Source organism: Amblyomma americanum, chromosome 7 (genome assembly GCF_052857255.1).
Source record: "Amblyomma americanum isolate KBUSLIRL-KWMA chromosome 7, ASM5285725v1, whole genome shotgun sequence".
NCBI lineage: Eukaryota > Metazoa > Arthropoda > Arachnida > Ixodida > Ixodidae > Amblyomma > Amblyomma americanum.
In genome coordinates this window covers 75,781,795-75,925,973 of record NC_135503.1, presented here as the reverse complement: position 1 = coordinate 75,925,973, position 144,179 = coordinate 75,781,795, and the positions used below count along the sequence as shown (strand labels likewise).

Below are 144,179 nucleotides of genomic sequence, written 5' to 3'. Positions count from 1 at the left end.
AACAAGTGTTGGCATTAATTTCCCAGCAAAAGTCACAGTCATTGCTAATTTTTTATGCTGAATTCATAACCATATATGAAATGGAACAATGAAGGTCAACCTATACATAACTCACCATACAATCGACTGCATTTTCTGAGCTCCAAACATCAAGAGCATCAATCAGATCCACCTCATAGAATCCACACCTAAGGTTTACCTCATGGCTATTCCCAAACAATTCTGACAAGAAACCAATTAAACGCACTAAAATGGCACTTTTTCCAACTCATGCAGAATATGATGCCACCTGAACCTGTAAGTACAAAGCTTTTGCTTTTGTTCCGATCCTGTGCATTCCACTTATCATTGTATACCCCTCACAAGGTCATTTAACTGTTGTATATTGTTATTTTTCTTATTGTTTTCCTTTATCTAATTATTCTTTCTCTATTTCCGGGAGAGCCCCAATGGTGAGACTAAAATGAAATCGACTTCATACTGTGTGCTCACCCTGGCATTCTGCAGGATGTGCAGGTAATTGGAAAGGTCTGGTGTGGTGACCACAGAATGGTAAGGTCTTGAATTAGCCTAGATTTGAAGAAGGAATGGAAGAAACTAGTGAAGCAGAAGCCCATTAACGAGTTGGTAGTAAGAGGGGAAGTAGAGGAATTCAGGATTTCCCTGCAGAACAGGTATTCGGCTTTAACTGAGGAATACGATCTTACTGTTCAAACAATGAATGATAATCTTTCTGCTATCATTACAGAGTGCACCGTAAAAGTAGGTGATAGGATGGTTCGACAGGATACCGGCAAGCTATCTCAGGAGACGAAAGATCTGATTAAGAAGCGCCAAAACATGACGGCATCTAAACCTGCCAACAGAATAGAACTGGCAGGGCTATAGAGGTTAATAAATAAGCGCAAGGGGGTAGCCGACATAGGGAAGTTTAATATGGAGAGAATCGAGCATGCTCTAAAGAATGCAGGTAGCCTACAATCTGCAAGAGAAAACTAGGTATAGGTAAAAACCAGATTTATGCATTAAGAGACAAGGAAGGCATGTCATTAGCAATATGGATAAGATGGTTAAAGTAGCCAAAGAGTTCTACACAAATCTATACAGCAGCCAATATAATCGCAACGTTACTGAGAGAGACATTAACGAACAGAAATGCGTCATCCCGTCAGTAACGAAAGAGGAAGTAAAGAAAGCATTAGGAGAAATGCAAAGGAAAGAAGAAGCTGGTGAGGATCAGGTAACAATAGATCTGTTGAAGGACAGAGAGGAGATTGTGCTGGAAAAACTAGCCACCCCGTACACACAATGCTTTATGACCTCGGCCGTACCAGAAGCTCGGAAGAACGCTAACATAATCTTAATTCATAAGAATGGAGACGCCAAGGACTTGAACAATTACAGAATGATCACCTTACTGTCTGTTACCTACAAGATATTTACTAAGGTAAACGCTAATAGAATCAGGGCAACCTTAGACTTCAATAAACCAAATGATCAGGCAGGCTTCCGTAAAGGATATTCCACAACAGATGATATTCATACTACCAATCAGATGGTAGAGAAATGCGCAAAATAAAGCCAATCCCTACATATAGCATTTATTGATTACGAGAAAACATTTGACTCAGTGGAAACCTCGGCAGTCATACACGAATTGCAGAATCAGGGTGCAGAATAGCCTTATGTGAAAATACTGGAAGATGTCTATAGCAACCGCACAGCTGCCACAGTTCTCCATAAAGTCAGCGATTGATTTCAAATAAGGAAGAGCATCAAGCAGGGAGACACGATCTCGCCATTGCTATTCACCGCCTGTTTACAGGAGGTATTTTGAGGCATGAATTGTGAACAGTTGGGGATAAGAGTTTAAGGAGAATACTTAAATAATCTGCGATTCGCTGATGACATTGCCTTGCTGAGTCACTCACGAGATGAATTGCAAAGCATGATCGATGCGTTAGACAGGCAGAGCAGAACAGTGGGTCTAAAAATTAACATGCAGAAAACCAAAGTAATGTTCAACAGCCTCGCAAGGAAACAGCAATTCACATTTGGTAGCGAGGTGTTGGAAGTGGTAAGGTAATACGTCTGCTTAGGGCAGGTAGTGACCACTGATCCGGATCATGAAAGGGAAATAGCTGGAAGAATAAGAATGAGGTGGAGCACATTGGACAGGTTCTATCAGATCATGAATGGCAGTTCACCAATATCCCTCTAGAAAAAAGTATGCAACAACTGTATTTTACCAGTACTTACTTATGGGGTAGAAACTTGGAGGCTAATGAAAAGGGTTCAGCTCAAGTTAAGGACAACACATCAAGCTATAAAAAGAAAACTTATCAGAGTAACGTTAAGAGACCAGGAGTGGCAGAATGGGTGAGAGAACAAACTCGGGTTAATGACATCCTAGTCGAAATCAAGAGGAAGAAATGGGCTTGGGGAGGGCATGTAATGTGAAGGCAAGAGAACCACTTGTCCTTAAAGGGACTATGCAATAAATTAATTGAGATTACGTAAAGCAGAGGAGAGATAGGCATTCGATCACTCGTCACCCCAGTGCAAGAATTTTTAAGCTAGCATCAATAACAACGAAGATATAGACGATTAAAAATTACGCTCCTCCTCTCCCCCCTGAACTCGTACACGCGGGGCACCAGACAAAAATAAAGAAAATAGCTCTGGGACTGGGCCCCACACATGAATACGTCATCCGCTGACGTTCCCTTTGCAACTTCCGGTTGTCGCTCCTAGCACCCCAGCAGCAGCGTCGGCGGTGTGATTGCGGCGCGCGTCGGGTTTCTTTGCTTGCCGTCTGTTGTAGTTAGCAGTAATGGACCCGAAACTCAAGGCGCGACTGCTCACTCTTACAGCCGCGATGGGCATCGAGCCCTATGTGTTCATGCCGTACCGGCTGCGTTCCATCCAGGCAGCTCGCTCACGCATGTCTCTAGGAATAACATGCCTGAGTTCAACACTTCGCCACTCACTGGGTTTGCAGCCGACGACACGGCAAGGCGTATTCATCTCGGGCGGACGAAAAAGACACTGCGAGTGGCTCCAGAACTCCTGACAGAAGGAGGCAACAGAGGAAAATTGAAACCATATGCGCGAAGGCAATGCCCTGGCTTGCGCTTGTCCGAGAGGGTCGCACGGCGGCACGAGCAGACGATGTTCACGGCTACCGGAAGTGTGCCCGTGACGTCGTGGCTGCCGTGGCTCCAGCGAATGACAGCGTGTGGTGGCCTGCTGACGTCATGGGTATAGCGACGTCTATTATCACAATTTTAGTTTCAAAATCGGTCACTACGAGCACACCAATCGGTCCGCAAGTTTTAAAAAACACGGTTTTTAAAATTCATAATAAATTTCCGGCTCAGTTCCGAAGACTCATACTTGGTGTGAATGCTCATTAGCATCATTTCTAAGCATTGAAATCATTTACAAGCGACTTTTAATTCATTGCATAGTCCCTTTAAGGGTAACGGAGTGCATTCCAAGAGAAGGCAAGCGTAGCAGGGGGTGGCAGTAAGTCAGGTGGGCGGATGAGATTAAGGAGTTCGCGGGCATACTGTGGGCACAGCTGGCAAAGGACTGGGTTAATTGGAGAGACATAGGAGAGGCCTTTGCCCTGCAGAGGGCGTAGTCAGGCTGATGATGATGATGCTGTCACAAAAATCTTGATTTTACTTCCCCCTTTTGTAATGCCTTTGGGTCTTTAAGGGAAAAATAAATGAAATGAAATGAAATGAAAAGCTTGCATAAGTACTGGCTTCCCGAGGACTGCACTTTTTCCACTCACGAGGTCCACTCACATTAGTCCGCATTTAAACATAATTTTGCTGTTCCATATACATGCCAGTCCAGAGGCTGGTCACTACATAACTGAGGAGGAATTTTCTTATTGCGTTAGCAATAAAAGCCCACTGTGGCAAATCTTGACCGCTGTTTGAAGCCTCGGGTCAGAGCAACACCCTAGTCGATAGGGTGTCGGTCAGAGTTGAATGTAAATGGTGGCCTACAGTACTCATTTGCTCTTTGGAGCGGTCGGACTTGTACTGAATACTCTCCTCCCATCTCCGAAGCAGCTGCACTTGTGTGTCCTGAATGATGCCAGAGTAAATCAGCAAACCAAAACTTGTTAGGAGTAATGATTTCAGTCCATCTACACAAATTACTAGTTGCACGGGGGGAGGGGGGTGTCACTAATGCTAACACATACTCCCTGCAGGAATCTCATTGATCGCCCGTTAATTTCTTTTCTGTGTGAAAATGGGCGAGTAGGAGACGGAGAGGAGGGGGGTGCATTGATAAAGAGCAAATTAATTTTCGCGTTTTGCACGAATTGCATAAAGCTTGGGGAAAAACTGGCCCTGCGAATACCGTAGTTTGGGCAAAATGTTGACTGATAACTACGCAAAAAAAAAAAGGGCTTCTTATGCATTTTCCGAGTGAGATTTTGTGTTGATCATGATGCATTTCTAAAAAAAGGGTGTGTTTAGGTCCTGTCTAAAAGGGGTCTGACAATCTTAGCACAAATTGCAATTACTTCTAAATATGTCCCCCCCCCCCCCCCCCTCCTTTTTCAGAAATGGTATTCTTTAGTGACTTTTCTTGTTTACTGATTACTTCCTAGTCCCCAAGGTCAATGCAACAAAAGCGGGGCATGGTTGGCTGTGTTTTTGCATTTGCCTCTAGGGAAGACAAGAGCGCTGGTGGCAGAGCCACTCCTTCTTCGTGAAATTTAGTGTGCCCGAAATATTCCTAGATTTCGGCTGTAGCTGAATTTGCGTAATCTTGAGCCAACGAAAAATAAGTCATTTACAATACTGGAAATTGGCTCGTACACTGCTATACGCAGTAGTTGCTGGACACCTACATTAGACTTTTGAACTCATAACCAGGGGATAGCGTTTGATTGAGTGATAACTAGTCATTCCAAATCATGTAAAACGATAAAATGCACAGAAACAGTTCAGCAACTAAACATGGTTGGAACTTGGCCACTGCTACCTGCACCTGACAAGCCACTAGTCAGCTATCAAAACAAAAGCCTGCATCACACCTCCTCTCGTGACATTCTTTTGTTACTAGGCACTTCTATAAAAGAAATAGCACTAGACTACTCAGCTTTGTAAAGTATGCAATCGCATCGCCTCCTATAAGCATCAAAATTTGCTCCTATGAACACCATAGCTGTGTGTTACGCCACAGCATGCCAATTTAAAGGCTGCATCAACAAAAACATTTCCACATACTCATTTTTTGTGACTGCACTACCATATGTGTGCATCAGCACACATGTGGTAGTGCATGAATGATGCTGAGAGCTCATGCACCACGATGTGTATGTTTGATGTGAGTTTCACTTCTAAACCTAGTTTCGACTGTATTAAGAAATGCTAGTAATAATTGTGGATGGGATACCTGCCCTGCCCCTGGTCCCTCATCCTGTTGTTAAAACAAAATAATACACAGTTGCTCCTAGCACCTTGTAAAGGCAGAGCTCTGCAGTCATAGTGTTTCCAAAACTTTGCCACCAAATCTGGCCAGCTTCTAGAAGCTGGCACATATACTCAAGACTAAGGAGCTATAATGTCAAACAGTGAGGGTTCCGGACAACTTTTGAGGAGTTTAAGTCGGCTCACTTAACTGTCCAGATGTGATGCAATGACTTTAGAGCTCAGGTTCTGGCTTACCAGCATGCCATCTTCCAAAATATTGGATCATTACAAAGTTTCAGCAAAGCACATGACTGAAGATCTCTGCTGGAAATGAACAAATGCGCAGAAGGTGCGAGTCCATCTGTTCCTTTCTGCCTCAGCAGCTGATCTCCAGCCATCTAAGAAAGTCAGCAGATTAAAAGCGGGCACTCAAAAGACAAGGACCGTGACAACAGTAGGTGGCTCGAATAATGCAACCATTCCATTCTCATCTTTTTTTTTACTACATTTTGGATCTCTACTGTGCCAGTCGCATGAGTGTTGCTGCTGTCACCATGATTAAAACAGTAAAATGGAATGACAGTCAACCATAGAGAACCATAGGCCTGTTCTCAAAAACACAAACTACCATCAAGTAAGCCAAATGCTGTGTAAACAGAAAGCATCAACATACAGCCTTTGTCAAAAGTAGAACATCCGAGCAGTTTAGTGGTGCTCTTGCAGCATCTGTAAAAGTCCCAGGTTTTGGTGCAAGAGTGCCTTGCACCTTGAAACCTTCCAAGAGATTTGGAATCCTCGCAATGGATAACAAGACGCGCAGCATAACCCAGAAGGAAGCCTCTTGGGCTTCAAACTTCTGACAAAATCAATGCGTTACCTTTCAAAACAACTGTGCGCCAACAGCATGCTACCAAGCGTCTTTTACAACCACACATTGTTTATTACATCCAACACACTCTCAAAACTCTAGCCACCTGTGGCCCTAAGCAGACGCACAAGGCGGTAACGTATTGTGGGCTGTTGCTACACAGTCCTGGCTCTGCCTCGGACTCTGCACTGCGCTTCCAACAGCACCTGTACTCCTCGTTATTTCACCAGTACGACGACCACTGGCATTCGAAGCAAGGCACATGAAACTCATAAAATTATAACAAGATGCCTCTAACCTTACTTGTTTACCAGGCATTTGAACGGTCAGAAAATGTCATAAAAATGTAACCACCTACCGGCAGCTTTCCTAACGACTAATACTGCAGAATTCAAAAGCTGCTTTATTTTGCTTCAGATTAGTGGATTCTAATTTTTTTGTGCACATTTCAGTTATATTACATTAGTTCTAAGTGCCTTAAACTTGTGATGCTCCCTTGTATATTTGCGACTGTTACCCTACAATATTTCCTCCGTACTGCATAGTTTTTCTTGTATTATTGTGTAGTCTGTGCCTTCTTCTCACTGTAATCCTGCACTACACAAACTGGCTTCAAACCAATGTTCATTTTGATAAAAAACCGCTGTTTTGTATACCTTACTTAGCAAAATTTAGTGGAATCCCATGCATGAACAAACAAAATAATTTTGATTGCCATTTTACTTTCTAACCTTTATGTAGACAGTTTTCACCCGGCACACCAATCTTGAAGATTTGGCTTCATCTTGGATGAGCTGTCTCTTGTCTCCATTTCTCAGCCACTCACGGCATGAAATAAGGCTGGCTAAAAGTTCCAGTCGCCAGTGACTGGCACAGCTCATCCTTAGGAGGAGGGCACAAAACGTGCCACAGGTTTGTAATGGTTTAAAAAGGAGCTACAATATGCAAGTCTTTAATACCCAGGGTAATACGTTAGCCAGTAAACAAGCCATAGCTGAGCTGCTGATTTTAGCCAACAAAGCAATGCAGACACCATCAGGCTTCAGCTGCCATCAGGGAATCAGCTTTGAGTGAAACGGAACTTTCAATGCACTCAATGCACACAACAACCACTGGTATGCCCCAGCTGTGCAGCAAGTTCCTTTTCTGCCCTCCTCTGAGAGCAGAAACAAAAAGGAAATTTAGGGATAGCACAAACATCAAACAGAGGCTATTTATTCTGACCATTTATCATTACCTGTGTCATTTGTTTGGAAATTTCAATTCCCCCCAACCAAAAAAAGGACCCCGCCATTTGCAGGTTATATACACCAATCCTCTGCATCCAAATCAGATGAAAGCTGATGGGTTGTTGGCTGCTGCAGCTAAGTGCCACACACTATCCAATATATGCCTCTTGTTGGAGGCGGAAAGAGCATGTGACGACCTGACTCGTCTCATACAGCCTTACTTCTTCTTCAAAAAAGAACTGCTTGAAATGAATGCTTCGAAATTAGCTTCGAACTTGGCTGCCTACATTTCATGACCAATATCCGTGATGCGAAAGCTGTTGGCACATGCACTGACTACAACTCCTCAGCACAAGGCAGAAAAGAAATGTAGAAAAAAAAATAACGAATGTAACAAGAAAGAAAGACGAAGAAACAAAAACATTCCACAGCTTCTGCAAGTAGTGACCTATATATCTGAGGCCACAGTCCGAAATAATTTACTTCGTTTACACTTTTCATACCTTCACATGCATGCTGACATTATCATGTTTCTGCTGCTGTGCTTTGTCAAACACAGCATGCTGGAATAAGCACACAGCCTAGAAATTGGCTTCAGGAGGGTCTTTCTGCACATCCACCTGAAACAATTATGATTTGCGGAAGGGTGGCCTTCCAACTGTAGCAAAAGAAATTTCTAACAGGCTGTTCTGTTGCCTCCTCCTTCAGCACATTCAATAATGCGAAAAAAAAGAAAAAGCAATTATTGCATTCCTTCACGCCAGACCTTCACCTAGCCAAGGAGGCATGCCACAGCGAAGGGCTTTTAAGTTAATTTCAACCAACTGAGGGCTTTACCGTGCAACAAATTCCCATTATATGAGTGTTTTTGTACTTGATTTCTACTGGCCGCAGCCACCGTATCAGGAATCTGAACCTGCGCAATTGTACTCAGCGATACAATGCATTCTACCGCAGCCACTGGAGCTGCTGTGAGGACCTGAACAACTCCTATCCTGTCAGGTCGACACAAGCAGAAAGCCTGCCTGCTACAAATTTGTTTCGCAGCATCCATTTCTCTTGCTTCATCCTGCCAACGACAGCAGACTTAATGTGACACTACCAAAAACTATCCTTCCAGAATATGGCCTCAGGTTAGCATAACTGTGTTCTCTCAAGGGAACAGACCCACTAGCTCTGGTTATATATTTATCAAACTAAATAAGCACGGACAGCTTGCTTTGCAACTTTTTTGGAACAGTGATTCAGACTCATAGTCGCCTTCATATCTAGACACACACCCTTAGTAATCATAAGTAACCGCAAGTTAATTCTTAGTACAAAGGAGCAAAAAGGAGAAAAATTAGCTAAACGCAACAAGGGCATTTGAACTGCCACCTGCTGCGTCCAAAACACTGTGCTGCACCACTCGTGCACAGGACCACTTGTACGGTGTAAATATCTGTTTGTTGTGAGATGCGTTCTTTCTACTGCTCAGTCACAGTGCTTAGCCAGAAGTTGTGGTGCTGTGCCTGTGAGAAAATGAAATCACATGCCTCAAGTTGGCATCTGTGCACGCACACACAGCACTTGCACAGTGGTAGTGACATATGGCAGTACAAACCGAGAGAAAACAAATTTGCCACCGAGTGATGGTTGCCAGTGATCAGAAGCAGCGTGGCTCAGTCGAGCTATGGGTCTCGCCGATGCTGCAGCTGCTTCCTGTGCCTGCTGCTGCACAGACGGTGCTGCTGCAGCCGCCGCCGAGGGAGGTCGTTTGCCATTGGCTGCCTGGCGCCCGAGCAGTGCGTGCTTGCGCTCACGGCTCTGCACCTGGTAGAAGACGACGAGGCGGCATCCCAGCATGAGGCTGAACACGATGGAGGGGGCCATACGCTCAAACTTGTCTCGCAGGGCAGCATGCGTGTACACAGCACCAGCACCAGCACCAGGAGCATCACGTTGGCCAGCTGCTTGATCCGGCCTGCACATGAACCATACAGTTTGTGAAGAGGGTAGGTGGGTGCTGCATAGTATCGAACACAGAAACTGCAAAGGCAATGGACAGGACCAAGGGTTCTCAGCCTTACGAGCTCTGGGGAACCGCAGTAGCCTAAAGGTGGGTCCAGATGAACAGACTGGATGGTGGATGGTTTGGGTGGACCACGTACTATGCAATGCAAACATCACTCCTCAAAGTGACCAGGCCTGGGCGTCCAGAGCCCCCTTGAAAACTTCGGTTCCATTTCAGGTGTGCTTGTCTGAGGCGGACAAGGCACGGTTTAGGCCCAATTACTAATCCGTCTGTTAACATAGGCTCGCTTATCTGGCTAGCTATCCGGAACAAAGCTGCCTTTGCTCTACATGCGATTTTCATTTCGGTGCACTATTAGTCTACTATGAAAACTGCTCGGTGCCTGTGGCAGCATTATGTGTTTTATTTTTTTTTCTGCGTGTTCATGTGTATATGTGTTTCAAGTTTTCTTCACTGTTTGGGTCGTGCGTGTGTGTGCATGTACGACTGCTAAGTTTGTACCAACAATCAGGCACGGATGGCTGCAGCAGTCTACTCATCTGAAACCACCTTAATGCATGCAAAAAAAAAACCATGCAGATCACATGCGCCCCCCCAGCAAATGCCCAAATTTAGTTAATATATGAGCGATTATAGATTATTACATGGACAACTACCTGGTGTTTGTGGATGGCCCATGCTTCACAGGCAAAGTTGTGAATATTTTAAAGGTCTTCCGAGAATTTGGGCATGGTCTCATGTTCACATTCGAATTACCAGCCTTAGATAAATTACAGTGTCTAGATGTGCTGCTGTCTTTCACCAGAGGCATGTTTGTTGGCACTATCATCTGCAATCAGTCAAACCCTTACTACATAGCGCCTCAGGCCACTCGAAAGTTGTAAAAAATGGCATTGTACTCTCATGCGTACGTTCAGTCCTGGTAAAGTCCTGCATGCATGGCATGACTAAAAGCTTTCATGAACAGGTAAACAGAATAAAGACATCAGGCTATTTGGACAGCGCAACCAGTTTTGCATGTGAAAAACATATCCGCGTGGTAAAAGATATTGCACCAAAGAAGGCAATGGACGACAAGGTAAAGAGAAAAAGGTGGTGATACCATACAAGCATCAACTTTTACACAATCTTAGCAATGTGGCCAGGCACTATGGTGTACAGGTAATCTTTCTGGCTCCAAAACAAGCTCAAGAAAGTGTGCAGCCTAGTCACCAGAATAATAGAGAACCTAGGAGGACAAAATAAAAATAAGAAAAGGTGTAAGGCATGCCATAATTCGGGGTTCATCCCTTGCAAAACGGGTGTGCTTTATCAGCTGCCTGTTTCCTGTGACAAGACCTATACATAGGCAAGGCACGTACGCTGTGTGGATGTGTGGCTAAAAGATGAAAAATCGCTCCCAGGGTCGAAGTCATCACATTTGGTTGACCATTGTCATGGATGTAATGATTGTAAGCTGGATTGTATGCCGGAATGTAAGCCAGAGTGTAAGAAAAATGTAATCCCCTTTATGTGCAAGCTGAAATTTTATCAGTTCATAAAGAACGATTTCAGTGGGAAATCACGGAGACTTTTTATAATTCAAGACAGGAAAATACATGCATAAGCGCTCCGTCAATTTCTTTACCAGCAAAAGAACTGGCATACGCCCCCAAAAGTGGCGTGTCATTGAGTTTGCTCATTACAGTAAGCAGCAGCTTCGCAGAAACGGCGTGGTTGTCAGCTATGTCGACGTGCTCCTTTCACAGAAGCAAGATTTTGTACCACCGATCTATTTTCCGAAAGTTTCTTTTGAAGTCTGTCAAAACTGGACCGAGATCAAACTGCTGCATGTCTTCGCCCCTGACGCCAATGCTTTCAAGCTTCCAGGAGCAAGTCAAAGCCTTTGAAATTTGTTGCGGCTCGACCGAAACTTTTTGAACAACCAAATTGGCACAGCGAACCACTGTCGCTTGTAAAGGCAATGAGCCTTGAACAGTCCATCCTAACCTCTTTGTTTCGATGGCTTTTTAGTCAATTCAAAATGTCGAAATAAAAGTCTGCGTCAACTAGGATCGATACTTGGCCATCATCACTATATTGGCTGGATAGCACTTGGGTGTAAGCCCGTCTTAGTCATTTCTTGAATGACAAAGTTATCTGGTATGGGGAGACGCTCGGCGCATATAGTACTCGCTTCTGAGGTCTCAATGTGCAAGGGCCGTGGAGCCCACATATCTTTCTGAGCATCTTCTTTCCTTGTTGACCCCGAAAAACACTGGCTGTCACTGATTCCTTTCCTATAAATTCGGATCCTAGTTTCTGCGAAACATCAGCTGTAATGAAGCTGCATTTGCTTCCACCATAGAAGAGGATCCGATAGTGACCAAATGCTGTGGTCCCTGTTATTTTGGCTGTCAAGGCCTGCAAGGGCACAACTGATACAGTTTGCTTTGAGATGAGGGTGACAGATGCAGACGTGACCTTACTGCTGTCACTGTTGGCGGTGTCAGACCTGCACATAGACGTCACATGCCTCCTTGAATGCTTTTTGCATCTGATGCGACCTCTGCAATCCTTTGCCACATGTCCACGCTTTAGGCAACGAAAACAGCAGTCCGTCTAGTGAGAAGCTCCTTCTTGTGGGATAAGCTTATTCTTTGAGAGTCACAATCTTCTGCGTAGTGTCTGTCCAACTTATGAAATAAGCACTGCTTTTGGTGCTCTGAAGCGTGGCTGTGATCGAAGGGCTATGCTGATACGGAGGCCTTCGGATGTCTGATGCCCTGACGATGTCCAGCGGCCATCCTGGTTGTGGGTTTGCCACCACGGTCTCTTTGAACAGTACTTGTTGGTCAAAGAACTCCAAAGCTTCTGACACTCCTGTTCCGAATGTGTCGAATGGTCGATACATTTACCTTATTCCAGTGAATCAGCGCGGTCAAAGCTATGCAGTCTCGATGATATGCGACTCTCGTGATATCGGAGGACCAGATCCGTCGAAACAGTTCTCAGCGAGATCTCACGCAGCATGGAACATTATGTGCCTAAGCTCATGCCGAGGGCTTTTATGTTTCTTATGTGTACCTGGACCTCATCATAGAGGTGCTGCAGTTGTCGAATGACAAAAGACGAGGATACCAATTTCAGATCCAGTAGGCTATTAAGATGGTCCTGTATGATGAGCTGTTGATCACCGATGGTGTCCTTATAGCAAGCTTCAATGGGCTGCAGACCTGAAATGGCCGATGCCGCTTCTCCAGTCACAAGGCCGGTCAGGTAATTGAACTTATCAAGCAGCACTGAGCACATTGGTCTCATGGATGGCTGATTTGAACTGCACCCAGAAGCACTGCCAAGACTTACGGTTCCCGTCAAACTTCATGAAGTCTAGCTACGGCCGCCTACACTTACTGTAAGGCGTGGTGCAGTCGCTAGTATACTAAGGCACTGGGGTAGCCGGTCAGGCTGCAACTTGAACACAGCATCGCTGTCATTCTAACCACCTTGTCATTAAGTGCCCCCCCCTCTTCCGTCTCACGTTTGACCAGGTCATCTGGCGCCTCGTCGATGGTCATTTCGTTGAGCTTCTGAACCTGACGGTATAATGCTTCAAGCCTTTCAAGTAGAACGTTGACCTCCGAAGCAGGAAGATCTGGTGCCCATCGTAGCGCTGCTTATGCTTCGTCCAAGATGGCATTAAGCTGTGAGCAGAGACCCTGATGTCTTCGAAGGAGTCTGTCGATTCTGTCCGCTGAAGCAGGGAGCCTCTACACATAAGTTGCAAGAGCCCCGAATCTTCAGAAAACGGGAGCAGCTTGTTTGCATCACCTAGGTTGACCTTGTTCAGGTCTTTTCCGGGTTTCGGCACCATATAGTGAACCTATGGGTCCCCCTGCCTTCGTAGACCGTTTACAGCACGCGGCTCTTCTGCTTGAGACCAGATGGCGCCATAGGCGTGCTAGGAACACGGCGCCATTACGGGCCTTGTAAGTCGCCAGCGTGTACGCCTCGACGCAGCAGTGGAAATATTGCGGGTGGTGCCAAATGTGTCTTTCTATGAATATGTGGAAAGGCAGAGGAAATACGTGCTGTGCTGTGGATTGCAAGAATTGCAACGGAGAGTTAAAAGGTGTGGAATGAGATCGTTTGCGATCATCACGGAACCGAAGTGTACAAGGACATACTGCCTCTGTCGCGCCCGTTCGGCATGCACTCTTCCGAATGGGCGAACGCAACAAACACGTTTGCCAGCGCTACATAGCCAATATAAGAAGAAAGGTTTGGATCTAGGAAAATCTGCGAGGGCAAGTGCCTAACGAAGTCGCATGAACAAGCTGTTCCACCACCGAAACCGTCACTTGAGCTTTTCAGATGCTGTGCAGTTGTTCCCGCGTGTGCAGCGAGACCCCATTGTTTGTAAGTTAAGGTGTGCGGTCTTTAGTAAGAGGAGCGCCACAGGGCGAATTAGGAACAGCAAAGACAGATGACTTACGCTCCTACATACCACTACTGCAGATTATGGAGTGCACAGGTGTGCGAGCGGACAACAGTTACCGCCAGTCCGTGTATTACATGACGTCGATCGTGCTACTGTTGAATTTCGCTTCAAGTAGAGCGGATTTAGTGGACCATATTCGGAATAAAGCATTTACGTTACGGCTGGTGTGCTTTGTGGTTCTCACTTGCGTACCACAATTTTATATGTGAGGCTGACATAATTGTGAACTTCGTGTAGTATTAATGCATTTCCATGCGCACATTCTAACAATAATATCGCGGAATCCTTCGAAACAATTGCACGCCAGCTTCTGTGCTTAACAGTAGAAAATATTCTAGGTTTCCTAAGCACCGCTAACAGGTTGTAAACAAATGCGTACGATGTGCATGTGAGCGTTTTAGAGCGGTGTCTGCATGCATGTACATAACACGACAACGATCTGCGAGCATTAAACCTTGCCGTTGTAAATAAATAAAAACATTCAGCAAAGATTTCAGCTGAGCAAAGACGAGCATTCAGGCGATCCATCCCTTGGCTCGAAGAAGGAGAGCTGAGCGGCTCTTCGCGACATGAAGCCCGATCATGTTTTCACACCTCAAGGGATCAAATTAGGGCTCTCACACGTCATTCGAAGCTTTGACCAAACCATAGTGTCGTCTGCCCACTCATTTACAACCGTATGAGCCGAAACACTGCCTGTCAGAACTGAACCATCAGGCGCAGCAGCCATTGCGAAGAGGCGCGCGCCGAGTAGTCAGGAAGCGTGTAATGGCGGTGTGATCACGTGATCAAAGATGGTAGCCTTCACGATACAGCACTGTAAAAGCCTGTATACAGAAGTTGGAGATCGGAGACGAGCATCAGGGCGATAGATTCCTTTAACGAGACCTTGAGCGACCGACTGCGAGCGAACAGCAGCTCGTGAATGAGACGCAACGATGATGGTGTCTTCTTCTTTATCTGTCGATGAAGTTCTAACAGTCCATCTTTAAACTATAGTTTAAACTGGGATAGTTAGTACTTCTAGTTAATCCAAACCAGTGAAAGAATTTCAGCTACCTGAATCCCGATGCTGCATTTCAAAACTGGTCCACTCAGGCAGTGTTTTCTATTACATCAAGCTTGCATCTCCAGTCAATCAGTCAATGTAGCTTCTAACCACCACCACATTAAAGGAGGATTAAAACAGCTAAAAAGACACACCACGAAGTACTGGGTAATCAGAGAACAGTAGCATTCAAAATCAAGCACTGAGAAATGCACTCAGAAGATGGGGAGAAGTACTCCCTGCTGTCTTAAATGGTCAGTGAGTTTAAATTCAAGTAGATCTATATCAATTAATTATTGATTTCTAGTCAAAAAGAGTCTACTCTGACTCAAATTAGAGCTTTCGTAAGCTAGAAAAGAAAAAATATTACAGGATGGCAACGAGTGTGCAATGCAAATGTTTGAGCATTAGCTGTGGTGTGCAACAGCAAGGAAATTTTTGCAGATGTTTTGTTGTTTTTTTTCACACAAAGTCAGACAGCCAGAGGTGAATCCAAACTTGCCCAGGACTGCACTGATACTCTGAAGTGAACTTTTTTCAAAAGATCGCTCACAGCAGTGACAGTTAGAGACGCATGTACCCGATCTTGTCTGGCAGTTTCGAACCAACGGCTTCCCCCCACCAAGGTGGACACCCATGCTATTAGGCCACCTTCCACCCTGCTGTCCTCTCTCCATATCCCTCTTCTCCCCTAAATGTCCCCTAAATGTGGAGCAGGGGATTTCACTCTTTCCACTTGCCAACTGAGGCAGGTGGTGCTGTGGTCGCTTATGACAGCATGAAACTGAGGAACAAGCTAATTAAGACCTAATGCTCTAAAGATGAAATACCATGAAATCAATGGTACTGGTAAATTTACAAGCAAAATACGATGATATCAATGCTTTTTTTTTCAATATAGATCTTTGAGGCTAGATGCCATTGCAATGCAATTGTTATCAACAATCACGGAGTCCGTAACAGCCTCGATGTCATCAACGTGACAAGTTGTAACTCAGTGGTGGTATGAAGTATTACAACTCTCAAATCTAAATTTCTCAGAAATAAATACATCGTCGACTGCTGCCGACAAAAGGTCAACAGAGCCACAAAAGCCCAGCAATCAAATTTTCCAACAGAAAAAAAAAGTATCCCTCAGCATACCTTTAAAAGGTGCAAAGCAGTGTGAAAACTACATATTTCTTTTGGCCAGAAATTTGAGAATTTGCAAAGGAATGTCAGAAGATAAGTATGTGATTCAGAAACAATGCAACATACCAGGAGGACAAAGGAAAAACACAAAAAAGGCTTTTTGCAAAATTAAAATCTTTCAGCACGACCAAAAAAATGTAGGTGGAGTCAGCCATTAAGAGAGAGATTAATGCTTATGGCATTGTGCAGCTGAGAAAGGTAACCAGTGAGGTATACCAGCCTAGGTACCACTTCAACTAACCTTCAAAGCTTCGGCACTCTGAGTTCAATCACGTTCTATGTGGCACTAGCAGTATTACAGGGCATACTGCTTCCACTGCTATGAACAAGAGTGGCGCAAGCGAACACTCTCACGGCAAAGTCACATGCAAAATAAATACACCTGAAAGTAGACAACTGAACAGCCACCACGATAGCTTAGTTGGTAGAGCACTGGACGCAAAATTCGGAGGTCATCAGTTTGGATCCCACCAGCGGCATATGGTTGTTTTGTAGCCATAGCTACATTACGGTAGCATTTCGAGCCTTCAGTGTGGCGGCACCGTTGCCCCGTGGCTGTGCTGCCACCCTGTGGCTGCGCCACTATGCTGTCAGGTGGTTGTTCACGTCATGCAGAGCAGCTGGCAACGGTGCGGCGCCATGACTGATCACGTGGTTCGTCACCTGGCTGGTCACGTGACCAACCACGTGGTGCAGAGCAACTGCTGCTGCCGACGGCACGGCGCACCAGCAAAACCGAGCCGCCATAGCTGTGCGCACGCGCCGTGTCAAGTGGGACGAAGATGAAGAAGGAACGCCCAGCGAAAAGGAGCAGCGAAGACTGCCTTTGCAATTCAACTGAGCAAGTTCCATTCGGCCAGCTGTAGCTATCGCATCACTCCAGGTTTAACCAGAGCTAAACCGCCGCCAATTTTTTTATTCTGCTTTCTAGTCAGTTATGTTTCAGCCATAAAGTAATTGCACCATTAATTTCCCACTAATAAATGCCACAAGTTTAAAAAAAGAACATAGAAACATTCCCCTATGCTTTCCTCGCTTTTGGTAACTTTTGACTTGCTTCATATCCATGGATTGAGGGCTGTTAAAGAAACACTGGTGTAAGACTGGCCTTCGGTTTGGAATCTTCAGAGGCTGGCACTTAACGGAGAAGACGACGAGAAGCGCCGAACGCTCCGAAGCTCGAACGCCGAACGCTCGATCCTTCGTGCGTGCTCTGGACAGAACGCTGCTTCTTGTCTGTACCTGGACTGACCGCTGGTTGTTTGTGATGCAGTGCTTTGTAAGACGTTCCTTATTACAAGTGGTGGAGGTGCCAACGATCCCCTCGCCCTGGAGCTTCACACCCCCGCATTGCCTAGCGCCTCTGCAATGCCTGAGACCGTCACCCAAACCGCTTCACCGCTTCCGTCGGCTGTCTTCTGTTCCGGCGCCGCGCTACAGCGTGACCCAGCCATCTTCAGCGGCACAGATGACACGGATGTGGAGAATTGGTTAGCCTCCTATGAACGCTTAAGTGCATACAATAAATGGGACGATAGCGTCAAGCTCACAAACATTATCTTTTATTTGAGCAATGTAGCCATTCTCTGGTTTCGAAACCACAAGGCTGACATCACAAGCTGGGCAGCTCTCAAAACCAGTGTTACAGAAGTATTTGGCCGTCCCGCAGTGTGTAAGCTTCGCGCCGAGCAACGCTTGCGAAGTCAGGCCCAGCAAACCGGTGAAAACTTCACCAGTTATATAGAAGATGTCATCGACCTCTGCAAGCGTGTCAACCCTTCTATGAGCGAGGCCGACAAAATCAGACATATTATGAAAGGCATTGAGTATGATGCCTTCCAGATGCTCGTTGCCAAGGATCCCCAGACTGTCTCCGATATCATAAGCTACTGCCAAAGCTTTGATGAGCTGCGCAAACAGCGCCTTTCCACCTGACGTGCAGGCTTTCAGGAGGCCACACTTTTCAGCTTGGCTCTCCCAGGGGACGGTGCTCTGGACCAACAGTCGCTCCCCCAGCGCATCCAGCAGTTTGTACGTGAGGAAGTCGCACGCCAGCTATCTTTGTCTACCTGCCCGCCTACGCCTGCGCCATCCCTCACTCCCAACCTACAGCGTGTTATCGAGGAGCAAGTCGCTGAAGTCTTGCCACCTCCTCCTCAGCCACCCCTGATCGCGGCTCCTCTGACGTGCGTCGATGCCGTGGTGCGGTCGCGGCCCTCACCTGCTGCCCCTGTCTACAGGCCACCTACCCGGCAGTTAGAACCCCAGCGACCTGCAACCCACCTTACCATCCGGTTGCCTGCCCCCAATCACAGCCGCAGCCGCCCAACCCCTGGTGCACACAAGACAACCGCCCTATTTGCTATGCCTGTGGCGTCGCTGGCCACGTGGCTCGTTTGTGTCGCAGTCGTGACCACGGTCCCTAAGATTATAAGCGCGAGCCGATGTACGACCTTCCGCCGTCGTCCTCGCCTGCATCACACGAGCCACCTCCGGATTCTTCTTCTCCCAGTTACCATCCCCACTCCCACTGCCCGCCGTCGCCTTTACCATCCGCTACAGCCCACGACATTACATCCTTCATTCTCCACCCCATCATTCTTCGCCATGGTGCGCCCAAAGACCTGTTCAATGATAGAGGTCTGGCCTTCCTCTCTGAAGTTGCAGAAGCTCTCCTTCAGGAATGCAACGTCATTCACCGCACCAGCTCCGTCTATCATACCCAGACAAATGGCATGGTTGAGCATTTTAACCGCACCCTCGGCAACATGCTGGCCATGTATGTTGCTTCCGACCATTGTAACTGAGACCGTGTTCTCCCTTTTGTCACATACGCTTATAACTCCGCTCCTCAAGCCACCACCGGATTCTCTCCGTACTTTCTCCTGTAGGGCCGTGAGCCTTCTTGCACAATTGACACCATCCTACCCTACCGCCCTGATGCTTCCGAATTTACAACTCTTTCTCAAGCCGCAACTTATGCCGAAGAATGCCGACAGCTTGCTCAGTCCTTCACGTCTCACGCCCAGCAGCAGCAGAAAAGCACCCGTTATCTCCCTGCACTTCCTCCCGCTTACCTTCCTGGCTCTTTGGTCTGGCTCTGGGTACCCTCCTCAGGTCCCGGCCTTTCCTCCAAACTTGTTAGCAAGTACCAGGGACCCAACCGTATTCTTCAGCAGACATCCCCCGTCAATTACCTCATCGAACCCCTTACGTCATCCCCTTACCATCGTCGCCGAGGCCGCGCCATTTTCCATATGACCCGCCTCAAACCATACTACGACCCCGCCGTCGTCACATCGCCCTAGGCCGCCAGGATGGCGCCCTTTCGCCCGGGGAGAATTGTAAGACTGGCCTTTGGCTTTGGAATCTTCAGAGGCTGGCGCTTACCGAACACTCCGAACCTCGAGCGCCAAACGCTCGGTCCCTCATGCGTGCTCTGGACTGAACGTTGCCTCTTGCCTGTACCTGGACTGACAGCTGGTTGTTCGTCGCAGTGCTTTGTAAGACGTTTCTTATTACACTGGGGATAAATTGAAGTTGGCTTAAATCGATAAACTGCGGCATTCTAACGACAAAGAGACCACTCTCATAGAAAACCACACTTTTAAAAGCTAGAAAAGATCCAAAAACACGGATGTTGCCGTCACACAGCAATTTTGTAAGTAAACTGCGTACATCAACAATGAACTTTGGCTGTAGATCTCAGAGGCCATGGTAGACTCTCATGCACTTCAACACGATGGCAACCAGTCCTCCTCAGTGTAGGTGTCACGAGGTTAAAAGGAGAGGCAGGAAAATTTTCAAGTTGAATTTTCTTAGCCATGATGTGTCTTTTTTTTCCCAAAAAACATTAACCAACAACACTAGAGAATGCAGGATTTGGCATTAAAGCTGAAAGCAATTAAAGTTGAACTATAAAGGAGAAACTGACTTGGGCAGATTTTGTTATGCGTAGAACACACATTCGGTATTTCATTAGAGAGACAGACTAGCTACCAAGGTAAGGAAAACTCAGTCAAAGGTGGCAAACTGGGAGAATGAGGTTGAGAAATTTGAAGCGATAGAGCAGCCATGACTGGCACAAGGCTTGGATTAGTGTCAATCTCAAAGAGAAGCCTTTGGCCTGCAATAAAATGAACTCGGTTGACAGTGATATAATCAGCTAAGGCTGAGGGTCACAACGCAAGTCAGTGAGAAGTGCTGTGGAAGAATCGTGTGACGGTGCAAGCGACACCACCACCTACATACTGGGCCGTGGCAATTGGGGCACTATTATGAGTGGTGATGAATTAAAAAGCTGCGACAATGTGACAGACTGTACTGATGTCACATATCTGCCTTTGCCTTATTAAGAATCATATTGATCCAAATGAACTCTGCACAATGTTACTTTTCTTGTGTACAGTAACACATAGTGCTATCACACTTTTTAAGTCTAGATTTTTAAACAAATACACACATAACATTCAACCTGCCAAAAGCATATGTTGAATATGGCTAGATAACATTTACTTTATATGGCCTTGTCATTCAGTTGTTAAAAAGTAGAAGCTTCACTGAGGACTGATGGGATCATGAACCACAGAAATGTTTTCATCTACCTCAAGGTGACTGCAGACTCGTATTTGAGAACCAAGGGCCTTGGCCATAGGATCAACCTATCCATTACATATGAAGACAGCCACATGCCCGAAAGACACCACAGCAGCTCTCGAGAAAGTCGGGAAATAATCTTTTTTCGAAAACACTGTCATGTAAATGCTGATAATTTTGTTCATCCTTCAAATATAGTATTGGGAGCATTCATACACAAGCAACACTGTCTTGTGGTTTTCTCTGACTTTGGCAAAGCCCATCACGTTAGTTGGCCCATACTGATATGTTAAAATTCAGCTTCTTCCATTGTGTTACTGAATGACTGAAACCCCCTGTCCATCCAACTGTGCTTGCTACAATAACAGCTATTCTTGAATGCAGTTGCAAGTCTACAATTTTGTACCATTTCACATCCTCAATCCTGCAACAACTCTTGTGGGGCTGTAGTACATGTACGTCCCTTCATTTCCAGGTTTTATATTCTTCAGAAGTCAAGGTAGGAAAACTGGGCATTATTCTCTTGTTCAAAAATATGGTAAAAATTAGGTTTTTCTTTAAACTCTTCTATAATCTGGGTTTTTTCATGTTATTTTTGCAATTCACCGCATTATTCACGAGCACTCCTTTATTGCAGGCCACACAACTGTTCCATTTCACAAAACAGTCAGGCTTCAGCGAGAGCATTTTTACGACCCTACGCGCTGCTTTCTTGTCTTTCACTGGGAACTGTCTTTCGCTTGCTTGACCGCCTATATTTGTTGCCTTTGTGAGCTCATTCCAGACATCCGGGTCCTCTGCCTACATCGTAATGGCGAAATCATTTTTTAGCTTCACTGTCACCAACTGTCACAAGCAAAACACCATTACAGGAGCACAAGAAAGCGACAGATAGCATTAGGTGCAGTAATGCCAACCGGCCATCTATTGCCTAGGTTTTATCAGGTACTTCTCACCAGATATTTATCGACCTTATTTGGAAGTGAAGGTATGCCTTACCCACAGGTGATCAAAGGGGAACAATTAGAGCAACAAGGGTTACACGATTAACAATAACAGTGCATGCCTCTCTGAAATGGATTTGTGACTGCTGCTAGTTTCTTCACGGTAGTTCAGCGATTTTCAGAAGCAAACTGTCTTTCAAAAAGCCAGTTTTGGGCACAGATTGGATTTAAGACGACTTTTCTAAAACTCTCTCAGGGTGTAGAAGTCTAAAAGAATCAGGCTGTGCCTGAAAATGAGGGGGATTAGGTGTATGTAACCAATCATCATTCACAATACAGCATTCATTTCTAAGCAGACACGAAGTTGTTTTGTCATTTTGTTCTTTTATCACCTTACTTATAATAGTAGGTGCTGAGCTACTACAACTGCTTTTTGGCTACAGTTAGTACACTGACTGTACCTCAGTTTAATTGAATACAACCATGGGTTAATGCAAAATCCCAGCTTGCTTTCTTTATGACGTAAATGAAAGTCTCAGATTGTTTTTATGTATCTGAAACTTTGTTTGCGTACTACGGTTCTGTTCATAATGAACTACGGTTTGCACATACTCTTTCTGTACTATCTGAAGTGATTTTCCTTCGCATTATTGTTTGTGTGCTTGCTGCTTCCGACCTTCTGCACCTACATCATTTCTCGACCAAAAATTTAGTTTCATCTGCTTGCTTATTTTTATATGTCTGTAACACCAGCTTTCAATTCCAATAAAGCCTCAGTTAATTTTTGTCATTCACATGACTGTATCATGTTATCAAGTCTAGTCTTGACTCCATCTTTTCACCGTTTTCTCCATCTGGTGCCAACACCTTGATCCAGCTGCACACTTGCTCATGCTTGATAGGCACTATGAGTAACTAGTACGTGTTTCAAATGATGCTTTGTTTCTCACCTGATGTCAACATGCCGTACCTTGTTTTTCTACTGGCACCCATATTCAAGTAGTGCCAAAAGTCACATTTTTTTTCTCACATTTATTTAAGCTTCTTCAGTTCTGCATTTTTCTAGTTACGCCAACATGGTAACATGTCTGCAGATTTTTCTCAACCTTCAAGTCCCCAGCTGGCTTATTTTCATAAAAAACATTGTTTTATGTAAAAAAACTTATTTTTTACATTGTTTTTGGAAGCAATTCATAAAATGGCATTGTCAGTAAAAGTGTGCAAGCATCACAACATTAGGCACCGAATGTTCCATTGTTATTTGATATGACCCTATCGTTGTTTGATTCAGTTAGGTAGCAGGGTTACCCAATACGTACTCGATTCGGTTTAGACCACTTTTCATTAGCTCCACTCTGTCACACGCAGCAGCGCCGTACGCACCTGGTACCAGGACCAAGATGGTGCCACACACCACCTCAGACCAGCCAATGAAGAGCCGGTAGAACTTGGGGTTCATCTTGAAGTTGAGTAGCTTGCTGAGAGGAAACACCTTGGAGTACTGCACAAAGTTGCGTCTCTGGAAGAAGTCCACGAAGAAAAGTGACAGTTTGTATGCCAAGAAAAATTTTGCGCCATCAAAGGCATGCATACAGAAGCAACAAATCTTAATATACTTCGATTATTGCTAATTTTTCCCCTTTCAAAACAAATTAGTTGTGGCTAATCATGAAGTACAAAGTAGGAGTAGGTTTCCCGAAGAACACAAGTCACATTTTTTATGAAGTTTTTTTCGGTAAGCAATTTAAATTTCCGTAGCTGAAAGCTAGGTGCTCTGACGCAACATTGCACATTTAGCAGCATGTATCCGAAGATGGCGGCACACAGACTGTCAAATGCATGCCTGAAAAAAAGAACAACCTCTCTGCCTGCCTTGTCTCTCGCTCTCCAAACTACAGTGCACTAAATTTTGTTCACTGTGAAATGATAGTTATGAAGGTTCCAGAGAACCCAAAGGTTATAAGTGCACAGCAACATCAGTCACAGGTCAGTCAAAGTCATGCTATGAAGGCAGTGACCGTGATATGGCTATTTGCATAATCACCTCTTCTCACCGCAGCTCACTGTGACAGTCTTATCTCACTGGGACAATACATAAGTAAAAAAAAAAAACGGTTTTTGTTTGTCAATTTACTTTTTAGCATCACACTGCTGTTGGTTGCACAAGGCTTGAATATATGAAAGACTACCAAACTCCAAAGTAAAATAAACCTCATATATTAACTAATTGGTGTTAATGATTACACACTGTGACCAAGAACTGCTTGCTGCTTACAGATTATTTCAGTCACAAAAAAGCAAATGATAATCTTGCAGTTTCCGCTCCTTTTTAAGGTGTGGGCTACAGTGTCATGTAGTTGATTGGTAAACACTGTCAAATACAGAAGGGGCAAAATTAAAAGCCACAAAGAATGCAGAAAAGAAAAACTGGCACAATGTCCTAGTTGCACAACAGCTTTCACGGCTTAGGCACAGCAATGCAGTAAACACTAGCAGCAATTGCTGACTACATGGCCATTCTGATTATGACAAGAGCATATATAGCTTGTGTCACATTACATACACTACTGTTCGCCTCAATGACCGTTGGCATAAATTTTGTGGCATGTGACATGATAAAAAGCAAACATAAGAAAGACGACTACTTTGGTATGACCTAAAAAACAAACAAAAGAGGGAAGGAGAGGAGCAATTTCTGCACATGACAATGTATAATAACATACCTATAATATTTGAATACATATATACTTGCCAGATTGTGATATTACACTAAATTTTGCACGTATGCACAAAGCAAAGTACATACCTAGCTAATGCCTCCAGATCGCAGTTAAAAAGCCGTCAAATTTAATTCCATTCTTTGAAAAGTTACAATTCGTAAAGCAATATACCTCTGTATTTTCTTCTTTTTCTGTTTTTTTTTAACGAAATGCAACAGGATGCATTACTTCGTAGCTTTCTCGCCTCAACAGCACAGAGCACTCTGTATTACGGCCAGTATCAAAAATAAAAGTACAGCTTCAGCTGGATCGCCAAAGAGAAACGGCAGATAGCTGGACATGCTCCAAGAATCACCTCTCGCGCTTTCCACGACGCCGCAAGTTAATGCATGTGCAAAACATTCCATCCATAGATCTATCCTACAGTGATGCAGCGCACACTCATGTTCAGCCGCACTTGCAGCGTGGCATCGCGCGGGTTTTTGCGCTGAAAATAGAAGTAAAAGGTACCAACCACAGTAGTCCGCTTTGCGGAAGCCTCATGCACTCTCGGCCGCTCGGCCGCTCAACGCGCGCGCGCGCAACCGCACACTTTTGCTAGAGCTGCAACGATGTGGCCACGTTCTTTAAGCGATAAGAAATAAATCGCGCTCAGAGAAAATGCCGAAACATGCCGATCAGGCTTCCGCAAAGCGGCCGCACCGATACACGAATGGAGGATTCGTCACGTACGATCTCCCGGTGCATCTCCCGGTTGATATTCGGTGTGACTTTCATCGAGCCCACGAAAATGAAGAAAAGTCCCAGGAATACTGAGAGAGTGGTCAGCACGATGGACCTCATGATGAAGTCGCTTTTTCACGGGCAAATAACTGCTGCTTTACCCTGCGACTACCGCTTCCCCGCACACATTAGATGCTACGAAGAGAACTGTAGAACACCTTAGTATTGGTGCCGGCCGCACACTGGAGGTCAAAGTCATAAAAGATTCCGCACGTACAAAAGTAGCGCTGTAGTCGATAACGTAGCACTATTTAAACTTTTCGCTAAATTTGTCTTTCAAATAATTTCTTCTAACATATAATAATATTTACTTGGTTTTATGTATGACGTAAATTATGTTTAAGACTTGGAACACGTTTATGTACCAGTAGGTTCACGTAGAAACGAAACCGAAAATAGGGTATCATGTTTCGCATCAATTCCGCTGTAGGACGCGGCGTGTACGTACCGCCATTAGCGGGAAATTCAAAAAGCGGAGCAAGGGCATGGCGATTAATTTTGTTTTCGTTTCATTTGATCTACATTACACTAGCATTTCGAGCCTTCAGCGTGGCGCGCCGACACCCTGCGGCTGCGCTGATCACGTGGTTCGTCACGTGGTCGGTCACGAGACCAAGTTCCACTCCGCCAGCTGTAGCTAGCGCGTCCCTCCAGGTTTACCCTATAGTTAACTAGAATAATATATTCTAGTTCACTATAGTTTACCCAGAGCTATATCACCGCCAATTTTCTTCTTTGGTCACACGTTCCTATATTGTTTTTGCTGTCTTTTCTTTCTAACGTTTCAAGCGTTACAAATAAACGTGGGATAATCTTACCCTAACCTTAATTGAACAGTTAAACCAGAAATTCATCAACTTTTTCTAAAATAGTACAGAAACTTTGCAAGAGCATGCAGGCCCACCAGTTGTGAAGGCACTGAACTAAACAGTTTACGTGGACCAACAACGAAGGCGACACTTGAGTTCGACAATACTACACCACAACCAATACGTGCAGCTCACTCACCTCTGAACGATACCATGGAGACAAGCTTGTAGAACCATTGTTGAAGAGTGCCCCGTGATTAATAGTGGTGAATGGGTAATAAGGAACGTTTTCTTACAAAATAATGGTGCTGGGCAAGCGATCTAAGGCGGGTGTAGCGAAGTACTTTGAATAACATCTCTACTGTCAGAACAGCGGGAAAAAATTTGCGAGACACTGCTTGAAATATATTTCCAATGTTTTATGGTTATGATTCAAACGATATAATAAGTAATAATCTAGAATACAATATTAGAACAAAGTTTAGTTTTAACGTTAATCGAGTATATACCAGGTGCCCCGGCTAAATGTAACCAGGCATTCAAACGTGTCCCAGCCCCAGTGAAACCAATGGGAATTGTTCAGAGTGGCGTGGCCTAGTCTGCAGCATTTTTCTTTCTTCAATGTTAATTAATTAGCTTATACTAATTAGCCAACTCTTTAATGATTGACTTGAGGAATAAAGTGTCAATAGAAATGTTGTAGATCGTCTCGAAAGACCGCTAGCAGCGCTGTTTTCAGGAAGGTAGGATTTGCGCAGCTTTATTTATTGGCCTTAAAAGAAAGCTGTCAAGTCACCAGCTGCTGGTTCACATCTCTCCCCCATGTGCACTCAAAGGCTCATCGGGGAGAGCAAATAAAAAAAACGAATTTTGTTCTCGAAGACGTGTCTTGGGACGTTGAAGAAGCGGCGTTGTCAGGTGTAATTTTTTTTTAATGTGCGAGTTATGATTTATGGCCTATAAAGAAAACTGCTTTACGTAAACGGTGCCTTGGTGCAAACGTTTCAGACTGCTGTTTTTCAAAGTGATCTACAACTGTTGATTGGAACTTTATTCCTCAAGTCAATAATTAATAAGTTAGCTAATTATATTAACTGAATAATTAACCTTGAATAACTAAAATATATTACAGACTAGGTCACGTGACTATAAACAACTCTCAGTTGGTTCCAGGCGGCTAGGACACTACGTATTTTAAAAAGCTTGGTTACATTTTAGCTGTGATATATATATATATATATATATATATATATATATATATATATATATATATATATATATATATATATATATATATATATATATATATATATATATATATATATATATATAACGGTACTTTTTAATGGCCGTCTCCGTTTCACCATGGAGCAAGGGCTGTTTCACAAGAGCTTATTTGATTAAGACAGCCGCCACGGTGGCTGAGGGGTTATAGCGCTCGGCTGCTAGCTGGCCCGAAAGACGCGGGTTCGATCCCAGCCTTGGCGGTCGAATTTCAATGGAGGCGAAATTGTAGAGGCCCTTGTACTGTATACGATGTCAGTACACGTTAAAGAACCTCAGGTGGCCGAAATTTGCGGAGCCCTTCACTACCGCGTCCCTCATAGCCTGAGTCGCTTCGGGATGATAAACCGCCATAAATCATAAACCTTATTTGATTAAGGTAATTTATTTTAGAGTTTTAGAAGAATTCCAGAAACCAACCCAAACCAGGCCATTAACTCAGTAAATAAGGTAACCTGCCAGATTAGCATAGAAGCAGTGAAAGGTACAAAATGAAGAGAAGTAACGGCTGGTCTCATCAGTGGGGATAATGACGATTGTTTCGCGACCGATTAAATCAGTGATGCAAAAGAAAACCCAGCGTGGATAGTGCATGCTACTAATAAATATACTGCTGGGGCTTCAGAAATCATTCACTCGTATGCAAACCCATATACAGAGTGTTCGAAGAAATGACTTAAAATTAAAGTGACTTCGCCTCTCTCTCTCACGGTTGCCCTGCGCATGTGCGCCTTTCCTCCGCTGCCGTCTTCTTGGTTCTGTGGGTTAAAAATAAACAAATCGCCACTTGTACTGCGCCCCGCCGCGGTGGCTCAGTGGTTAGGGCGCTCGACTACTGATCCGGAGTTCCCGGGTTCGAACCCGACCGCGGCGGCTGCGTTTTTATGGAGGAAAAACGCTAAGGCGCCCGTGTGCTGTGCGATGTCAGTGCACGTTAAAGATCCCCAGGTGGTCGAAATTATTCCGGAGCCCTCCACTACGGGACCTCATTCTTCCTTTCTTCTTTCACTCCCTCCTTTATCCCTTCCCTTACGGCGCGGTTCAAGTGTCCAACGATATATGAGATAGACACTGCGCATTTCCTTTCCCCAAAAAACCAATTATTATTATTATTATTGTACTGCGCACGCGCAGCTCATGCTGGAGGCAGGCGCAATCGGTCGGTGCAATCACACACCTGCCACTTCGCAGGCGCACTTGGCGCCTCATAGAGTCTTACCGCGCCTATCTACACGTGTCAAGGCATGTTTTAAACTGGTTTTAACTATATTAACCAATTTACGGTGGTTGCGACGGTTGTTGCGGCGCGCGTCTCTTCTTTTTAATCTCTCCTCTCATAACTCTCATAACTCTCACAACTCTCCTCTGTCTACACGCTTCAGTGATTGTTGCGCAGCTCAACCCAGTGGACGGACCCGTGCAATTTCATTTTCATTCTTCCTTCGATCGCAACAACAATGGAACAGCCCGCGAGAGTCGCGAAATGGGGCCAGGGAAAGCAATAGTGACCCCCCCCCCCCCCCTTCGCGCGTGTTGACGAGTGAAGAGCACCCCGCACTTCACCAGCAGTGTCGACGATGCGGATCTGAAATACTTGGAAGCGATGGCTTCTTTGGTTCTTTCCTATAGTACGGCATTTCTACGGTATGTTGGGGGCACCGATTAGGGATTTGTGTGTGTGTGTGTGTGTGTGTGTGTGTGTGTGTGTGTGTGTGTGTGTGTGTGTGTGTGTGTGTGTGTGTGTGTGTGTGTGTGTGTGTGTGTGTGTGTGTGTGTGTGTGTGTGTGTGTGTGTGTGTGTGTGTGTGTGTGTGTGTGTGTGTGTGTGTGTGTGTGTGTGTGTGTGTGTGTGTGTGTGTGTGTGTGTGTGTGTGTGTGTGTGTGTGTGTGTGTGTGTGTGTGTGTGTGTGTGTGTGTGTGTGTGTGTGTGTGTGTGTGTGTGTGTGTGTGTGTGTGTGTGTGTGTGTTGCCAGAAAGCAGGAGGTCGCTTTGAATAGCGGCAAGACGAAGTGAATTCGTACTAGAGCTATAATTTATTTCGATTATTACCGTTATTTTTGTTCTTGCCGCTTGCGACCCGACTGAAAGGCCAAAAACTACCGCCCCTGACCGTTATGCGATGCGAGCTTCACCGGTTCCTGCGTGCGAGGGTTGCCTCCACGCAGGGCTTCTGCGTATCGCGGCGAAGCACCTCACGGAAGCCGGGCACTCACCTGGATATGGCTTCGTGAACCCCGTGGCATGTCTCAAAGGACTGCGGCTAGACCCGAAGGCCGCAGTGCTCGCGTCATGCTGCTTCTGCTTTATTGTTGTTGATGCTGATGCAGCTCTTTTGGTTACAGTCAGGGCCCTCTGTGTTTGGGTTTTATGCTTCTATAAATTCGAAAGAAAGGAAGGGGCGGGGGGATTCTAATTTGCTTCTGTTATTTTAGTTGCAAATTGTGCAGAAATTGGGTTTTTATAACAAGGGTTCACCGTTCAGGTTGTCTGTGTTACTTTTGCACCGAGGAAAATTGTAGGCATGGTTTGTGTGGTTTAATATAAAAGGAAATTTTCTGTCCTCTGGAGTTCTGTCACATACACTGACAGCACTGAGCACACTGGTATATCTGCACTTCGCGTCAATCGAAATGCAGCTGTCGCGGCCGGGACTCTACCCTGACCTTGGGCCTAGCAGCCGAAAGCCATAGCCACTGAACCATAGCGCCGAGTTGGAGCATAAATTATTGGAATTGCACGAACACTTGTGCTATAAATGCTTCATTTCATCAGCGAAGTCCTCTTCAGGTCCTACGTTTCCCTGCCCATACGTTTCTTATATTTTTTTTCTGTATTTTGCTCTTGTTGTTGAAGGCCGCGCCGATCCTCGGGTGTGAATGCCTGTCAGTCACTGTTGCGTTTCTTGAGGGCGTCGTGCCTGCTTGAGAAGCTACGCCATGCGTAAATCCTTACTTCCTTACTTGACAGCCTTCATTTGTGATCAAGCCCTCTCTCTCTTCTTCTTCCCCTTTATATCCCCTCTTCTCTTTCCCCAGATCAGGCTAGCTAACCGGCACCTTGTTCTCCAGGCTAACCTCCTCGCCCTTGCTTCTTCTCTCTCTCTCTCTTCTGATTTAATTACTACCAGCGTTTGTGGCATACAGCGTTTCCTTCCGGATTTCGCTCTTTCCAGCTCTGTATTCATGCAGATTCTTTTGTTCCCTTTTTGTCTCCGATTAGAAGTCTCGGTTTTGCGAGCTTTCTTCGGTTTCCGCGCTTGTGTGTGTGTCTCTTGCACTGTCCTGTTTTTCGCGCATTCTTTACGATGAAAGTAACGAATCAACTAGCCCGCCAGAAAACACTTCTTTTTGATGCTCATAACTTCATTTTCTCTGTTGTTGCCTGCGTAGCCTATCGTACGCTTTCTAATCGCTTTCCTCTCTCGCGTGTCCTCATGGTGTCCTCATGTTTACTGCAAAAGTACCCGAAGACTTTGCTTGCCCAGCGCCCACCTCTTTGCATCCATTTTTCTTAGTCTGTCCTGAAACTATATTCTGCTCTGTTTTTCGCGTGCTTTTTTATTCCACCGCCACTGAATGGCTTTGGCTGACGACCAGTGCGGAAGCGGTCATCGCTGATACCCCAAGAAGCTTCTTGTATTAAAGAAGCTTTACAACCAGTAAGATTTAATAAGATGGGAAGGTGTTGAGCAACAGAAGAGTGCGTTATGAAAGAAACGCTGTGCGGTTGCTCCTTCTCGAAATTAAATTCATTTCGAACCGATGAACATTATTTTGTTTTTAGGCATAATTGAAAGCTCATGAGTCGATTTACCAGCGTTACTCTGCAGCGCTAGACATCTTTCACGTGTCCAGTTTGACACTGGTCCACAGGTTTTGATGCTAGTCTACCGTACTATGGCCGGATACAACTCGAGAACGAAGCGGCAGATGCCTCTCAAAGGGTGCTCTCCAGCCAATGTCATCGACCAATTTTCATGACTCCGCTGTTAATCCGATTAAGCCATGATTACTTAACTTCCATCTGCCACCCCTTGTGATTTCACTCAATCAGGTCAAAGGGATCAGTCAAGGGGTAGAATCGGTCCACGCCATTGGCTGGAGGTGCTCCTTTGAGGGACATTTACCAGTTCGTCTCATACCCAGCAATTCCGGACAAAAGCGTTTTTTGGGCGCGAGACCGTTTATGAACGCAATTTTTTCATATAATGTAAGGTCTCACTCCAACAATCAATATATCTGCAGATCACACGACGGCACTCTTGAATTTTTTTTCTATTCACGTTTTTGCTGTCCTCAAAAGCGTTCTCCATTGGTTTTCTATGCGAGTCTTAACTGTTCGATGCGATCGATGGAAACGCTCTAAAAGAAAGATTTTGCTATATATTAGAATAATGGACCGTTACCTTCCATATTTCCATAAGTGTCATACAATTTTTCAGTTTTCAAAACTGTTGCCCGAGAAAGCAGGACTTATTTAATGTTAGAAAATTTGGCGAAAAGAGAATTTTTCGGAACTTGGAAAAATTTTTTAGAACCATCATCATGCCACTTTTTTCTGAATTGGCGGAGTTTTTAAGCTGCACCGGCTGGGAAAAAAAGGCTTGAAATAGGGACTTTTTCGATTACGACATGGAACATCACTGCTGAGAAATAGAGTGGAACCCGACAAAAACAGGGATAAAGGGGATATGGTTGCATATATGTTCATGAAATATGCGGCTCAATGTACAACGTTTACCTTCATCCCTGTGAGCTTTGCTCATTTTGCAAAGGCAGGCACAGGAGAAGCTGAATGCTCAAAGTTGCAAATGTCTGGACAAATTGCAAGTGGCTGTTAGATGTCGCTCTGTGACTCTCAGATAGTGCTGAGCATCTCATTTAACCCTCTGATAAAAATTCATCCAGATGAGAGCCTTGACTGTGGTTCCTTGAGCGCATTGTATCCCTGCATCAAGCGCTAAGTATTGCGACGCCGCTAGTGGGAAAGGCCCGCAAGTTTTCCGCATTGGTAAACCACCAGTAACAGTGGATGTGATTCCGATCAGTAAGCCGCCTTCTCTGGAGACCCTTAGACGTCCAGAAGAAAGAAAGCTTTATTTATGTAACGTGCGCTTTCAGCTTCGCAAGTGATCTCTTCAGCATGACGAAAATAAACATGTGCACATACCTCTTGTCAGAGTTAACAATCATTGAATAAGAGAACGCATGTCGAGCTTGGGGAGATTAAAGCTGGCACAGTCGCCTTTTAATAACTCCTATATCATTATAGTTTGCAAATTAAACCTCCCATGTGTTGGAACCACTCTTTTGTATGGTACTGAACCACTGCAAAACTTGGATTTGCCAAACATGACGCCTGTGAACCTCTTGTCCTGTACATATGTACACACAAAATCCGCTTACACCGTCTTTCAACTTCAATCTCTACCCCTCCCCACTCCCCCACTCCAGGTTGGTTCTATTTCAGTGCACGAAACCGTTGGACACATGGTACTGCTGCGCGTCCACAATAACACTGGTGTATCCTGGCGCCTGTCTGTTTGCAGCAGCAGTGAACGGCGTATTGGAAGGCGTGGGTGCCTCGTGCCTGTAGGCCATGTGCGTCACCGGCCCACGCTCGCACGACGGCAGCAAAAACCGAGCGGCGCTGTCGTACTCTCCGGTCACTAGTCTTTGACCGTACAGCGCAAAGACGTCCACGGGAGGTTCAAGGGCGTCGTACGCATCGACGGAGTTCTTGAGTAGACCACCTGGCGACGACGAAGAACCTTCCAGGACTGGGCTATGGTAGCTGGTCGTAGGTTGAAGAGCAACTCCGCTTGGATGACCGGCGTCCTCCAGAGGGAGCGTGGTGGGAGTGGGCGTCGCAGATTCAGACTTGGTGTGTGCGGGAGCGGGAGAGCCGTCGAATGCACTCCTACTCGAACAGGGTGACCTCCTCGTAGGAGGCTGCGCCGCTTGGGAAGGAGCTTGATGCATCGTCTGGATACCCTCGAGGTCCGACTCGGAAAGTGTTGAGTCCGAGTGCGCGCTGTATGGTCTGTGCTGGAAGAGCGAAGAGTTCCCGGGGCTGGCAACCAGCTCGTGAGCTGAACCACTGCTGCGGGAACAGGATGACGTAGACATGGCCGCATCCTTGACCGAGTAAAGGTCGGCGCACTGGAGTAGGGAAGCGGACCGCGTCGACCCGTTCGCGCCGTCGTCGGCCGCTTCTGCGCCCAGGGCGCTGCACTCTCCGTAGCCCGGAAAGTTTTCCAACTCTGTCCTAGTGAGGTAGCGCTCTTCGGGCATGGCGCCGTAGTTGGAAGTCGTCGGAGCTGCTCTTGGCTGCTGGGTGCAACAGCTGCCGGAGTCGGCTTGAGGCAAACCGTAGGGACCGCCCCACCGATCTTCGCCGAAAGGAAGCACGTAAGCGGACAGGAACTCGCCGCCGTACGGTGCGGCTGCCGTCTGCTCGTAACAGGACTGACCGGCAGGGTCACCGCCACCGCCGTTGGAGCAGGCCTCGGATGTGCTCGCACTGCAGTAGTATGGAGACCGCCGGCACTTCCCTTTGGAGGACTTGACCTTGCCTGTAGCGGGTTTGGTGTTCGAGGTCGGTGCCGAGGTAGGGACGACGTCAGTGTTGGCGTAGCTGGTGCAAGGCGATGTTTTCGTTCTGGTCTGATGTACTTGCAGCTGGATATCTTGGGCCTGAGGCTCACTGCGCGAAAAAAATAAAAATCTTAGTCGCTTGGCCAGATATGTACAACGACGGAGCATCTATTACATGGATCATGGAGAAAGGTATCTGGAAACTACAATAGCTCATTAACTGACGTCGTGAATGTAGGAAATTTTCCGCTATACTCCACTGCTGAAGGCACTTCTTACCGTAACGGACACAAGAGGCGTGGAAATGGCCATACAACTCAGAGAGGCTAGGTATCCGGCAGTGCCTTTGAACGGAAGGCAGGAGGCCACTGTCTCTGTCGACTCGAAAGACCGGTGCCACTCAGATTCTTTGACTTTAATACGCGTCCAAAAAGTATCAAAACGATCTGAAACCAGCTGATTTTCAGTCATAATTGCGTACCACTAGTACTTCGTCCTTTCGGCATTTCTCGTTGTAGACGATTCCTGCCAAAGTCAGTTATTCTTCATCTTTGTTTTGGCAGTGGCGGGCCACAGCCATTGATTGAAAATACTTTCTTTCAAGGACTTTTATGCGGAACGGCATGATATACTGCACGCGATTCGCTCTTTTACCGAATATGACAGATGGTGTGGACAAAAATAGAAACGTGCCCTGAATATACACTCATGATGCGAACACGCACGAAAGAATTTAAGAACGCTGTAAGGAAAACATACTCTTGCTCAAACGTGCAACGCGCAACCTGCCTGATCACGTAGTTGACGCTGACGATACAGTGCGGCCTCGAGGACCGGCTGTTGTGTACAATGGTGGCGTAGCTTTGCATCCAAACCCAGCCGCCTTCCTTGGAGAGAAACCGGTAGTACTTGGTGGTCACCTGGCCCTTGAGCAGCACTGCGCGATTTAGATGCTTGCTTACGACGGCTTCTTAATCAGAGATGAACCCACAAGCCACAAGAGAGTCCATACACTCACAAACAAACAAACAAACAAACAAACAAACAGAGAAGAAAAGCATAGGAAGCTCAGAACATACTTGATATCTGCCTATCCTTATTGTCAGGAAATGGCTTTTTCAAGTTCCCCGGTTTTACATGAATGAAATTATTATTCCCTTAATTGCATTACCTCAATATTTCTAGCATTTTGTTTAAACTAGGGCAAAAGTAATTCAGTAAAATATTAAGGCTCTGTGTAGACAGCGGTAAAAAAAGAATTATGCTCAATAAAGGAAAGCTTGAGAGGTTTTACAGGATTCGAATGTATGAAGCTTGTGTATAGGTAAAGCGTGTCAAATTTTATTGCGCTGCCATTAAAATGATGGCGTAATTAAAGCGGTGACGATGTTCAGGCTTTTCCCAAAACGCCCGAGAAGTGCGGAGAAGCTCAGTGATGCACGTCACCTGGTGAGACTGCAGATTTCCACTGCCTTCGCCCACATCCAGTCGCGCGTCGTCAGATGCCGCCAAACAATGCCCCACGGGCTTTGAATTCCGTGCCATTGGTTTTCTTGCTTCGAGCAAGGGTCTCTACATTGTAAATGCACCGCCACCGTAGGGGTGTGCGCTGCGGAGAAGCCTGAACACCGTCGCAGGTTCATTTGGCGATTTCTAGAACAAAACAGTTTCGCAGTTCCACTGAGTCGATTCCTTTAAGCTCGCCGAATCCGAAATCCTTCAGCTGCCCTGTATTTACCTATACAGGAGTAGGCTTCTTCACGCCGTTCACTATGCCAATTTACTGAGTGAATTATTCACCGAGCGGCAACCATAAATTCGAATTCTTTGCAACAGTGATCGTGCTTACGGCAAGCTATAAGCCCTCCTACTAACCTGTATTTTCTTCTCAGTTTACTCCATATTCGACACACCGATGCTCGAGCTTGGCCACTGAGCAGCCGATTCAAGTGTAATGAGGGAAACATTGCGTCTGCATTCTTCTGGGAAATTTGTGGCGCTGTTAAGAATCCAGATCTTTTTTTTTTTTTTCAGTCACAATGCTAGCCCTAATGAACGTTTCTCGCGCCGCATGAAGAAGCGCACAGAGTTGGCGAAACAGAGTAAAAGGCGCATGTGAAGGGAATTTAACTCAGCAAGTGGTCTGTGCCAAGGCATGTAATGCGCCGGAAAAGATCGACCCGTGGCGTCTGGTAATGCCAAAGCGTGTACCCGGGGAAGGAAGGGAACAATGTAGGGTAATGAGCACGTGGAAATTTGTTGGCATAGGGGGGCCTTGACGGGCCCAAGATAATGACATTCTGAGATATGATTATGATTCGAGTTTAAATGCACAAGGGCAGCTGCTTGACGAAACAGCGTCATGACTAACAGCTTTGGTCGGCACAGGGAGAGTTGATTCACATATGTTCCCATGTAATTCATCAGGGGAAAGCTTGCGCCCTTGGAAAAACCGGTGAGTACTGGGAGGCAATACGGATCGAGCTCCAACCACGCACTCAAATCACACACTAGGCCACTGCATGCTGTCCTTCCGAGATAACGGGAGGAGGTATTTGAACCTGCGTGCAGTGAGATCTGGTGGGTGTGGTGGTGCAACAACAATTATGGCTATCAAATGCTTTGTTCCCTGCGGTACTATTGCAAGCACAATGTGCGCTACTTTTCCAGGCATTGGTTTACAACAAAGAGGGCAGAGTAAACGACAGTGAAAACGCGTGCTTTGTGAAGAAAAGCGCCGAGCTCACGCACGCGACAGCGTAAATACACGATATATAACTCTTTTCAACATGGAGGTCAGATCGCTTCGCTGAGGTTCCCCTAGACAACATACCGGGCGTTTCAGGGAAGACTGAAAAGTTTTCAAAAATAGGCTTTCGTGGATAAAATTATGGATTTTGCGGCACAATATTACCAGTGTTGGCGGACACCAGAATACAGGTGAACCCTTTGGGGAGTAAGCTGGTTAAGTAATTTTTAATAATTAACTTTTAAACTATTGCAGTTAGGCGCCTAGTTGCAAAGATTTGTAGCTGATCGTTAGTAATAGCCATATCAGATTTCAAAATCATGGAAACGCGATCATCCTCGGCGCTGTGGCTCAATAAAATTTGGCTACATCGTGTAAAAATATATGCGCTTTTGAAAAGCATGCAGGCAAAGCAATCTTTCCAGTGCATGTATCTAGAAAAAAAAAGCCAAGTTTTTTCGAGCCACAGCGCCAAGTGTAATTGTGTTTTCGAAGTTATAAAAAACTTATATAGCTATTACTAACGACTGGCTACAAATCTCTAATTGCAACTAGGCGCTCTACTCTACTAGCTAAAAAGTTAGTTTTTTAAAAATAGTTCACCAACTTGCTACTTAAGACTATTCACCGGTTTTCCGGTGCCCGCCAGCACTGGCAATAGTATGTCGCAAAAGCCACATTTTTGCCCCAAAAAGCCTATCTTTGTAGAATTTCGAGTCTTTCCAGAAACACCTGGTATGTGATCGCATCTTTGTATCCTTTTACATTAGAAATGACTTCGGCAGGACTTTGGAAATCAGCTGAGAAAATGAGCGGAGCGCCATGCTTATACAATCCGTGAGTTGCTGAGTAAACGGAAGGTGCTCACGTGTGTGGTGGGAGTAGCGCATGTGCAAGCAGTCGTAGCCATGAATGTAGTGGTACAGCGTCTTCTCAATCAGGTCCTGAGGTTCGTAGCCGGTCAGTGGCGCAACCCTGCGATACGCGTGGATACAGCGATTGATTGAAATCATCGACGCGTGAGTATATCTCACTCATTACCAGGAAATCAGCGCGTAAGCATGCCGGGAATTCGAACAAATACAGTCACACTTGACCGTCGCTATAGCGTAGCCAGACCTCTGACGAAACATTTCGCGGTCATAGTTCGGGTTATTAATTACAAGAAACTAGAATTACATACCGAATTAAATGCCAAATTCGGGCTCGATTGAAGGGGGTGGGCAAATTTGGAATTTTGCCCCCAGAATGCGAGCTTTATTTCATTGATGTAGTGTTTTCTGCAATGTTTTTTGCATTTATGTGGTCGAGAATCGCAGTTTTTTTTCTTTCGGACAGGAGCAGTGCGGATAAGAATACCGCTGAGTCTTAGTTTGAGTTCGTATGTCAACGCAGGTACGAATCTACTTTGCTAATCATCTTCGGGTGGAAGTACCACGAAGTGCTTTGACACATTGTGATAAGGGCGCAAGATTTGGCGGCCAAGGTAAAGTCATCAAGATTTGAGTTAAGGTTCTAGATTCGAAATGAACAACACACAATATCAAAGGAAAGGTTTGTTGCAGTGCGCAGTTAACGCCATTGGTGGGGAACGTAATGCAACTTTTTCCTGAAAAACGGTGCACTTCTTAAGCCTTGTACTGTGGTGAATCATACAGACCTTCTTTTCACCAAACCAGCTTTTTATAATTGCTGATCACTGGCCGCGTACTTTTGTGAGGAGGAAAAGTGATACTACTTGTGTACCAGTTCTTTTCCGTACCGTAACCGGAAATTCCCTCAGTTTAAATCGAAAATCTCTATTTCAAGCATTTTACCCATGAAAGCTTGAAAGCTCCACCAATTTGAAAAAAGAAAAAGAGCTTCAGCTCTCAAAATCCTGCTTTCGGAGGCAATTCTGCTTACGGAGGCAAAACGCTAAGGCGCCCGTGTGCTGTGCGATGCCAGTGCACGTTAAAGATCCCCAAGTGGTCGAAATTACTCCAGAGGCCTCCATTACGGCACCTCTTTCTTCCTTTCTTCTTTCACTCCCTTCTTTATCCTTTCCCTTAGGAAGCGGTTCACGTGTACACCGATATATGAGACTGATACTGCGACATTTCCTTTCCCCCCAAAACCAATTATTATTATTATTATTATTATTATTATTATTATTATTATTATTATTATTATTATTATTATTATTATTATTAATTCCCTGAAAAGGTGAAAATTTCCTGAGTGGAACATGACTGCTGTGTATGTGGAATTTAATAGAAAATAATAGAAAATTACCTCAGTGCCACTATTTCTTTAGAGCTGTGACGAAAGCTCTCGCGTCGATGAAGCGCTAATTCGGTCTCGCGTTTTTGCGGCCGAACTGGGCAATGGCCTACCATAAGTCACGAAACAGCGCTGCAGTGTCGTATGCCTGAGTACCGTCGTATCCCTCTGTCTTGTGTCGGCATTGAACTTCTGGCTGAGCGAATACATCGGCGCAATATCCCGCAGAAGTTGAGAAACAGATGCGCTCCACCGCTTTTCCACATACGCCGTCGGAACAGACGAAAGGTGTGACGCACCTGGCATCGAGGAAGATGAGCTTGAGGTCGAGCGAGGCGCGGAACATGAACATGTTGGAGTACATCTTGATCTCGGTGATGGCCGACGGGGGCAGCGAGTGTCCGACGGCCACCAGGCCCAGGTTCTGGTAGCAGCCGTCGTAGGGCGCCGCGTCCATGGAGTAGTGGCGCACCTTGACGTAGCCGCTGCAGTGGATCACCTTGTAGCCGCCCGCCGTGAGGCCCGCGTTGCGCTTGGCCAGCACACACTTCATGCGCACGAAGAAGGAACGGTCCACCTCCAGCTCTGCACGTGAGAGGCAGTGGCGCGTATGAGACACGTGCATATATGGCACCGGTGCGATACAGCGGCGGCCTTGTCTATGGTAACGCACCCTGGGCACTGTGCGGGTGGGGCAGGGCGCTCTGCAGGGTGAGAACGGCCGTCATCTCGTCGTGGTCGGCCGGGTGGATGTACTCGTAGATGCTGTTGCCCGTCAGCTCCACCTGCGCCAGGGTTGACGTGGGTTGACATGTGCACGCGCTGTAGGCGCAAAAAATACCACAGTGCGAACTTGGTCTAATGCTGAGCTTCACTCGTAAGTAGCGAACGACTCATAAACAAAACAATAAAGCCTCGGCTTAGGTAAGACGAAGAGATCGTCATTGTGTTCGACGTGTCTCACCTTACGCATGATTTGTGCTTTGTTTTTGTTTTTCCGTGGCATTCTGAAATGCGGAGTGAGGAAATAATTTTTTTACAACATTCTGCTTGGTGGCTTTATGACTTTACCCACGAAGGGATGGCGCGAATTAGCGAATGGAAAAAAATAGGGTCCTTGCAGTATTATGTAACCTCTATGCAAATGACACTTATATGTAGTGGATAGAAATCATCGCAGCAAAATTAGCCGTGCAGTAGTTTGCATGAGACAGAAGGGTGTCCCGAACGATATAAGCCTCTGGGTGCGCAAAGCAGCTGACAGAACACACTGCCTCGTAGACTCACTAAACGTATGGCACGATGCATCCTCTCTTTGCTGCTTTTTGTGCACGCTTGTGCGTATTTTCTGGCTGGCTTGACTTAGCACGAGGAGAGAAGGACCTCTGCCGCGGAACCCTACCGCAGTAGTACCAAGGGCTTCCGCCGCTGGAGAAAAGAAAGCTCGCCCCTTTACTTTGTTTTAAACGCGTTAGCATTAGAACGCCCATCATCGCAAAAAGCGTCCGAAGTTGGCGCTGGCCTGTGAAGCCTGGATTGGCAGGAAGCAAAGTGGATAGGAGGAAATTCAGGTTAGAGGGGAGAGGGCGGTAGGCTACAGGTGGCGAGAGGGACACCCCGCCGTCGCCAATCAGAGTCGAGGAGTGGGGAGAGTGGAGCGGGAATACGGCTTGTCACACGGTGATCAGTGGTCTGGGTCACGCCACCCCTCGCAAGGCCTGAAGCCGTCAGCGGTAACGGCCGCTCCGTCTGGGAGTGCACTAATGCTAACGCATACTTTGCCGCATAAATGGCATTGATCGTCTGCGAATTTTACGTCATGTCAACGTCGCGCCTGAAAGAGAGGGAACTTTCAGCGATGTACTGAAATTGTGCTGAACACGAGCTCAGCTTTATCGTTAAGGCGTCGATCCGCTGGCAAGTCAATGCGTGCTCACCTGCGACAGTCCCAGGTGCACGGAAGCCGTCTCGGAGATGTACATGATCTTGCCGTCGGGCGCCACCACGAAGATGAAGCCATCCAGCGTCTGCTGGGGACAATATACGCACACGGCCGTCAGCTCATGGTCTCAGGCAGACGCTATGCATGTATGTACCCTTACATTATTTTGTTCTCTTTTAGACGGTCAAGAGGACTTCGCCTCCCTGCAAACCTAGATGCACTATATATATGCTGTTTGTATTTTTAAGGATTACGCAATCAGTAAATTTCACCATTGACAAGGCGGTCATAATAATAACAATAATAATAATAATTGGCTTTTGGGCAAATGAAATGGAGCAGTATCTGTCTCATATATCGTTGGGCACCTGAACCGCGCCGTAAGGGAAGGGCGGTAAAGGCGGTTAAGGCGAGGTTTTTAGAACGTGGTCTGAGTAGTTGTGCTTAACCGGTCTCGGGAAATTTTTAAATGTTCTTCACTAGGAGGAATTTGCTGCAGAGGAGACCAATATGGGTCACAGCAGGTCGCATGCGGAGAGCTGTGTGTGGGTTCTGGGGGTTTGCCAACGCTGTTGTTTCATTGCCTTACAGTGCTAGGGAACATATGTGATTGGCCTTGGGATTTCGTTACATAGTATGAACGAAGGTCTCAAACAGAGCACTTCTGGTGGTTTTAAAAGCACTTGTATAGCCTTTATTTTTTTGTGTGTCTTTTTGAACAACACTTGGCTTATTTTTCTCCGGCTCGATATTGAAAAATGCTGTCTTACTGCTAAGTTAACAAAGCCGAGAGAAATACAGCATGGTTGACAGAACGGCAATACATATTGTGCCTATTAAATTTTAGGAGGCCTGAATGATTTCCTTTTAGGACTAACGTCTGCACCACACAATTCGATAACAAGTTGGCGCTGAAGGCGGGGCAGACCTGAAGCAGATGAGATCCGAGCTCCTTGATGGCGCCTTCCCGACTCGAGGTGACCGGAGGACACGAACCCCAGCTGTCGCCCAGACCTGCGTGCGATGCACATTGAATTCTTGCGTCAGCTTTGCGGGCGCCTGTAAATGAAATTCGCACGCTTTTGACGGCGCCGCTGATATGCAGCCATTGGGACTGCGTTTGTGTCGAAGAGAGAGCCTAATAATAAAAATAAGCTCCGTATTTTCGTGTTTGCCTCGTCGAGGTGAGTACGGACTGTATCCGGAAGGTTTGACCGTATCGTCGACTCCGAACAAATTGAATTAAATGAAGTTTATTTTAAATATTTCAACCACTTATGGTGCCCTGCAGGGTGAGCAGCTTTGAACATAGCTTGACGAGACCAACGAGCCATTTTGGTCGCGGCAACAGCCCAGAAAAGCAGATGCAAGATACACATATTTGCGAAAATACTGTCAAAAGGTGTTCAATATGCGGAACAAGCCTAGGCGCTCCGCATGACAGAGAGGATTACTACAATGGCAGAGAGGATGGAGAGAAAGCACTGTGTTGGTAGCCGAGGAGGGGACGGACATATTCCACTAGGGCCAGTTGATCGTTAACTAGTCCGAATTCAACCAGGCGCTCCATGATGCAGGTGGTGGGTAGGGGAAGAGGGGGGGGGGGGGAAGCTACATGGCTACATGCCATGGAGTACTTTCACGCCATGTACACGCCGTGCTTACGTGCCATGGCGGAAATGTGTATTTGCAATAAACAAGTTTTGCGCGAAATTCAAGGCAGTTAAAGCAGGCTGGGGTAGTTGGAGAGGCTAGAGGTTGGGCCATGGGGTGGGGTTTAAGATGAATAGTTGCATTTTGTAGACCATGTCGAGTGATGGTGTTCGTAACGCAGGGACGAGGGAAGGAGTGCTTACCCCCTCTCCCTTCGGAGTGCCTCTCTGACGTTGTCTTAGCAGGTTCTATGACGGAGTAAGAGCGCGCACTCCCGCAATAAAGTTCATCGGTTATGCTCAGCATGAATTGATTTCAACTTGCTCTTTTATCGCATCTTCTAGTGCAAATTGCTCTCCTCACATTGCAGCCGTTGAGCGCTTATTTGCTTTCCTTGGAAACTTGTTGGCCATTGAAAGCTCATTTGCTCTTTGCCATTTTAAGCAATGGCAGAAAACTATAGCAGCTAGCGCTTCAGACCCACACGGGAAGAATGAAGGGGCCTCTACTCCATCGTTTTAAGAGCCGAACAAAGACGGGGCACAATGAAGACAACTTACACACGACGCGCGGTGACTCACGCAGTAACTGGATTTTAATAAATGCGATATATACTTTATAAAGGTAAATACGCCTATACGGGAGTAAAAAAGGAATAAGCTCTCCTGTAGCGCACTCCCTTTGATTAAAGGGGGAGGACAGCTTATTCCCATTTAAGTCATTTGTGTTTAGAGTGCAGAGAGTGTAAAACAAAGCTACACAAACGATGTGACTGAAACAAATAATAAGAACAGATTATACGGAAAGGATATCGGAAACGTATACGTCCCATGCATCCATGGGATCCTGCTTCAGGCAGCGATACATGCAGCGCCCGACTTGCACGCCCAAGACGGCCATGTCTTTGAACTTTTGAAGTTCGTCTCACAGCAGTGGAACGGCCACAAACACCAGGAACGACCTCGCTGAAATTCCTCTCTTGCCAGGGAAATAAATAAATATCGTTGAACAACGCTGCTCCAAGATCAATATTTTGTTAAAATTCAAACTCCCTCCACTTTCGCAGCGGGCGCCCACACTTTGTAAACATGCTTTATGTGCGCGCGCCAAAGCCGAGTCCCAGCGCAAACGTGAACTCCTCAACTGAGGAGGAGAGAGGGGAGAGAGAAGGGGGAAGGAGGAATAATGAGAGGGAGACGGGATTCGTTCCAAAGACGCGGAACGTGCCCGCGCATCGAAAGCGCGCGAAACATTCCCAGAGTGGCGCAAGCAAAACGCGCGAAACGAACACAAATGCGCGCACATTTCATCCCGCCTCCCACAGTTACGCTCGCGTTTGTGTATATACCTAGCAGCGTAGTTCGGTGGCGCGAACCGGAGAGGGCGGAGGCGGCGTTCAATAAAAGCTGCGCCGGATTAAAAGCGGCTCTCGACGAGGCCGTTCTCCGTTAAATGATCCATTAGCGCTCGGCGCGGATTGAGATCCAGTGCTCGAGCGAAGGCGTGATGAGGTAAGCCCGACTCTATTCAGGTCCTTCGGAACGAACGGTTGTTAAAGTGGACTAAGTGGAGCTGGGAATTCGTTCGTAATCCTTACCTTGAATATACTGACGCCATACAGGTTTATCTGCAGCAGCGCTTTGATTAGAGGTGGATTGCGCGGAATTAGCATGTATTTGTGCATGAAGTCATAAGTGGGCCAGCGGCCCTACTATCACGCCGACTGTACTGCGAGAGAGCTCACAGGTGTAGCTGAGGACACGGAACTCAAGAAACAGAGCGTAGACTGGACTCAAAACACGAGGAAAAAGCGGGAAAGTGCGTCTGCATCGGAACAGTGAATTGCGTTAAATAGGTACTTATTTCCCGTTATCTTCACCCGATGTAAACGTGGTGAGCTACATCGAAAGTTAATTTCGAAAGCACGCTGCTAAAAAAAAAACAAATAAGTAAATCAACTAAAAAACGAATAGCTGAACTCTCTTATGAATGACATAAAGACGCACTGATGCGCAATGGGATTGTAATCATTTTCTCAAAAAGCATGGCATTTTAATTATGAAAAGAAAAATTAGTGTAGTGATGCGCAAGCTATTAAACGAGGTTCGTGGCCGTATGTTTATTACGAAAGTAAAATTGTTCAGTTCACAGCCCAATCAAGAACTAATTTCTCGGCGTGCAGGTCTGTGGTGTGAGGCGACGAAGCGCCTGAAGAAGCTCTGATAAAACTTGGAAATATGCGAGGCATTGTGAGAGAGTGATAGTTGAGATGTGTACACTATGTTTTGCATGTTTTATTATTAACTTAGGACTATAATTTCTTTTTCTCATCTAATAACGTCGATGTTTGTTCCATTGACGTACGCAGTTTATTGAAGGGCATAAAACCTAACTGAACCGAATGAGTGATATTTACATCTTGAGCGGATAATGTTTAAGTTAAGCGTTTTCATATTTACAAACGGCTTCTATTTGTCGAGAAAGAAAAAAAAAACTGTAGACAGGAGATCGCAGTCAAGCACTTTTTCATCGCTCTTGCCAAATTATACTCCTGCAGAGTTCCCTTACATTGGGGCATTGGAATCGAAGTAAGCCAGCAAGCTTCGTGTGCCCTGCTTATAACTTTTCGCGATACGTGAACACTCTATGTTCGGTTGAACATCTCTGCTTACATCGCAAAAAATGTCCACATATAGTATATGTCAAACAGGCATTTGTACACACAAAATGACTGTCTCATATACGCGTATATTTCAGTTTTAGCATAGGATGCTAGCGCTGAATTTATGCTCACTGCTGACACTTGATTTCTGACCTTAGACATAAACTGGGCTGCGATGTTATGCAATATGACGCACCATGTATTACATGACGGGCTGATGTAGTTAATAACTTTGCGAGGTGTCACGATGGCTGCAAAAGCTACGATGTCACATTACCGAGTAGTACAGTTCATTTTTACTGTTTTGAGGCACGGAATGCCAATAATGGCGTCCAATCGTGTACTGCGGCTCCACCCCGCATTTCAAAAAGTTGCAAAGTCGCTGAATTCGCTACGCTCTAGAATTATAAAAGACATACCGCATGCATAGACTAGACAGAGATTTATTTTTTTTTCATTTATAAAACATCTGTGCATCAGCCGGCTATTACTAAACGTAACCAAAAGTGGATATTTCATAATTCGTTCTGAACTCTTGGACGGGGTGTACACATGCCTTGTTTTGTGTTTTTTTCGCCACACTGTTTGCTATAAAACCTGCCACACTTGGGAAGAAGCAAGGATTATTAAACATATGTCAGAGGAGCGAGGGAAAAAGAAAAACGGAAGGAAAAGGAATGATGGAAAACAGATTGATATATGCAGACATCCTTCTGTTTTAAGGGGTCCTATGGGCGGCCATTGCGCGCTGACTATAACGACGACCGGGGCTCATTAGAGATTTCATCCCTCAGATATCTTTTATAATAGCTTCTCTCACACAACAACAATTTGCAGCAAATTTTAAATAATAATAATAATAATAATTGGTTTTGGGGGGAAAGGAAATGGCGCAGTATCTGTCTCATATATTGTGTGACACCTGAACCACGCCGTAAGGGAAGGGTAAAGGAGGGAGTGAAAGAAGAAAGGAAGAGAGAGGTGCCGTAGTGGAGGGCTCCGGAATAATTTCGACCACCTGGGGATCTTTAACGTGCACTGACATCGCACAGCACACGGGCGCCTTAGCGTTTTTCCTCCATAAAACGCAGCCGCCGCGGTCGGGTTTGAACCCAGCAAATTTTGTAGACATGCAATCTCATCGTTTGCGCCTGCGGCTGGCGGCGGTTTTCATCGTCTTTTTTTGCTGTTTGTTTTATTCTTCTAAAAGCTCTCACAGCGCAGGAGCATAAACATCTTTATTGGAGAGGTTGGGAAAGAGAATGAGAAGCTCGCGATTTCTATTGGAGCTTTCTTGTCCTGTTACTTCTTCCGTCATGTGCTCACCTGAATGTCATCTACATTTGATCGTCATATACCTACACGTTACCACGTATTCCATGCGCCACAATTCTGGACAAAAGCATATTTCAACGCAAAGCACTTTATGAACGCATTGTTTCATGTGCTGGAAGATTTCACTGCAACAAGCAATACCCGCAGATCTCTAGAATCAGGCTTGTATTTGTTTTTATATTAATGATTTTGCTATCGTCAAAAACGTTCCCCATTGGTTTTCTATGGCAGCCTAAACTACTCGATGAGAGCGATGGAAATACTTTGAAAGGAACATTCCTCCACATATTATAAGAATGGACCATTAACTTGAATATTTCCATAACCGTATACCTTACAATATTTAAATACTCAAAATTTTTGTCCAAGATTGCTGGTCATGAATGTACGCGTATAAAGACATGCAAGACAAACATTGCTGAAAATCTAGCGTGAAAGCCCTGGAATATATTTCGGCATTAAGAACATATGCCCCATACTTTGGCACAACTAAAGAGGCATACACTTCCAAACATCTTGAGACACGATGACATATCTAGGTGACTGACATTTCCTCTCGACGCAGACCAAGAACCGAAAATAACTCGTGTTGTCCAGGAAAAAGAATTGGTTGTCAAAAAGCACAGTCCATGATAAAAACAGCACCGCCTTGAAAACGCACTGACATTCACCTTCTGGGTAGAATTGAAGGAATATGCAAGATACTTTCGCAATGTATCAGACGCATGGTGCTTTGCGCAATAGGCCGTACAGGGTCTCGTCTATTTTTCAGAGACGACGTCACTTCAGTGACGACAGCCTACGCCTTACCGATGTGGCATATTTCGCTATTTTTTTTTTCGCTTTGCGCCTAACTGGGGATGCCCTTAATCTCTCTCTTTCGTTTATTTCTTTCCTTTGCCCTAAAATTTATTTGCTGTCTCATTACGTTTCTATCTATTTCCGCGCATTGATTCAAGCGCTCTCGCAAAAGAGAGAGAGAGAGAGAAAACGGGAAATAACAAAGCGATCGTTTTCACCCTGTTATTTATCGCAGCCACTTCATTCCAGCGTATATTGCAATCCTAATAGCCTTTTAGGCCGGGTCCAAAGGCAAACAGCCAAACGAGCATCGGAGCCGATGAAGCCACCCTCTCCGGCGACGCGACTACGTAACGAATGCCGCTAAACATATCGAGCCCAAATTACCGAGAACGCTGTGTCGCGTAGAGCGAGACAATGCCGCTGATGACGGTCGGCCGGCTGGTTCGGGCCAAGCGAGGCGAAGATGGCCCCACTCAAAGTAAACAAGAACAAAGGCTGAATACGAAAAAGGGAGAGAGGAGAAGACCAGCGTCAACTTATATATATTATGTCCACCAGCGCGGGCTCTGTATGGGCCTTCTGTGCATTCGTGAGCGACAAGGGAGAAAGCCGCTGGCTGCCTCATGAGCGCACAGCGCTGACGCAAAGCCTGAAATATCCCCTGTTTGTTCAAAGGGGAAGGGGAACAGGAAAAAAAAGGGAGGGGGAGGGAAGGTATGCACCTCGCGGACCCGCCGAACGGATTGCGTTTACAAAAGGAGTTCCGTGTAATGCGCTGGCAGCTGACTTCGCGGACTGTGGACTGCTGCTCCGTTTAATGATGGCTTAACGGTTATAGTGAAGGGTGGCCCGCTGGACGTTTGGATTAACTATTTTTTTCTATCTCTCCCTCTTACGCTCCATAACGCTTTTACCTCGGATAATCAAAGCTCTATCAATGAGGATAGAAACGTGATGTATATTCGCGACAAAAAAAAAATAGTGGATATTAAAAAAAAAACATGGAAGCAGTGTCCAAAGGCACCAAAAACTTAGAACTACTTGTAAACGTCTACCGGCATAGAACAATTCCGATAAGGGAGCGGAAGAAGTTAGTCTTAAAAATTTATAACAGCGTCAAAACGCCGGCTACCAGTTTCACGTGGCCGCGGAAATGATAAGAAGCAGAAACTACAGGTCAGAGCCCTTTTTTTGTAGCTATTTTTTTCCTATTGATCATCTTCGCCTTTGAAAGCAGACACATAGGTTGCTGCTTTTCGTAATTTATCCGCTCTGACAACAAAGTCGGCAGCTAGCAGTGATAAAGAGGGAACGACACGAGCACGAAAGTAACCGTTGCAAAATGCGTCTCCAGTCAGCACTTTAACATTTTATTTTTCATTATCATCGCCTCCGTTGTCGTTGTTATCGTCATCATCATCATCATTGTCGCGATGATTAGATAAGAAAGGTCTCTCAAAGTTATATGCTCAGTTACCCTCTTTTTGAGCTACCGTCCACGTGCACTATATACGAGGAACTTTCTTTTTATCAAATTCCCTCGAACCGAATCACTGTTAAAGTTGCGGTAAGTTTTCAGTACTTCGTTGAGCATTTTGGTACTTGATTAAGTCGGCTTTGCCGCTCAGCGCACAGCAGCACTGGTATACGCAAGCCATGCACGGCGCCTGCCTTCACGAGTCTGCAATCAAAGAGATGTACCCCTCGAGCAATTCTCAGGAGAGTTTATAAAAATGATCACTGAAGTGAATGTTTGGGCAATTTAAATCAGCACGCCTTAACTCATTTTGATGAACCAAAATATACTGCAAGCATGCGAAGGCTTCCTAATTTCATTTATTTAACAAAACTGAAAACTCCAGTACTATATTCTGTACTTGAGGTAAAAGCAAGCAATTTCCAGCAGACTTTTTTGTACTCGCCATTTACGAATTCTCGTCAGCGCGTTTGTGCACTCTTCTCATGCAAACGCAAGCTGGACACTACAGTGGTATACAACTCAAGAAAGAAGCGCCAAATGGCCCTTAAAGGAAGGCCTCCAGCCAATGGTGTCGACCGGTTTTCATGACGCCGCAGTTATTCCGTGGTTAATCCGTGGTGGATAGGGCGCAGTCGGTCGATGCTATTAAGGACTTCCTATGAGGGGCATTCGCCGCTTCGTTCTTGAGTTATACCCAACTAGGGCTTTTAATCTTCTGTAAGAATATAATAGTGCATACCTCGCTGAAGTTTTTCTCGCATATTCCTTCGAAAACACGCTTAGTATCGGCCTGCTGCTCATACTAAGACCGAGACAAGTGCACTAACCAATACATTCGACTACAGCTCAAGCCAGCTTCGTCGTCGTATCAGCCTAAAGCATATGGGTAATCCCAAAGCTTGGCAATTGAAAGCATGGCGCTGGGAAGTTTCGAGAGCTGCACAGCCTTATGAATTGGAGTATCTGAAGTCTCGGTGGCAAAAAATGCGTGAATGTCTGCCTGCAAAAATGATGCACTTCTAAGTCATAAGCGGTCCGCTAATGCTTCCTAAACAGTGCGCTGACGGGTGCCCACTGAGATGTAAGACAATTACTGCACCATTTCTTATCCTCAAAAAAGAACCAATTTGTTTCAAAAGATGCGGCGAGCTCAAATTAGTTCTGGTGAAACAGATTTGCATTCCATAGAATGGAGTTTCGCGACAGGATTTCGCGCAAAGCTCTTATAACTTAAAACTGTTCAAGCGACGTTCGTTGATGTGGTATCTAGATCCCTGTGCATGGCGGTGTCACATTACGCGGCGTACGCGGGCGCACCAGTCAGTGTCAACAACGGCGCTGGGCAGCTCGCGTGTTTGTCCCCGAATGTCGGTCGTTTTGTTCTGTACACACAAGCGCGCGGTGCCGACGGGCAATCGTCGCTGGACGCCAGACGAAGGTAAGGAGGAAGACGCGGAGAGGGAAATGCTGAAAGAAGGGGATGAGTTTCGTCGATGCAGATAGCAGACCCAGCCGTCCAGAGTGGAGAGATGATGAAGGTGGAGAGGAGGAAATGCGAGAGGGGGCGGCTGAGCAGGATCGCCGTCTGCTCTGTTTGCGCAGCCAATTTGATGGGCTCCCGATGCAAATGAATCGCGAGTGCTCCCTTCCCATCTGGGCAGCCCGAGTTCGCCGCCTGCTGGAGCCCAGTAGCGCCTCTCATCGGCTGCCGTCGGAGAAGAGGAGATGCAGCCCCGCGCGCTGATCTCGGTGGCTCATGCTGTCTTTGGCACCGTCTTCAACTTATTGTTTGTCCTGTATGCTGAGTATCTGAACAGCTGCAATGCTGCTTCCTTGCAAAAGCTTAGTCTAAAAGCAACCGCCAGATCGCTATTTAAAATCACAATGACAGCTAGGACGTGCACAGCGCTGATTGACCGAGTCGCATGTAGCCTCACTCGTTACGCACCACCGTCATCGAAAGCGGCAGACGCGTTAGCTGTATTTGGAATGCTGTGGGTGCAGCAATTCGTAAAATTTTTTAGAGGAAGAGTTTGTTTCACGTCATTGCTGCATAGTTTCGGAATCTCAAATCTGAGCGAATTTGCAACCCTCCTGGATTGATAAGCGGCACTCGAGAGGTACAAAGTCGAAATTTCAGTTAATATCATGCAATAAACATGGGACAGAGTTGAAAAACTCGCGAGTTTATCGCCGTACCCTAAGAGCCGATGGCAAGACAATAGCCATTCCTCCCTCCTCTTCGCTTCCAAGAGCGCTCACTCTCAAGCTCCCTCTTGATCAAGTGGACAACACAGTCTCGAGAGCCGTCAGCTCTTGGCCGAGATGCACAGCCTTTTGTCAAAAAATTTAGAGGGCGCTTATGCTTCGTATTTAAGAGTAGGACGCGATAGCGTGTTGCAGCGTTGCCAAGAGGTCCATGGAAAGCTATCGCCCGTTCGGCGCGACGCATGGCCCATTGGACAACTTAAGGAAAGGACGCCTGTCTCACATAACTCGGTGGACACCCGAACCGGGCCGTAAGAGAAGGAAAATGAAATGAAAATTGGTTTTAAGGAAAGGAAATGACGCCTGTCTCACAATTCTCGCTGGACACCCGTACCGCGCAGTAAGGGAAGGAAAACCACTTCCCTTACGTCGCGGTTCAGGTGTTCACCGAGATGTGACATATACTGCGCCATTTTTCGCTCACGGCCAACGCCACCGACGCCGACGACACCGGCTTTTCTGTGACACGGGGCCTTTAACGCTGTCGTGTTAAAACACGCGGGCTCTATTGTGACGTTATGTGGCGCCCTATAACACTCCTGACCCTGGCACACTCAAGCTCAGGGTGGGTGGACCACTCACACTCGAAATATTGTCACGAAGTGGTGACTGCACTCCGGAGAACAGAAATGGTGCGAAAATGGTGTCTAAGCAAAACTCTTTATTTGGGCTGCCTTGCGCCCACAATGGACTGAATCACTCGGCGGCGGCGAAAACAAGAAGCGTGCTCGGCGGTCGTCGAACAGAATGCCCGCCGCTGTTGGCCGTGCTCAATTGAAAGCTGATAGCGAACTTTCGAGATAAAGCGTGCAAAGTTACTAGAACATTCTGGCGCATCCTAGAATGAGCTTTGCCTGGATGTGATCAATCAAGATAAATCTGGCCGCGTCTTGCATCGCAAACAAAACGATAAAGCGGCGTGCCGGCAGCTTTGAAGAATGAACAAAGACTGCAAAGATTCGCGGCAATATTAAAGCGAAAGCCTTTAATGGCTCATCGTTGTCCGTTCGTCCGTCCGCGAAATTTGCCACACTATTGCTGTCAATCAAACGCGGTTCGGGTGGCCACCGAAATATGTGAGACAAGGTTCATTTCCTTTCCTGAAAACCAATTTTGATTTCATAAAGATCCCCAGGTGGTCGAAATTATTCCGGAGCCCTCCACTACGGCACCTCCTTCTTCTTTCACTCCCTCCTTTATCCCCTCTCTTACGGCGCGGTTCAGGTGTCCGCCGATATATGAGACAGATACTGCGCCATTTCCTTTCCCCACAAAAATCAATTATTATTATTATTTCATCTTTTTGCCCTTACGGCGCGGTTCGGGTGTGCACCGAGACATGCGAGACAGGCGTCCTTTCCTTAAATTGTCCAACGGGCAAGGCGCCGCGCAGAACGGGCGATGGCGTTCCGTGGACCCTTTGGCAACGCTGCAACACTCTGTCGCGTCCCAATATTAAAGACGAAGCTTGAGCGTACTCCAATGTGGAAGCAGTCGCGCACAGCCGCGATCAATCGAGATAAGTCTGCATTGACATCGCGAAGAAATTGATAAAGCCGTGTGACTAAGGAGCGTGTGACGCTTCCAGGAGCGCTTCCAAAGGCAATCTTGCCAGACGCCTCCTGAACGCAGACCTGGAAGGATGCCGCCTAAACTGGCTTGGTTTATAGGGGTTTAACGTCCCAAAGCAACTCAGGCTATGAGAGACGCCGTAGTGAAGGGCTCCGGAAATTTCGACCACCTGAGGTTCTTTAACGTGCACTGACATCGCACAGTACACGGGCCTCTAGAATTTCGCCTCCATCGAAATTCGACCGCCGCGGCTGGGATCGAACCCGCGTCTTTCGGGCCGGCAGCCGAGCGCCATAACCACTCAGCCACCGCGGCGGCTGATGCCGCCTAAACTGTCTTTGTAGTCTTTAATCAACATCTTCACCACACATCAGCGACACCGCGCTAAAGGTTTTCGCCTCACCGCACTTCAGGCCAACTAAGTGCCCCCCCTGAATTTTTGACTGCTGGAGGTGTAAACAAGCGGTACTGCACGGCCCGTAACTGAACTCGCTGACATGTGAATTTTTTACTGCGAAAGAACTACTTCACGGGGTCAAACCCAAACAAGAATCTTGTGGCTTCCTTGATCTTGAGGGTGCAGAAATAAATATCGCCACTACTTAGCTTCGAAGCCGCGGCTGAGCGAACAGATCTCCTTCGATGGCCACTGCACGATCGAGAGCACTATGCTATCGCCGCATCCGATCACACCTCATGTTAAACTGCAACACACTCTCGCGCTGTGCATTGCACATCGTCGTCTTCATCAGCCTCCATCCGAGGAGCGAATCTATCAGATCAGCTGAACCTCGAACAGAGCTTAATCTGAGTATAATATCGTCGCCGACGTGCCGAGGACTCAGCAAAGCAAAACCATCCAGCCATCTAGGTGGGTGTCAGCTGGAAAGGGGCTAGACAATTTAGCGGGCTGGGATAGATGGATGGCAATTATTGGTTAAGACAGCTTACGGTGTCGCCCGGATTGTTTATCCCGCGGAGAAAGCAGTCATGACTCGTTAATATGAGCCCCGTTATTTTGGACGATTCATATTAAGCACAATTTCGCTGGTGACCAAACTTTACCAATGAATTTACTCCTCTTTAATATAGAATCTCACTGCCCGAACCATGTACAGAGGAAAAATGCACAGAGCCCATTGGGACCCTCGTTTTTTCGTCGTGTTAATATGGACAGCGAAGAGATAAAAAACTCTTTACTGCCCCAAGCGGATGTTTCACTTTATACCTTTTGAGTGCAGAGCACCAGAGGAATGAAGTGGAAAATTGCACTTCACTGACTGATGCCCTTTCCTTTTCAGTTTGTATGCTTTACAGTGCAGCGTTTTTCAGTCGACGCCGCTTACCATTTGCCGTATTGCATGAATGGCTGTGAAGAAACTCTCCCGGCAGTTTGTGCTACGTAGAAAACCTATTCAGCAGTAGTCAGACGGCTGAGTCATGGGCTCATGGGATGTAGAACAGTTGTATTAGAAGTCAGGTCATCTAGCCATAATACGCCATGAAGACGGAATAGATCACTAGGTGCATGAAGCTGCACCACATTATTTCAAGCATAATGGCGCTCAAAACAATGGCCTTGGAGCACCGAAGATTAAAACTTCACTGACCGACACTGTGCACAGAGGCAGGTCCTAATCATAGCGCGCTTCTTTTTCTAAATTTTTCTTCGCGATTTGTTATAACGGGTGACTCGCTTTTTTGGACAGTTTTGCTCGGGAACCGAAGTGTTCGTATTAATTAGGCACCAATGCATCCTGAAAAGAAAGAGAAATTACCGGTTCTACCTGGATACACGACCACTAATGGGACACTGTTGTGAATGCCCGTCATGTGGTGCAGGTGTTCCTCATGGCTCAGTTCAGGAGAGCAACACTGTCTTTGGATAGCACGCTAATGTTGGAGCTTTCGGCTGCGCTATATTCTACTGCTATGATAGCCACGCTCTTTAAGAGTGGTTCCTCTGGAAGTTATCGTGTAAGACACCGTTTGGCTGACACCGGCCCTACTCAGACTTCTAGTTTCGCCGATATTTATTTTGTGCTCTAATTTCTAATAAATTCTCTTTCAGCGATAAAATAATTATTTATTTCCAATTTATCAACACCACTAATAAAATAAATAGAAGCATTCCCCTATGCACACTGCTTTTATTGACTGTTGGACTCCTCCGTGATATCTATGTCATAGCAAACCCCGCATTTTCCTTCCCTTGTCTGCTTTCTCCCTATATACATTGTTGAATTCCTTCACAAATATATACAAACTATATGCACATAATTTTTCAGTCATTAAAATATAAGAATTCGGCCCTTCCGCCCACCCCTCCCCCCTTCCGAGACTGGAAGTCCCTGGTAACGTGTGCGTTGCAGCCGTACGTAGGTTAGAAAGATCTTTCTACAGGTCTCTGTGCATTCGAAAGCATGCAAGAACATCTTATGACACATACTTTACTAAATGCATACGCAGCACAATACATATTGGGATAGAACTAAAGAAGTTCCGGGTGAAGCTGGGAAAATAACTTAGCAACCGTTGTGGCTTCCACAGCGGCATCCAGCTTGCACCTGTTGCAGGTCATATTTTTCCTACCTTTGTTAATGAAACCCCAGTACGTAACATTGCTTTAAACAAAATTACGAATAATCTCATCAAAGATAGAAAGAAGCTTGGTAGTCATTTGGCCGCCTGAAGTTGAAAGCTGATTTGGCAAAGCAACCAACTTCGAAGCAGGGATGGATTTATGGGTCACCCTTGGAGGAGGGGGATCCAATTTTAACCATGCATTTCACGAGACTATATTCGTCAGAAATTGGGCTCACAGTGGTTTTCCCATGGAAAATTTCTCCATCTAGGTTGTCGTGTGTCAATTTGAAAGGAGCTCAGAGATCCCCAATGGCTACATAACCCCTGAAACAGACGCGGGAGTACAGTGAGGACTCTGACTTCTAAGGGCGCTCAAGCTGCAGAACTGATGCGCTTCTTTAAAAACGCCGTCTTGAGCGGCTTTCTCTCTCTCCAATTTGTCTCCTGTCAACCGAGGAACGTGGAGCTGCGGACTCCGACGACAACGACGATGAAAGCGCGAATTGAGGAACAAGTCATAGTCGAACACAACTCAAGAACCAAGCGGCCTTTTCCGGTCAAAGGACCCTTTTCCAGCCAAAGGCATCGGTCGATATTCATGACCCTGCTAGCGGGACAATGCAGAGCGGGAACTAGCCCCGACCATGGAGCGAGGAGACTATGCAGTTTCATGTGCCGCTCCTTGCGTTGTCACGCTAGCAGGCAGGGTCATGAGAATGGGCCGACGCCATTGGCTTGAAGGGGTTCCTCTGACGGGGAAAAGCCACTTCGTTCTTGCGTTTTATCCGGCTATAATAAGAGTCAACGCTGTAGAACAGATGTGGATCTGATGACGATATTGGCGAGACGGCACTGAATACACTCTCCGGACAAGACATTTCGCCCTGGCTTTAGCTCGAAAAGGACCCACGTGTGCATCCGTTTGGCGCAACGGTGTCGACTCGCCCACGTGCGCAGAACTGCCTGCGCGCAGCCGATATGGAAATACGCGCAGGCGGTGACTCTGTGCGTGATCGCGCATGGCGCAACGGCCTTGCGTCACAAAAGGCGCTGTGGGGCGGGGAGGACCGGCGCGGAACCAAACTTTGCGACGCTCCGGAAGCCACGGACGGCAAACTTCACGCTGTCGCGGAGCGATTGCGCGACGCTGTAGTGCACACACGGTTGTGTAGCGGACTGACATTTCGTGATTTATGCGGACCGAGTTGCTGCCTAAAGCGCAATTTCTTAAAAGAAGAAAAAAAAGCAAGGAAAAAGTTGGAGATCCCGTTTTATTGCGCGTGAACATGGTTACTAAAAGGAAGCTTCAGAGTGGGGAGCAACTTCGGCTGCGCTGTTCAAATATGGGAAAGGCCAAAATGCTGTCGTTGGGGTCGCTGTTGTGCCATGTTATGAGATTCGCTTTTTCAGGTAACTCAGCTGCATATGGCTGGCTTTAACAAAGAAACTTATTCGTGGGCTTAAACCTCAGGTTGTTCAGAGCCGCAGTACTCTCTTTACCGTACCGAGCAAATCTGCACAAAAGCATTTTTCAACGGGAAAGAGCTTATAACGTAATTTTTTCATGTATTGTAAGAGTTCACTGTAATAATTAATATATTCGCAGATCTGCCCTCGGTAGGCTTGCATTTTTTGCTATTAACTTTTTTGCTATCTTTAAAAACGTTCGCCATTGGCTTTTATGGCGGTTTTAACTATACTTGACGTAAGCGATGGAAAAAATCTAAAATAAATATTTTGCTACGCATTGCAAGAATGGACCATTACCTTCAATATTTCCACAACAGTGTCTTACAATATTCCAATACTCAAAATTTTTGTCCAAGAATGTTTGACATGGCAGGCGACGTACAGTTTTGGTAGAGCAATAGGCGTTCCGAAAATAACCAGCATTTTCCGCGTTTCGCGTGAGAAAATACACTGTTTATATTTCTCACCTTTGTTTGCTGTCTTTCTGCCTCATTACTGGGAAGCTGAAGCTGCTTAAATACAAAAAAGTTATTTTATATTGTTTTGTTTTTATATTTCATAACGAAACACAGAAACTGAACAGGCGCAGCGGTAGGAGGCTTGGGTTGGGACCTGTTTTTCTTTGCCAGTTTGTATACGACATTATACGCAAACGAGGAAGTCTGGATTATCGTATAAACCGGTCACTTGTAACCAACTAGTCACAACTGCACAAAGCGCCATCATGAGCAAGACTTCTCTCATATGGGCATATGGGGCAACGATGAAAGGCCAGGAGGTCTGCACGCGGTTGTTGCTATCATCTTCAGAGCAGCCTGTGACAGGCTGCCTTTCAGAGCTCCACGGGGGTGTATTTATTAATGCGAAAGCATTTCTAGGCTATGTCGACGGGGTCGTGCCACGAAAGCATGTCACCAAAACGTGCCCGCAGCGATTGTGACCTTCCCAGACGAGATAACATCAAACGAATGACTGTGATCGATAGAGGACGATGTGGGAATGATGCGTGAAACATTTGATGTCAATAGGATGATTAGTTAATTAATTAGAGCCAATAATGTGAAAAAATATGCCACCACCATCAGGAAGACGAAGTAACGAGCGTTGGCTGCTTGGTAGCGCAATCTACCGTCCATGCGATGCAATACCACGTGATTAGGCTACTTTTCTATACCTCACGGCGAGCGGGCGCCTACCACCTTGAGGTCCGATATGAAAATTAGAAATGGAAAATTGGTTTTTCGGGAAAGGAAATGGCGCAGCATCTGTCTCGCGTATCGGCGGACACCTGAACCGCGCCGTAAGGAAAGAGATAAAGGAGGGAGTGAAAGAAGAAAGGAAGAAAGGTGCCGTAGGGGGAGGCCTTTAACTTGAACTGTTTAAACTGACACAGAATTCAGCATGGATAAGTTAGGCCATTATTTGTTTATACGTCCAACAACGAAATTGTCAAAGGAAAAGCTGCATCCTGGAAAAAAGCAGCCCGCGGGAAAAAAGCACTTAATTCGCACGACGGCGAATCCTTTCCGTCTTGTATCCTCATGACTTGGAACTGAACTATTACTTCACCTAATGGATCCTCTTCTTCCCAATACCGCAACCATGGCCACACGCCTTCATCTGCCGCAATAAAAGTTCATTCATTCATTCATTCATTCATTCATTCATTCATTTCTATCCCGGGTTTCTGCTTTTCATTGTTTTACTTGGGCCGCCGCGGTGGCTCCCTGGTCACGGCGCTCGGCTGCTGACCTGAAAGACGCGGGTTCAATCTGGGCCGCGGCAGTCTCATTTCCGATGGAGGCGAAATGCTAGAGGCCCACATACTCTGCGATGTCAGTGCACGTTAAAGAACCGCAGGTGGTCGAAATTTCCGGAGCCCCTCACTACGGCGTCCCTCATAGCCCAAGTCGCTTTGGGACGTTAAACCCCCATAAACCATCATTGTTTTACTTACTCAGGCTGCTCTCGAGCCCGTGTTAGCCACCTGCACAGCCTTGAGCAGCCTCTTAGCTGCGCAGGCTCCAACACGAGAACTTCGAGGCTATGCAACCGCGGGCGGGGCGTCGCTGTATGCTCCTCGGATCAAAGGCGATTATACGAACGGATCGACGTTGCTGCATCCTCCTGATCCGCGCCTGCACTGCGAGCGGCTTGCACCAGCAGCCGGAGTGCCATCTGGAGGGAATGAGCGGCGGAATTCAGACAGGCTCGCACGGGCGTGGTCTCGCAAAGGGATCGATGGGCGCCGCCCACGAAGGATACAGCCACTTGCAGCAGAGCGAAAGAAGGGAGCGCGCATGCCGCCCATGGTGTCGACCGGGTCACCAGGACCGTGTGCCGGATTGCACAACGATCCGGTGCTTCAGCTCTATGCATGGAATGTCTGGGGAATAGCTGTGTAATTTCGGACACGTTGTGACGGCGATAACGATTATCTTGTAGAGCAGACGATGGCTGTTTGTCCCAGCAGTGTCCACTGATATATCGCGGCGCGTGTAGCAGCGCTAGAACTGTCTGCGCTTGGGCTGCCTTCACGGCTGCTTTATTCATTTGAGTTGCACTCAGGGCCAGATACATTATAGTGGGAAGTTATTATGCAAATTAAGCTAAACCATGCAACGTTCTTGTTCATACACTATTAGAGCAAGATACGACTTAAAGAAAGTAAAACAGGAGTCGGCAACAATATATCATGGTCTATGGCTTCCTGCATTATTCCGATGACCAATCATACTAGTAAACGAAATCAGCTGTTTAATGTTTGAATGTGTCAAATATCTTCGTGCATAAAAATTCTTCACCTTATGATTTCGTCTGCCGCTTAGGGTTTTCTTTAGATAACGAGAAAAAATTAAAAACGAACTACTTTTCGTCATGGATTAATTCTGTGTGGCGGTCCTAAGTGTGGGCGAAAGTTCTCTGCGGATTAAAGTTGCGCCGAAGGCGTGTTTCGATAATCTGTCCAACAAGATGATTGATGCGGAACGGCGGTTCAAGTCCTGCCACATATTACGTGGGATGAGACTGAATGGATGTCTAGGCACGACCGGAATGGATTCAGAACTTCTATGCACAATCGGCATGAAGACAATGGTTTTCTTGCACGAGGAAAATCATCCGAGGTTGGCTCCGATTTGCGCCACAAAATTGCCTTCCTCGATTTCTCCTCCGTGAATTTCGTGAGCAGATGAAAACAGCTCCGGTGTCTCCCTGAGGAGCGAAATTCCTTTTCCGTTACAAAGACAGGAATTAAGCGACTAGAATGCAGTACACATATGTATCGTTAGTTTTTAAGAAGCAAAGCATAAACGAGAACGATGTCGTTGGAAGGTATGGCAGCCTTTCGTCTTAACTGCGAGCGATGGAGAAATTTTAAAAGAAAGATTTTGCTACGCATTGAAAGAATGGATTATCATTTCCAATACTTCCATAACAACAGCTTACAAGATTCCACAGTTGCCTCACCATTAAAACTTATAATCAAGAATCCTAAACTCCTCATGAAATTGCGTTGAAATCTTCATTTTATTCATAGTATAAGACCCTCATGTCCCCACACCTACCGGCGGCGTCACAATTTGCCACCTATGCAAGGTGAAAAGTTGCATCATGGTTGATACGGGAGAGCCAGCTGCGACCTGTCACCTTCCCAAGTTGGAAGGTGGCCGATGGAGAGAGGGAAATCCCCTTCTCCACTTGTATGGTACGTTTGGTCCTGCATAGCAGCTCGGGGACAGGATCGCCACTGTAACGCCAGTTTCCTCCTTAGGCTCTAGTTCTGTTCAGTGGGACAGAAACTAAGCAACAAAATTTACGCCCTTTAGAGTGTGACACTGTCGAAAACATCCTGTGATCACCTTATTTTTTTCTACAGGGTGCACTGAGCACTCCATGTTCCCTTTAAGAGTGCAATAATGCTGCAGCTTCACGAGCCCGGGTGCGTTAGGGTCTACGGGTGCTCTTCGAATCTTTTAACAACATTGCAGTTATTATTCTAGCGGTCATATAGTAAGGTGTGAACAATTCGATCTTTCCATTGAAGGATAACTGCTGGTTTGATGCCTGAAGCTACTACTGCGATTTGCGCCACCATAACTTTAGAATTTATTGAATCACCTTAGCTCAACCCCGAAGCTTCATTCATTACTGATGGGGACTCACCTAAATGCGGTATATATAGACGCGGAGAAAGTTCGAACGTCATAGGTAAGTACAGGTCACGCGGGCGTGGTTTGTTTCTGCCTCAGTAGCTTTGTGCAGCTAATTCCAATGACCCCTTTATCTGGACTTGTTCTACTGGCTTATATGGCGCATGCTATATCATCGCATTGATATTATAGCGGTTTTTCTGCATGTTTGCTGCATGCTGCATGCCGTAAACATTATGCGGGCATCAAAAATGTGACTTCACTGCAAGACATAAGAAGAAGGACACATCTGGGTGTCACAATTATAGTCGGGGATACCGCAGTTCTATAGCGCATATTGGGACAGGTAGTCGGCAGCTTTTTGTACGAACTGTTCCGCCTCTCCATACGATTGCACGCATCGCAGAAAAGACCAGCGTCTTTCAAAGTAGTCGGTACTACTGGAACTACTTTCAATAGAGACCTGTAAAACTCAAATCTCAGACAAAAGCTCTCTAGAGATGAGCTCACCGGACAAAAGCTTACCGCTTTCTTTCGGGACCCTGCACAAAAGCTCAGCGCATCTAAGCCTTGCAGTCTCTCTTCAGACAGTTGTTAACGCTTGTATTAAAAACCTAACCAATGCATAATGTAACCAAATATGCAGTTAACTGTCGTGTACTTAAGAAGTCATTTTTTAGCTGTTGTTATTGGCCGTTAATTCTTAGCGCATGTATTTAAAACCAAACATACCCTTAAAGCTAAACTAATCCTAAGCAAACCTACCGTAAGCTGCCATGAATTGAGGATGTTACTTGTGAACGCCTGTATTTGAAACCCAGCCTCATGAAACCCACCTAACTTTAAACCTAACATAACCCTTAACAAATCTACTACAAATTGTCATAAACTCACGTCGTAGATATATATGCCTCGGTGAGGCTAGATTGTGTCCGAGTCGTCTCAAAATTGGTGAGCTGCTGTTGATATTTTTTACGGCAACCAGAAGGGGATGGGTGGGGTCCTTAGTCCAGGGCTCCAGTAGACCTTGCCGCTTGTATCCGATGGACCTTTGTGCAGTGAGATTTTGTATGGCACCCGTGAAACTGCAAAGCAGTCATTAAAAGGACGCATCTGTAACTATGCGTGGGGCAGCCATACTTTGCCGCCTTTGTAGAGCGGGGATGGCGGGGGGAGAGGGGGGGGGGGTGTTGCAATGGCGCGAATTATGGATACCAAAACGCACCCACAAAGGTATAAATTTCTTTGCAGTGTACCATGCTTTTCGACGCACTGTTCAACAGGCGAGAAGACAAGCTTCCTCAACGCGGTCTCTTATCCCTGGTGAACGCATGGCGTGCATTTCTGCCTATGTGTACTAAACCCGACGAAGGGGCCAAGTGTGGCCACGAGAGGAGCGGCGATCGTACGCCGCTCCGTCTGGGAGCCCCATAAGTCACGAGCGGGGGCCGGCGTCAAATTTGCCGTGAAAACAGCCGGCTCCGCGGACACAGCTAGCGACGGAGGAAACGCAGCGCTAGTGGGAGAAAAAGAGTCTGCCTGCAGAGGCCGCTGTCGTACGAGGCAGCGAATGATCGACGCGCTTGCCTGGCACGCTGTGCAAACGAGCATCCATTCCGTTTTTGCCGCGCAGCGCGGCACCCTCCGCCTGTGCGTCATGGATATGCATGCGTTCCTTCCCTGTCTGGTCTGCCGCGTTGTGCGGGCAACTCGTGGCTTTTGCGCCCCCAGGCCGAGAGGTGGCAGATCATTCGCGGGGCGGCATGCCAGGTGGCGCCCCCTCGTGGTGTCCGGTTGCGGAGGGCATGGTTTCAACCTGGGTGCGCAGACCGAGCGTTGTAGAGGGTGTGTATTCGCCGTGGGCCAACATGGACATCTGGACGACCCCTCTGGAGGGCGTTGCACAGTATGTGCCCCCGCAATTAGAAGTTTATGGAAGACACTTTTGTTTTATCGCCGTCATTGCATGCAGGCTGGAATAGATGTATTCACCCTGCTTGTGACTATTCGACTACAGAGTGCACCATTAAATCTGTGGCAGTGAGGCCTGGATACAAATGAAGTAAATTTTGTCACCATAGAGCTGTTTCATAAATTTATGAGGGCGGGTGTACTTGTGCGGACGGAAGGAAACTGAATACGGTTCTGTGTTCGAGGTCAACGCAAGCGTTGCTATAAAAATAAAAAAGTGCCGGGCACGGTGTGGGCGTATGCGACAGTATAAGGTCGCGCATGAAGGCACCGTTAAGTCTTGGTTTGTATGGCGTGAATGCAGTTAGAACAGACAAGGCACATAGTTGTCTGCAGCATGCAGAGTTTGATGTTTACTTGTAACCACTCCTGTACGTAGAGGGGCCTGTGGAAAACAATCATTTGAGGACTTTCATGTACAGGGGATGGAACATTGACGATTTTGTTTTCCAGTCTTCCAGCTAACACACACCTCAAGTAAAAAATAACGATTGGGGAAAAACAGAGAAGTTCTTGGAGTGAATATGCAACCGCATCTTTGTATAGTTGGAAAGCTGGACAGCAATAGGAGGAGAACAGCAACACTGCGGGGACAGCAGATACAACACCTCGTTCTTACGATTGTTTGCAACAGACTCTGAAGATGCTAAAACGTGATCAGCAGAAGCTATGCTTCTCGATAGTGTAAAGATTTGGAGGGGAAACTTAAGCTCTGTCTTAAGGATATGACGTGGTAGCGTGTTGAGCTGATTCCCTTATATGCAGAAGACCATTCTTAACTTCACATTCATAGATGCCTGTGAGCCCTCATACTCCTCCTGGCGCAGTGGTGCAGCGGTTAATTGATCGGTGGGCCTTGTGCGGCCCAGGTTGTTCTTCCAGGGCGACCAATCATTAGGTTGACTGCCGCCTGCCACGGCGGGCTGTTTGCTCACTATCATGTGGCCAGGTTGTGATGACGCCGCAAGGCCACGTGACATAGATGGCCCTCCTGCCTCCAGTAGATTGCTCTCTGGGGCCACCAGCCACAGTCATGCTCGTTATTTTTCGCTCACAACGCTGACACCGGATTTTCTGGACAACGGGGCCTTTAACGCTGTAGCGTATAAGAAAAAAACATCAGGAAAAGCTCGCAGGGGACAAAAAGGAGCGGAGCATTGTTGGGATGGCTGTACTGTTCGTACTATTGGGAACAGAAGTATCTGGGACCCTCGGATGGCGATCTTGGCGTATAGCTCCGACGTGTGCCGACGATCGCCTCATTTTACTGGCACACCTTGGAGAACCTAAGTATACCTCACGAGCATAATTTTGGTCAGAAAATACTGGCCGATAATAAAGATACGCGATTTGGTCGGCACTTAAGCGTTTGGTTTTTTGTCCTTGACAGTGCTTGCGGGAGTTCACCTCAGCTTTTCTCTTCAGGACATGTACTCGCTTTTTGTACTCTTTTTTTTCCCCGCATTTTCAGGTTTATAGGAGCGGCGACGTGTTCCTCCCGTGTGAAAAGATGCTGGAGGGATCCAACGCATCATGATGAAAGGAATTCAGAATAGCCTTGCTGCCGACGTATTCAGTGGACAACAAAGTTGGTGGTAATGAACTTTAATGGTGCAAGGGCAGCTTTGGCCAATGATCTCCTGGCACAAGATGGAATCACCGATCTATCCCAAGCACTTCACCCCAGAGAAGTCGAGCACCAGGCAAGGGGAAATCATTTACCCACTGTATATCACCGTTGGGTACCCGGCGGCACTGGGGATCGAACCCCGCACCTCCCGCATGGTAGGCGGGTGCCGAGACCAATAGACCACCGCTGAGGTAGCTACAAAATGGAACGTGAACCTTGTGCAATTCAGCAATTAGTAGTTGGTAAGTTAAGTGCAACATGCTCCAGGATAAAGGTTATAATACAGTGGTGAAATTATCCACACTATATTACGTGACAATAATGTAGCGACAAACAAGGTACACAAGGGAGCTTGAGACGGTTACTTGCTCTCGCAGAAGAATTTAAGGTTTAAGTGAAATTCAGTGCACAGCAGTCTGCACAAGTTTTCTTTGTGCACTAAGAAACATTTTAAACGCATGCGAAATAGACCAGGTCTTTAACCTTGTTTAATCTTGCGCAGCAACAAATATGCAGTTCTAGCACGTGGCGTTAACTGACGATTTCAGCAATCCACTCCAGCCTAACACGCTTAATATGCACGCTCCTTCTTCCTGCTTTCGTCCGTCAAGGTAAATTGTTAGTTTATAACCGAAACTGGTGTCTGTTGTGAAGATAAGGTAATAAGAGGAGTCAATTCACGAGCTCTTTTCGTCGTCGACTTATGCATAACGGCTTGCTTTATAGTATTGAAAGCGCATAGCTCCAACCCCTACAGAACGCTGAAGTCAAAAGCCATGGAAGTCCCGATCCAGTAGCGTTCCCATGGCGCACGCACACCACGCTGCACAATGCGCGCGCAGCGTGACGTCTGCAAGTCAGAGCGGCACCCACAGAAGCCCACGTATGCCACGTGCACAGCGGATCCGCCTCCAATCAGGTTCCAATTATGGCATACGCACACACTCGCGGCACGTCCGCACTTGTTCCGCGTGTAATGTCCGCATTTCCACTGTCAGAAAAAGCGTTCGTCTTTGTGCTTCACGAGTTCCCGATCACTGGCCTTGCTCACGTAGTAGTAGCTGTTAAGTTGTGTGCAGCGTACCGCCAAGGCTAAACCGGAGTCCTTCTGGAGGACGTTGCGAGCTTTGTCGTACGGGAAGAGGCTGCTTATTCCCAGGAGTGCTTTACAGCGGAAGCGTCCTTTCTTGGCGTAGTATGGTGGTTACAGAAAGATACCAATTGCTCCTCGGCAGTGGGCGCTGTCGTAGTGCGGAAGGATTAGAGCGCGTGGTGCATTCCTTTGAGGCGAAAAGTCTAACTGATGCTATTTTTTTTTTGTGCCGTCCAGAGATTGCATTAATGCTGACATTGACAATATCGCGTAAACCACTATCAGCTTATCATATTCCGGATATCTTTGGCAGCCCCCACCTTCCTTTGAGCCAGAAGCCAGCCGGGTGAGGCCGTGTGGGCTAACGCTGTTGAAATTTGGCAAATACGGGGCAGGGTAACCGGCTTCGCAGCCGGTGGGCTGATGCTACCCCTGACTTCGCAATGCTTCCAGTCTGCCTGGGTCTAGGAGCTCTACTTCTTGAGGTGAGCTTAAGTACGAGGGAGCATCTAGAATTCATTTGGAACCGTTATGGACTATCAACGAACTTTCAGTTTTCGTAGCACAGTAGCAGTAGTAATTTTCACCCACACTCAACCTCGACGTCTTACCGAACGCCGTAGTTCAGCGAGCAAATGCCCTTGGAAAAGCAAAGTTCTTGCCTCAAAATAAAATCTGCGCATTGCAAGCACCCGTGCCATAAGCCTATCATTTAGGGAGGGTGAAGCGCTGGGCACAGCGTTGAGTAAAAAAAAGATCAATCGGAGATTACAGCTCGAACCGAGTTCAAAATTCAATAAGCCTTCAATAATTCCTGAAGAAGTGCTGCTGGATGCTGCCGATGTCTTGAACGTATACACGTAATCTCACCTGTAATAGCCACTAACTGCGGCCACACTTCACATGCCACGCGCTGTACACAACTACGTTCCTAAACGCGGAGCTCTCATTCGGATCACCAGCAGCATTGGAGACGTGAAAAGAAGGCAGGTAGTGCGAACGGCCCACCCGCCGCGCGGGAGGGGGAGGCGTATACGCGTGGTGTCTCCCGCCGGGGGGCGCGGCGGGCGCGTGCCGCATTTCAGTTCCCACGTGGCTTCCCGCAGCTTGTCGACGTCGCGTCTGACGTGCGCACACTCCGCCGCATGCCGCTGCGCCCCCTACCGCCGCTTCTGCACAGAGAGAACACGCCGCTTATGAATTGAACGGCCCTCATTGAAAGCGCCACCCGCGGAGAGGTGTTCCTGCGGCGGCTGCTGCCGTTGTTGGTAGGCTTCCCTTTATGTCCTACCTCGTCCCCCCACAGCCGCACCTTGCTTCGCGAAACCTTCCTTCCGTTCCTCTGTAGGTACGTTTCCGCCGCCATGCTCTACAGAGGCGTCCCTGGGGTAGACTTGGTTGGGTTGGATACTGCGGGGATCGAAGGCTCATCGAGCTAGTCGCGTCCTGCATGGATTCCTTTTGAGGTTGCACCGTTTATTTGCGAAAAAAAAAGATGAATGGTGTCCTCCGTTTGGTTCACCGACACGGGTGGCATAGTACAGGCGCATAGGATCACTGCAGCTACTGGCAGTAGTAGGAAGATGCATAAAGCATATGCGTGGGGACTCTAATGCCATATTTTGAAAGCAGAGTGCATTTGAGCGCTGCTCGCCTAAGTTCCTTCTCCGCTGTTTCGAACAGAAAATTTTCAAAGGTGTCCACACTTTGAACTCTCATGGGGAATGAAAGAATGCACCTAGGGAGACGTAGAACTACATCGTCGAAATTCAGTCCTATTACTGTCTTATAAGAAAATTTGTAGGTCATTAATTACTTTGGATTATTCTGATGGGACAATTAAGACAAGTTGATAATCGAAATGATATAGTGCTCTTGCCCGCGATAGGGAAAGTTCACCGCCGACGACAGCCTTTCCTGCTTCTTGTCACGGTATATATGCGTTCTGGTCGTTAATGTTGTCAGGCCAGCCGCCTGTGCATACGACCCTTATATTTAACAGTTTCATACTGCTGACCTTGTTTGCAGCCCGACAAAATGAGTGATCGGTGCATGCTCTCTGTGGTACGTAGCCATCTTAATGCTGTAGTTCAAGTTTAATATTTTGAAATTCAGCAGTCCAGCGCTAACGTTCCTGCACCAGTTGTGTGTGAGTGAGTGAATAAACATTTATTGGTTTGCATATGAAAAGTCAACATACTGCAGGAAGCGAGAATCTGAGGAAATATTGACAGACCTGGCCTACATTAAATGTCTGAATCGTAACCGCGTTGCTAACGACTCAGTTTTTTCGGAAAAGACGCTTTGTGCGCACACAGGTATGCTGCCTGCGTGCAGTAAGGAAACACTGAAGGTGTGGCAAAAGCACACGTCAACGTACTGCGAAAGAAAAGAAGTGAAAAAAAAAACGGTAGCGACTGAGGTGTAGCGGTCTTCCTGATAGAAACCCAACTGTTGTTTATGCTATAATGTAACACAACACAATGCTGTACAATACTTTAAATAACCATTTTGTACCAATGTATAATAAAGTATTACGCGAGTCTGTGGAAGTGTCTATCAACTGTGTGTGGAACAGTGCGGTATGAGTGAATTCGCATCCCGAAACGACACATGAGATATATGAGGGACTCCGTAGTGGAGGACTCCGGTGGAATTTAAACAGCCTGGGGTTCTTAACGGGCGCTGACTTTGTATAGTGCACGCACGTTTTTATAATTCGAAACGCAGCTGCCGAGGCCGGGTTCCGCGGCAAGTTTCGATCTCTGGACCTTAGAATCAAGAGTCGAACGCCAAAGCCACTGTGGTGGGCTTAGGGGCTACATTCAATAAGGAGAATTATGTAGGCGCTCGATTTTTAATATACTTATGGTTTTTACTTTCTAATGTGACAGCAAGAGGCTGCCTTTCGTTCATGTAACCGCAATCATTTATCGAAATGAAAAATCATGTGCCCCTACTACCGACAGTACTTTCCCCACTTCTGTCGTCGGCGCTTTCTCTTGACCATAAATTTGCCTTGTGGATCTAGCCTTCGTTTCCTCTGTGAAGCAGAATCGTTATTCAAAAGTATTGCTCAACCGGAGAAAAACATGTCATCTACAACAGGAAGCACGAAGGTGTGGCGTTGTTCACTCTACATAGAAGCTCTACTTCCGCACTTGTTTCCTGGACGCTGGCAGCCGTCCATTTATGGAGCGCTAACTGCAATTTTCACGGTCAGTCGCAACTCTGCGCGTATTTTTCGTTAAGTTAGCCGGCCAGCACTGTTAACTATATGTCACTCCTGGCCATGCCTTGGCGCAAGATCTATTGCTATTATTCTTCCGAGCACATAACGGATTCTTCCATAAGAGACAAACTGACTCCCGCTGAAAATAAAAAAAACAACGCATATCCACCTTCGGACCCCACAGAGGCGCGAACTGTGACGAATTTGCTGTGGTGGCCCGGCTTGAAGATTACGGAAGAGTCTGGGATCGGCCCTCCAGGGAGGCTTTCAAAGCAAACACACGAAACCTAACACTACTCTACCTGCTATGGCCGCTAGGACGTGGTCTTGTACGAAGCTGGGGGGGGGGGGGGTGATTGCGTGCGACCGTGGTTCCGGTTGCTTGACGCAACGGACGGACGCGGACTATAGCTGACGGCCAGCCGCCCAGAAGACAGATCCTCGCCGGACGCAGCTGCATGGCTGACGCGGCGGCGAAGCCCCGAGTTCGGGCTTCGTGCTTATGGAGCTGTACACCACGGGGTCCGAGCGGGCCACCCGCGTAGATACGACGTCGGAGGCGACGGTGGGTTACAGGGACCTATGTGACAGACTAGTGCAGAGGACACCGGCGAAATACACACGGCGCTGAGATCACAGGAGGGCAACAACGCTGACCGCTGTTTTTCGACGGGTCCTCGCAAGGTGGGACGCAAGAGGGAAGTGGCGAAAGAAAACAGTATAGCGGGTGGAGGGGGAGGGCAGCCGATTAGCTACGCAGCTCGTCTCGTCGTCGCTAAGCCCGTGAAGAATGGCGGCGGCCGCGAGCTGTGCGGTACTCTCCCCTTAATCCAGGGACTCCCAGGCGAGGTTCTGATCGCCTGTTGACTCTGCGGTTGAACGGCGGCGCCGCGCCGGCTGGCTATCTCGCTTTGGCATGCGCGGCATTTTCCTTCCACCGCGTACGGGAAGCAAGGAACAGCGGGAGGCAGGCAGCGGTTGAGCGAGACACCCGATCGCGTTACCCACCCTCTTTCCCAGAGTGCGAGAGCGCCGTGTTAATACGGGCGCGAGGGGAGGGGCGCACATGATTGCGGAAGGTGTGTTGTGTGTCCTTGCGAGAGAGCGCGCGGAGGCAATTGCACGCCGGGGTGGTGTGATTGATTGCCAAGGCGGCGACCCCGGCTAGCACCGGATGCGCAGCGCGGAGGCGCTGCTTACAGTACAGTGGCTGGTGGTAGTGGAGGTGTTTGCGGCCAGCCGCCCACGCCTTCTGTGCTGTCGGGCTTTCCGGCGACACAGCGCTGCTGCGCGGGTTTCCAGCGTGTTCTGGGAGGAGAGGCACGAAGTCCAGCTTTGTTTGGCGCTAAACGTTGGCACACGTTAACTCCTGCTCAGCCGGTAGGACTCGGAGCTGAGCGGAAAATAGGGCTAAATATTAATGGTTAATTCAGCTACAATCAAAAGGACGCAAACTACGAAACGAGTGGAGCAGAGGGTGAAAACTGCCGGACACCGGTGTTTGGTGTGCCTACATAGTAAACGCACGGTCATCGATGATGTATCATCTTCTCCTTATAAAAGCAAATTCGGAAAGATCGGCAATGATTAGGTCCGTGATTTCTCACGTCACATATGGCCTGGTCCATGCACGATGAGGGCTGATCAGGCACCAGACGGGTGCGAATGGCTATATAGGCGTCTGGACTTCAAGCGAAGTCGTTGGCTACGCAGACGCTCACGCGGCGCGTGAGAGTTGCATGTTGGACTGGTTTGTCTTTCATTTTATTTCCCATAGGGCATCACGTGATGTCCGCCTACACATCTAACCGGAGCATGCAAAGACATTCTTAGCAGAATACATAAAAAAGTACACGTTTTTAGCTGTTCTACTAGGTACACCGCTGGGCTTGTTTAAACAACTGAAACATATCAGGTGTGAAATCTGGGACGTGGGTTGAGGAAGACGACAAAAAGCGGCTTTTAGCAGCTTCCAGCTGCAGGCGCAGCCTCTAAAACTGCACTTATACATTCTTCTTAAAGGAAACTCGCACTACAGTTCGGATGCCTGGCTACTCCGCAGGCAGGGCTCCTTCGTGAATCGTGAGTGCTGTGTGTGTGCACTAGGGCTCCTTGTACACCCTCGAGGCCCGTTGTGCCATATAGATACAGCAGACAGCAGAAATGGCAGTCTGAATATCGGACAAAAACTCACCAGTTTCGAATTTACCCGGACAAAAGCTCGCGGTTTTCTTTCCTGACCCCGCACAAAAGCTCACCTTTCCGAAGTTTTGCAGTCTCTTGTAGGAACTGTTCGTTGTTAACACATGTTTAAAACCCAACTTAATTTTAAATCTAATCTAACTTAACCTAACTGAATCCACGTTGGGCGACTGTCAGGGACTTACGCAGTTATTAGTTTATTATTAGCTATTTATTTATTTGTTCGATACTGCCAACTGCCTCTTGGCAGTCCAGGCAGGAGGGAGTGTTTACAAAAAAGACAATTCAAAGTCGATACTGCAAGTCAAACGTGAGTTACAAGGCACCATTAGAAAAATGTTTAACCTACTCTTAACCGGTTTACACGTAGGCTTCTGCTAGTGAATGAAAACTCAATGGCACGTTTTCATTAAAAGTTTCGTTTGTTTAGGCGGATCGCTGTTCCAGATGAACAGTCCCCGTCAGAAGTATACAGCACAAGGGGTTTGCTTCTAAGCTGTTTAGCGTGGCTCCCTAGTACATCAAGCAGTCCAAAACTTGGGAGCATTGAGGACGCGAAGACATTCCTTTTGCGGGAGGTTACGGTCGCTGAGGATGCATACCGAGGCATACAGCAGGCCTCACAAGCAAACCCCTTGGGCTGCATACTTATGAAGGGGGTGTACCTATAAATAAAATATACGAAACAATGTTTTCGATGAATTTGAAGAAGCTATAAAAGGAACGGTGTTCTGCATAAGCATATCTGGAACACTGTTCTGCTTGTATTTTGAAGATTACAATTTGAAATCGCGTTTCGCGTAGGCTGCTTGGACGGGTTGAACCTCTATGAAAGACTGCTACAAAGCTATTTACTTGGGCGAAGTGCACTGGGCTATATGCCCTGCAAACCTGCATGTCTTGAATGGCAAGTATTGCTGTTCCGTTAGCCGGACCTAATCGCTTCATGGGTTTTAGCATGTGACGTGTAGATAGAAAGCTCATTTGCTAAACTTGGCGAAGCAGTGTTATGTCCAGTGTCGTCATGGCGTAATGCGTGAGAAATGTAGGTGAGGTAGTTCTAATGTTGGCAGATGGAAGTATTTTGGGCTTTGCTGCGGGGATTTCGTGCCTACACAAGGAATGCTCTGAACTAAGCATGCTGTGGTTTCTGAACTCGTTAAGACTCAACTGCGCTTAGCTTCCCCGGGAAACGTGTGGAGAGGCGAAAGATGGGCGATAAATGTTGATCGCTTGATTGGTGTACTGACTGACTGATTGTTTAATTGACTGGCTGACTGACTGACTGACTGACTGACTGACTGACTGACTGACTGACTGACTGACTGACTGACTGACTGACTGACTGACTGACTGACTGACTGACTGACTGACTGATTGACTGATTGATTGATTGATAAACAACAAACTATTTTTTTTCTGCCACGCTGCACACTCAGTGAGTCAATCAGTGACATCCTGAGTCCATAACAGCCCGTTCCTCCATCGCTGCTTGTACCCTTGAATAAGAGCATATCGTTTGGGCAGCCTGCGCATAAAAAATATAATACAAAAAGAAAAGCTATACTCTGCATTCGTAAAAAAAAAGAAACTCCGGGAACAATGATTGTGCGGCACTGCTTTTCGCAACGTTTAACGGGCTTGGTCACAATCACCCGCGCAATCGCGAGAAATGCCAGCTGCGTTCCGCACTCCTCCCCCCTCGAGCATGTCACGAATTTGTCAACGAAATCAGGAAGCCATCGGCACAGGCTGCTTCTGTTGGCGAACCTTCAATATGAGGCTCGGCCTAGCGCGAACAAGGATTCGCGTAACCTGCTATCTGCCGTTCAAAATGACAGCTGACAGAGTGGTGAGCTAGGCATTGCTACGAAGAAGAGGGGCAGGTGATGATGATAAATCTCCCTTCACCATCACCCGGACACCAAGAAATGAAGGAAAGGAAGAAAGGAACAAAAAAAAAGGAAGAAAGGAAGGAAAAAGGAAGGAATGAACGAAGGAACGAATGGAGGAAGGAAAGAAAGAGGAAGAGAAAGAAAGGAAGAAAGAAAGAAAAGAAAGGAACGAAGAAAGAGAGAAAGAAAAAAGAAAGAAAGAAAGAAGGAAAGAAAAAAGAAAGAAAGAAAGAAAGAAAGAAAGAAAGGAAGAAAGAAAGAAAGAAAGAAAGAAAGAAAGAAAGAAAGAAAGAAAGAAAGAAAGAAAGAAAGGAAGAAAGAGCTGTCCGGAGTGTACCCAGAGAAATATTTCATCAGCAACTACGCAGAGCTAGGCTTCACTGCGAGTTACTGGTGCACTGCGCGTGAGCGTACAGTTGTGTCTGTAGTCCCAATTAGCGACGCGGCATTGGCGGGGAAGCCTCTCTAGTCGTCCACAGAGGTCGAGGGGTGCGTGAGCGCGCCGCAGCCCGAGGGGCATGCGGGTGCATTGACCGAAAAAAGAAATAAGATATAGGGCGATACGCTTTGAAGGGCGATGGGATTCGAGACCTCAGATTGAAGCTAGCACCCATCGCCATACAGCATCGCCACTGACTGGGTGAGGGGGCAAAACCCCCGTACAGAGTCAGCCAGCTCAGCTGGGGAGAACTCGGTGAACTGAACCCGCAGAACTCTCGGAGCATCCCCCTGCGCCCGCATCAACTCCAGCCGACCTCGCTGGCCCTCCGTATTGCGGAACAAGTACCGCCGTGTGCGGGGGGCAGAGAGAGAGAGAGAGCGGAGGCAAGCGAGGTCTGCGCGGTCTTCGCCGGGGGCGCCGCTAACGATGCGTCGATGGGCCGCACGCGACGGAAGGGGAGACCAGGTCTTCTCGCACCCGGGCGCTGCTTTGTCGCGACAAGTGGCCGCCCGGGGTCGGGGACACGCGCCACCATCGATTGCCATCGCGGCACTGTGCCTACACACACGCCAGGCCAGTCGCTGTGCGCCCCACTCGGAAGCGCTCCGCGGGACCCCGCGTAGCCGCCGGCTCCTTGCTTCTATAGGGGTTTATTTGGTTACTGCTTTCCTTTCTCTTTTTTCTGAAGGGGATCCCGGCACGCTTGCCCGCCATCGCACTGAGTGTGCGTGTGTGACTTTTGCGTGGGCTACGTGCGCACGACTCTTTTTATCGTCATCGTCATCTCGTCCGCACGTGCCGACGTGAGGTTGACGTTGGATCACGTGGCGTGGACAAGTCGCCACATCTCTGAGCTGGAGGAGGCCTGTTGTCTAACTTCAACTCGGCCGCCCTCGCAGCAGGGGTCGCGCGTGGCGTCGACAAGACCCTTTGCTTTCTAATTGACTTCTAAGTTGACAGGAAGGGTCCCTCTGTGTAGTGGGCGAAGGTGAAGTGAATGCGCGGCTGATTGACGACGTATAAGCAGCCGCGTTGGATTTCAGTTTGAACCAAAATTTTGCAGAAACACGAAGTTCGCTTGCGGTGGTTTGATCGCAGTGACAACGTCGGAATCGTGTTGCGCGCGCACATCTAAATGCAAACGCTCCAGCTCACGCTTGGCACTGGCAGTCGTGTACATTTGAATAGCCATAAACGATATTCGTTGTAGGCGGGCAATGTTATTCCGACTCTTCTCTATTACAGGCGCTGCAACCGGGCAACATAACCAGCAAGCAAAATTCGTTATGCCGCTTTTCTCTGGCGATATATGGCTTTGTTAAGAGAGGGCGCAAAACCTGCCGAAAACAAATTCCCTTTTGGACAGAGCGCAGTTCGTCGCGGTTCACCGCCAGCGTGAATTGTTCAGCTCATGTTGTTTATCGAAAAAACTGAAAATAGCTGCTTAGAAACTGTCAGTTGGGAACTACAAGACAAGCCTAAACCTTGTCCAAAGACGTTTTTGGTGCTGCTTTCTTTTTTTTCGGCTAAATTTCAAGGGACGATTCGTTAAATTCATTCGAGCTTGGTCAATGAGCATCAAATATCACTGTTTTTCAAATAACCATGTACTGCATCCACCTAAGGGCAGTCGTGTACGGCTAGAAATGAAGGCTATACCGCTTTAACAGAAACTTCGTAGTTGAAAAAAAATGGAAGAACGTGGGACCAGCTCCAGTCTGGGGCGGTCATTCTGTCAAATGAGGAAACCAGGACGGACAGTTCAGCATGTCAAGCAGAATTCCTCAACTTTGACTAACATTTTAAATAAGGGAGTAATTACTCATTAGCATCCACGCTAGTTTTCTATTACTCAGAGTTTCCCTGAAAGTCCGTTCGATTTTAATTTCAGACACTTGTATGCACCTTGGTGGATGCTAATGAATAATTATTTCTTTCATTAGTATTTTAGTCCACCTTAAGACATTTCCCTAATAACTTTAGACCTGATCTCAACATTTCGTACCCGCCAAAACGCTCATTGTTTGGGGCTCACGTTATCGACGGTTCCAGAGGTGCCAGCTTCAATTCCATGGCCAGAAAGCCCCCTCTACCTGTGGCGGTCGAATTCGAGTCCTTGTCGTTAACACCCTTCCCAGCCCTCACCAGACCTCCGCTCAGCATGAGGGCGCGTGGGCGGGGAAGCTCTCTCACCGTCGGGGAAGAGTCCCCTCATCTTGAGGTAGGAGGTGGAGAGGCGGATGACGGACGCCTTGTCCAGCTGGCTGGTGATGGCCGCCGGCAGAGGGAGCAGCTGGCCCAGTTCGCCGAACTCGGCGTTCTCCTTCTCACGCCTGGAGCGGGCCGCGTTCTTGGACTTCTCCTTCATGCCGCCTCCGGAGCGGCACCTCTCTCCTGCGATGGCCAAAGCAAGGCAGCGCGGGTCAACTTTCACTGCAAGGCACAAACGACGCATCCAGCGGAACGTCGTTGCTAACACCGGGCTTACCGGTAGGCAGAGCAACTTCCATCAGTTCTACGGTACTTATAATTGGTTTTTTTGGGGAAAGGAAATGGCCCAGTATCTGTCTCATATATCATTGGACACTTGAACCGCGCCGTAAGGGAAGGGATAAAGGAAGGGAGTGAAAGAAGAAAGGAAGAGAGAGGTGCCGTAGTGGAGGGCTCCGGAATAATTTCGACCTCCTGGGGATCTTTAACGTGCACTGACATCGGACAGAACACATGTGCCTTAGCGTTTTGCCTCCATACAACTCCATAAAACTACGGTACTTCGTGCGCAAAATGCGGGAGGGCTACTGATCCGGAGCCCCCGGTTTCGAACCCGGCCGCGGTGACAGAGTTTCGACGGAGGCGAGACGCAAAAGGCGCCCGTGGGCTGTGCGATGGCAGTGCACGTTAAATGTCCCCAGGTTGTAGAAATATTCCAGAGCCCTCCACTACGGCACCTGTTCCTCCCTTTCTTCTTTCAGTCCCTCCTTTATTCCTTCCCTTACGGTGTGTTCCAGGTGTCCGCCGAGATGTGAGACAGATACTGCGCCATTTGCATTGCCCAAAAACTAATTTCAATTTCAACTATAATTTCCGAGACAGTGCACGAGCCGCGGGATGTAGTAGTTGTAGTAGTAAGTGGTTTTTATTAAAATAATAATAAAAAGGAAGGAAAAGATTTTTGCTAGCCCCAGCATCTGCCATCGATACTGAAGCATCTGAGCAGGGGCAGCGGAAATTAAGGATAATAATAATAATAATAATAATAATAATAATAATAATAATAATAATAATAATAATAATAATAATAATAATAATAATAATAATAATAATAATAATAATTGGTTTTTTTTAGGAAAGGAAATGGCGCAATATCTGTCTCATATATCGTTAGACACCTGAGCAGGCAGAATGGAGAAATGAAATGAAAGAGGTGGGGAAACAGGAAGAGAGGAAATATACACAAACTATTTACACAATAGGAAATGTGTCCAGCGAGCCGCGGGATGCTGCTTGTGGTTTGTTGAAAGAAAACAAAACCCAACCAATTTTTCAAATTTTCCCCAAACCCCAAGTCGCGGGATGCTGCTCGGGGTTTGGAGAAAAATTGAAAAATTAGTTGTTGGGGGAAGGAAATGGCGCAGTATCTCTCTCTCACATCTCGGCGGACACCTGAACCGCGCCGTAAGGGAATGTATAAAAGAGGGACTGAGAGAAAAAAGGAAGAAAGAGGTGCCGTAGTGGAGGGCTCCGGAATAATTTCGACCACCTGGGGATCTTTAACGTGCACTGACATCGCACAGCACACGGGCGCCTTTTTGTTTCGCCTCGATCGAAACGCGGCCGCCGCGGTCCGGTTTGAGCCCGAGTGATCCGGATCAGAAGCCCAGCATGCAGTCTATTAATTAGCCCACGATGCTCGTAAGCAGCGATCAGCAATGAACGCATGATGGCGCTGGTTCTGCACTGCAGTCGCAACGACGAAGATCTGCTTGACTGAGTGGTGGACGCTAGTGAGACATTAGCCAACTATTTTTATTGATAGTTTCATCGCTGTTTGTATGTGTGTTTTCCGCTTCGTCCTCCATATTGTTTTATTTTTCTTTTCTGCTTTTCTCTGTGTCCTACCAGAGCACTTTTTTTAGTCGCCCGCCCGTTTCAAAGGGAAGACCACACTATCATCATCATCATCACGACGGGGACAGTTCTTATAAATGCTCTAATATTAACGATAAACGGAAAGTGATCTTAGTTGTTGTTATGAGTGGCTATTTATTAATAAAATAACAATGAAAGGAAAAGTTGTTGCTAGCCGTGGCATCTGCCATCACCTGAGCTGCGACTAGCGGGAATAAAAGGACAGGGAGAGGAGAGGGAGATGGAAAGAAAGGGGGGGAGAGATAGTCTGATCTTAGTGCAGCTGCGTAAAATCCGCATACGGAAGATAAAGAGAAAGATAGGGAACACGATAGAAGGAGGTCAAGTTTTAGGTGAAAAACGCGACACAGAGCTTAGCGAGAGGAGAGGTATACAAAAACGCTGAACAGGGCATTTACTTACAGAGGCAGCTGGGGAGAGGGCTTGTATCCCTTCTCAAATTTTATCGGAAGTTCATGGTGACGTAGGGGTTGAGAATCCAGGGCGAAAGCTAACCGGTTTAAAACTGACCCGGAGAAAAGCTCAGCACTTTCATTCGCGACTCCCTACAAAAACTCACAGCACCGCAGCCTGCCGTTTTCGTTACAGAATCGTTACTGGTCGCCAGATCCATTTAAAACTTAAGCTAAACTTAATCTAACCTTAACCAATCCTACGTTGAACTGTCGTGGGCTCACGATGGTATTGTCGATTGTTAACTCCTACAGGATACAGGCGCGAAAGTGTTTCGCTTATTTTTGTCTCCGTCTTTCGCGCTGTTCAATTCTAACAGTTCATGCCTACGGTAAACAACCAGCGCTCCCAGCTATGTTAATAATTAACTAAGGGCCCCACCAATCGTCAGTAACTTGCCTCTGTATTTTAATGAATGTTTTACCTCTACCTCGCCTTCATCGTTAATTGTTCAGGCCTTCATTTAAAACCTAATCTTACCTTAAATATAACCTAACCCTAGCCATACCAGAGGTAAACTGTAATGAATTCACATAGTAGATACAAGCCTGGCTCGGTAATACTACGATCCGTGGACGCTACAGATTCTGCGCTGAGCTTTCGTCCGGCGCGCGGGTTTTGAATATGCTTTAATGTTCTCAACCCTCCCCCCTCCACCCCTCGTTTTTTTTCTCTTTTGAGGCTCGCATAGTCTCGACAAGCAGAAAACTGAGCCCGCTGCTGCGTTTTAGCCAGACAAAAAAAAGGCAGTGGATACTCGTTAATTTGCTTAATTCGAACCCCTAGATAACTAGAACTGACGATTTGATCTGATCAGCGCTACGCTAACTGTATTAAAGCGCCCCCTTTTAAATTTAAATTCTAAATAATTGGAACTAATTTTCGGTTTCGCTCGAGCTAAGATCACCCAGAGCCAATTGTTTCGCGCGCGCTCTCTTCAAGAGCTTGACACACACTCGCATACCGTGGTCTAGAAGTTCTTGCCGTTTGATTCCCATATGTATACACGATGTACCAAGGCAGTCTGCCATTTTCAATCGTCGGTGAACGTGAGACCTACACGGAAAACGTTAAACCTCTCCGGTATTACGTCCTAGCATCTTTCATTATCTTATTCTGTTTCTCGCGCCTCTAGCATCTCAAGAACTAGAAGCAAAACGCCTATATCTGGTGTACGCCATTCAGCGCACGTCATTTTTCTTCGAAAACTGCTACCCAAGCGCCTTCCTCTCCTAAGGATATCGGTGGAGGCTTTCCGCGTATTTCCTCTAAGGGGAGGGGGGATATTCACGCTCGACAAATAGAGAGAGTCGCGAAGGAACACTGAGCATGGGTCATAAGTTATATCCGAATGCGCTGTTGCTCTCAAGACTCCTTGCGGACATTTCCGAAGTCGTCCGCGTCGACAGCAGAGAATATAGTGACCGGAGTCGTGAAAACGAATCGCTGTCGACGACGTCGCGGCCACGGGGACTTGTTATTTGTAAAGAAAAAGATAATAAATAATATTTATCGCCTCTCTCTCGCAAACCTCACTCTCTTTCCAAGCGGCGGCACGTGGTAGGTCTTGCTTGCGAGTCCCGCTACCAGGAATCGGAGTAGTCGTTCCGGCAGAGCTCTCCGCTACAGGCACGCGCGCAGCCGTGCAAGTCATTGAGCCGTGCAGCGCGCCCGGCCCGGATTCCTAAGGCGTCTACAGGGAAGACCCGGGAAATGTGCCGAGAAAGTGAGGGTGGACGAAGCCCGCTCCACATCGTCCACACACTGCCCTGGGGCAACACGGGGCAACCCGCCCTCGAGGGCGGCGATTTACGGGACACAGGAGGAGCGTATACGGTATCACTCTCCTGGTATTCAAGCTCAGAGGAGCAGGGGCTGAGATGCCTTGCGCCGAGGGCGCATGGCCTCGTCTCACACGCACGGAGTAGCTTCGAGTGCGCTGTTCTTTCCCTCGCCATCTTCTCCATTTGGACTCGGTTATTCTCGGAAGAAACGGCCATTGAGTCAAACGCTTCGGTCTTTATGTTCGCGACTGCGCAGTTTTTTCCGTCGTGTTTATAGCGCATTACACATACACCCTGTCGTATTTCTGCCAGTCCGGACTACTCACGAGAAATCGCAAATACTGCATATTTCTAAAGGCCGCAGACCAAGTGAACGCAAAAGAGCGAACTTGAGGGAATTGATCCGAGCTTTAGGATGGTTTTGTTTGGTTTATGGGGGTTTAACGTCCCAAAGCGACTCAGGCTATTAGAGACGCCGTAGTGAAGGGCTCTGGAGATTTCGATCACCTGGGGTTCTTTAACGTGCACTGACCTCGCACAGTACACGGGCCTCTAGAATTTCGCCTCCATCGAAATTCGACCGCCGCGGCCGGGATCGAGCCCGCGTCTTTTGGGCCAGCAGCCGAGCGCTGTAACCACACTGCCACCGCGGCGGCCGAGTTTTAGGAGGCTAGTTTTTCGGCTATTGTTAATTGAGGCCAGCTGAGAAAGACATAGATAGAGTTTTGCTGAGCTTCTTGCGTGCACACGCATTATAGGCATCTTAAGAACCGTTTGTGGCGTTGCTGCGAGAGAGGAAAAATGAGTCGGAATCCCGTGTTCCCCTTACTATTGGCGGTATACCTGTATCTCCACAGAGCTCGAAAAGTCCTTTCCATTTCTGCGCGCTTTGCAGATGCTGTTCCCTCGCCTTTGTGTGTTAACACTTTTGTCCATGCACGTACACGCTGATCTCCTGTTTTGCGTTCTCATGCAGGGCTCAACGGTGTAAACGGGTGAACTTTTGCCAATTGAGCGCATCTCGCACATCACAGATGAGCATCGTGCGCATCTTGCACGGGCTTCCGAGTTCAGTCGGAAGCCACAACAGCTTTCTAATTTGTGCCCTCGTTCTATCGCAGTCCCCAGACGTTACTTATTCAAAGAGATAGTGTTAGGTTTTTCCGATTCCGTCACCAAGTCATGGATCTAAACTCTCGCATGCAACAGCCAACACGGCCCATTACCGACCCGGCTGTTATACTGAAGCTGTTCCACAGTAATGATACAGAGACGAGACGACTTAAAACAAGTGAATTCACGTTGACAAGGCAGGAAGTTGAACAAAATGTTATTGAGGTGTTGTTTATGTGCCACCCACAGCTTTCGAATGAAGGCAGAAAGAAAAAGACACAGGCAGTCTTGTCATCAGCTTAATTCGTACTAAAATACCTCCGCTGTACAGTAACAATAACCTGAAGGATTGTGCCTATTTTTCTGATTATTTAGCAGCGTGTTGCGCAAGTAGATTTGCACAAATGTATATTTTTTCTTAGCTAATTAATCATTCGTAAAATATTTTTACGTCATGGCAAGCCGATGAGTGTGATGAGATGACAGATGGCTACAGAATGATTTTAATGACGGATGGCATGGCACAAACACTCCTGCCCTCGCCACTTCACAGTTCGTCGTCTTCTAGTCCGGCACACTACCCGGGGGCCACCGGGGGATCGTCCGTATCGAGAACGAGAAGATCGGCATTGAAGATGAAATGCTGTAGATGACGATGAGCTTGAAAAATGGTTGAATACAGAAAGAGGCGAAGGGCTTGCCGCCACGGTGGATGAGACGATCGTCGAAAGAGTCCCGGTACACGAAGCAACCGGGCCGCAGGTCACCAGGAGCCGACGGCCGAGGCCCTTGGAGGCACTGAACGGCATGGCTGGGAGGCGGTGTCCTCACGTGTGGGCAGCGTCTCAGGTCGGTCAGGTCATGGGTTCAGGTCGCAGCAGCGTCGTCATGTCGTCGTGTCATCTGGTCGGAGCGGGGGATGAGCGGCGAGGTCGGTTCAGGTCCGGCGGGCTGGGGCACAACCGGGCGGGGCGGACAAGGTGCACACGGCCGATGACCACGGCAGGCGGAGGATGCCGAAGCTCTGGGACCAGATGGCGATGAAGGGACCCCAGCACCTCACACCAAATTTAACGTTATGGCAAGTAGATGAATGAGATGACTGTCGGTTACAGGATTATTTAATTTCGGACGGCCTGGCGCAAGCACTCCGGTGCGCGCCACTGCCCCATCCCATTCGACGCTTTCTAGTCCGACACAATATGGTCTTATTTAATCTGCGAGTAAATCTCTGTTTGGAATTTTGTGTGGCACCACAAAACATTTCAGATGGGTGAAATTTGGAGGCCGCCACTTTGCAGTGATATTCTGCTTCAAGCGCCCTTCATCTCACCTAAGGTTGCACTCGCTTTACGCATGATTATGACACTGTCCAAGAAACTCACTGAAACCCCGCAGGTACAAAAGCAGTGCGGACCGCACCTATTTATTTATTTCCACGTTGGTGCTGGCATTACATGCTCCACCCAGGTGTCCACACGATCGAGGTCACACACCTAAACCGACAAGGCCATCCAGGACGGGCGCGACACCCATAAATCACAGAGTATCAAATATATACCGTAAATGTATGCATACAAGTGAGTGCTTATATAAAGAAAGAAGGAAAAATCTGAGGTTATCTTACATATTTTAAGAAATGCAAGGCGGCGATAAACTCGTAGCCTGCATTCGCCTCTCCATGTTGGTGCCGCGATGTATGTATATTTGCTTCCAAGTATGCTGAAGTCGTGAAATCGCGAACCGTATCATGACGCGTCGGCAGGTCGGCATACGCACATTCTCAACGAAGCGCACATTTGTACAACGAAGAAAAAAACGTATAGAAACGACAAGAACCCGGAGCCTTGCAGTGTATACACCGAAACCCGTAAGCCTAGGGAAGGTTGGGAGGAGGGGGGGTGGGGTGGTGGACGGGGATATGCACGTACAACGCCGACTGCGGGAAACCACCCGACCTCCCTTCATTCCTTTGGACGCTCCCTAAGACAGAGCGCAAATATTTGCGGCCTTTGATGCCGCGGCGGGGCCGCGGCCGCCGTCGGCTCCGAGGCTATCGCTTGGAAGCAGTCCGCGACCAGCGATGCGACTCGAACCGACTACCATTGTCGGAAGACGCTTTCCCCCCTGGACTCCCCGCGGACACCTGCCGGCGCCAGCTGACCCCGCCGTCGGAAACACGTGCACACAGATTCGAGACACGCCAAGGTATTGGCCGAATACGCACAGCTAAGGCTGGTCAGCAAAGACAGGGTTCAATGGCCGGTGGGTTGGCATTTGGGGAATTGGGCGCTCGGGAAATGCGACGTCGGACGAACATTTGACCTTGTCAACATTGATCGCACGTATAAGACATTTATTAACAATGGAAAGGAGCTGAGCTAGCTATATGCCGAATCTTAGTTCTGATATCTGCTGAGAGCGGAGGGCGTCGCAAGAAGAGATGCGCAGGACTCTTAGGTAAGTGAGACTTGATGAACAGAACTACAGTTTGATCAGAAATATGAAATTATGAGCCTTTAAAGGCAGGCAGTGGCGTCGATCGCAATTTCACGGTTAGAGTCGCTTCTATCCCCCGCACATCCGTAGGAGAAACGGATAAGATTGCCTTACAACAATGATGCGAAGTGACTTTTCATAACTGCAGAAAGGACCATAGTTTATTAAATGTTATTTACCTGCCATGGCGACTGAAGCGCGTCAGCCGTATAATAATGCGATAAGATTAGAAGCCTCATCGAGGAAAAAAAAACCGGCGGTGGTTTAGCTCAGATTAATCCTGGAGTGACGCGACAGCTACAGCTGGCTGAGTGGAACTTTGGTACGTCACGTGACCAACCACGTGACGAACCACGTGATCAGCCACGGCGCCGCGCCGCCGGCAGCTGCTCCACACCACGTTACCAACCACGTGACAGCGTGGCTGCGCAGCCACAGGGTGGCGCGTCGCCCTCGCTGAAGGCTCGAAATGCTACCGTAACGTAGCTTCCGCTACAAAACTCGGTGTTGAGGTCTGTCATAAAATTAGTTGATTGGTCGAGACAGTTATGCCGTCATCCGGTGTTGTGAAGTGCCACATTGCATCTCCCCCCGCCGCCTCTTTCCACCTGCATCGATTATAATTATATTGCATTCCCCACGCATGATGTACGTAATTAAATGTCCCCATAGTGTTTTATTTTCTTTAATCACCAGTACAGAAAATGAATCCGGCCTGATTACTTTGGCCATGGTTTGTGTCGAGAACAACGACATTTAATGCTCGTTTGTCCAGTACGAAAATTCCTCCAAAATTTTCACAATGAGGGCAGAAGTTTTAAGTTTGTGTCGTTCGTCTCGCCTTCCAAAAGACAGAAACGCTTTTCCTTGCTACTTTTTTGGTAATGACACAAGCATTCAATATTTTGCCATCAAAAGATGAACTGTAACTAAAAAAATCGTTAGACCCCCTCCGCGTTATGTGGCAGCAGGTGAGTACACTTCCACTTTCCTTAACGGACTTGCGATGACATCTGCGAAAAGTGATATGAAGGCGCCATCAACACGTACTTCCTCGAGTGAGTGAGAGAGTGATGTTTGTTGTGGTCAGCTAGGGATGCAGCGGTAATTTATTTTGGTGTTTGCGTAGGTGCGCAGGCTTCGAAGCAATTTCAATTTCTACAGTACGCGCAATTAGAAAACATCGAACAGCTCTTCTGTAAACATTGACTAGATTATGAGGCGGAGCGGAGAGGGACCCTCTCCGTCTGTCACTCATGTGCCAGTTCATGCATAGATATCTCAAGATATCACCGTTTTTGCTGTGATGCATCTTCGTAACGTAGCAATTTTCATTATGCTTGAATATGCCTTAAGTGCTTCATGGTTACTTCTCTACATCCCTCTGTAATAGTGCTGTAGTTGAGCGTTAGCAAGGGACACCTGAATCTCAGCCAGTTTGTCCTCAACTGGAAAGCATTAGCATAAACTCCGAAGTATACTCATGAACAGGTTTTACTGGTAATGAAGTAAAAGCTATAAAAGCGCTAGGGTCAAAGAGCTGTTTTCACCTACTCTTGATTGCGGACCAATCTAACAGATCTATCCTCACCTTGTGCACGTATAGCACTCTAAACACAAAAGAGTTAAACAGAAGTAAGCTGTCCCCTAGTGCACTCCTTTTTATAAAATGGTATGCGCTTGAGGGCAGCTCAGTCCCTTTCTACTCGAGTACAGGCGTATTCGTGTTCAGAGTGTACCCACTAACACACCCGAAACTTGTCCCTGAGCATAACAACCTGAAATGCCAGGTTGCTGCAATAACTGAAGTGCACTGGACTAACTGGCTACTCCTCATCAGTTGGCCAATGAAGAGTTGGTCTGGACGGTGACGTCTTCCCGACCCTATAATATTGTGCACCTACCTCTACCCCAACCACCCCGCGCTGTCTGCGCTGTGGCGACCGCCATGCCCATTCCACATTACGTAACGCTGTCAAGCCATTCCCACCCTATTTTCCATCCCTCATTACACCTCCTGGGATGAACGGTTGTCTGACCTCCTATGCATAGCCGCTAGCCAGCAATGGTTGGTGGATTTGCCGAGGAGGTGGCTGCTACACATGGGGCCACGCACTTCATTAGCCGTAATAAAGTCATTCATTCATTCATTAAGAGCTATGGCGGATCTGGCAGGTATACGGACGGCAAGGTGCAACAGGGAAAACCAAGATGATTTTTGCTCATCATGGTAATAGACGAGAACTACCAAGAAAAAAAATTCCAGGTGGATAAATTTGCTGTACTGGCAAACGATGTCTCCAGAAAACTTATCACATGGCAAATATTAACAAAGACCTTTGAAGCAAGAACCTGAGGAAGGAATCGTTGAACAGAGAAAGAGAACACTGAAAGAAAAAAAAAACGAATGTAAAACAGAGACTTCGCTTGAAAAAAAAACGATTTTCCTTTTGAGTAGACCTAAACTATAACTCAGTTGGTCTTCTACTGCACAGGCTGCTAAAATTTGTTTATTTCTTGGTGCTCTTTTCGAGGAAAAGTGTGCGTCCGATCAGTCCCAGCAACAAGGCCTCAACGGCCAGTTTCTACGCTTGACGCTTTCTCAGCATCACCTATCCATGTTCTTGGAAGACTCGTTGGTTTACTGCGGTAAACACACGCGCACATGAGAATAAAGCGCCCAGGAGTATAGGATGCCGCTGTCGTCTTCCATCCGCTCACCGATACTCAGCAGCCAAGGCGGGGGTTGTGGAAAGGGGGAAGCGCTCAATGTCTTCCATGCTGCACAACACACGATGGAAGGCGCAGCGGAAACAGGAGACGCGGCGCTGCCCGCCTCTTCTGACAGGGATGTGAAAAACGCCCTAGAAACGGTATACGAATGCGCAGAATAAATGGCTAGAAAAAAAAAGGCTGCAGAGAAATCATAGACGGAACATGGTGCCCCAGGATCGCGGCTATGGCGCGCCTAAAAGATTAGGTGCAGGGCGCCCAACGCTGCTGCCGCGGGCCATCTATAGGCTGGACAGCGAGTTCTTGTGTGACATAGCCACATGCAGTATGATGCACCAGCAACAAGCAGTATCAACCAGCAGTATATTTTATCTTTTGAAGACTGCCTGCCAGGGGTAGTTTTTGCGCAACAGATGCACGTTGAAGTTTGCAAAGGGCACATCAAAGTATACCACTGCGAGCGCTGTCTTAAACGGCTGAGGACTGAAGCTCGTAGTCTTAAACCTTGCACAGCCTGCCGACAGATTCCCACAGAAGGAGTGCTTTAAAGAATCCATAGACACAAACGGCTTTATGAACAGCACAGGTTCGGGAGCGTTGCACACAACCAAGTGGCGTATACAGGCTGCCTGATTCCGGGGCCAGCTGGGTGCCTCCTCATTGCGAACAAGACGGTGTATGCCCCTACGAAGCGGCGTGGATCCAGTCAGGGTAGAACACAAGGAGCCCCCGATGTCTACCACCTTTTGTTTGGAGGACGTGGGGTTCGTTATTGTGTGCACCGCACGAGAACGGGTCGGGTCACGGTGAGAAAGAGAGAGAGAGGAAAGCAAGAACAGCCTCCGGCGATAAATCAGGCCTCAGAGCTGGCTCCGTCCGCGAGACCCTATAGTGCTCTCGGCGCCGCGGGCCGCCTTCCGCGTAAGGTGCACAAGAAAAGCCAAGAGCGGCCAAGTGATCCCCGCCTCCTTTTCTAAAAATGTGAATTCATTCCTGGATTGTCTGGTCTAACTTGAGAGCTACTGCAGTTTTTTTTGCATTTGCTTGCACCGCCCTCATAGCTGCCCGCTCGTGCCATGAAGGACAGGAGTTCGACAAACGGAAAGTATGAAACTAATGGACTTCATTCATTAGGAACTTTCCTTTCCCGCAGAGAAACCTGAACATCAAGAGAAACGACGAGCTTTTGCGCTACCGGGACGGTCCGGGAATCATTAACGCACGGTATTTCACTTATTTATTGAAGATAACGTTTTGGACGAACCTAAGTTCCACAACTTGAAGTACTCTGGACCCCCATGCACACTACCCTACAGTAAAACATTGGCAAATACAAAGCCCTCTAGCCAAAATGCATGAAGCAATAGTGTTTACGACTGAAAACAGGGTTTTCCCCAGGAATTTAATTTAAGAACGAAGGTGTGTAAATTTCTAGGGGGAGGGAAGGGGGACGGGGGGGGGGGGGTAGAGACGACGCGGCAATCATTTGTTGTTATTACTTCGTTGTTCCTTGCACCAGTTCAGCTTTGCACGATGTGCACCCTACGCACATACCCTTCTTCCGACGCCATTAAACAGAATTCTCGTGCTTATAAAAAAAAGCACAGTTACGAACTACGCGGTGCGTGGAGAAAAAAAAAAGATGGTGTGTGCATAACTTTTATTGGAATCGGGCTTTAATAACTGAAGTGGAAGGCGTCTAGGACACGGTTATAAAGTTTGCTGACGACTAATGCAAAAAGTGCACTCACATGCTTGGCATAAAATATATACATATATACACACCATGTGTTTCAATGTAAGTGAACAATTTTTTTTAATAGGCTTTTCAGTTATGAAAGCGGCTCCTGCGGAACAATAATACCGGCGTTGGCAGACATCAGAAAACATGTAAATAATGTTAACTACTTATCCGGTTAACTAAGTTATGATAATTAACTTTTTAATTCTAACAGGCTACTTGTTGCTATTGAGACTTGTAGTCGGTTGTTAGTAATAGCCATATTAATGTTTAGAATTTTGAAAACGCAATTACCCTCGCCGCTGTGGCTGGACAAAATTTGGCCGCATCGTGCGAAAATACACGCGCTTTCGAAAGCTTGCAGGCAAAGCAACCCGTCTAAAAAAAAAAAAAAATTCAAGACAGCCGTCGGGTGCTCTGCGGATATACTGACTTTTACAGTGAAATCTTACGTTATATGAAAAAATTGCGTTCATAAAAAGTTTCCCGCTCAAAAATGCTTTTGTCCAGTACTGTTGGGTATGAAAAAATGCCGGCAGATCTAATGACGTATGTTTAGTAAATACATAGACAATAAAATCCGTATTTAAATGAAGATAACAAATAATCTGATGGTAGAGCACGTGAAACAAGATTATATTGGGCCTCTGGTAGGATAAATTTGATATTTAGACAAGTCACCCTATTTCGAAGGCTGCCCAGAGAGCCCCCTTGTTACACAGTTGTTGAAACGCTGACTACGAGCACATTGAGTACTCTCTGACGTTCAATAGCAATGAGGCTGCAGAAGTGAGGCGTTTTTTTAACCCTGTAAAAGACACATGTGCATTATAAATTTTATATGAAGTATGACGAAGATACGCTCTGTTGTGTACTGGGGCGATTCCCGGGGAAATGCTTCGTCAGCCATAAAATGCGCCCATTGGCAGCAGAGAAATGACGTCACCAGACCAGATCCTCCTCATTAGCTGAAGGGAAGCTATGTAAGCAGGCCGGCTTCACAGCTGCTAATCCAATCACAATGCCACCAGATAATGGAACTAGGTGTGCCTGTGAACTTTTCTTTGCCCATTGATTTCCTATGCCGCTTACACCGTAAAACGTACAAGGTGTACACATATTATGTAAATATGAGTTTCACTGTAACGTCATCAGGGCTCAAAAAATATGCAGTAGGTATTCTTTTAACTATGTAATGTGCGCAACTGCTTCGACGCGTACCGCATGGTGAAGTTAAAGGTGATGCTGTTTTAAGTTAAGTCATCAATAGACCAACTACACACCACTATTCATACAATGCCACTATTCATACACATACAATGATACCTCCCTCCGGCATGGGCAGGAAACAGTCATCGCGGACATAAATGGCGCCACCAAAAGATCGCGGACAAAACATGTGACAATGCAGGAGCCAAAGGCAGAACAGTCGAAAAAAAAGTACATTACACACTGCTTGCCATTCCCCGCGGCCAAAAAAATTACAGCAACGCCGCATTCCTTTCTCCCACCTCATGCGACCCCACTCTCCGAGGTGCACACGCATGGACTAGACTGTCCTGGACCACGTGGTCGCCCGCAGAACATTCTCAGCAACGCTCATTCTCCGTGTCATCTGGACAGCATTCCAATTGTTGTAAGACGTGAAGGCGGCAGTTTTCAGTAATGCCATACAACGACGCCGACATTAACGCCTACTCCGCTTTAACGCAACAACCACATAGCAAAATAAAGAAAGGGAGGATGCTCGTGGTTGTTAAACAATGGCGTTCACGCGCGAGCACAGATCCTGAATAATAACACTTATCCATCAGGCTATGCGCCCGCGGCATTAGTCGCTCCGGTCCCGCACATTTTTGAAAACGACCGCGCGGTGCCTCTCCGTGCTTTAAACGAGCACTGCCAGGAGTGCGCGGCGCAGAGAGCTCGGGCTTTAAACGAATAACCGCGCGCACGTCCGCTAGGTCTTTTAAGCCGGACAACGTCGGCGGGAGGGGGAGGAGGAGTCCACGCGCTCCTGACTCTCTTCGCACGCATACACACCCCTCGTGAACACACCGACGGCCCACCGAGCACCGCATACAACAACAACAACAAAAAAAGGGTCGCGGGGTAGAGAACCAGCTGCGAAGAGGGCGCGGAGCCTTTACGGCCACTATTTACACACGAACCCCGATCACTGGCATCGCGGGGGCTAACGCTGCTCCAGAGCATCTCTTCGCTCAGACACTCGAACCGGCTTATGGGCTCCGAGATGAGTGTCGTTTAGGGCGGATCTCGTTTCTGCACCCTCCGCTTCAGGCGAGTGAAACGCAACACAGGCCTGAAACAACAAACGAACGTAGGCTGCGCGAAGAGGGAATGGTTGTCTCCATGGGCGGGAGAGACTCGATGAACGCATGAAGTGTGTCCCAGTCGTTGAACTGAGTGCCGACCGGATGACAGACAGTGTCGGCCGCTGGCTGCGCACAGCTGAAAACTTCCATGGGACCGCCTTACCCGCGGCCACTCCAGTTGGCTGAAGAGGGGCTGCGCAAGACGGTGTAGTTTTGAGGATTTTGCAGAGCGCCGCCAAGCGGCCGTCTTTGTAAACTGTTTGCCGGAGTGCCGCCAGTTAGCATAGCTTGGTTAGTTTTTTTGTGTGTGAAACTTCGAATGCGTATGTTTTCCTTTCCGCACCACTTCCTTGAGTGTCCATAGAGCTTAAGTAAAGGGAGCCGCTCCAAAGAGGCAACATGCTGTTTCGTTAATTCCTGGAAGATTTGTATTTGAAAAGTGCATTGCATGTAGTACCTGCTTGCGGACGCTTCTTCACCTGATGAATGCAATGCAGTTGAGCATTTCGTCATGAACACAACCGTTACTCGACTCGGTACAGCGTGAACTTCTTGAGAACGAGAGTCGACACCCGACCCCCCTCTCCGTTTCCAGAAATAAAGAACCCATAACACTTAAACTCTGCTTCGCTATGCAAAGGGATTGCTTCTTCCACTCTGAGTAGTTTATTCTTGCAATGCGCGATGCTCGTTCTTGTGTACGTATATGTAGTTGCAGTTCAGGTTCAGCGCAACGAAAAATAGGAAGTCCTGTCTTTACAGCAGGTGCCATGGAGTTATCGTTTTTATTTCTTCACTGCCGAAAGAAATAAAAAATGGAAGTAAACTTTTACTGTTCGAGGCCACTGATATCCCTCTCATGCTTTTCGCTCGGGCGTCAGATGTATTGTTTATTTCGAACCGCGAGGTTTCATTTATGAGCTGATCCCATGTCCGCTGCTGGCGATATTGAGGAGGATGAGCCTATACACGCTCTTCTCAACAGCTTGTTCGAAGGTTATACCCCTGTCACACGGGCATTTCGAGGGCCCTCGAACCGATAGTGCCGATAGTCTATCGACTCAAAGGCGATCGAGTGCTGCCACACGGGCAGTTTCAATGGCGATCGAGTCAATAGCCTATCGAGTCAACGGAGTAGCGCAGAACTCCATCGAGATTTCAGCATTTAGTATACATTTATCAAATATTTTTGTTATTTTTGCAAAATCCAAAGTAGCGATTCTGGCGCCACACATCCGTGGCGTAAGACACGAGAACCATTTCAATGGCCATTGTGATTTGCCGTGTAGCAGCGGCGAGTTCGATGGCGATTGAAAATCTCGAAGATCCTCGACTCGAGGGTGATTGAAACTGGCCGTGCGACAGGGGTATTAGACTACTTGCTATATACACCCACTCCTTTAGTTACATATCTGGTTCCAGCGAGGGCTCTGGCATCTGTTCGGAGTACATACGGGACTGCGCTTCTGCGAAGTAAGCCTGGGTGGAGTCAAGTGTCCAAGTTCAACTACACATCGTCAACCCGACGTGATACCCTGCATATGGGCAGGTACAGAAAAGTGTTGACCATATATAACTACTAGCACTGCGTCAGCCAATAAATCTCAGAAATGAAGAGGAGAAGGGAAGAAGGGAGAGAGAAAAGCTGACGACTGGTCGTTGCTGAAAAAAAACAAACGAAAAACGCATGACGGGTGCTTACCCCAATGGTACGGCGAAAGATCAACGCTAGCTGGCTTGCGAAATGGTCGACGCAGTGATGATGCAAGTCATTACGAGCTGTTGTGGATGATAGGCTGAAGAAGATGCGTACCATTGCGCTCAGACTTTATAGGTTCTTAGATGTTTCCGTTTCTGCTATTCTAATTAAATGTATGTCTGCTTTGTGGCCAGCTTGCACATGGGCGAAAGGGGCATCGATGACGAATTGCTCGTGTTTCATGGCGTCGGCATTGAACTCGGCAAAAGAGACGATTGGTGATGCGTGGTCGAAACCCGCGAGGGTTGTCTTGATGAACTTCGGGATCGACGTTTTCCTGAGATACCTTTGAAGTCGTTCGACGGCGTCTCGGGCGGGGGGCTTGAATCACCTAGCGCGGGTAATTCAAACGCCCCGCAACGATCGCACTGTATAACAGTGATGACGTCTCAGCACGACTCCGCATTTGTCTACAGGGTCATGACGTCATTCCGCCACCACTACGCTGAAATCGCGTAGTGCGCAATGAATTAAGGAATTGCGCTGAAATGAAATGTGGTCCAGCCCGCGCTCGAACCGTTGCACCTTAGGTCATGAGCCGGGGGTGCTACGTCTCGACTATTGAGGAACATTCGTTCGACTATAGTTAAAGAGAGGACTTTTGTGCAATGGTGGGAAAAAATAAATTAAAAATTATTATAAAAAAGAAAAGAACAATGCCCTTGTCCGCGAAGTGATACGCAAATGAACTCCATACAGCTTAAGGTACCCATTAACGCTATCCCGTCATACCCTTAAGACGGAGCGTAAGTGCTCCTCGAACGTTTTTTCCCGAATGCCGACAGCATAGACACTGCCTAAAAACAATGTGCATGCGCCATTAACGTAGTGGTATCAGCCTACTGCAAAGGAAACAAGTACACTTTTTCATAGAGTCTATCAAGTGAAAAAGTGAAATTGAAAATTGGTTTTTGGGAAAAGGAAATGGAGCAGTATGTGTCTCACATCTCGGCGGACACCTGAACCGCGCCGTAAGGGAAGGGACAAAGGAGGCAGCGAAAGAAGAAAAGAAGAAAGAGGTGCCGTAGTGTAGGGCTCCAGAAAAATTTCGACCACATGGGGATCTTTAACGTGCAATGATATCGCACAACACCCGACCGCGGCTGCCGCGTTTCGTAGAGGCGAAACGCAAAGGCGCCCGTGTCCGCCGAGATGTGAGACGGACACTGCGCCGTTTCATTTCCCCAAAAGCCAATTTTATTAAAATGATAATTAAAAAGGAAGGAAAGATTTTTGCTAGCCCCATTGATACTGAAGCACCTGAGCTGGGGCAACGGTAATAATGGATAGCAGGCAGAATGGAGAAATGAAATGAATTTTTCAATTTCCCCTTTTCACTCGATAGACTCTATAAATAACCTTTCGTAAGACTTCAGATCTTGTCGGTAGTAAGTTTACTTTAAATTATAGGCAGCCCTACATGCTGAAACACCCAAGTGATCTTTTGTGGATTGTTAAGAAGCGCTGGGCCAAGTAGATAAGCGACGCTGAGCTAAGAATTTTATTTACTCTATTTTCGTGAGGCAGTTAGCTTTTATAACACAGCTAGCCTTAGATTATAGCGTACTATCGCTTTCGCCCCTGGTAGTAGTAGTAAAAACATCTTTATTAACAGCAATAAAGTGTCACCTGGTGGTGCCCAGTGTCACTAAAAAATAGGAACAATTGTGCTTTTTGTCATGGTCAAACATTAACCCCTTGTTCTTAATGTCTTATTTTTCTATCATTTGTGAAAAGTTACAACTAACAATTTAACAACACTTTCCTAGTTAAGATTTTAAGCAACGTATGTGCAACTTTCGCCAAAATGGTCAGGTAATCTAAGGCCGGAGCCGCCAATTGTGTGAGCAGACAGCTTCAAACACACTTTGCAAGAAGCAAAGGGAAATGAAGGCGACACTTGCGCACTAAAATAACAGCTATACACACAACTCATGCGATCACTTGAGGCAGCAAACAAAAACCCATGAAGACGAACACGAACTTCAGAAGAATTGGCTGAAAGACTCACTTAACGTGTGCAACGCATAGATGCACAGCGCCGCCCAGTGTTTGTAGGCGTTACCGAAAAAAGTAAACTAACTACATATTCGTTAGGCTAAAAAAAAGGAACGCGTTACCGCCCTACGTTAGTTACAAAAAAAGAATGGAACGCATTAACCGTTATCGTTACCGAAAAAAAAGTACCACACGTTACTTTGCCGTTACTGCGCGGCCATAAACTTCAATTAGTGCGTCTTTGCTGCAAGAGCTCACGATAAACAATGTTATGAAGCTCCTTTTTTCACATAAAACTTCTAGCCCAAATAACGATTTTACCCGAAATCTTGATTTAACGAGAATACTTAGCACAAATATGCAGGAGCTTAGCAATGTTATAGTGGCCTAAAGTTTGCCTGATGGCTTCTAACTCTGTGGCACAGGGTGAAAACATTTTCTGAATGTGATATTAAACACAAAATGGAACATCATCAATTCTAACTTCACAAAGAAAACATCGCTGACCTCTCAACAAATTTAAGGTAATCCTCAAAAATGTGATGTTCCAAAATGCTCGGCATACTACCACCCTTTAGACTCTTGTGTGTGGTGTGAGTGGTTTGGGAAGGGGAAGTAGGTGAAGGCAAGTGTGTGAATGCGTGTTCATTTACGTGTTTCGTGTTTTATGGCTATTGTGTCTATTTTTTAGTTGGGCGCGTTGTCAAGGGCAGGTGTTTTCTGGCATGCAACAAGCGTCGTCCAGAGCACCTGTACATTTTATTTATTTGCAACATCACTTTAGGAGCTCTGCGCTTTTTTTCTGAAAAAGGGGCTGAGGGGAGGACAATTGGAAATGAAAAGTAACTAAGAATGTGACTCCTCACGTTACCGAAAAATGTTGCCGAAGGTACGTTACCCGTCACAGTTCCAAAATGATAACAGTTCCAAAATGATAACGAGTACATTACTAAGTTACCGAAAAAAGGTCACGCGTTACCGGTAACGCCGTTGCTTGTAACGTGCTACCGCCAACACTGGTGCCGCGGGACCAACCACTGACACCGGGATCACGGAACGTGGTGCTTTGTTGCGTTAGCATGAAACCACTCTCGCGGCTGCGTTTTTATGGAGGAAAAACGCTAAGGCGCCCGTGTGCTGTGCGATGTCAGTGCACGTTAAAGATCCCCAGGTGGTCGAAATGATTCGGAGCCCTCCACTACGGCACCTCTTTCTTCTTTCACTCCCTCCTTTATCCCTTCCCTTACGGCGCGGTTCAGGTGTCCAACGATATATGAGACAGATACTGCGCCATTTCCTTTCCACCAAAAAACACAATTATTATTATTATTATGACACATCCGCGCTACCCCCCCCCCCCCCCCCCCCCCGCATTCTCCCCGTGGGAACAGGCCGGGGGCCGCTTGTACCATTTTTACCGGTGGGGCGTCGGGCGGTGGGTTTCGAACCAACCAACTTCCGCAGCCGAGACAGGCGCCCAACCCAAGAACAAAAATGGTGACCGACCCACATATGCCAATGAAGTGACGGACTCTTTTTTTTTTCTCCATAACTCTTCAAGTGTTCATTCTGTGCTGCCTTTTTTTACGCCATATATCGTTAAAGGCCCAGCTGTCCAGAAAATATGGTGTCGGCGTTGTGTGTGAGCGAGAAATCACGAGCATGGCTGCCTGGGCGGAGGAGAACAGGTAGGGAGTTCATTTCCAGTCAACAAAGATGTTTTTAACTACCACCACTGAAATACTCAGAAGATAGGCAGGGTGGTAGCCCGCCTAGGAGGCAGGTGGGCCACCTAGGTCACGTGACATTGTGGCGTCACCACAACCTGTCCACCGTACAGCGAGCCAAACTGCCCACCGTGGCAACATGGGCCGCGCAAGGCCCACCGCTGGAAGCACCTGCCATGGTTAGGGCAGTGGCGCATCGCTTAAACCGCTGCACTGCGGCAAGACGGATATGAGGACTAAGAGCGATCTGTGAATGTTAAGCAGAGAATGACCTTCTGCATTATATGGAAACCAACCCATTACTTTATCGCGTCAATACCCTTCAAGTGCAGCTTCAGGTGCCCACTCCAATTTTTTCTTCTTTTTAACGGCAGCCATGTAAAAGGCGGAAAAAATCAATAGATAACGTGTGAACAGCAGCTGTCGCGCTTGACCGAAACGCCGAAATCATCGGGCCTGCGACAAGACTTCATAGGGTGAAGGAATTGCGCTTGACTAAGTTTAATGTGAACTCATAGTTAGCGGCCAGCTGGTGAAGCTTGCTAGGCAAGCCGACGACTTACTACCTTGCTGGGTATCATCTGAGAAACGATGGTAAGGGCAGATTTACTACTACGGATGATCTTAGCCAAAAGGCCGAGAAAGCGATAAGCGCTGCTTATTCGGTTTGCTCACTACAGCAGAAAGCTTCTGAATTTTTCCTCAGAGACATCGCCCGGTCTATGAATTAACTGAAAGCTTGCAAGGGCATAGAACGTAATCTGCCCACAAAAAAATAAAGTAGTTCGCGCCATATTACATGTGTCCGTGCTTACGGCTCGTCACGGTTGGATCTTGATATCCTAAGCGTAAGCCATTGCTACTCTTTCCCTTTTAGGCACTGCCTCCTTATCATGTATTGAACATAAGAATCTTGTGGTTTCACCTCTCAAGAGAAAAATGAGCACCATCGTGTGCGAGGGGGTGACCCTTCGCCATCTGTCCAATGTATGTGCAAGGCATGCAGTGGTATACAGCCCCATACATATAGTATAGACCTATCATTTCGGTACTGTAGATCACGCTGCAGTGATTTCTTTTTCAACATGCGTAAACAAGTAGCCGGTGGCGCTATGAACCACCCACTTCTTTCATGTTCATGCAAAAACGAGAGAGAATGTTTACAACATTCGTTTATAGTGTGAGAACACGGCGTATTTTGCCATTTAGTTCCTGTTTAACGCGTTTTCCACTGCCTTGTAGTGACAGGTGGCGCCACCGGTGGAATTTAAAATCCAGCTTGCTCTAGGACAGAAAAACGCTAGACGAATTCGCTAGGCTCTGAATCTCTGAAGTAGTGCTTTCGCATTAAAAAGTGAACAAAAGAGATGCCCTGCCCTAACAAGAAAACGGTGGTGTACTGTGCTGCCTTTTCTACGTTGCCTTTCTTTTATTTGCATAATTTTATTTCCATCTTTCCGTGGCCTCGTTTTGATGCCACCGATTTCTAAACTAATGACTGAGGCTTAACGAGACGAAGAGCGTTCGCCTTTTGTGGTTTGTGGTTAATGAAGAACGGTATAGTATACCATCGTTATTTTGCTCAGGGTTTGCTATCAACGAGCTTTTAATGAACCTGTTCTTTGCACGCCGTAGAAACCAAGAAAATGGAGTTCGACATTCTCTGCGATGTGCAGTAGGGATTTCATCACAGAAATTCAAGGGAAGAAAGAAGCTGGTGTCCTGCAAAAGTTTACAAAGACCATGACATTATGAAAGGCTAGTGTTAATATAGGCAGTTCATCAGGACAGGTGAAAATGACCCTTCTTCTGCCACAAGCGTAAAATGTCAAAACTAAGGCCATGTGAAGATGTACGTAGACATCCCTCGTGTGCTGATGAGTACATGAAATAAACTAAATGACAATGAACTTACCTCAGTCACGGTGTAGCCGCCTCATTGCAGAAGCAAACGGGTTCACTGGAACTGACGGTGGCACGCGCAATTCCTCATGGACACTGCCGTTCAGGAGTGATGGACGTCATAGCACTCGGGTTCGGTCGAGACCCTACCTTCAGCACTTGACGATGTGAAGGCTCTGGAAGATCATACGGCGCCGAGTGACGACTCACTACGAGGACGAGCTGGTGCTGTGCAGCCTCTCCGTTGCGTTAGCTTTGTCACCGTTATTGAAGGTCACTCTTTTCTAGGCGAGAAACCTGCAGGAGGACGGATAAACCTGCAGCACGCGGGGGACAAGTCAGTCGCTTTTCGGGGCAGGCTCTGCCGCACCAGCTGACGGAAGAGGCGGTGCAGGTAGCGGGATGCGGAAAGCTGTGATGGAGAGAGAGAGAGAGAGGAGGGAAATATTCGGCGCGCCGGTATACGGTACACCGTTAGGCTTTTTATTTTTTCTTGTTCGTTTTTCTTGATTTACATTCCTTTTTTCCCTTCGGCAACGGCTCCTAATACCTGACAGGCATTGCGCTGGGCCCAGGAGGCGTGAGAAGGGCAGTGGGAAAGGGCAGTTCGGCGCTTACGAGCCCCGCCCCCTCCAGCGATCGGGAACCCCCCACCACGACGCCGCCACCTCATTGGACGAACGGGCGCAGGTTTGCAGAGGAGAGGAGGGGCTGAGCTCTTGAATCGAAAGGGGCGGCAGGGGCTCCCCGACGGTCGGCAAATTCGTCGAGGCCCGCCTCGATCGGATTCCCCCCCTTCCCCCCCCTCCCTTCTCTTTCGTGCTGCTATACTATATCTTTCGTTTACTCCATGCTGGTACCTTCCCAACTGCCCCCCCCCCCCCCCCCTCCTCTCTCCTTCACTCCCATTCCATCGTTTTGTTTTTCTCGTTCTGTGTTCTCATCCATATTTGTGCCTCTTGTCATGCCAATGGAAGCGCCACCGGATCAGCTCCCGTCTATTCTAGCGTATTTAATGCGCCTCACGCGAGCTGTGTAAAGCCAAGTTCCGTTGACCGTCAATACACGGCATCGAAAGCCTCGGGTCTCTGCCAGCAGTTTTAGACGCTCATAGGAGTAATATGGGCACTTTCACGGTTTGTTGGCAGCAAAGTGGACGCTACATCTCCCTCCTCCGTGGGCGACCACGCCGATGGAGGAGGGAAATTATGGCGGGGAGAGGGAAGGCCGAAAATTAACAGTTCATCACCTACCTCACCCTGAGCATGAAGTTTTTGTTTTAAGAATCACACTGGCATATATATTTCTGGAGATGAAATTTCTAAAGCTACTGATGAATAAAGTACTGTCCTCACCCTCCAGCGCCTCCTTCCACGTCAACCCCTTGAAAAAAAGCTATTCCGTAAAACCTTGCCTGTGCCCATGCATTGAATATTTACTCGGCAAAGTAATTCGGCCAGTAAAGTTAGTTTGTCTGGTTAACGTTGATGGCAAGAACACAGCGCTACATGCATGCTTCAATAAAAGGTGCTACGTACAGAGGGCAAAACACATTTCTAGAACGACCGAACTGTGTGCTCCGCAGCTCCCCAAGCCGCTACGACATGGAAGACAAAAAATGGCATTGAAATCCTAGGAGTTTAACTGCACATGCTCACATCCAGACCATTTTAAAACCAAATGTTTCCACTAAATGTCGCGTGTTCAGCCCAAAACCCCGAAACGTTTTCCATCGGTACGAGATTGTTTTTATCGGCAGAATTTTTCTCGTCCGCATCCTGCAAGGGCTGATTACGCGATGTAGATTCCACTCTGTATGGCCAGTGAGAGAGTGCAGTAGATACAGATGTAACGTGGTGGACCCGCTTATTGGGAACATTTGAGCGCGTGGTTTTGCGTCTCGCTCAGCGCCAGCTGCTAGCTTTTTGCGCATAAAGCGCGACCATACAGTGTCAGGGCCTCGACACTCTGACACTGCTCTGCAGTGTCCCGTTAAAGTGTGGTGCACCTTGAATGTGCACTTCCCTGGAACCATTTGGTAGGCTAGCTTCAACGGTGGTAAACCGATGACGCACGTAGAGACGACTGGACACACCGCGGCTTTCTTTTGCTTATAGCCTTTTCCTTTTTTTAAAAAAAAATCAGCGATGTGTCTCGTGTATGTTTCCCTACGGTGTCCGTGTACCATCGTGTGAGTTGGTCTAACCAATAGTGGACTCGCATCAACTGGCCCGGAAACATGTCCTTCTGCATTACCTGAAACGCTTGAGCGGCATGTGCTTTAGAGCGGCAGTGATGCCTGCCGTCGTTTATTTATTCCTTATTTGTTCATTATTTATTTCTTTCGAACAGTTACAACGCCCCTCGGGCATTATCGTCGGGAGGTTATTTACAAACACAGGTATAAAGGACGTGAGCAAAAGCATCAAATCAGTTACAATACGAAACAACATAAACGACTATTATCGTAACTAAAGGGAAAGTGAAAAAACGCATATTCAACAACAAACATGAAGCATCCAGCTTACAACATTTGTTAGTTACACAGCGCATAAAACCGCAGTGTGGAAGTGTGATGTAAAAAAAAATCATAAGTGATGCCTTCTTGGAAAATCGAAAATTGTACCCAGACACTATCTCATCCGGGAGCAAATTTTATTCCGGAATTATTTGCAGAAAGAATGAGAACATGAATACATTTATGGGGCTTTGGTACGGCCTGGGTTTTAAAGAAGTGTTTCGTCTCTTCGGCTGATGATGAGGTTTTTTAAATATATGTTTCTGTCCACTCCTGGTTTACCATCGCGAATGTTGTGTAAAAAATTTGACCTGAATATTTTCCTGCTTGCGGGCGGGAACTTCCACCCTATAGGTTTTCCGTGAATTGTGTAACTCTAAAATTGCAGCCCTTTTATGAAAACATTCTAGCTTATCTTCAGGACCTTTTGTGAACGGGTCCAACTCTACTCGTATTCTAACAACTTCCTAATATTTTTTCATCATCATCATCATCACCATCATCATCATCATCATTTTATTTTGTGAAACCAATGCATCAAAACTTGATTGGACCCATGGGCAGCTCGGCTAGTGAAATGTCCAAATACAAGACGTCCACTAAATAAATGGAAGGCATTCAAACCACATGTACAAAAAGACGTGAGATACTGCAGTCATGGCATTGAAAATATGTAAAGCGCATACATATTCTGCAAAACAAAAAAAATGTTTATAAATGTACAAAACCAAACACAAACGTATTTAGTCCCAAAGTTCTGGACAGACAAGAAAAATGTTTTTCAATAAGGCCGAAAAATTATTAATAATGTACAAAGCTTCCTGCGAACATTTACACGCATGCTTTACCACTTCTGATCTCAATGTCGACTCGAATGTTGCAGTTGATGTAACGCCCAGGTATTTGACTTTATCAACACAGTGTGTACTAGAACAGTATTTATGAAGTATGAAGTGCATATCTTTTTCTTCTGTTCGTAAATTGTAGATGACGGCGTTCTTCTATGTTGAAATAAATCTTTCAGTTGCCACTGCCAGAGCAAATTTTGTGAAGAGCAAACTGAAACACGCGCATATTTTCTAAACATGACGCAGGCTGATATACAACGTCGTCACCCGCGTTCAGTTTAACAGTCGAAACGATGTCTATAGTTCAATCGTTTATAAAAATGAAAAATAGGACTGCCCATGGAACCGATCCTTTTCGCACCCCCGATGAAACATAAGTGTTCATTACGGTACGCCATTTATAGACAGTTATTGTTACCCTTGGTACAGAAAATCTTTGAGCCAACTGTGAAGTTTGGTTTGGTTTATGGGGGTTTAACGTCCCAAAGCGACTCAGGCTATGAGGGACGCCGTAGTGAAGGACTCCGGAAATTTCGACCACCTGGGGTTCTTTTACGTGCACTGACATCGCACAGCACACGGGCCTCTAGAATTTCGCCTCCATCGAAATTCGACCGAGGCGTCTGGGATCGAACCCGAACTGTAAAGTGAATAGGGAAGAATTGGGAATGAGTTTGGTATGGATTATAGGGGGTTTAACGTCCCAGAGCGACTCAGACTACGGGGGACGCCGTAGTCGATGGCTCCGGTCAATTTCGACCACTTGGGCTTCTTTACCGTGTGAAGAAATGGCACAGTAGACGGTTCTCAAGCATATCGCCTCCATCAAGATGCTACTGCCGCGGCCGGGAGAACGAGTTTGTATAAAAGGAGACGAGGACAGGGAATTGAGGAACTAGTAACGACACGCATATAAGAAAAGCTGTAGCAGTCGCGAAAACCGAGTAACGCATAGGGGAATGTTTCAATATATTTATTTTTAATTTCGAATGTTTGCCACTGGAGAATTAGTCTTCGTAAGCATTTTTAACTTGAAAAACAATTGATCACAAACTCACAGGACACCTAATAACATTATCTGGTGACAGTGCGACATTAGAAGCTGTTGATGCCTTTACATCGAGTTTTGTGTCATTCATTCATGGTTGAATTGACGGACCCCCACACGTCTACCTGCACGCAACCAGACATACTTTCAAGTCATCTAGCTGATGTTTACAAGTTTCTCTGAAGGCCAAGTGTGGAGGCAGCGAAACAAACGCAATGAGGTTGCATTGAAACATATGACTGTCACTTTCGGTCTGATGGCATCACTTCTCTCTAGCCAGTGAGAATTTTCTCCTCTGGTGACGTCACTTTCCTACAGGAATTGTGGGAATTATATCACCAACATCACATTTTCTTTTCTATCAGGCTTCTACTACCATCACATTAAAACAACCACATGCTGCTGGTGATTCGAACCGTCTACTCCTGCATGTCGCGTGCGATGCTCCACAAACTGAGCTACGACGGTGATTGTCCAGTCTTTTACTTTTGGGAGTATTTATGTTACATGGAACCTAACATTGAAAGTGTTCACTAGAGCCACCCTCGACCATATCGGCGGGCGTAGGAACAAGGTGATGGTTCGGGCTAGTGGGTATGCGTTATGATCCATAGCGCAGCAACAAAACAGGGGACAAACACAAGCGCTAAACTTCCACTACGGCTTTATTTGGTGCACACAGGATTTATACAAGAAGTAAAGAACGATACCAGTCAGATTAGACAACATACTTTGTGAACAAAGCTTAAAAATCACATGCAATACATTTCACCGGTTGGCATACTGCTCCGAGGCTAAAAATGCCATATCTTTCTTTGTCAGCGACAATAACGGATGCTGACGAAGCTTTCTGGTCCAGCTCTTTCTATTGCGGCAGCCTCGATAACTTTACTGGTTAATCTATCGGCATTTCTGCCTATCACCTCGCATTCTTTAAAACCAGGCTTGAATTTATGAGCACAACAGTGCCGTGCCAAATTGCTGGAACCGCCATCCCTAACTTCCCTATGGTGCTCGCTTAACCGCTCATTAAGGCATCTGCCTGACTGCCCAATGTACGCCTTGCCGCATGAAAGCGGGATACTGTAGACTATTTCTTCAGTACACTGCACGAAAGGGTTTCTATGCCGAATCGTGCAACTATTCTGAAGCCTGCTGTCTGGACAGGTGGGCTTGCAAATGCGGGACAATTTTTCTGGTGCAGGCATATACACCTTCACTCCCACTTTTTGTGCTACCTTCTTGGGAGTGTGATAGCTTGTGGATATATGACACCACCACTAACTTGCTGCCCCCTTCGCCATCAAGATGTGGAAGATGTGGAGCAAGATGTGGAATTTTTTTCAACAGGTGTGAAAGATCTATATTACTCTCTCCCACATCAGCAGCTTTTAGAATGCATCGAAAACTGCATTCATCGCTTTGGTGCTGTTGCTTTTCAGAATAAATCAGGTGTGTCTGTTGACGGGTTCTTGAGTGTATTGTCTCTGTATCTGAAGTCGACCTTTGTTAGCTGGAATCAGGAGATATTTCTGCAAAAGGATGGAGTATGCATCGGCTCGTGCATTGCTCCAGCGCTCAGTGACCTTTACCTTGCTAGTCTAGACAGGCGACTGCAAAATAAACTGGATGTTGCTGTTGTCATTCGGACGTTTAGGTATGTTGATAACTACTTAGTGGTCCTTCGTAAGAGCCATAGAGATGTTTCTGTACCAGCCGCAACCGCTATTTCTACCTTCTCTGAGTGTCTGCACCCTCTGAAGATCACCCATGAGCTTCCGGTTGAGGGCACTATTCGGTTTCTTGACCTAAAATTGGTTACTGTACAGCAGGTTTGTTGGATGTATGAGCCCAGAGCTGAGAAGCCCCTATTACCCTTTTCGTCTGCGCATACGGGGCTGGTCAAGCGAGGGGTCGTGAAGACGTGCTTTTCAAATGCAGTTAGCAAGTTCTGCCCATGCTTGATGAAAAGTAGTTTTTATAAGCAGGTGGACCGCCTCCGAGCAGCAGGATTCCCCAGACACTTATTAGTTTCGGTTGCTGAGAGCTTGCATCAGCAGGAAAAGGCCAAGAAGACTGGAACTGATGGCGAAGGGGGCAGCAAGTTAGTGGTGGTGTCATATATCCACAAGCTATCACACTCCCTCAAGAAGGTAGCACAAAAAGTGGGAGTGAAGGTGTATATGTCTGCACCAGAAAAATTGTCCCGCATTTGCAAGGCCACCTGTCCCGACAGCAGGCTTCAGAATAGTTGCACGATTCGGCATAGAAACCCTTTCGTGCAGTGTACTGAAGATATAGTCTACAGTGTCCCGCTTTCATGCAGCAAGGCGTACATTGGGCAGTCAGGCAGATGCCTTAATGAGCGGTTAAGCGAGCACCATATATATATATACATATATATATATATATATATATATATATATATATATATATATATATATATATATATATATATATATATGGTGCTCGCTATATATATATATATATATATATATATATATATATATATATATATATATATATATATATATATATATATATATATATATATGGTGCTCGCTATATATATATATATATATATATATATATATATATATATATGGTGCTCGCTTAACCGCTCATTAAGGCATCTGCCTGACTGCCCTATATATATATATATATATATATATATATATATATATATATATATATATATATATATATATATATATATATATATATATATATATATATATATATATATATATATATATATATATATATATATGGTGCTCGCTTAACCGCTCATTAAGGCATCTGCCTGACTGCCCTATATATATATATATATATATATATATAGGGAAGTTAGGTATGGCGGTTCCAGTAATTTGGCAAGGCATTGTGGTGCTCATAAATGCAAGCCTGGTTTTAAAGAATGCGAGGTGATAGGCAGAAATGCCGATAGATTAGCAAGGGAAATTATCGAGGCTGCCGCAATCGAAAGAGCTGGACCTGAAAGCTGCGTCAGCAGTCCGTCATTGTCGCTGGCAAAGAAAGATATGGCATTTTTGGACTCGGAGCAGTATGCCAACCGGTGAATGTATTGCATGTGATTTTTAAGCTTTGTTCACAAAGTATCTTGTCTGACTGGTATCGTTCTTTACTTCATGTATAAATTCTGTGTGCACCAAATAAAGCCGTAGTGGAAGTTTAGCGCTTGTGTTTGTCTTCTGTTTGTTGCTGCGCTATGGATCATATGGCGTAGGAACGTTCCCTTTTACTACAAGTGCCACGAAGAACGTGATCAAACAAAGAAGAAGGCGGGTGTGCTAGAGCCCCCTTACTCTTCTTATGGCATCAAGTCTGCCTGAAAAAAAGTGCTGAATCTGGTACTTTGCCATGGGTAAAGATCAGAAGTTCAAAAAAAAAAAAGAAATCAATCCCCTGTGCTGTCTTTCGTTTCAGGGACTGTTGGCTTTCTACACATGCGTGTCGTTACGAACCCCTGAATTGTTTGAGGGGCACATGGGTCTGCATGGCTCACATGCGACGTTGCTGGCACCGACAAACAAACGCGTGCTCAGCATGAAATTCTGGAACGAGCAAAAACCTACTTAGGCTTACTCCAGGAGCAGTCCTCTGTATCGCCATCATATTGGAACAATTACGACGCCCCCTACAGGTCGGGAAAATCGCTAATAACAGCGTTAGGAGGGGCAGAGAAATAATTATCAGTGTACCGTCTCATTGTCACTTCACGTGTGAAGGAATTATAAGTTCTTCGCAGCTTTAGCTCCTACGCGTATCAATTATGCTATAGTTACTATTTTCCGATTGCTTCCTTTTCCATTGACCTTGCTGCATCGCTTTTGACAGCTGGAGGCAGCGACCTACGTCGCCTTTTAGCTGTCGGCCCTGACGTCATAAGCGGCAACGATCGATGGGAACAGGATCAAAATAAGGAACACCAAAGGTGAAAACTTCTCGATCGCTGCAATTTTTTCACATTTGTTAAACTCTAAGCGATAGCGAGTCTACGACAATAAAAGGTATTGCGGCTCGAATTGGACAGGGCAGGAGACATATAGAAACGAAAACCACACCTGTTCAGTCTGATTGCTGCAGTCGTACCTTTCATTAAAATGAGCCAGCTAGACCGCAAGAACGTTCTAGTACAGCCGTGACAATCTGCGGATAATGTCATTGTGTGTTGTCTTTTTTTTTCTCGAACAGGGCCATTAGGAATAACCAAAACCACGATTTTGAAGCACGGCCATAGCGATGTATTGAGTAAGCGCGTAGAAATATCCTGAATATATCTGGTCTCCAACTAAGCTCTTGGGATACCTCCTCCATAATTTAGGTACAGAGAAAGACAAATTCTCTACGGATGCTTATAAGCTTGTAGCCATCAAAGTTTTTCTAAAAAAAAATGAAAAAGAAGTTGTTTTCATTCTTAGGTTCATGAACACCCAGCAAGAATTCTTCAAGTAGTTTTAATAAACATTTTACCGCCATTTCTTCTCTGGCGACGACATAAACACAAGCTTAACATAAAGTCTTCTAAATAAGGTCTTTTAACTAGGTCTAAGTGGGCCTATTATTGAATCGGCACTCTTCATTTTTCTCTATATATTTTCGGCATCCATGGGAACAAGCGAAAGCTGTAGCAACTCGCAGAAACTTTCATGCTATTGAATTCTCCGAGACAACTTGCTGACAAGCACATAACTATACGACGACGCCCTACGTGGTATTCCAATCCCGAATATAACTCCGTTTCCTTAAAACGAAGCGAAACCCTTCGCAGCGGCTCAATACAGGCATGGTTGTGGCATTTGGCTGCTGAGCCCAAGGTTACTCCACGAGAGTATTCGTGCACTTTTAGAAGCACCATAAACAAACACACAAAGGTTGCAGAATAAAATCGCATGCCGCATTTCGTTGCAAGTTAAAGATAAGAAAGCATATGCGCTGTCCGATTGTAGTCCGTCCTAAAGAGCCTATGGTTACAGAAATTATTCCGCAGCCCTCTACAAGGGCATCTACCAAGGCACATGCGCGTCTTAGCGCAGTTTAACCCCACATACCCGCAAAACTTTTTTTCAATACAGCTGCCTGCTTATAAGCATTACTGTTCTTGTAATGGGTACGAGCATGTATACAGCTGTACCGTAATCCACAGGCGATGTTTATTTTGTCGTCGTCGACACCCATATAGCACCATGGCCAGGAAGTCGTATCATCTAATGCGGAGCTTCGTTTTAGACGTAAATGCACGCTGCGAATTTTTTCCTTCTGTTTGATTTTCGAAGCTTCATCTGTATTGCTTTCTTGCGCTGTACGTGCAATTCTGTCAGTGATATAAAAATCGTCGCGGCATACCTATTCATGACTTGAACGGTTCGCAGCGTCGGCTCCAAGGGACAGCCCCTCGCAACACGTGGTGTTGAAAGGCAAGGTTATTTTGACAGCAGGCGTGTCTTCCCCCTGCATCCCTGACACTCAAGGCTCTTTTTTTCGGGTGATATATTGTGCGGTTATCGGACCTCGTAGATATAGGCTAAACAGGAGTGCGCGCGCCTTTCTCTATTGTGTTCGTGAGCATGCACGTGTTAACGTAATGTGTGTTTTAATACCGCGGCGGGCTTTTCGTGATGTGGGACAGGACGTGAATGACAAGCATAAAAAAAAAGAAGAGGGTCGCCGAGAGTCGTCGAGAGGTGTGGACCTCGGGGTGCTTATTGGTGGAGGGGCTGAGGAATGACTGAGCGCATTACGTCCACTCAAACTCCCCGTGCTGTCCAAGTGTTTTTCCAGTTGCGGTGCCCGCTTGTGAACAGCTGACATTGAGGGTCGCGTAGTTGGATTTTTACGTTCAAAGTGCAAAGAATGCGATGGAGAATCGAGTATCTCTTACTTATAGGCAAAGGAAAAAAAGTTATTCTTTTCAATAACACTTTTCAGCACTACATTGTTGCGTACAGCATATACAAGGGCGCCTCACCGTACACTCTGGTCCACTTATCGGGAAAAGCTACGCTGCACAGAAAGCACAGGTGCGACCAAGGGTGTAGCAGATATATACTCGCTCGAGCGATAGTTGACAGCTTTACGCCGACGAGTGTTGTCGCTGCATATGAAAAGTTTTTGCTTGTCGTACTTGCTTTCGGCAGTCAACTTTACGTATTTATTATGCAGCTGGATGACGTCAGTGGTCATTGCGGTATTATGCGGTAAGCGGCTATGCAATATTATATGTTAAATGTCATGAGTGCACATGACATGACTCAACTAATAATTATAATAATATCGCCTTTATTTTCCATCACAAAGATGCGGGAGGCAGAGAGAAAAAGCTAGGATTCTAACTTGACAAGCTTTCGCCTGCCCAAAGCAAAAGTAGGATCATGGTACATCGAAAAAGAAAGCCAAACAGCATATTCGAAAACATTCAGTAGCAGAACACTGAAAAAAAAATAACGGTGCAGAACAAAGAGCAATTTTTACACAAATACCCATCTTCGCAAAAAAAAAAAAAAACGTTAAAAAGGTACGATGATACACATTTCATTCAATTTGCTATACCCGCTCATAAAAAGTACAATACAAGTATAATAAAAGCCCCTTTTTTTACCGCCTCTTCGGTCATGTGGTGGCACATGTTTAAAAATAGCGAGGCTAAATTCTCGCCGGATCCAAAAACACAAAAATGCGATTTATTTGTTCAGAAATGCAAGAAGGTTGTCATGAATCCTGTGATCCCCAGTTTTCTTCTCTGCAAACGGGAAGGCAAGGAAAGAAAGGTTTGAGTATTGCGCATGAATACAGACTATTATTCTGTGCTAAAAGCAAAGGCATCCATGCACTGAATGCTAAAAACTGTGTTCACAAAGAGAAAAGGCAAACTACATTTGGTTTAGGAAAGGGATGGAGTGTTTGAGTACGAGCATAGCAACATTACAGAAGATTTTTGCTTCCACATCAGTAATTTCTTTCTACCCTGCATACACAGTATTTGATGTAAATCCCTTCAACTCTTCGACATCGTAAACAAAAAAAATGTATGGCCACTTGTCTCACTGCTGATTTGTTGCAGCTGTCGTTTCGAGATACAGGTTACGCATCACATGCATGGACATGAACACTTCACAAAGGTGCCGCACGCCTATACGGGTCGGCAAAGCTTAGAAGTCAGTGTTGTTTTGCGGTCAGAATGTATAGCGCTGAGCGCCCTGCTAAGCACTCATTCGTGCTTTAAGGACATCAGATGGCGCATCAGTGACATAGCATCGTCATCATGATCAGCAACAGCAGCATCATCACGGTGTAATGAAAGCGGATAGTGCCGCTGCTAAAATAGGTGCTTCAATTTTGCAAGAAAGCAGACTTCATCGGCTTGAAACCTCCCTCTGACGAGGTTCAGTGGCTAAGAATACCCCTGTCGCATTATAATATTTAGTGCCATTCGAATCGAATGACATTTGATGCATCCAATGTCATTTTTTGGTGCTACATACGAAAACATAATGTCATTCGCAAATGATAGCAAATACAATCAGCCGCCGCTGGGGCTCAGGGTTATGGCGCTCGGCTGCGGACCCGAATGACGCGGGTTCGATCCCGGTCGCGGCGGTCGAATTTCTATGAAGGCGAAATTCTAGTGGCCCGTCTACTGTGCGACGTCAGTGCACATTAAAGAACCGCAGGTAGTGGAAATTTCCGGAGCCCTTCACTACAGTGTCGCGATTGGGTTTCGAACCTATGGCTGTGCGAACAGAGCAGAGCAGATTGCCTGGCATGTGCATGAGAGCACTATGCTATCGCAGCCGGCGGTTACGCCCGCTCTTAAACTGCAACACACACTCGCACTGTGGATACCACACCGTCGTCTGCACAAACTACTGCTACTATCGAACTGATATCGTCGCCAGACGTGCCGACGATCCAGCAAAGCAAAACCATGAACCAAGCAGTCTTAACACATGCTTACGCGCGTCTGCTCAGCTTAACTGCATTAAAACCCTACCACTCTTTTTAGCGTTGCTTGTTTCTGCTGCGTATGGCGTCCAGAGCACAAATTCGGTTCGAGATCGAATGCGATTGAGTTCCCAAAACTTATTCAATGGTGAACATCATTCAAACCTTATGACATTAATTGTTTCCTTGTAGCAGCCGATTAGATGCTAATGCCATTCCATTCGAAAGGCATTAAATTTGCTATAGTGTGACTGGGGTATGAGACGCAATAAATTTTTAATCAGAGGTGAGAAAACTGGTGAGGTTCAGCTCGTCGACATTACACGTTAGCAGACAGACGCTGCTACGAGATTTTCCGTTGGACTCATTCAGCAATGCAGCACGTTAAAGCGGGACAAGTACTATACATTAGGTAAAGATTAGTTAACGCTCTTTCTTTCCCAATGGGCCGCTAGAGGTCTGTGTATAACAACATGCTCTGCAGAAATAAAAGAAGAACAGGAAACAATGAGTGAACAAGCAACAGTGAACAAGTGAAAAAATGGTCTGCTCCGTCAGGCTCAAGAAGTAAAAATAAGTCATGACGCATAGCATTAAATGGAGGACGCCACAAAAAGGTCGCAAAAGCTATATTCAGCGTTTCTTTATTTCTCGTACACTGGAGCACTTTAGAGACGCACGCCAAGAAGACTTGTAGCGCGGGAGCCAACGGTGAGAGTTGCCAACCTGCTCAAGCCTGCGCTTGTCACTTCACAGACCACAGTTATGGATCCTAGTAAGACCTTATGTGTGTATTGGCGCAACCGTAGTCATTAGCCTAACTACGTCCAATGCAGAAAAAAGGCATTTTATATATCTCTTCACTCAACCCTATGTTGTGGGAGCTGCAGCCACCGTATCCCCCACAAACTTTATATAATCTAGTCCACCCGCCTGACTTTCTGCTGCCCCCTGCTACGTTTATCTTCTCTTGAAGCTCGATCAGATCCGCAAACCTAAAGGACTCTCGGATATCTTGCTTTCGCATTACATGCTGTGACGATGACAATTTCGGCTTCTTGATTTACCCGCGTTGGCTCCCTGACACCTTAACGTTATACATATAATTGTTATTTCCATAGCTGGCTACGTTGCCTTTGTACGTACGTATAAAGTTGTTTTTGCGAAGGCAAAAAGTGCTGTTTCAAGGACACTAAAGAAAGACTTGGTTTTAAATCTTCATAGTTTAAGAAAATTTACTGCCATTTTACTGCGACGATCACGGGCCACACGGTGTGATATTTCTGCTTTGACTGCACAACTTGTGGAAAAAGCGTATGTTGAACCGGAATGGTTATTCTGTTGTTACCCGTCAAACACATTTCACTCTGGTGGTGTATACCTTTTTGGACGAAAGTGACTTCCAATCGAAATTGTATGCAATGTTGATGCACTGTGTTTCCTCATCTCGCCCCCCCCCCCCCCCTTTAAGTGTTGTTTCTTTGCTGCTACGTCAATGCAGAGTAACCGCTTGATGGCTGCGTTGTAACCAGCCTGTAGTCTTGTCTGATCTGGTACCCCTGTAATAATTACTTGTTAAAAAAATGTTCTGCGGCGCAATGTGTTAGCATTGTGTTTTAGAACGCGTAAAGCAGCTGCTCGAATCCATTTTCTACAGCCAGAAGTTCTTGCTTTTGTTTTGAAACACAGCATTAACAGCGCGAAAAGAATTTCTGATTTTCCGCTTTCGGTGTATTGCCTTTTAGTTTGTAATCTGAGCACCTTTTCAGCCAAAATCGGCGTTTAATTAAACCCCGAACTCAAAATTCATTTTCCTGTCTTTTTATATTTCTAATCCAAGAGTTACGAGCACGCAAATAATTAACGATCTATAGCGATGTGCGTTATCTTTTAGGTTGCATTAGTAGATGTTTTGGAGCCGGAATAACCCTTTAAAAATCCCGCGACCGTTGGTGCACCGTACTGAGGCGCATACTCAGTGCTTTACAGTGTGCGCATCTGCGCTGCTTATAACGCGGTCGCCTAACAGCATAGAGTTTTTTTTCCTCCATGGTCTACAGCAAGCAGGTTTCCCTAGAGGAGTTTGGAGCGCTGGTACGCGCATGCACGCGCGCAGTGGTGATACATATCACCGCATGCTATCATGTGGTGTGGCCGTGTAGGGTACCTACATCTCTGTCTTTTTATGACTGCAGGCTTCAACTTTATCGCCGGACGCTCCCTCCTGAGTTTTTTTCCACCTGTGCGTCACCGTCATCATCATCATCATCGTCGTCGTTGTAGTCATCGTCATCATCATCATCATCAGTCTGACTACATCCACTGCAGGGAAAAGGCCTCTCCCCCTAAGCAGCACCGGCAATCAGCCCAATATGGTGAATGGATGCTTTCACTCTGGCCATTGTAGGACCAGCCTTTGCCAATATGTTTCCAATATTGGGCCCATTACCTGGGCTGCTTGGGCCATGTCTCTCCAATTAACCATCCTTTGCCAGCTGCGCCCACCGTATCACCGCGAACTTCTGAATCTCATCCGCCCACCTAACCATCTGCAGTCCCCTGATACGCTTGCCTTCTCTTGAAATCCACTCCGTTACCCTCAAAGGGGCTCTGAAACACCTTCCGAGGGAAGCACATCAACTTGCTTAATCATTGCACTGTGGTGTTACGAAAATTTGGGTCAAATAATACACTTCTGCACGCAGGAGGGGACGCACAATCACGCGCGAAAGTTGGCGAGCCCTTCCCAGCGACTTTTTCATGCTCGCGCCCTCCTCCGTCCCCCGCATCTACGTATACATGTTGAGACGTGGCTATTGGTTAGATTCTTTCAGACGTCAGGCAGCTACCGTGGCCGCGGCCAATTAGCCGCGTAGCTCCGGCGGGTCAGGAAGCTCTCCCCCGGAGGTGGGGCCGGCGGAGGAGCGCCGACCTTCCAGCGAGCAAAAAGGGACGAGGGGAGAGGGAAAAGGCCGAAGACGCTGAAATTCAAATTTTGACTACAGATAACTCAGCTTCTACAAAGCGCTTTAGAAAATTTCTTGCAGGACAGTATTCGTGAAGAGGCGTGCTTCAACATCCCAAGCATACCGAAACGTTATTAGAGCCCTATTTTTCTGGGCGAGCAACCTGGCTATTATTCATCACCGATGGCTATGCAATGCAAAGCCAACAGTTGACAAGACGATGAAGACAGTTGAGAAGACGATGAAGACAAAAGTGGGCTGTCGCCCTTTCTGTACCGATCGGCTACTTATGTGCTTTTATGTGCTGTGGTTACCTTTCTGGCCCTAGTGTCATCTCTTCACGCTGCCTGGAGATCCCAAGAACGCCGCAAGGTCTCGGGACGGACCCTCCGACACTTCCTTCACGATGCCGACGTTCGTGCCGTGAGGCGCGCAGGCCTAAATCAGCCTGGTCAATGGACGTGAAGAGTAATTACGACATGGAAAGATCACATCCTGCTATCAATGCGTCTGCCGTTTCGCCTGCTCTTCAGCCTCAAGGATGTCTCCTCAGCACTTCAGCTCCTCCTGCACCCGGTATTTCATCGCTGCTCAAGTCACCGCCTTCACTTGCAGGGACGAACCATCGATAATCCATACCGCCTTGCCTGTTCCTGCGCCTACCCCTACATCACTCCTGTCCTCTCCTGTGCGGACTGTTTCTGATGACAGTATTGAACCGGCTGCGAAAAAGGTAAAGGCCACTCTAACCTATCTTACCCTTTCAAAGACGACACCATCAAACTATCCACTCCCGACACTTGATCGCTCCTTCCGAGTGCACATTAAGCCTACCGTGCAATACGACATAACGCCAGTTCCTTCAAGATCGGTGCAGCAGCTCATTGACCGTGCACTGGGCATCTCAGGGTACCGCGGCTTTATTTACCACCGTCCCTCCAATTCTGTCACCGTCCAAGTAGCGTCACTTGGCGATGCTGAAAAGATCTGTGGTATTGACAAATTATATATCAGCGAGTCACAGTATATACCTGTGCAGGCCTATCTAGTATCAGGACCCGGCTTGCAGAGATGTGTCATTTATGACCTCGAACCTAATGCGCCTCCGAAAGAAGTGATGACGGATCTCTACTCTGACACCCACTCAGTGCTTAATGTCCGTCGACTAGGAAACCGAGGCACATTTCTTCTACTGCTTGCGGGGCCGTTAGAACTTCCTACCCGATTCTTCTACAATGGACGAATCGTTCACCCGAAACCTTTCCGTCCTGCACCAGTCTACTGCTATCGGTGCCTGCGACAAGGTCACATCAAAAAGTGGTGCCCTGCATCCCAAGACACTCCGCCTAAACCACCAGCAGACGGTCTTCCCTCATTTAGCTGCCCATTCTGTAAGACAAATGACCACGACATCACTTATTCTAAATGCTCTCGAAAGAAACGTCGCCCGCTAGCTGCGCCTACTCAGGCTGGAGTCAAAATCTCCAACCGTTTTGCTGCTCTGTCGACAGACACAGATGGGGCAGATACTGAAAAACCGCCAGCATCTTTGCCTACACCTTCCGGTATCCGCCCTTCCTATGCCTCTGTTGTAAAGACAGGTTCCCATACCCAGCGGAGAAAAGAAGATGAATTTCCTCCAATAACCTCCTCTATGCCTGATGAGATCTGTGCCATCGATGACGCGATCGCCAACGTTCGCCAACAACTTGATCAGCTCTGCCGATGTCGCTCTCTCTTACTGCAACGTCCGCATATACCGCCAGTTCAGCCTGTTTACCAAGTGCCTCCTTTGTCCAATGTACACAGTCGTTCAGACTCAAAATATGACCAATCAGAGCAATCTGTAACAACATCTTCAATGTCATCCCTCATTATCCTATTGCAGCAACTCCCTCAGATGATTTCATCTGTTTTGCAAGCGAATGGCTACTAACGCTACTTCCCATGTCGTGCAATGGAACTGTCGGGGTCTTACTAATAAGCTCCCTGAATTGAAGCTGCGCATTCAAGAAGACAAACTCTCTGCTTGGGCTTTCCTTCTCCAGGAGCATAATGCCTTCCTTCCTCTCTCTGGTTATTGTGCATATCACAATCCATCAATACCCGACCGCCGTAGTGGTCTTGCTCCTGGTAAAGCAGCTACATATGTTCATTGTTCGACACCACATTCTCCCGTCGACCTGTCTCGTTGGTGCAATACCCGACAAGAAGTAATTGCCATTCTCACTAAGCCGCAACGTACTCCATTACTACTGGTTTCTTTTTACGGCCGACCCCAATCCTCTACACTCAACCTTGGATGGCTTACACATCTGCGCACCTCTTACCCAGGTGTACCCATACTAGTTGGAGGAGATTTTAATGGGCCACATACAGCCTGGGGTTACACCCATAACTCTAAACGTGGAGATCAGATTTACGACACGTTTTTTGACCAGTCGTTTATCGTTTACACTTCTGAACAACAGCTCTAATTATACCCGCCCGCGTGCTCCTCCATCAACTCCGGACCTTACGTGGTGGCTGGGTCCCGGCAATCCTCACTGGTCCTGTGACACAGACACCTGGGGCAGTGATCACTCCCCCATCCTAATTGACTTTGCTTCAAGTAGATTGCGTAAAATTCGCCGAAAGGTCCATGTAACTTCTTGGGACAGTCTTCGCAAGGATGGTCGCCTCGCCTCAATAACTCCTGCCTCAGCACTTTCGACATTTATGCTTGTCTTATCTCAAAACACAGTTTCTTCCACTGTGAACGAAGACCAACAATATCCTGACTTCCACCTCCTTAATCTCTGGGCAAGGTGCAAACAGCTGGGCGTGTACATCACTCAGCATCCTTCAGACCAGTATGCACGAACGGAACTTCATAGAGTCACCGCTAAAGCCCGTCGCTATTCTAAACGCCTTCTGCACAAGCGCTGGACAGAGTGGTGTTCTCAACTCAGTACTCCTGTCGGCAATCGCCACTTGTGGCGCGTATTTCATTCCATGGAACGCAAGCCATCCGTCAAAGACTATGCCGAGAGTATTCGTCTCGCCCTTCGTCTTTCTCCAGATGAATTTGCTTCGCAAGCTGCCCTTCAGTTTTTTCCGAATTATGACTGTTCACCTGCACCTGTTCCGGTCAGTTACAAACATGAGCCAGAGGATAAGATAACATGCCCGTTCACCATGGCTGAGCTTATAGCTGCAATTCAAGGCATCCGCCCTAACACTGCACCTGGTTATGACGGTGTACCTTATGCCCTTTTCCGGAATCTGGATGGTGAAGCATTGACTTCACTTCTCAGAATTTTTAACGAAATCTGGATATCCAGTGAGATGCCACCAGATTGGAAACATTCAGTGGTGGTTCCAATACCAAAGCCTGGAAAATCACCCACAACTCTTGGGGGCCCTACGACCGATTTCTCTTACCCCAACTATTTGCAAGTTGTATGAAAAACTGATTGCCACTCGACTCTCCTGGTGGCTCGACCATCATCATAAATATTCGTCTTTCCAAATTGGTTTCCGACCAGGATACGGAGCTGAAGATGGTCTTGACCACTTTGCCAACGGCGTGATACGTCGTTCACCTTACAGCCGTCTCGTTCGCACAGTCCTGGCAACAGATATCACGAAGGCCTACAACATTCTTCACGAAGCCATTCTCAATACTATGTCATCACTTGGCATGCCCTTGCAGATACGTCGAGCAATTCATGCTTTTCTCTCACAAAGGACATTTGCTATCCGTGTTAATAGTAAACCTACAGGCCGCTTCATTTCTAATCGCGGAGTACCGCAGGGCTCAGTTTTAGCCCCAGTTCTATTTAACATCGCATTCATTCCTCTGATTCACAGTCTTTCCACCCTTCCTAATGTTCAAGTTCTGGCATATGCCGACGATATCACTCTCTGGTCCACAAATCGCTCAGCTCAGGTGCAGCAAGACTCTCTTCAAAATGCCCTCAATCTTCTACACAACTTTCTTGCCAACACTGGCCTCTTCCTCAACCTCTCCAAATCCTGTTACGTTCTTGTGGGCAATAAAGCTGGCCGCCGTATTTTCAAAGCCACTCCGTTCGTGCTCACTATTGACAACGCACCTCTTCCTGGAGTGGAACATACCAATGTATTGGGCCTGCATGTTCATTCTTCAGGCAAAGGCACGGCTTGGTTATCAGCTATGCGCAAGAGTGCTATAAACACACTTGGCCTCATCCGCAGAATAGCCAATCGCTCTGGAGGGGCCCGCACCGACACAGCTCGTCAACTTGTTCGTGCTGTCTTTCAACCTCGGCTCCTATACCAGGCTCAGTTTCACCAACTTACGAAACGACAGTGGTCTACACTCGAAGCACTCAACCACGAAGCCATGCGAGTCATTACTGGTCTACCCCGAGCAACTCCTATTTGTCTGCTGCAGGAGTATGCGCAGCTCAACACACTGGAAGATTTAATTACCCAGCGACAAACCAACAGAACACGGAAAGTTTCTCTTCGTCCAATGTTCGAGCCTCAACCACCTCCATGGGACTACTGTCACATTACATCAAACAAGCCAGCTTGTCATAAGAAGTCGGAGTTCTCCTCTCCGCCATTAGCATCAACTTTTTCTACCCAACATGACTGCATCCTGTACACAGATGTCGTCATAACCTCAACGGGGGATCAACGGTTTTATAAGCCCGACACACCCTCAACTCTACAGCCGCCAGACCTACTGTACTGAAAATTCATCACCTCTTCCCTTGGAGCTCCAAGCGATCTTAAATGCCATAGCAGCTTTACCTGACGACCCTCCTTATAAGCAGGTACACCTATTCACTCATTCCCAAGAAGCTCTCAAGCACCTAAAGAAAGTGCGTGGTACCCTTCGGGTTTCCCAGGACATACATGCTGCTTGCAAATCTTACCCAGTCCCTATACTCATACACTGGCTTCAAGCACGCACAGATGTCGATAGAATCGCATCTGACATGCCATCTCGTCTAGCGGACGTACTGCAAACACCTCCTGCCTCTTTTCCACCAGATCCACTTCTGACACATTTAACATCTTCAGCCTCCCTCAGGCGGCGTACACGTGCTCTTATTCCCCCGTGTACACACTCTTCCTCCCAACTTATCACGGATGGAGGAGGTCTCTCTGAGCCGGCTGCGTGTAGGAGTGGCCGTTACGCCTGCAGTTCGCCACCAGTGGCAAAGTGAGAAGATTCCTGCGCCAGAAAATGCCCTCACTGCGACACACCCGCTTCTGACACCACTATTCACCACCTATTGTGGACTTGCCCAGGAACTTCGCTGGTGCGCGCTCGCGTTCTGCAAGAGGCAGGCCTGTCCTCAAACAATGACTCCAATTTCACCTTGTGGATAACTAAAAACATTTATGCCCGAGGATTATGTGACTTTTTACATCTTACTGGACTCCATGCCTTTTTGTAACGTATTAACGTAATAACGTACATTAATCGCATCACCTTTTATGCCATGCGGCACATTTAGCGTCCTAAATAAATAAATTATTAGAGCCCCTTTCAGAGCCCCTTTAAATACCAGCAGTTATCTTCCCTTGGCATGACATGTCCTCTCCAAGCCCATTTCTCCCTCTTAATTTCAACTAGGACGTCATTAACCCGCGTTTGTATCCTAAGCCACTCAATCCGCCTCCGGTCTCTTGACGTGTTGTGGGCGTGTGCAATGTCAAATGAGGAAAACAACAGATGCCCAGCCGCGGCAACGGCCGTCGGAGGCCCGATGACCGCCTTAAACTTACAGCCGCTGAAGAGCGTGAGTGGACAATTGATAGCCCCGACACCGCCGCTTATGCAGTAGCGTCTCGGTTCAAGATGGCGGTTACTATGGCATCCGCAGGCCGATGGCCAATGTTGAAGTTGACGTGGACCACACAGTGACGTTCCTGTCACGAAATGTCGAGGTGTAATGAGTGCAAAGACCTTCTACATCATCGCTGTGGCCCGAAAGTGCGATTTGAAGCCAGGGTTTGGAAGTCTTGTGCGGCAGCGCATTGTACCGGTATTACGCAGCATGCTGTACAGGTACTTGCATGAGGACGTGGACGACATGGCCGAAAATGCGAGAGGTGCCGACACGTCTCATTGGAGGGCCCACTATTATTAATATTCTATAGCGCCCATCGAGGATGAGCTATGGGTTAGCTGTGCATCTCTGCGCAGACACCACGCAGGGATCGTGAAAAAATATCGTCTGCATCCGGTAGTCACGAACACTAGAAAACTAGAAGCGCAGCTTGTTGGGCCAATGGCTGGATAGTGCACGGTTCAGGACGACGCTTCAAACGCAACTGAATATTTACTAGTTGAAAATTGGGAAACAGAGCAGGGCGCAGATGCGCGTAAGCAACCTATGCCAACAACACAGGGAGCAACAGCAAATCATTGATGGTGTAGGTGCTGCTATCTTGCTCATGACAATCTATGTCCCATTCATGAATTTGAAAACGTGTCAGCAGGAACATATGTCCTGTCTAACCAAGTGGTGGAGGAAGGTTTCAGTTTAACAGCGCCAACAATCAATCAATCAATCAATCAATCAATCAATCAATCAATTAATTAATCAATTAATCAATTAATCAATCAATCAATCAATTAATCAAACAAACCAGCCTTTTTATCTTGCTGCCCTCAGTAGCGTTCGCACAAAATAACAAACACTCTCACTTACAACAGCGGGATCACAGCATACGTATTAGACGTCTAAACGCCACTTGAGCAATACTGCAGGGCTAGCATGTGGAGCATTTTGATCAGGAATAGCGTATACACTCTCCATAAAAAAAGCATCCGAAACAGTTAATGATGTTCAGTTCAGTTCAGTTTATTTTCGTTAAAGAGTCTTGTTCAGGGGTATTGCATTAAAAACAAAAAAAAATAGACCGAAGGAAGTTTCCGCCTCCTTATCAGAGGATAGACTGCACGACCTGGATGGAAATAGTGTTACTCAGACAACTGCTTTTGCAGGAACTGCCTTCGCAGGTTGCGCGTATAGCCTGTACTTCAGGGGTACAACGACTTCTAATGCAGCGACGCTGCGTCTATATGAACTCCATTTCATGGAGTACTGAGGGCCGCCTGGGAATGGCTGGAATTTAAGGAAGATGTCGCCATCTTTTCGGAGGCGTCCTGCTCGCCAATTCAGTGCCGGGTGCATTCCTCTCGTCGACTCATATACGGAATGCTTCTGAGGATTACTGCTGCTTACGGAATCCGGTCGTTGCTGTCAAATTCCAAGCAGCCAGCGCTTGCGTCCCACGGGCTCCCACTTGTAGCAAAGTCTGATGATGGCGCATTCATCGTATGTATAGCGCAGGATGCATTCATAGCACCTTTTGTGACCTTCGCAGAATATGAGAAAAGCGCCTCTACGAAGCACAGTAATCGAATTCTCAGAGCTTGTATTCGAAGAAAAATGTCAGACTCCATGATATTCAACGCTCAGGCGAGGAAATGTCACGGTGGACAAATGGTTGCGGACATTTCATGATGCACAGCGTCGCTTGTCATTCTGAGCACTACATTGTATGAGCAGGCGCCTGCCGATATTTTTTTGTTTCTTGCGTGGGACGTGGCTTACTATCTGCGATTGGTATCAGCTTCAGATGAGGGAAATCATATACAGGCTGTTTCACCTACGACTGTATACCATTTTTAAAAATAGGCTTTTTGAGCTACAAGAGCGCTTTTCTCGGCGTTCCAAGCACAGCGGTGCATTACATCAGCATACAGCAGAGACGTGCTAACTAGCAGGCTGTTTAACTAATACTGAATGCTTAACTTTCTAACTATTGCTGTTAGGCTTCTTAATTATTGAGAGGAGTGTAGCCCACTGTAAGTAATATCCATATCAGTTTTTAGAATTTCGAAAACGCTGTTACCCTCGGCGCTGTATCCCAGAAAACTTTGGCTACATCGCGTGAAAATGCATGTTCTTTCGAGAAGCTTGCTGGCAAAGCAACCTCATCAGTGCGCGTAACTCCTAGAAACAGCCAAAATATGTTTGGCCACAGTGGCGAGGGTAACCGCGTTCGTGAAATTCTATAATGTGATATCGATATTACTAACTGTGGGCTACATACCTCTCAGTAATTAACGATCCTAATAGTAATAGTTAGAATACAATATCAGTTAGCCAGCCTGCTAGTTAGCATGGTTTAGCTTATTATAATTACTACAGCTATGAAAAAATGGCCGGAAAAAGCGCTCTTCTCACTCAAAAAGCGTATTTTTAAGACCTCTGTAAGTTGTGTGAAACATCCTGTATACACAACTGCAACGCCTTATTCGTTTACCTGAAAGCGCACTGAGCTCACTGCCAGCGTATAGTGTAAACAGGCACTATACGCGAGGGGAGGAGTTCGAAAGTCTCACTTTGTTCATCGTGCAAGGCCAGCATGGTTTCTGTTAGCTGCCTGCATATGCGATGCAAATTGTCGCTGTGCAACACGTCATTCTAGCACTGGTTCCTTATACGCACTTAAATTTCATGTACAGTCGGGGACAAAAGTCTGAAGACCACATGTTCCTGAAACGAAGCCAATAGTTCTATTATTAGCCAGCGGCTGGAGACCGCACTTGTGGAGATGAAAGAACAAAATTTTGACATTCACCTCAAAAAGTGTGGTCACCAGCCGCCGGCTACTAGCAGAGCTATTGGCTTCGTTTGAGGAACATGTCTCCAGACTTTTGTCCCCGACTGTACATGGTACTTTACCGCTAATTTTTTATCATAAGAAAGCCACACACTTCAAGGGAAGATAAAAGAGTCGCTACCTTGTAATGCTAATGCACTGATAATGCGGTTTCAAAATGTCCTTTCTTTTTCGGGTGGCCAGAGCCTCAGCATAGTGCAACGCGATTTGAATTCGTGCGATGAGCAGCTGCACGTGAAAAGGGTCGCATGCTATTTGACCTCGCGTATATGGAGTTCGTAGGAGTCGTGCGTTGGTTGTGTCATTGCTGCTAACTTACTCAGTGAACGACTCAGCCAATCAGGCAACAAGGTCTTGAAATAATTGTCAACACCAGACCCGACTTAAAAGAACGGTTCTATTCTTATTCTATTCCTTTATTTTTATAATTACGTTCTTCTTAACTGACTAAAGTGATGTGCCTCGCGTTCCCTCTTCAGCTCATGAGCAAGGATAGCGGTGGTATGGCTTTGCTTAACGCCAGAGACAAGGGGCGAAAAAAATAGAAGTAGGATGGAATAAATGTAAACTCTTTATTAGGAGGGCTCTGCACTTAATGAGGATAATTAATTAGTGTGAATTCCGGGGTTCCACAACTTTTTTTTCTATTTCACGCTTGGAGAGTAGAACTTTGGGCTTATATTCGGATGGCATAGAATGCATTCCCAATTGTTAGCGCCAATTTTTCGTTTAATGTGTACGCCAGTACAGCAATCACGCGCGAAGTACGACGTTCTCATCGTAGAGGTCTATCTCGAAGAAACTTTCGTGTCTCATGTCATTTAACGCTTTTTGTCACGTTGTTCACGCCATTGGTTTAGAGCTAAGTATAGGACTGCGCGGATGTTTAAGATTTTAGGAATAGCAAATCGAATAGCATAAATTCGTACAGGACAAAGGCTTGTTCGCAGTCTTTCATCCCTGCACATCAGTAGACTGGAATCACCTTTCCGGATAGACAGCCAGCATTCAAGACACGCCGAGTTTGCGTAACCGTTTACGTAACATTTTATGCTAAGGCTCACAACAAATGTGTTGATTGTTGTCTATTTATTACCTTTGTTCTTCTGCCTGGCGCTTGGAATTGTGTGCATACGGCACTTGTGTTTTGTTTGTTAGTCTTTGTTAACTACCGTATTATACTATATAACCACTCCGCTCTGAAATGCCTTTAGATTCGAGGGTATCAATGAATAAATGAAAAAAAAAATACTTGACCACCACCACCCGAAATCGAAGTCTTCTTTCGCGCCAGGAGCTCGAACGGGCTGGGTCAACAGACCGTGGCGACAGGTGGTGTAAAGTGCAAAGCGAGTGACCGTAAGCAAAAGTGAGAGTTTTTTTTATCTATGTAGCAGTCCTCTCTGCACTACGATGCTCAATGCCGTGACCGAAAATTTCCTGCATTAGACCCGAGATTCCCTGTTTCCAGCCGTTGTTGACTGCATGCAGCAGCTTAAAAACTGCACCAATTTGAGGAAAAAGAAAGTTCGGGTCTTAAAATTTGTCGAAACTCCATAAAAATTTTCTTTCCGGCAAATTTTATTCCTGGAATGCCCTGAAAAAGGGCAAATTTTCCGAATGGAACATGGCTGTATCGCCATCAACGAAGTTCCGCAGTGGTCAAATCCAAGACACCATCGCAACGTCTGCGCATCTGTCCTCCGATTTAATCCGAGAAGAAGCGTCAGAAGAATGGGAAAAACGAAATGAGAGGAAAATGCGGCTTGCTAATTTCTTGGATGCCCCCCCCCCCCCCCCCCCCCCCCCGCTACCCCCTGGTTTCGCCCTGTACAACTGCCTGGAGCCCCTCCCGAAAAACATTTCTGGCTACGTGCCTGGCCCCAGAAATAACAAGAGATAAGAGCTCGTCTTATGTCTGCATTTTTCGCGACGTTTCTATGTATCTTTCCTTTTAAAAAACAGCCCTTAAGAAGCGTTCCATCTGTTTCCATGCTAGCATACTGAACGTTATAAAGCAGTATAACTAGTCGCCTTCAGTGTCACGTAGTTTCTACACACTCGAGAACACACAGCCGTTGCGCCACTCGTTACACGTCGTCTCAAGTGGAAGCGGCAATCAGGCGCCAATGAATTAAGGTTGAATTCTGAGAGATATGCTGTCTGGCTTCTCAGCGCAGTTGCCATCCACGCGCGGCGTTATCACGACTCCGGTAATGACAGACAAGCCACTCGCAATCTCTGCTCACGTGCAAGGCGCTTTAAGAACTGGGGTTGCAGTTAGTGGCCAGAGTTTTAGCTTCCACTTTAGTATCAACAAATTGTAAAACTGTGTGTGTGACTTGACTGATTTAAACCGCTACGCGCTTCACGCGTCGTGCTCGCAACGGCTGGTGTCGCCACCTGCCGTACAGAAATACAACTAAACTCTCAAACTCATGGCCTCCGAGATGTGCATTCGAATATACTCTGGCATGCAGACGTCAAGATTTCATTCATCAGTGTTTATAGGCAACGGCGGCCTAAATACTAAAGGCCAAGTGGGGGATCTAGGTCAGAGTTAGGACGCCAGACTCCGAAACCAAGTCCAGCAGGGCAATGAGCTTGCGTTTGGCGTGGCCACTGGTTTATTAAGGCGTAAGCCTTGCTTCCCGCTTTGAGCGAAAACCCGGGTGTGTGCGCGTCCGAATGCATCCCGATGCTGCTGGTGCAGGAGGGGAGCGCGGTCCGTGACAGAGCGGCGACTGCCTTCACGATGTTAGAGCGCGAATCAGAAGGGGTGCGTTGGCTACGAAGAGCCATGCAGAGGTAGAATTGCCAGCTGTGTGGCATCGGCTTACGTCACACCACAGCGCTTAGCGACTGCGTTCACGAAGTCGGCGGGCGAGCTTACGGCTGCTCAGATGTCAGACCTGTCGGCCTTTTTTCATAGGAGGTTCGGTCGATAATTCTCAGCTGGTGGAGTTCATTTCACAATTATTGCGCGTACAGTGTTGCGGCGCAAATAAGGTCAGTACGGCTCGATTTATCGAAGTAGAAAGGAACCACTTCTAGTTTCCTGTACGCAAGAGCGGCAAGTAACGTTTAAAAAAAAGGCTTAGTGCACACATGGTGCACACTGACGCTACAATTTTCAAGGCCTTGTATGAACTCGTAAAAATGGGATCGGACAGGTCAGCTGTGAAATACATGATCGTAATAATGCAAAAAAATAGTTCGCATTGCGAGTTAAGAGGGAAAACCAAAGGGAAAGCTCTCGCTAAGATCATTTCTCCAACACGGTGTGGTGTCCAGACGATATTATTTTCACGTGGCTGTGTCGACATGTAATAGGTTTTCGTGTAGATCGCAGCGCCGTAACAGCACCTGGTGAGAGAAGCCAGCAGTTTTTGGCGCACCCGTAGTTCTTTTGTACGCTAATTCAGCTGGCCAAGAATTCAAATCGTTTGCCGGCCGGTTGATCCTGAGTCCGCAAGCAGAGATAAAGTCTTCGGCGGTGATAGCAGCCGCGGACGCCGGCGAATCGCAATGCTCGTCGCTCCGAGATGTGAGAGCGAGCTTCGAAAGCTAGTCGAGGCACAGCGGCGTGGCTTAAAGCGCCGTCGAAATCATATCTGATATGAATATTAATAACGACCAGCTTTAAATATGTAATTGCAGCCAAGTCCCTAAATGAAATACGTAAAAAGATAACTTAAAAATTGGCTGCTTAGCGTACTAGCTACATGATGCAGCAGGTTTATGATGTCACCAAGCACCTATGTTTTAATGACACAAGAGCCATCCTTATACCCAATGTAGCCAATTTCTGAAAATTCCGGAGCATGTCCGGCCCAATTACATTAAATTGACATGATAGTGGACTTCGGCAAAGACTAAGTGTAGTAAAGAAGATTATGTATCTTTTTAGAATCTCGAGGATGTCTGCCGCAGTTTCTTGAGTGCATGATCGGTATGCGCCCGTTCAGGGCCAGACGGACCTGCCTTCTGAACAAGCGTTTCTGCATTTCATGGTCGCAGTTGTTCCTTGCGCAAGCGAGATCAGAGTTACTCGCATCACTATAGCCAAGCTCCATACAAAGAGAAAACTCTTGACTTACAGGAACTAGCGCCGGTAAAAGAGCCCTTCTTCGACTTCGCACTGCCGATTACCACGGCAGTAGGCTGCTAGGAAAGTTTGCTGACGGGATGAGCTAACACTAAAGTACCAATCAACTTTAGCGCGAAACTTTACTCAGCATATTTTACCGATAGCTACATTGCGGTAGCATTTCGAGCCTTCTGCGTGGCGGCAGCGCCGCCACCCTTTCAAGTGGTTACCCACGTGGCGCGGAGCAGCTGCCGGTGGCGTGGCGCCGTGGCTGATCACGTGCTCCGTCACGCTGTTGGTCACCTGACCAGCCACGTGGTGCGGAGCTGCTGCTGCTGCCGATGGCGCGCTGCGGCGCCGGTATCTGTGTGCACGTGCCGTGTCACGTGGAACGAAGATGAAGAGGGAACGCCCAGCGAAACGGAACGGCGAAGGACTGACCATTCAACTGAGCAAGTTCCACTCTGCCACTTCCGTGACGTCGTCATCACTGGCTGAGGACGGCAGCGACCTAGCCCTGGCCGAAGGATACGGAGGCGTTGTGGTTGCTACCGTCGTGCTGAAGACCACGACGTCCACTACCGCCCTGCTTACTAACGTGATGTCGCCATCAGAGGCTGTGGACGACGGTGGCCTAGCCCTGGAGGAAGGATGCGAAGGTGTCGTGGTTGCCTGCACCGTCATGCTGAAGACCGCGACTACCGCGCCGCCTACTCCCGTGACGTCGCCATCACTGGCTGAGGACGTCGGGGGCCTGGCCCTGGAGGACGGATGCGGAGGTGTCGAGGTCGCTACTGTCGTGCTGAAGACCACTACCTCCACTACCGCCCCACCAAATCTCGGGACGTCAACACCCCTGGCTGAGGACGACGGCAGCCTGGCCCTGGACGAAGGGTGCGAAGGTGCCGTGGTTGCTACCGTCGTGTTGAAGACCACGGCCTCGACTACCACGTCGCCTTCTCCCGTGACGTCGCAGTCCATGGCTGAGGACGACGGCGGCCTGGCCCTGGACGAATGATGTGAAGGTGTCGTGGTTGCTACCATCGTGCTGACGACCACGGTCTTGATAACCGGCCCACCAACTCTCGTGACGTCAACATTTCTGGCTAAGCATGACGGCGGCCTGGCCCTGGACGGATGATGTGAAGGTGTCGTTGTTGCTACCATCGTGCTGAAGACCACGGCCTGGATAACCGCCCCACCAACTCTCGTGACGTCAAGACCCCTGGCTGAGGACGAAGGCTGCCTGGTCCTGGACGAAGGATGCGGAACTGTCATGGTTGCTACCGTCATGCTGAAGAACACTACCTCGACTACCACCCCACCTACTTCCGTGACTTCGCCATCACTGGCTGAGGACGACGGCGGCTTGGCCCTGGATAAAGGATGCGGACGTATGATTGTTACCGTCGTGCTGAAGCCCACGACCTCGGCTACTACCACACGGCCGACATCCGTAAAGGCGTCATCCATGGCTGAGGAGGCTGATAGCCTAATCCTGGGTGGAGGATGTGGAAGTGTTCTGGTCGCTGCCTTCATGCTCACACCCGCGACCTCGGTGAATACTGCCGCGGTGACTCCCGTGAAGCCGTCATCCTTCGCTGAGGACGCTTGTGGCCTGCCCCTAGATGAAGGACGTAGATGTTTGGTCACTACTGTCATGCTGACGCCCACGACCTCGAAATCCATCACGAGGACTCCTGTAAAACCGTCATCCCTGGTTGAGGACGCCGGCGGCCTGGCCTTCTACGGAGGATGCGGAGGTGACGTGGTCGGTACCTTCATGCTGAAGCGCACAACCTCGATGACTACCGTGGCCGGCACGGTGACTCCGGCGACACCGAATTCTGACGCGTGCTTCTTCCGGGGCGGTATGTCGCCCCCCGAGGTGGTGACCCCGGTCACCGGCCCCACGACGAAAGTGACCTCGCCACAAATTCATATTTTTCTCCATCGAACTGCGTTGGGGCCTTGTCTCCCGTGGCATTGGGTGCCGCGACTGCATCCCATCATGACCATTAATTCCTGTGTGGTGCCTACCATCACCGCCCGCAGGCACGAGGTTTCAAACAACCGTTCCAATGACGTCGGTGACGGTGGCAGCAACGACCACTGGAAAAAAGTCCACATGTGGCGTGACAGCTCATGCTGAGAAATTTAGAAGGAAAAGAACGCTCTCAGACGCTACCTGTCAAGCTGACTTTGTATGAGTGGTAGGGCACTGGTAAAGTAATCAGAGCTCATCAAGAAAAGTGCTGAAAGAGACTTTCCTGGAAAACGGAATGATTTCATTTGTAGAGGGCTTCATAAATAGCCACTATGAAGTAAAACCGGTTGTACGGCCACGCTTCGTTACCGCCGAGATTTTTAATTACTTTAGCATGAGGCCACCGCGTGCCTCCGGTCTACACGGAGAGTTCTGAGTACATCCCCTAGCTCGACACCGGCGCGTCCCCCGCAAACATACTCAATAGCGCGGAAGTCATGGTCCGTTTATCACCATCGCTGCGACGGCCGAGGAACCCTAGCATTGCGCATCCACGATGCGCACCATGAAAACACGCGTGGCGCAAACATGAGGTCATGAGGCGTGGTCATGAGGCGTCGCTCCACCCTGCCTGAAGTTCCCATGCCAGCGGCTTCCCATGCCGCTTTTGCGGAAACATGCGAACCTGAGTTTCGGGAAGGGCCCTTTCGTTTGCTGGCATTCTCGACAGCACCGAAGCGTCGTGGGTCTCGTTTATTAACACCGCCACCTGACACTTCCGCGACAGCAGCATGCGCTGTGTCATTACCCTCTGAACAGCTTTCAGGCCTGCGGCCAAAAATTGCCGTCACATCCGGCAGGCTGACACTTGCAGAAGCCGCATAACCAGCGACATGATTTTAGTCCCTTCCGTTCTTTCTTTCACGCTCCCTGCGCCACGCGGGCCTGTTGGTCGCAGCGGCGTGGTCGCATTTGTTGTCTCTCGTCGTTGTTTTGTCGCAATTTTGTTTCCGTGTGCGATGTGCAGTGGATACTAACATGCCGAACAAGTGTTGTGTGCCGGAGTGCACCGGCAATTACGATACGGGCAGGAAGATACAAGTGTTTTCTTTCCCAGAAGACGACGACACTTTCAAGAAGTGGTTACGCGCCATTGCAAGGAAGGACTTCGTGCCCACTTCGTACCCTAAGTTAAGCAATGTTTATGGCACTGTTTAGTGGTCCTGGTTGCTTTTGACTTAATCAGCACATTTATTGTGATGCTTCCGAAGCCTAGATAGATTGATTGTGGCCACATTTAGCTGAAATCACGCTTATAGACAAATGGGCTAGCATTAGGCTATTTTAATAAGTGGGTTCAGAGGTGTTTACGAAACGTTTGTACGTTTGTGCACGTTTGCGCTGATCATTTTGACGCTTCATGCATCGAGGCGACGACATCGTACTCGGATCCAAGAACAGGAAATGTTCTTACAGTTGGATTGCCAGTACCGAGGTTGTGCCGGGGATTGGTGCCTACCGTATTTCCCAACTGCCCCTCGTACCTTTCAGCACCAGACAACAGCAAGAGAGAAGCACCTGATGCTAAGAGAAGCCGACTAGAAGCTTCCCAACTCGCCCGTTAGGTCAAAGGAACACTTGCGTCATATGAAGCGGAGCAGGAAAGAGACCAATTTTCCTCACTCGAAAAAATAAAAGGCGCGCCTGCAAGTGTTCTCAGTGTCAGTTCAGTGGACAGTGATTCATAAAAAAAAGTATACGATGTTTTTGAACATCACCAACGATCTTGAACCTTGATTGAAGGCGTCATTGACAGTGTTCGAAAACTTCCAAGTCTCAGCCTTCTACCAAGGATCCGCGATCTAGAATCTTGGTAGCACTGTTGTTCCAGATTCGGTTTGCAAAGTGAGTTCCTTATTGGAAATTTTGAACAACCTGTGCATGCTATCTGACGAGTCTGGCGAGCGTTGTAGTTTTCGCCACCTGTCGCTTGCAGTAAATTTCCTTCGAGACAAATTGGGAGCAAGCATTAATGAAAACAAGAAAGCGGCTGTGAAATTTTTAAACGAACAGCTAACACTGCTCTCTGCAGAGCGTATTCAGTACAGCTCACAGGTAATGGTGTTTGCAAGTATTCTCCAGACAATATCACTGCATGCCTACAAGTATTTGAGAAAAACAAGTACACTAGCCTTGCCCCATCCGAGCACTATTAGGAAAGCGTGCTGATCTGTGCAAATGGGCCCAGAAATTGATTCTTGTGATGAAACTTTTCTTCAGTATGTTTGCGAGAGATTTACGCATCTGCAGCCTCATGAAAAGGCAGTGACGTTGATGCCTGACGAAATTCATATCAAGCCTTATTTTGATTAAAAGGGGGGCAGCATATGTGGTGCTGCAGTGAATTCCAGCGAGGCAGCCACATCTGTACACGTGTTTATGATACAAAGTCTGCTGAGCCCATTCAAGGAGGTCGCACACATTCTTCCGTTAAAAACCATACAGGGCGACCAACTTCATGCCATACTGAAGAAGGTGATCATACGCATAGAAGAGATTGGGTACAGGGTCATAGCCGTTGTTTGTGACAACAACTCTCTAAACAAAAAGGTAATGAAGATGTTTCTGCCAAAGCCAATGCTTCGTCATGTTTATACACATCCGGCAGATCCAGATCGGCCATTATTTTTTGTGGTAGATGCTGCACATGTTTTGAAGTGTATGAGAAACAATTGGCTAAGTCAAAAAAATTCGGGGATTTGCTTTTTCTACCCACGCTTTGAGCTTTCAAACAATGATGTTCGTCCTGAGTGCAAAATGACAGCCTCAGTTAAGAATTTGAGAAATTTACATAAAGAGGAGTCATCTCTACTGATCAAGTCTGGGTATGGCTTGACATACAAGGCACTTAATCCGAGCATCTTGGAACGGCAAAATGTGAAGCTGGTACTGCAGGCTTTTAATCCGCACATAGCCACAGCCCTGGCAGCTCGCAGTGGTGAAGCTTATTTTCAACATGCGGCAGCACAGCAGATTTCATCAAAATCATTCTTCGCTGATGGAGTATTGTCAACGTAAAATTGCCAAATAAAGGCTTCCATCATCGTACTGTTTACGAAGAACCCATGTCTCGCAGTACAGATGACCCAAAAGTAGCTTTTCTGAATGGTTATATTACCTGGCTTGATGTCTGGGAATTTTGTGGGCATGACACTGAGGTCCTTACCCAGGACACATTGAGTGCCCTAAGGCTTACTGCTCAATTCTTACTGGCATTGGCAAAGTACTGCATAAGTGAACTTCATTTTAAAGATGTCCTACTATGGAAAGTTCAAACGGATCCTTTCGAGAGTCGTTTTGGACAGTACCGGCAAATGGCTGGTGGGCAGTACCACATATCTGTTCGACAGCTTTGTGAGACAGAGGGCAGGGTTCGCCTTCAAAATGCCCTGCCAAAGATGAGCACTGATGACTCCAGAAACATCGGAGAGACAAAACAGTGTCAGAGATGTAGAAACCTCCTTTAGTGTTAGAGTTGTAGACGCTGACCTTCATGCACTCTGAGAACGAATGCCAGTTATTGGTTTTGTTGGCGGGTATTGTGCGCATGCTACAATGAAAGTTTTAAAGTTTGAAAGTTGCCGAGGACACTTGCTTGTTACCGCAAGTGAGACGGAATTGGAAGAAGACACCCATTCCTTAATCGCACAACTGGACCGCGGTGGACTCAAGTTTCCCTCTGCCCTTACAATTTACAATAGTCATGTACACGAAGGTTGTAGTTACATGGCTTGTGACACAAAGTGCCTGCACACAATTTCTCCATGGGCCCAACCAAAGGAAAGTCGTTCGGCAACTGACGCTCAATTATCTACCGAGGTTTGAGGACATAGATGCATGTGAAAATGGGCATGCCTACGAGCTCCTTGTCACACTTGTTGCAAAGTGTGCAGCAAACATAATGCTTAACAGCTTATGCAAACAAAGGAATGATCAACCTCATATTATAAAAGAACAGAAGGCAAAGAACAGGAAATCCCAAATCTTTCTTGAAAATTAATTTTCCATAACTTGTACACCGCACATTTAATTACTTTAAATTGTACTGCAGGTATCTTATTGCAATTTCCTCGTGTGATTTCTTTGGTGAGCTTCTGCCAGTTGTAGTGCAATGAGCCTTCTTTTGTTTGCGTCATTCATGCCTTCTAGCCCAGAGTTTAAATGACAGTTCTTTGTTTTTAATCTGAAATTTTAAACTATTTTCGCAATTAAGTGCAATGTTTTTTTTATTTAGCTGAACCTCAGACAGTGCCTGCTGTGGTAGGGGAATGACTTATTTGTCATACATTTTGTCTGTATGTGCTCTTCTTGTGCATTGTCTATTTTTGTGCGATTGTTGCAGTGCCTATTATGTATTATTGTATTAGTGTCTATATTATTGTGCAATGCAGTTTGTGCAGTGGATTCCTTGTGCATTCCTGTACCTGCAGCAGTGAAATAAGTGGTTCTTTGTGTCACTTATTTATTATAACCTGGTACACAGTTTAGACACAAGTGTGTTTAATGTACTGTGGTTTCTTTGCATGTCTTCGACTCTACAAAATAATATGTTGTGTTTTATGCCATTGAAGCGCACTACCTACTCTGGAAAATGGATGAAATAATATTTTCTTCTAACCTACAGTTAATATGCGAGTATGGTTTTAATTTTCTACCTCTTGGCATTGCAATGTGCTATGTTCTGCTTCCTCTCATTCATCTGAAACTCGTACCGCGCCACAAAGCCTACTTTAATATACAGATTGGTATTGTCGTCGTCCGCTTTGTGCAATGCATTGTCCTCCGTTTTGTGCATCGCACAAAGCGAGACTTACTCTTGTTGAAATGTAAGAAGCGGAAAGTTGATACTAAAGACCTTGACTATGGCGGCGAAGGCACTCCTGTGTACGTGAACATACACCTGACTGGCACAAGCAAAAAACTTCTCGGTGCAGCCATTGCTCAAAAGAAAAGGTCCCGATGGAAGTTTGTGTGGTTTGCTCGCCGCCGAATTCAGGCTAAGAAGGACGAGGAGGCAGACATTGTGAGGATAGCAAATATGGCAGATATTGCGAAGATTTCAAGCTAGATACCATGACCTGCATTCATATGTGCTGCAGAAAGCCCTAAAATGGGCAGGCAGGGAAATTGCTGTCCCTATCATGACAGCCCTACATTCAACAAAACGTATGCAACTAGGGATGGACTGCTTGCTACGATGCATCTGAATATGAGAAGTCTTAAAAACATGATAGATGATTTCAATATGTTTCTCGTGCTGAAGACCACGACGTCCACTACCGCCCCGCTTACTGACGTGATGTCGCCATCAGTGGCTGAGGACGACGGTGGCCTGGCCCTGGAGGAAGGATGCGAAGGGGTCGTGGTTGCTACCGGCATGCTTAAGACCACGGTCTCGACTACCGCCCCGCCTACTCTCGTGACGTCGTCATCACTGGCTGAGGACGATGGCGGCCGGGCCCTGGAGGAAGGATGCGGAGGTGTCGTGGTTCCTACCGTCGTGCTGAAGACCACGACCTCGACTACCGCCCTTCTTACTCCCATAACTCCTCCATCTATGGCTGAGGACGCCGGCGGACTGGCCCTGGACGAAGGATGCGGAGGTGTGGTTGCTACCGTCGTGCTGAAGCCCACGACCTCAGCGACTACACAACTGCCGTCTTCCGTAAAGGCGTCATCCATGGCTGAGGACGCTGATAGCCTTATCCTGGGTGGAGGATGCGGAGGTGTTGTGGTCGCTACCTTCATCCTCACACCCACGACCTCGGTGAATATTGCCTCGGCGACTCACGTGAAGCCGTCATCCCTTGCTGAGGACGCCGGTGGCCTGCCCCGAGACGAAGGATGCAGTAGTGTGGTTACTACTGTCATGCTGACGCCCACGACCTCGAAGACTACCACCCCGTCGACTCCAGAGAAGCCGTCATCCCCGGCTGAGGACGCCGGCGCTCTAGCCCTGGACGAAGGGTGCAGAGGTGTGGTCGCTACCGTCATGCTGGCGCCCACGACCTCGACCTCCACCCCATCGACTCATGTGAAACCGTCTTCCCTGGATGAGGACGCCGGCTGCCTGGCCCTCTAAGGAGGGTGCGGACGTGACGTGGTCGGTACCGTCATGCTGAAGGGCAGAACCTCCACGACTACCATGGCCGGCGCGATGACCTTGGCGACACCGAATTCCAAAGCGTTCTTCTTCTAGGGCGGTATGCCGCCCCCCGAGGTAGTGCCCCCGGTCAACGGCCCCACGTCGACGGCGACCTGGCCAAAAATTCCTATCCTTTCTCCATCGAACTGCATTTGGGCTTTGTCGCCTGACGCACTGGGCGCCGCGACGGCATGCCATCAACACCATTAATTCCTGTGTGGTGCCCAGCATCACCGCCCGCAGGCACGAGGTTCCAAACAACCGTCCCAATGACTTCGGTGACGGTGGCGCCAACGACCACTGGGAAAAAGTACACATGTGGCGTGACAGCTCACGCTGAGGAATTTAGAAGAAAAAACGCCCTCACAGACTCTACCTATCAAGCTGAGTTTGTATGAGTGGTAGGGCACTAGCTGGTAGAGTAATCAAAGCTCATCAAGAAAAGTGCTGAAAGAGACTTTCCTGACGAAAATAATTAATACATTTGTAGAGCGCTTCAGAAATGGCCACTATGAAATAAAACTGCTTGTGCGGCTACGCTTCATTAACGCCGAGAATTTTAGATACTTTAGCTCGTGGCCGCCGCGTGCCTCCGGTCTACATGGAGAGTTCTGAGTAAAGCCCCTAGCTCTGCACCTTCGCGTCCCCCGTAAACATCCTCAAAAGCGCGGAGGTCACTGCCCGTTCAGCACCATCGTTGCGACATGCCGAGGAACCCAAGCATTGCGCATCCACGATGCGCGCCATGAAAGCACGCGTGGCACACTCAAAGGGTAGTGGTGGGCATGAGGCGTCGCTCGAACCTGCCTGACGTTCCCATGCCCGCGGCTTCCCATGCCACTTTCGCGGAAAGGAGGGAACCTGAGTTTCGGGAAGGGCCCTTTAGTTTGCTGGCATTCTCGGCAGTACCGAAGCGTCGTGGGACTCGTTTACTGCCCCCGCCATATGACACTTCCACGACGAGCATGCAAATCAGTTATCCTGCTAGTTAGAACTCCTCATGCCTCGAGAAGCAAGGTCATGTAGGTCAAGTAAGGTCGTGTAGATTGTCTTCTCCGCGTGAGAATTTCCCATTAGGTTCCAGTTCGTTTGATCGTCTGTGTACTCAACTCCTATATCTCACAGTTCGCCCTTGTGTATTCATGGTAATATAATGATCGTCTTCATCATCTGGCATGATCAATCATCTCCTTCAACACAGCCGAATAACTTCGTTTGAAGAGGCCCGTGCAACCCCCCCCCCCCCTCCCTAAGAAAAGGAAGAACCATCTTGAATTTTCTCTGCTTCGCTCCAATATCACCTCTTTTGTAGCGATAGCTACATTACAGTAGCTTTTCGAGCCTTCATCGTGGCGATGGTGGTGGCACCATCCTGTGGCTGCGCCACCTCACTGTCACGTGGTCGGTGACGTGGTGCGCAGCAGCTGCCGGTGGCGCGGCGCCGTGGCTGGTCACGTGATCCGGCGCAGCAGCCGTTGCCGGCGGCGTGGTGCGCCGGTGAAATCGAGCTGCAACGACTTTGCGCATGCGCCGTGTCAAGTGGGACGAAGATTAAGAAAGGACCCCCAGAGAAACGGAGCGGGGAAAGACTGATTTTGCAATGCAACTGAACAAGTTCCACTCGGCCAGCTGTTGCTATCGCGTCACACCAGGTTTATCCAGAGCTAAACCACCGCCATTTTTTTTGCTATTTCGAGCCGTGCCTGATGACCAGAAAGAACAAAAGCTTTTTATATCAACTCATGGTGGCTGCTAAAAGAACCCTTTACGATCACAGATAATAAGCACTGAGCACAGTACAGTAGATATAAACATTGTCTCAAACGTGGCAGCCTGGGATGACGTGATCGATCTGAGGTCTTAAACTCCGTGCAGTGCCCTCTGCAAGTTTGACCGAATCAAAAATTCGCAAGCAAGCGCCATCACTTCTCAGAGCAATCGAGGCCTATTTCGCCCAGGGCGATCACTTTTCGATGTTCCAAAGCCTTGATGAGGTGTTCTTCGAGACCATGTGTGTACTTGTGGGCCATGTGTGGGTGGCACCCGAATGCACCCCAGATGCCTTCTTCAGTCAGGATCTTCAGCCACATGTGGCGCTGCAGACAGAATTCATAATCAGCACACAGAAAAGGAAAATTTAGGTGTATGCTGGTGCTGACCAGTCCCGGGGAATGCAAAAACCTTGCCAAACAGTGACTACATTCTCAGCGAAACCCAAAAGCGGAGAAGCACTTGAATTGGGCGTCAAAAAGCCACACATAAGCACCACATCATTTGCATTTAACCAACGCACGTGGAGGGCACCATACCACTGGGTGCCTACCTTCTCGGCTTTCACGGTGCCCAGAAGAAGTGAAAAAACTACACCACAGCTTTCATACCGTTGAAACATTATAGCTTTACTTGAAGAATCGCATCAAACGAACACGTAGCGCATGGAAAACATTGAGCGTTATTAACAACGATAGTTGTCAGTAAGCTTCTGAAGGCGGACCAAAGTAGCACACCCCTGTTGAAAGGCGAGCATTCAGATCGAGATTCATTCTGAAACTGTTCCTGCTTAAATGTCGATGGGTCGAAAAAGTTCGCCACGCAGCCATCGTAGCAGTCCTAAAAAGTTTCGCAGAGTTTGGTCCGGAACTCGCGTAGGACCCACGAGGCCCACTTGTGACGACAACTTGTAAGGTTACGGTTTGACTGTCTTTGACGTCACTTTTGTGGTTGTTTTCTGGGCAGCCTCTGTGGACACGGCTGCCGCCTCCCTGCAGAGGAGGTCGCATGGCATCTCTGCAGAAAAGCTGGACGATCGCATGACTTGTCTGCGCTGGAATGCGAGTTTTGCCGGCTCTTCGTGCTGACAGCAGGCGACCAGAAGGGCACTAGCATCTGCATCATCATCCTGTGAAGGAAAAATAGCGCATACAGACACTGAAAGAAGATGACAGGGTAACTGACAGTAGTAAAATGACTCAATTACTCATGTTGAGACACATCCACCATATTATGCGCAGCACCTGTTAACCTTTCTGTAGATGGAATTGGGGTGCATTTATAAAACCAGTCAAGGCTGTCGCAATGGTTCCCGTTCATAGTAACAAATGAATTCTTATTGGTCCACAAGGAAGTTTTCTCAGGGGAGGGAATAGATGGACCGTAACATCAGGCCAGCTTTCAACTGCATCATCATGATAATGCTAAAGATAGTTCGCATTGCGAGTTAAAAGGAAAACTCAATAGAAAGTTCTCGCTGAGATCATTTTTCCAACACGGTGTGGTGTCTAGACGATATGTATTTTCATATGGCCGCATCGACATGCTCTAGTTTTTTTGTCGATCGCAGCGCCGTAACACAACCTAGTGAGAGAAGCCAGCAGCTTTTGACGCAGCAGTCGTTCTTTTGTGGGCTAATTCAGCTGGCCAGGAATTCAGATCTTTTGTCGTGTGATCACAGAGATAAAGTCTGCGGCGGAGATAGCAGCCGCGCACGCCAGGGAATCACAATGCTCGTCTGTCCGAGATATGCGAGTGAACTTCGAGACTGCTAAAACATTGACAGCGATCACGAATATTGCAGAAGGTTCTGTGCACTACCATGAACGTCCCAGAGCGCCACGAACGCCTCTCGCACAGAAAACTATCGATAAGGTCGCACACCGGAGATGAAGAAACAAGGTCGTGTAAGAAGAAGCAAAGCGTCGCGTCTAAATTTTGGGCAATGGCCTTAAGCTGCCGTCGAAAAAAAAGTCCAGCTTCTCATTAAGAAAATCCCCTGGTTGGTTGAGGGGACTGTGACGTCATCAGCACTGCCAGATTAGAAAATCTGAGCATGAGGATGTTCGAGTATACTTTCCATTGCATTATCAGATTGGAGTGTACTGACCCTACTCATTAATCCACCTTAATGGACTCACTAATCCAGCACAATCACCAACAATTTCTAATTCATCCATTTGAATCCATCAACAACACACCTGAATCAATATTCCGTAATGGGCCTATTTCCAAAGCTTTGGGAAAACGTGTTCAGCAAGGAAGTTTTTTTTCTTGGCACCATGGTACAACTATATACGTGATTGCCCGCGCGTTTTCTTGCTTGGATAGTAACTGGTCGGAAGCGTTACCCTGAATCTTTGTTAAAGAGCTCCTGCTCACCTTAAAATACTGTTCGTCCTGTGGACCTCACACGTTCTTTTTTTTGTCTCGCGCTAAGCCCCCTTGATATAATACCTTACTAACTAGCCCAAACATCCACTTTCGAGCTTGGATGCTTATTATATTAGATAGCAAATGCTGCGGCCGGGAACAGCTTTTCCTGCCTTTTCGTAGCGTTTGAAGAATCTACTGTAAATACCCCTTGGAGCAAATCCATATGCGCCATCGAGTCGTTTTCCTGGCAACGCACACGTTTTCGTTTTAAGTTTTATTATTGCCTTGGGCCCAAATCTGAAGCTTCGCCTTCCATTCAGCCTACCACGGCGTGAACCAACTTTTATCTGTCGCCTGTGCCTCTGTGTAGCTTCCACAAACCATTGCCTCATAGCCCTGCATGTGCCATCTGCGGGTCTGACGAGACTATAGCCCACATTCTTTGTGAATGCCCAGCCTACAGCGCCGAAAGGCAGTCTCTCTGCCGTGCACTGGAGCGTCTAGACCCACGCCCACTGACGGAGCAATGGGAAAGAATGCTCTCCAGCGACCGTATTCTTCCACCGTGGTCAGGACGTCCAACTTGGGCTGATCCGGCGTGCACAGCTGGCAGCGGCATCCAGCGGAGCCCTGGACAAGGGGCAGACGACTATTGCTAAGCAGATGGAAGGCACCATCCGACTCCGCCAAATTCCTCACCAACTCTCTAGAGCTCAATAAACGTTTTCCTTCCGTCTCGGCTAATGGCCACGACGGTCGTCGGGGGTGAAAGCCTCCAAGGCACAGCTCTGCTTCTTGAGGACTTCTTGCCTGCGCGATAGGCTGTGACTTTACCGAACGCTGTTACTTTGCATATTGACTTCAGTTCCCTGGTAATCTCTTTTCTCCTTCATAATTTATCCCCTCACCCCTTTCCCTCCATGTCGGGTAGCAAACCGGTTATTCATCCGGTTAACCTCCCTGCCTTTCCTCCTCCTCCTCCTGTTTACAAATTTTCGTTAACCCAGAAATTTGACAGCAGTGTTAAGCCTAGAGGGTCACACCACTGAACGGCCCCTTGAAGTTGATCTCCAGTGGTAAAAAGCAAAAGCAATCAAATACATTTCTTTTATTTTTTCGCACAGTCAATATTTTTTTTCTCAGGCACAATGTTTGCTCCATGTCCGACATTATATGTTGTAGATTCGCCGTGTGTTCTCGCGGACGGCTGTCATTACGTCTTCGACTTCGATATTCCGCAACGATGCGAGCCAAGTCGCCACATGGATCGCCATTCCTGGGTGCGATGTTTTCAGACGGCTTGATTCCTAAAAAGAAGCGAACAAAAAGAAACAAACATTCATGAAAGTGGCTATTTCAATGACGCCAGAGCCAGGGCGTTCAGTTGGCTACTGCATGCATGGCCCTGAAAGTATTAGGCATAAGCATTGGCTAATAATAACTATCTGCAAATAACCGCTTACACATCTACACCCATTGAACTCTGCGAAGACGTAGCCCTTTCCAAGGTCCATGACAATAGCAAACATTCCAAGACATCTCATATAGTAGGCTTCTATCAAAGGAGGGCGCTAAAGTTAACATCGCGTTTTTCCGTCCCTCTCTGCACAGCGCTATTTGCAAAAGTGGCTGATAATAGAAATAATGGTGCCATACATAGGCGCGCAAAATCCACTGACGTCATTAGTGTGGGTGTGTGGCGGGGTTTGGGGGAGGGGGGGTAGTTAAAGTAGCCAATGAAATAAAATTGGCTTAAAGATAGTTACGCGGCTATGAAAATGTTTTCGCAAAAATCAGTGCGTACCGATTTCGGGAGGAAGTATGGGGAATCCGTCTCTATCAGCAGTCGGCCCAGGGGGATCTTCCTGGCAACCTCGACGAGCCCACCGGCATTGGGGAAGCTTACGAGGGGAGTGAGCCCAAGGCAGAGGTTAGGAAACTCCATGAGCCAACGCTGTGCCTCCGGCCAGTCGGCGGTGAAGCAGTGGCGGTGAATGGGGTAGTCTGACGGCACCATCTGCGGAAAGGGAAGCCAAGAGTTACTCATCATTACAGAGGACGAGCAGTGAACACATGCCGGATGTTTGACCTCAGATATTGTGCAATTTTTTAAAATAGGGTTGTTCAGTAAGAACAGCGCTTTTACCGGCTTAGAATTGCCAACAATGTAACCCATATATCAGAGGAGATGCTAACTGAGCTGGTTAACTAACAGCGAGAAAAACTCGTGCCTGAGCTAGTTGGTTCATGCCTGAAGATGTAATGAATACGGCACGAGAAACGAGGACAGCACTAGAACACAAAGGCGCTGGGCCTGTTCTGTGCGTTCGACGTACTTTCATCCTCGCTCGTGGCGACGTTTTCATAACATCGAGAAATTTAGAGCTATTGCCACAGTCAATCAAAAGCTATTGAGGATTCTTGCTATTACTGTTGGTTTCCTTATCTACCGAGAGGCGTGTAGCACGCCATAAGGAGTTTGCACATCAGTTTTTAGAATTTCGAAAACGCGGTTGTGGCCCAACAACTTCTGCCTCCATTGCGCCAAAATTCACGCCCTTTCGAAAAGCTTTCAGGCAAAGCCACCTCTCCAGCGCACGCAGCTCTTCGAAATGGCCAAAATTTGTCGGACCGGAGAGCCAAGGGCATGCAGCTCCGTTTTCGATATTCTAAAACCTGATATGGATTTTATGGTGCGCTACAAGCTTCTTTCTAAATAAGGAGACTAACCGTAATAGCTAAAAGAATAGCTACTAAATATAAGTAAGCCAACGTACTAGATAGCGCGTCTTAGCCGTATTCTGATGCGCTAAACCGCTGAGAATGCCGTGTCGAAAAATAATAGCACATTTAAAAACTGCATAGTACCTTATGTGAAACAGCCCGTACTTTTAGGCAGACCACACAACGCATTCGCCTCGGAAGCGGGAGGGGCGGAGTTCGATTTGCATTGCCGCTGGTTACCCGCCGGTTATGAAATGTGCACGACATTTTCCCTGACCTGGTGCTTGGCTGCTTTGAGGCGAAATGCTTGGGGAATCAGCTCACATACCAGCAAGAGTAACCGGGGGAGTTCTGTTGGAGGGAAGCTATACGAAGAAGACATTCGATCCGTCCGCAGTGCGCAAGTGGAAGAGATGCGCGAAAGTTAAAATTGGTCAAAAGCAGCGCGGGTGAACATGAGACTCACACTGAATGGAACTTTACGGGGCTCCTAATTATTCCATAGCTTACGAAAGGTATACACGTGGTCGGAATAACCTAGGTCTGGAAAGTAATGGACATGCGTCTTAGCCAAGTGGTGAGCGTACCTCTTTGAGGATGCCGATTGTGTCGGACGTGGAGTCTCGAGAGTGGATAATGAGGGGCAGCCGTCCATTCAGGGCAATCTGCACCTGCCGCCGGAACACCCGTTTCTGTAGGCCGTGGTCGCATTTATTTCTGCAAAAGCGAGGTAGCGAACTTTCGTAACCACTATAGCGCTTGAGGCGTCTTCACGCTGCGCGAACTACTCAGGACAGGTGTTATTACCTTCATAAGGCCGAAGAGATTCTCGCGTTATATACGGTGGGCTGGTAGCAATTACGGTAATACGGTGCTCGTGAAACCCATAAGCATAAAAAAACTGTTAGGAAACCAAAAGAGAAGCATGCAGACTAGCTTGATTAAATTGTGAAACGCGGTTGTCTTTATTTACGTAGCACTAGACACAGGAGCTGAATTATATTGTGTTTTTTGAACGACGACTGCAACATTATTGATCTTTGACAAACTACGAATGAACAGCGGCCTAGAAGCACCCTGAAACCGTCTTGAATTTATGTGCCACTCACCTGCGCGAATAGTCCAATCCTATTTCACCCAAGGCGACCACTTTTGGATGTTCCAGGGCCCTGATGAGGTCTTCGTCGATCTCTTCGCTGTACTCGCGAGCCATGTGCGGATGACAGCCGAAAGCTCCCCACACTCCATCCTCGGTCAGGATTCCATCCCACATGTGGCGCTGCGGCGAGACGTAAGCGCCAGTGCCAAATTAATCCAGACATAGGGTATATTAAGATACAAGGTAGCAGGAAAGGCAGGAAGAAATAATGGTATATGGGTTTGTGGATATACATGTTAGGGACATGAAGCAATCACGCTCTACTCCTGATTATGCAAGGGAATTTTTATTCATTAAAAAAGGACGCAATTTCGAAGGTAAATTCTGCAAACTTTCTGCTGCAAGGTCCGCACATTTGCACTGCAATTTACGAGAATGAGCAAAAGAACTATAATGGGATTAGAGTAATGTAATTACTGCAATGGGTGCAATAAATGCATATGTAGGTGCGAGAATAAAGCGAGATGTTTCATAAAAAAAGGCTTACTTGTTTGAATGTCTGTGGATCGCAAAAATTTGCCACGCACCCTTCGTAACAATCGGGGAAGGTATCCCGATGCTCGTTTCGGAATCTGGCATAGGTTCCCCGGTGGCCCACTTTGCGGAAGATGAAGTCCAGGTGACAGTGGGTGTCCACCAGGCCCACTCTTGAGGAGAGCGAGTACGGCCAGAGCTTAGTCGAACGAGGCATGACTGGCGGCGACGCTGCACGCGTTGGCTCTGAAGACGCGGCAGTAGGGGGCTCGGCCTCCTCCTTTGTTTTAGCTGCCTCCATTGACGACCTCGGCTGCCGTGAGACGCGTCTGCGCTGGAATACGATATCTGCTGGTTCCTCGTGCAGTGTGCAGGCAATTTGCAGAGCGCGGGCGTCAGCTTCAGCGTCCTGTAAGTGAGAAAAATACATTACAGAAAGAAATCCACTGCTACCAATAGTTTTGACATGATCTCAAAGGCCCTGTCTTTGGGTGCAGCAGAGACCAGCCCTCAAACTCTGAAAGCTTCTTTACCTCAGTAAGGGAGCCTTCGCTGCAGTGAGGCTCCCTCATGTATATCTGGAAGCTTTCTTACTGAGCAGACCTAAGCACAGTCGTCATTGGTGCATCATCCGAGTAAGGCAGCTAAAAGCTGCCTTCATGCGTCCTTTCGCCACTCCGCGCCCTAGAGGAGCGCTTCACCTCACTACTGCCACAAGTGATTCCTCACTCTTGCGCGGGCGGCGAGACGCGACGCAAGGTCCTAAGCCTTGCGTGAGCGCAGTTAATCAGTCGGGAAAATGGCAGCGTGGACTCACCCCTACGCGGGCGATTATACTGAATTTTTTAACCGTGCTTGTGAATGCGCGTTTGACTAAGTGTACTTGTATACAGTTAGGTCGCTTCGTGACGCGGTGAGTCGTATGGAAGTGTACTCAGAGTTAAATATTTGCGTTTAATTTCCGCTTAAGCAGGGCGTCTATGTTGACATTCATAACACAGCTGCCGCTGAAAAGCAACATGGGCCTGAATGGAGTGCCGCTTCCACCGTTCCTGAAGATGCTCATCGTGCTTTGCTTCTCCAGGACCTGTGCGACTCGGTCTCACTTAGGCTAGAGTCGCCGGTTAAGTTTCCAGTGACACTAACTTAGGCATTCGGCGGCGAAAGCACGCGGAATCCACCATCACTGAAATGCTGCCTCGTTTACACCTCGCGGCCAACACGTCGCCGCTCATGGCGTGCACAGATATGCTTAGAAAAGGGCATAAATCGGTGCTATGCAAGTACCATAAGCGTATGAATGCTTACACACGCAAAACGCAGGTATTTTACGGGAAGTTACGCCATTTTTCACGTTCGCACTCTTATTTCGACGAATCCAAACATCGACAGAACGATACGACAATTTCCCTTAGCATTAGGCGGTCCAATTTTCCTCCAAGCTCAGTTTCGTGGCGCCATCTCGTTTTTAGGATGGAAATCACTTGTCAATAAACGGACGGTCCTTTTTATGCCTAAAGCGGCAGAATCATCAGTGCAAATAAAAAAATCGTGCAAATTTATCACTCATACGTTTCATTAACAGCGAGATGGGACAAAGCGGAAGAGCGGCGGTCCATTCATAACCCCTAAACGCATTGCTGTGTACGGAAACCAAACAGTGTTGGCGTATTCTAAAATATTTCTCACAAATGTTTTGTAGGCCAGAAGCTTAATATACATTAGAACGAGCTTTCGGCATCTTTTCAGATGAAATAGCTTTCGCAATGCAGCAG

General features: G+C 47.1%; 3 protein-coding genes across 5 annotated transcripts; all 3 read right to left on the bottom strand.

The window, feature by feature from the left end:
• Nucleotides 1-4,581: 4,581 nt before the first annotated feature.
• LOC144099320 (putative acetylcholine receptor chaperone) lies at nucleotides 4,582-25,460 on the bottom strand. The gene is given in 4 exon segments (XM_077632537.1): nucleotides 4,582-9,460; nucleotides 9,463-9,504; nucleotides 23,198-23,333; nucleotides 25,267-25,460. Coding segments are annotated over 4 exon segments (672 nt in total). The 5' UTR covers nucleotides 25,378-25,460; the 3' UTR covers nucleotides 4,582-9,077.
• A 7,027-nt stretch (nucleotides 25,461-32,487) lies between these two features.
• sim (bHLH transcription factor single-minded) lies at nucleotides 32,488-97,961 on the bottom strand. Of its 2 annotated transcripts, none has more exons than XM_077629981.1 (9): nucleotides 97,612-97,961; nucleotides 75,598-75,798; nucleotides 41,887-41,972; nucleotides 40,954-41,043; nucleotides 39,690-39,801; nucleotides 39,316-39,601; nucleotides 37,623-37,729; nucleotides 34,795-34,942; nucleotides 32,488-34,114 (listed from the first exon to the last, which is right to left on the bottom strand). In XM_077629981.1, exons 2-9 carry the CDS (start codon nucleotides 75,770-75,772, stop codon nucleotides 32,875-32,877), a joined length of 2,244 nt encoding a protein of 747 aa, XP_077486107.1. In that variant the 5' UTR covers nucleotides 75,773-75,798; nucleotides 97,612-97,961; the 3' UTR covers nucleotides 32,488-32,874. The 2 variants fall into 2 exon arrangements, with proteins under 2 accessions (XP_077486107.1, XP_077486106.1); XM_077629980.1 differs by having other exon boundaries at nucleotides 32,782-34,114; nucleotides 40,954-41,046; nucleotides 97,612-97,726.
• A 41,210-nt stretch (nucleotides 97,962-139,171) lies between these two features.
• LOC144097234 (3'-5' RNA nuclease TATDN2-like) lies at nucleotides 139,172-142,811 on the bottom strand. 2 transcript variants are annotated; one of them, XM_077629978.1, is made up of 5 exons: nucleotides 142,418-142,811; nucleotides 141,881-142,050; nucleotides 141,359-141,488; nucleotides 139,852-140,064; nucleotides 139,172-139,354 (listed from the first exon to the last, which is right to left on the bottom strand). In XM_077629978.1, the coding sequence occupies exons 1-5, from the start codon at nucleotides 142,703-142,705 to the stop codon at nucleotides 139,217-139,219; spliced, it is 939 nt and encodes a 312-aa protein (XP_077486104.1). In that variant the 5' UTR covers nucleotides 142,706-142,811; the 3' UTR covers nucleotides 139,172-139,216. The 2 variants fall into 2 exon arrangements, with proteins under 2 accessions (XP_077486104.1, XP_077486105.1); XM_077629979.1 differs by having other exon boundaries at nucleotides 142,458-142,588.
• Nucleotides 142,812-144,179: the final 1,368 nt, after the last annotated feature.

Excerpts from the sequence above, each read along its gene's own strand:
- sim (XM_077629980.1), bottom strand. The coding sequence starts at position 75,772 with ATGAAGGAGAAGTCCAAGAACGCGGCCCGCTCCAGGCGTGAGAAGGAG. Across the intron at positions 39,802-40,953 it reads TGCACCTGGGACTGTCGCAG|GTGGAGCTGACGGGCAACAG; the intron begins GTGAGCACGCAT and ends ACCCTGGCGCAG. Across the intron at positions 34,115-34,794 it reads AGCGTCAACTACGTGATCAG|TGAGCCTCAGGCCCAAGATA; the intron begins GCAGGTTGCGCG and ends TTTTTCGCGCAG.
- LOC144097234 (XM_077629978.1), bottom strand. The coding sequence starts at position 142,705 with ATGGAGGCAGCTAAAACAAAGGAGGAGGCCGAGCCCCCTACTGCCGCG. Across the intron at positions 140,065-141,358 it reads CAATCGGCATCCTCAAAGAG|ATGGTGCCGTCAGACTACCC; the intron begins GTACGCTCACCA and ends CCCTTTCCGCAG. Across the intron at positions 139,355-139,851 it reads CATACTTCCTCCCGAAATCG|GAATCAAGCCGTCTGAAAAC; the intron begins GTACGCACTGAT and ends GCTTCTTTTTAG.